Raw genomic sequence first — 144,179 nt, forward strand, 5'->3', positions numbered from 1 at the left:
GGACGCTTGGTTGTTAAGCTATTCACCTTTTTGTGAAGGGCATGAGTTTGCTTCCCTAATTGACATGGCCCACACACATGGTTCACATTCTTACCCATTTTGGGTACTCCTCTCACAATTTCCTAGTTGGCAATCTTAGTTAGGTCTTTGAAATTCATATGACCTAACCTTTGATGCCATAAGTCAAGATTACTTACGATGGCCGAATGGCAAATAAGATCATTTGTGGTAACAATCCCATCATAGTTATCAGATGTGCGAACCCCATGCATGACAGTATTTCCCTTTTTATCCAAAATTTCACATTTATTTTTTGAAAATAATACTTCATGATGAGAATCACACATTTGACTAATGCTCAAAAGATTAGCCTTAAGGCCATCAACAAGTAAGACATTTTCAAGCTTGGGAAGACTAGCCACACTTATAGATCCATTACCAATGACTGTAGAAGTGCCGCCATCTCCAAAGGTAACAATTCCTCCTTCATATGTCTCAAGAGATGTGAAGTAGGATTTGTCACTTGGCATGTGACGAGAGCACCCACTATCAAGATACCACATGTGTGAGTCACGTGCTTTTAGAGCAGTGTGAACAACAAAACAAGTTAGGTCAGTTTTTCTCACCCATAACTTTTTGGTCTTAATAGAAACAGGACTGGTGGTCTTGGTAAAAGTCTTAGCATTATGAACACCAACATGAATCTTGGTATTTTGCCTATTCATGTAAGATCATCTCCTAACCCATGAAGTATTAGAATTTCTTCCTTTTTGAGAAATGTTACCAAACAACTCATAACAATAAGGGCAAATGTGGCCATACCTACTACAATGATGACAAACAAAAACAGTTTTTACCTCCCTTTTGTTGATCTTACCCCCTTTAGGTTGATGGAGAGATTTATCATCATGTTGAACCTTTAACTTTCTCTTTGCTTGAGTCTTGATATCATGTGATGTATAGGCCTTTTTCTTTTGAAGTCTTGCCTTACCATAGCCTATTCCACTTTTGTCACAACTCATTTGTTGAGACCCGATGATGTCTTCCAATGTCTTTGACCCTCTATTCCACATATCAATAGTGGCTATAACATCTTTGAGTTTTTCCTCTTTCTGACCAACTAGCTCTTCCAGTGCAACTTGTGTCATCTCAAGAAATTCATCCTTTCTTCATATGTGGCATAGATTTACAGAAGTTCATTCCTTTTGGTTTCACAAGTCAAGAGCTTTGCACAGAGATCTTGTCTATCACTTGAGATATTGATGACATCTTTCCTTGCTGCTGAATTCTCTTACTTTAGCTTGACATTCTCACTCTCACATGCTTTAAGTTTGATAGTGAGTTTGTCATTCATCTTGGATAGGTTTAAAGATTCACTATATAGCTTTTCATAGGCTTATTGAAGTTCATCACCATTACTCTCATCATTATCTGCCGAGGTTTCATCTTCTTTTTTTTGGTTCCCTTTTTCTTTGAGTGCATCCAACCGAGCAACTAAGGTATGAACATTGCTGGATGGTTGTGAAGATGACTCATCTTTTATGAAATTGCATATGACCATCCCAAGCTTCTTTGGCATTCTTGCAGTGAGCAATCTGTTGTTGCACTTCTTCAGAAATGGCTTCCCAGATGGTGTTTAGAACTCTTTTATTGCTTTCCATGTAATCTCTTTCAACAGCACTCTACTCCTCAGTTGGCTTGTTAACCTTTTGGTTGGTGATAGGATCGATTACAAATGGTGCTTTAACATTCTTCTTAATTGTACGCCAACACTCAAAATCAAAGGCTCTGAGATAGACTCTCATTCTACACTTCCAATACAAGTAATTGCTGCCATCAAAAGCAGGAGCACGATGCACACTAGGCCCATGAGCAAACTCAATTGGCTTTGCAGTTGATTGACTGATGCAAGGGTAGAATGCCATGTAGGTACTATCTCCATCTGCACTGGATTCGATTTCTTTAGCTTCTTGCTTTGACCCACTTTCATCATCCCAATTCATTGTGTAGACTTTCTTTTGGTTCTTTTTTAACGGACATTCAAGTGCGATATGCCCAAACCCTTGGCATTTATAGCACTTGACACCTTGTCCTCGCACATTCTTCTTCTCAGCTATCTAAGCACCTTTTGGTGGAAAAGTTTTGGTTTTTTGATTACTCTTATCTTTTGAACTAGAGTCCTTGAAATTAGGCTTCTTTTTCTTTAATTTCTTTTTGAATTGTTTAGTAAACATAGCCGTCATTTCGAATTCTAGATCAATTTCAACCTCGGGGTTCTTAGTAGTCTCATGAGCACTAGTAAAAGCCACACTATCTTTTTGTTTTTTCTTAGAAATCTGGTAGACTTCATAAGTGTGCATGTTTCCAACCAACTGATCAAGCTTAAGGTTTTCAACATCTTGAGCCTCCTCTATAGTTGTTACTTTTGATTGGAACCTATCGGGTAAGGACCTCAAAATTTTTCCAACAATTTTAGATTCATGAATTTTTTGACCGAGTGTGAAATAGGAAGTCACGATGTCACTAAGTTTGGCATAAAAATCATCAAATATCTCATCATTTCGTATAAAAAGAGTTTCAAAGGAAGAGGTGAGACATTAAGTTTTGATATTTTAACAGCAGTAGTATCCTTGTGAATTGCTTCAAGAATGTCCCAAGCCTCTTTTGCTACTTCACACGTACAAATGCGACGAAACTCTTTGTGTGTGATGGATCAAAAGAGAGAATTGAGTGCTTTATAGTTCTAACTCAAGTTTTGATAATCAAAGGCGTCCCATTTATCAAGTGGTTTAGGGATATCAACACCATCGATGGTAACACTAGGTTCGCTCCACCCATAGATGACACAGTGCCAAACTTTCTCATCAATAGATTTTAAAAATGCTCTCATGCGAGCTTTCCAATAAGAATAGTTTGTCTCGTCAAGTAAAGGAGGTCTATGGGTTGAGTTACCTTCACGAATTGAATCCATGATACGAATCACACAAAATCACACTCTTATAGTTTTATTAAAAACAAAGAGTGACTTACTCTGATACCAATTAAAAAACTACGTGATTCGTGATTTGTAATAGATTTAATTTCAACAATTCCCTAACAACCAAAACTAGCAATCTAAATCATCGAGCTCGTACGAGAGTGATTTAGATTGTTGTTCCATAAATAATAAATCGACACAAACGATTTTTACGTGAAAAGAACCACAGTTGGAGTACTTCTGTAGCTTGCTTTTCGTTCTCGTTTTAGATACGATTAGCCCTATAGTTTGGACTCCCGTAGTTTTGAATCTGATTTCACAAGTGCAATGTGAAAAATAGGTGAAACAAATGAGTCCAAATCCAACAATTTGGAAAATCGAGTTTGAATCAAAAATTGCCAAAAAGTGGACCGCTTTGTCAGATTACAGAGTTGCCACCTAAATATTTCTGAAAAATTTAGAAAACCCGAGACTCGTGCCAAAGGCCACTTATCCGTCATTACCAAAGTGTCTCGGCTCGGGAACTTAGGTATGAGAGGAGAAGGTCATGGATTGAACACACCATTCACCCGATCAAAGATCGGCCTCTACTAATCATGGCGTGATTCTTATTTACATTATATGCTCTTGTTCTAATTATTATGCTATCTTTACTAGGTGATGCAATCAAGTATAGACTAATTCACAAAATTTGGAATGTTTTGATTTCATGTTTATTTTGAAAATTGTTTGAATATGTACTACTTGGAAAAGTGATTTCGTATGTACATTAATCAAAATCATCCAACTTATGTGAATAAGCCTTCATATACAGGCATTCAAGAAATATATCAGTTAATCACTTAGCCTCATGGTATTATGTTTGACATGGAAACAATCACACGTATGCAATATGCTAAGGCGATAAATGCTCACCTAGTACTCCAAGGCAAGCCAAAAGAAATAAAATGGTTAAAAAAATGCATGATCCTAACAATGTAAAATAACTAATGCAACACATACGAAATGCAACTAATAGGCTCTAGTATGACATGTGAATCAATTTGATAGTATGCAATTAGCATGTTTTTGAGTAATAAAGAACCACAAAGTTAGAATGATGTACCGAGCCAAATGCATGCAAAAAATAATATGGTAAGCATGGTAATGATACGAACACTGTAAAATATGATGCTATTATTATAAGCGGATAAATAAAAGGGAGAAAGCAATGAGGGTTGGAAGACATACACAATATTATAACTTGCCCTCACGCAGGAGGGTCCGAATAAACGTCATACCTTAAACTAATTATTACAATACCAAATAAATTAATTAACTAAACTAACTACTTATTACAATTTAAAATTAATCTAAGTAATGAACAAATTATTACAAGCCGTTACAAATTAAGGAATTTAACTAATTAATGAACAATATACTATTAAGCATAATTTAACGGGCTATGCGGAACGAAGAATCGCTCATGCATGAATGCGAATTCCAATCCGAGGATGCCTCTGTTTTGCTGCTAGAACTTTTCTGTTCGCAGTTAGAAAATTACTCTGTTTTCACCCTTAGCCTCTGCTCTGTTCTGCCATAAAAATGGCACTGCTTGGTCAACAAAAGGTGGCCGGCCGGCTAGATAAAGTGGTCAGTCAGATGGTCAGGTGGCTGGCCGGCCACTATTTTGGGGGTCTATCTTGCTGCAGCAGAAAGGAAACAGAGCACAAACAGAGTGTTTCCAGGGGCTGTTTGTCATTTCTGCCTCTCTTTATCATTAAACAGATCAAAGTAAAGGTAGGCTCGATTCGCAAACCACCAATACGCGAACTCGTTGCGTGATTATCTATGAATCGACGGGACAAAAGCTTAATAAATGAAAATAAAAGACCATTAAGAACCTCCTCCCTATCATGGAGTTGCCTCTCTAGGGAGGTGGTAGAGATCACTTCTCGAGTCATTAACATCACTAATGTGTATATAATGACTCGAGACGCGATAGGTTCAATTAACATCCGATTGAACCCAAACCAAATTTTATTACTCTTGCTTCTTTTAGTCCAATTTTATTAGCCTCTTTTAATTACCTTTCCATTCTTTAATAAATTAGTCCAAAAATGAGAGTTAAGTCCACTAAAAGGAGGGAAGTGTCAAACAAGAAGTTGTTTTCGGCATGAAAAAGATGTAATACCTTAGTAATGAACCTCCGAAGAGATTAAACCACTAAGCATAGAATCGTCTCTTTCTCAAGATTAAACAACATTCATTTGAAATGATTCTCAAATAAAGAAAACCAAGAAAGGAGGGAGGGTACAAAAATGATTATGCAAGGGTGAACACATGTATAAAAAAACATGAAAATAAAGGTTATCAATTCAAATAGATTGGTGTCTAAGGCTTAAACCACCAAACCTATGAGGACTACAACACTACAAGCATAAACTAAATAAATACACTAAAACAGTCCTAAAATGAGTAAAAACAGTGTTGAAATTATCATGAAAAAGCTAGAAAAGGTAAGCTAAAATGATAGAGAAATAAAGCTAGTAAGCAAGCCTAAAGAGGGATGGCTACCCCCTCCATTTTTGGGACCTCAAAACCACATTTTTAGCCTTTGAAAAACTCTGAAAAACAGTGGTAAAAATTTGGAAAAAAATTGAGGAAGAGGTGGGAAACATAAGGGCAAAAGCTTGGAGAACAAGGTTCAAAGAAGGGTGGCTAACCCCTCCACCTTAGATAGCTTTAAGCCACAAGTTTCAGCCTATAAAAATAGTGTAAAAACACTTCAAAAACAACAAGAAAATACAGGGGAGAAGTAGTGTAGAGATGCTCAAAATTATACCTCTTGAAGAGAGGTAACTCCTTTGTTGACAAACTAACAAGTTCTCACTCTCAAGGGCTGAGATTTGAGCTCAAGAACCTCAACAAGAAGAGCTAAATTTTTGGTTTAGAGAGTGTAGAGAGAGAGTGTTTAGGTTGCAAGAGAGAGAGAGAGAGAGAGATAGAGAGATAGAGAGAGAGAGAGAGAGAGTTTTACAAGTTTTTGGCCTTTAATAATTTTTCTAACCTTAATTTCAAGAGAGGTGGTCATGTATATATAGAAAACCAGAGCCTCTATCGAACACAGCTATATAGAGACAGCTAGTGTGGTGCATGCACATGGGGAGACAGTTGGCAGCAAAATATCTGTAAGCTGAGCAACCTGGCTGGCCGGCTACCTAGAGGACGACCGACCACTAAATTCTGGCCAGCCAGCCGCCTGTTGGCTTGCTAGTCTCTGGGTGGTCAGGCTTGGAAAAAGTCAATTTTTGGGAATCAAAACAGGTTTGGTACAAAAGGTGGTACAAAATTCTAGGCTCTAGAGTTGGAAAACCAAAGCTCTTTTGCTGAGAAATGTGCACAATTTGTACAACGTAGTACTTCATCATCAAGTGATCAACCTGAGGCGCCTAAGTTTTATGGGTGGTCAAAAATGAAGTGTCTACAGCCTCTAATTGTGATAAAAAAAATCACGGGCGAAAAACCACTAATCAATCCACTATGAAGAAAGAAAGAACACAAATTTACTAAACGATTTACCAAAACTCTGTAAAAATGTCTTCAACAATTCGTGTCTCTTTCGCCAATGCCTTCATCTTGGAATTGATCAGCTTGATGTCAAATCCACAAAATCCATGTCGAATTAACGACCACGAGTAACTTCGAACTTCTTCGAACACTCTACACTTGAATCTCTGGAATCTATCGAAGAAGAATAATCTTGTGTAAAACTAACAAACAATCCTTTGATGTATCCTTATCAAACCATGAGTTAAACTCAAGCAAACATCAAAGAAACTAGTAAAGATGCTCTAGATGAAAACCCTAATTGCCTCAAAGAAGATCTGGAAGCCGTAACTTAAAATCTAATTGAAACTTAGCTTTATAGCAAATAGGGCCGCAAGGGTCACTCGACGTAGGATATTTCGCTTGAGCAATGAGACTGATACACGTGTAATCTTTAAGTGTCTTCGCTCGAGCCACCCAAAGGTTCGTTCGAGCGCACAATAACCCTTTTCAGTATTTTTGCAGATAATGAAAACTACTGGGACCAAAGTTTCTTTGCTCGAGCCAAGCTTCCTTCGCTCAAGTGAGCAAGCCAAATTTCCAGGAACCTTTACAACTCAATATACTATGTTTGTTCATGAAATTGGCAAGACTAAGGGTCCTAACAATCATGGTTACTGACGCGGACCGGCAAGAAAGATAATTTTCGTTATAGAAGTACAAAAGCAATCAAATTTAATTACCAAAAATGGTGGTTGTAGACTCTATCATAATTGGATTTAATAAGCTAGTCCTTGTGATTGAGTCATGAAAAGGTTTGGAAATTCAGCTAACAAGGGAACAAAATGAGCAAAAACAAGAGGCAAGTTGAAAGAAAGGTCAAAGCCATAACCACGAGGACCCACAAGGTAGAGAACTGAAAACAAGGTTGATTTAGATAAACACTTTGAACCTCTCAAATAATCGATTCCTTGGTTGATCCTAAGGAGTGGGATACCAATTACTAACAGGAACTTAGTTGATAGTTAAGACTCAATCTAAGTGTTCTATCTACCCTCCTAACGAACAATATCCATGCTCTATAGGGAGATGTACTTGGCTAAATAACCTCTTTTGTTCCATAGCTCTTGCAGCTTCGTCTTCAATTCTCTAAGTTAGCTGGTGTCATGCAATGTGTTGTCGTAAATATTGGCAAAATTTCGAGTTTCAACTCAAAAGTGGGGTCTAGCTCCCGTTTTGAAGGTAATCTTGGTAGCCAGTGAAAGGAAATGTTGGCATATTTGCACACTACATGAGGAAGTCCTATATCCTTCAACTCTTTTATGCATCAAGGTCATCGATTACTCGGCTAGTTTGTCGTGCCATTGTAACTTTCGATAAGTAGGGGATGGGGACTCGTATTTATCCCTCTTAAATTGAAAATTCATATCAAGTAAACAAAAATCATCACCGACCTACGATAGCAATCTATGGTGGTTAGATTGACCGCCAACCAGTTTATTCATATGTTTACGTTGTGAGTCGAAGACTTTTAAGTAGTAGGACTTACACATGGGATCTACTCGGACCGACTTCCTAAAGATGGTTCTATACTTATGATTAAAATGGTTCTATACTTATGAGTAGTTCTTAATTGTTCTAACAGAAATCTAAAGGTTCACAAAATGGTGGTAGAGTGGAAAGGTTTGAAGTGAATATAGTAGTAGCACAATTTAAGCAAAAAATTTAAATGGAATTTGAATAGATGACATAGTGGAATAGACGACGTGATGATTTTGGACTTTCATGGGGTATAAGTTCTGGAGATAATGGCCAAACTAGATATCTAACCTGAAACTGCGTTGGCCATATGCATTTCAAATTGAATATCCAAGATTCGTCATCGAGAAAAAATGAAATGCAGTTGTCAAGGTAGAACAAAGTAGAACAATCGAGGTTCAAAAGTTGTCAATCGATCATCTTAAGGCAATATATCTCAACGAATTGGAAACGCTCAAGGACGTTAGAAAGGTGATGATGTTTCCTTTGAATAGGTGTCATCAATTCAAGAATTGCAAACAATGGTTAAGTTATAATGATTTCTACGCCTAGATCATTTCTAACCACAAGTCGAAAAACAAGGATAAGGGTTGAACTTAGGCTTTGATACCATGTTGTGATGCCCCAAAATTCGGGACCAGCAAATTATATATTAACAAAAAAATTTACAATTTCATAAAAAAATAAAATTTGCAAAGCAAAATGAAAAAAAACTGACGTCTATCCATGCTTGTCGCTGCGTTTCTAACTTTTCCCCTGCACCTTGCTCATCGGTGATTGTTTTTGAAATGCTGGCATGAAATGCTGGCAAGACAAATAGTCATAAGCAATAACGCTCAGTAAAAACACACCCACCCTAACTTTCTACAACTCCGAATAATAAAGCAACATGACAGTAACAAATAAAGATATACATGATTATAAGGTAGTGCAACAAAACGTACAATAATATGTAGAAGAAACATTAAATACGCAAAGGTAATTAATAATTTTCAATTTTTGTAAGCTAAAACAATTGACGACAATTATGAGTGTTAGCTGACAATCAATTACATAATTCTAGGCAACTCTCCGTAGAGTGTCGTACCTTCTTAACCATAACCACTAAGCAATGGACACAAGCAATTCTAACTCCCCCTTGGTCAAATATTCAAACGTTACCGCAATAACTATCAATGATGCCCATGCACCAGGATTACATACTCGAGTTGTGGCATCATGGTCTACCCTATAGGAATAGTCTATGTTGTGACACCAGCAGCACCAACCTTATATCGCCTATCACTACAACAAATTACACTTTTGGCGACTAAATTTTTAGTCGCCAAAAGTCATTTTTTAGTCGCTGAAGATTTTTGCCGACTAAATTTTTTGGTCGCCAGCTTTGTCGCTAGATGATTGTCGGGAAAGGTATTAGCGACTAAATTTTTTTTAGTTGTCGAAAGTCACCAATTGGCGACTAAAAATTTAGTTGCCCAAAAGAAAATATTTAGTCGCCAAAAAGAAAATATCTTCCATCTTCAGTTTTTTAGCTATCAATTTTTTAGTCACTAAAAACATGACATTCCTTTTTGGCTACCAATTTTTAGTCGCCAATGAGTTCCTTTTTTGTTTTTTTGGCTACTAAATATTTAGTTGCCAAAAGCTCAAGCTCTATTTATTAATTTTTTTAAAATGCACAAATTGAATATTTTTCATTAATTTCTAAATTATATGCATTCATTATCAATGCAACCTGTACCTTGTACATATACAGAATAATACATCTATCAATTATAATCTAAATCCATTATCAATAATACCCATTTCATTATCAACTATTCAAAAACTTTAACTTGTAACATCATATTCCAAATATCATATAAATCCATACAAACCAAGTATAATCCTTCTAAATTAAATATTACATACAAAAACACTGGATTTTCAAAACAGATGATTATTCCAAAATAAATGTCTTCCATATACAGAACAAATGCTCTTCGTACACATCCACAATAGCCCACGCAAAAGCAATCTGTAAAAAAAGAAAAAATAAATAAATTAACCATTAGCACTTATTCAATAAAATTGATGTTTCAAAATATAACAACTATAAAATTAATAATTTAGCTATATTATACTTTGCAAATTATAACAATTCTAAAATTAAAATTAATAATTTAGATATATTATACTCTGTATATAGTCCCATCAAGATCAACAAACTAAGTACCATAACTATTGCAGTAAAAGACAAACCTGCAAATGCACAGAGCTTTCCTCATATCTCCAGATGCAGCTACAACTTTCTGCCATGTTTCAAAAAAATATCAATTTCTTTGCTTATGAGAGAAAATTTCCCATATGGTGTTTGGTGCCACAGTTCCACTGCTGACTTACAATTTATATAAAAGTGATGATGAATCCTTAATGTCAAGAGAACATAATATTTATTTTATTTATCAAGAAAGAAGGTCAAGAGAACATAATTGCTCATACACTAATTATCATTCAAGTAATATTACAAATTTGGATCCACTACCAAATTAATGGCAATGTGTCAAGTAAAGAAAAGTGAGCATGATTTACCAGAGTACAGTAGAAAATAAAGAAGGGTGACGCACTCTGGCACATAGTTCTAAGGCTTGTGGTTGAAAGACTGTGTAAGGAAGTGCCTGTTGGAAGAGAATAGCAATAAGTCTTTAATCAATAACAAATAAATGAGCTACTAAAGATAAATTCTCTTACACATTAAAGATTCCAAAAGAACTACTTTGTTCTTTTTTCAAATTTTTTCTAGGGTTCCTTGAAAATTATGGTATATTAAGCTGTTAAATACTTAGATGTGGTAACATCAAGTGATGAAAAGCCATGATAACAACACTGCATTTCTATAGAAAACACTGAAAACATTGGCCTACAACTTCTTCAATTATCAAATTGTAATTGAATGCCATATGTGTAATTTCTCATATCTTCAAACCTTATATTCTTTTTCTAGGGAGGAAACATGGATTCTTTGGCCAACTTGACTGGAAATGAACAAAACGTGTTAAATCAAAATTGTCAATGCATATATACATTCAAATGTGCAACCATACTGAGAACAGCTACAGCCAAAGTGATTTTCTTTTTCTTAGGGTTTAGCACTTGATCTTTTTAGGATCTAGTTTGAAATAATAAAAAGCTATTTCATGACTAAACAGGACACTTGATAGTTTATAGAAAGAGCACAAAAATTACCTTTAGCTTCTGCTGAAGAATCAAGATGATCTGATCCTTGGAGTAGGCCCGAAAAGTTACTACCATAGGCTTGCCTAGCATAGGAAAGGGGCAGAACCAAATAATTAGTGTTATGACCAACCAACATAGCGGCTAATTCTTTTACATCTTTTTTACATAGGATATTTTGATGGGGGATGGAGAATGGGGTTAATAGACACTTACCAACGGACACTGCACCAAGTAGTGATTAAGAGTTGCCTCTAGCAGTTATAATGGGGGATGAGGCAAAAAGAAATAAGAAAGTGATATATCCTAGCTAAGAGGACAAGTAACTTGTATATTCCCAAATAGGTCTTAAATTGATTCCATATCAAGGAACGGGTTTGAAGTTTGGAATATTCAGAACTTATAAAGCACTATTCATAGCTTCTAAATTACAATCAACAATTCTTCCCTTGCCCCAACTCTGAGAGAGAGAGAGAGAGGTACAACCAAATATTCAACAATTTTCCTTCTTGATGGAAACAAACAAGGTTGTTTGGGAGAGAAATCAAATATATATTGGTTGTACAAAATTATGAAAGAAATTATTCAAAGGATATAAACAATTCTAGGACATGGCCTGACACCATAAAGAGGGTCTTGGAAGAAGAATTTGTTATTAGAACCAACCAAATCAAAATGACAGCAAATAGAGATAATTGACTAAAGCAAGTAATGAACTTACAATTTAATGACTGTAGTCTTGGAAGAAATCTGTTTGCTAGGTCTATAGCATTAGTTATTCCTGTAAAAGCAAAGACATAACAAGAACTCCCTTACAACAGGTAGCTAATAGTTACCAACTCTGAAATCTAAACTACACAGAAAAATCACATAGATACAACAAAAATTTTATACTTACATATTTACAATTATCATATCTATCAATATACATCTAGAGAATGGGAAAGTTGTGAGCATAAAAAGATCATGAAACACAACCCCGGTCTTTAGTTATTAAATAATCCAACTCATCAGCAATAATCAGCCTGGAAATTATGTTAAGTTAAAAGCTCACCCTAATTATTCTATCAGTGAAATTAAGTTAAAAGCTCAAAACCCACATACCTTAAGATTGAATTTGTTCTTTGGTTTCATCTTCTCATTCAACAATCCCTCAACTTCCTCTCTTGTAAACTCAACACTACCACAATCAGAACCAGCATTACTAGCCAGCCCGTTAGCTGGAGCTAGATCTTGATCGCCATTGACAACCGAGAACGCCTGCTAGCTTTTGCTTTCATTCGCCAGCCCTACCATTTTCGAAAACCCAATTTTTCGCCACTTATCTACTGAAACTTTATCAACTAAACATTTACTCTACAACAAATCAACAAAAAAAAATTCAATATACGGCGACCGCAAGGAAGAGCAGCGGAGGCGTGGCTAGTGGAGCAGCAGTGAGAGAGGGAGGGAAGAGGAGCAGTGGAGTAGGAGAGGCAGAGGGGGAGAGAGAGAGAAATGCTGAAGAGAGAGAGACAGAGGCGCTAGTTTGTGGTTTGGAAACCAAATATATATATATATATATATATATAGATTACACCATTAGTGACTAAATATTTTTAGTCGCCAATTAATTTTATAAATCCTTCCAAAATTTGAAATGTCTCCCTTCAAATATTTTAGTGTTTTGGTGACTAAAATATTTTTTTGTTGCTGAAAATATGCTTTTGGCAACCAAGCTTTTGGTTGCCCAAGATAAAAAATAATTTTTATTTTCCATTCGGCGACTAAATGGTTTTAGTAGCCAAAACTCAATATACGACGACTAAAATATTTTTTTGTCGCTAAAAATATGTTTTTGGAGACCAAACTTTTGGTCGCCAAAGATAAAAAATAATTTTTTATTTTACATTCGGCGATTAAATGGTTTTAGTAGTCAAAACTCAATATACAACAACTAAAATAATTTTTTTGTCGCCAATTCTGGTATTTTTAGCGACTAATTTTTTTTTAGTTGCCAATAATCAATATCCCCCGACTAAAAAAAATTAGTAGCTAAATATTGTACTTTTCCCAACTAAAAAAATTTTTGGTCGCCAATTTCATAACTTTTGGTGACTAAATTTTTTTTAGTTGCCAATTTTGGTTGCCAAATGTGCATTTTGTTGTAGTGTATACCGATAAGAGCCAAAATACCTTCCCGTGCCATGTTGGGGTTCGAAACTCACTCGTGCAAGGCTTAACTCAAAGGGAACACACCCCACCATTATTTCAATACCGTAACAACGGTTACATCATCCTTCCATTATCAACCAAGTTTCAATACCGTAACAATGGTTACAACATCCTTCCATTATGTCATAATCTACTCATTTTGATATTCGACATGGAAACTCTAAATTTATTAAATAATAATTTTCTTGATCTCAAGAGAACATGACAACATCATACTTAAAATCATGATATCATGCAAGAATAACATTACTGGAGATTTAAGCGAGTTCCAATTTATTCAATAATGTTTCATAGGATTAATTAAAATGTGGCAACCATATACCCCAAAGTCATGAAACCCATCAACTTAGGACACTTTTCAAGTCTAGAATATGCAAATACAACTTCAACACAAAAAATTAGTTGCAAGTTTCATAAACTAGCATATATCTCATAGATTTAAATAAAATAATTTAAATCATGCTTTTCATACCAATTCAATTAATCATGCCTTTGAACACTTAGGCCACGTTTGTTTGGCGGATTAGGTTGGATGTGATTGTTAGTGAAGAGATTGTTAATGTGGGGATTGTTAGTGAGGGGATTAAGTAAAAATGTGTTTGTTTTGATGATAGTGTGGGAGATGGTCAATGATAGGATTGTTAAATTATTTTTATATAAAATAAATAAATAAATTATTTCTATATTACAAAAAAACTAAAACAAATAGGTGTACTTGGTAAAAAAATTTTTTTTTTTTATAAAATAGATTCAATCCCTTCACTATTTTCCTAATCCTACCAAAAATTCACCCAAACTAATCCCCTTACTGAGGGGGATTAGCAAGCCGGTTGGAGTATGAAGCCGCTCACCCAAACCATCACCAAATGTGTTGCGGGTGGGACCCACAGCGTTGCTAGTCCAATCTAACTTCCTACACCGCGAAACAAACGTGACCTTAAGAACAAATAACACAAAGGTAATAATTTTTAGCTTTTTTCTTCTAGAATAACAGGCCAAAACAATGGATTTGTAAACCATTTAGGATCTCTTTAGGTTTTGAATTTTGAACACAACATAGAACAAGTCCATTTTCATTTCAAATTTTCTTTTATAAGTTGCATAACATAACCAGAGATTTATCTATAGGCCATTTACTATGTTCTATCCATATTCTCAACAGTGAACGGTGCTAAAGAAAAATAAGAGCTCATATCAAATGAAGTCAAATGATCATGATATTTTTACTGGATATATTTCAATAAGTTAGGAAGATATTTCAAGAAGAACTCTAGAGCTAAAAGTCACTTTATGATGGAGGACTCATTTTTGGAAGAAAACTGTTATATTCAAACATCGAGTTCAACAGATTCCAGTAAAAATACAGGTTCAAGCAGTACTGGTCTGTTCCTGTCGCATTTTAGAAAAATGATCATAACTCTTTCAATAATTAATATTTTTTAGTGATTCTTGTGCACATAGAAAGGTATCTCATATATCTAACATTCAACACTGGTTTCACTCCATAAGGAGCTTTTAAGAGAAAATGGCATAGAAACAAAGTGAGGGTTAACTGCTGCTTCCAGAAATCTATAGGATCCAACCGTAAAGACAAGAGGTTTTCGAAACTCAACATACATCCCATGATCTTACAAAAATGCTAGTATACCAATAACTCATTGATAGAGGGTATATCAAAATTTCATAGCAAAATGACTTTTTTTTTGTTGTGAATTTTAGAAAATCAGCAAAGTTAATGCATATGAACAGAATCAGAGCAGACAGGACCTAAAATCATACCAAGTGTTAAGCTCTACTCCTATTCAATCAATTTTCATCATACACATACATGATACAAAATTACACAATCAAAACAACCAAATATCATATATAGGGGAGGAGAAGGCAAGGGTGTTCGGGTGTTCTTACATAACTTGCTAGCTTTCAACTTTTCATTTCTAGCTCTCTTTTCTTTCCTTTCCTCTTCTTTAGCCATGTGTGTGTGTGTGTGTGTGTGTGTGTGTGTGTGTTGAAGGGGCTGAAGGGATTGCTATATAGGAAATAGGGAGGAGATATAAAAGTATATGTGTCTCTTCTAGGGATTTGAATGTGAGACAAAACCTTGCATGCTTGCAAGTCTTCCTTGGGAGTTTGGGATGTAATAGCATGCCTAGACAATTCTTGCTTGGGAAGAGCAAAGGGGAGACACAAGTTTATGGGGGAAAGAAAAGGGGGACAAGTCATAAATATTGATTTGTCCTCCTAAAGATTCTTCAAGACCAAATATAAATACATATATATATATATACACACACACATTAATATACATGGTACTAGAGAATATACAAAATACATATATACTAATACACATAGTATAAGGAATTAATAAATTAAAAAAGAAATATAATATATGTAATCATATTTCTAGGGTTTAATATGCATTAGAACAAAAATTCAGGGCTTAAAGTGGGCTAATCAAAAACTCAGGGTTCAAAGAATAATTATTAGAATTTGAGGCCTCTACAAATGAAATTAAAGAGTTGTAAGACTAAATATGCCAATAGTAGCGAGGGAAATCTATTAAATAAATTCATCATGAAAATTTATTACCAAAATATATTGCAAAAATAGGTAGCTAAAAATAATTTACCATATAAATTAATATATAAAAATTCAGGTTCTCAGAAGGTACATCTAAAAAAGTAAAATAAAAAAAATGCTTAAAATTTAAAAATTATTCACTAAAAACAAAAAAACACGAAAAACAAAAAGTTCAATTTTTAGAAAACTGAATTCAAAAAACTAAAACCAAACACACTGATTTTTTTTTAACCTTCTTTTTATGAGACAATTTGGATGTTAGTTTATGTTTAATCTATTGTATTATTTAAACAGACTCTTTTATCCTTTAATTACACCATTTTTTCTTCTTATTCTTCTTCTTTTTTTTATTATTATCATTTATGACCGTTGTTTTGTTTTTGTATTTTATATTTTGTGTGTCATTTCTCCCTCCTCTCTATCAACCATTATTTATTTTTTGTTTATAACTATTTTTTGTTGGTTAATATTGTTTTACTAGAATTTTATACTAAAATGGTATGATAGAGTCATTTGCATAATAACAAACATGTCACTCCTTATAAAGTGATAGATCAAAATCCAAACAAAATCATTATTAATAAGTTTTTTGTATTGATTTTATGTTTATATATCATTACTTTTTTTAAAAAAAAATTACTTTTAATTTTTTTTTTATATCATAATATGTGTTAATTGATAGTTGATGCAGAGCATTACTTCAATGGCATATAATAGTTTTTCAAAGCTATAAAAAGAAAATATTAATTTTAATCAATTTTTTTAAAACTATTAAAGGTGTTAGTCAATTATTTATCTTTAATATATGCAGCTCATCACTTCCTTTATGGTACTTCTGTCTCTATTTTACTATGAGTTCATATGTTTTTAGGGGAAAAAAATCATATATAATTTAAAATTTTGAATATTTTTATATAGGAAGTTAAAAAATAAATTTTGGGAATCTAAAATTTAGTTATAAAAAACCATATCCTTTTAAATATAGCTATATTTATAAATAATTTAATCTATCTATTACCTTTCCTTATTTATATTATTATATAAATAAAAGTGTTATACGATAATTGAAGTTCAAAATCCTAATCTATTTTTGTTTTCTTCAAAATTTAAAATTGTTAAAATACATATGTTTCAATATCATTAATTTCTTCCTATTATAAATTTTATTTTAAATCTTATAAGATTTGTTCAATGACTAATATTCAATTTTTGTAAAAAAATTCTAATATATTCCTTCCAAAAGTTAATATAGCAAGTCTACAAAATCATATTTTAAAATTCAAAATTATTAATATTTTTATTTATTTTTGTTTTTGTTTTGAATAAGCATGTTAAAGTATAAATAGATATCCAAATAAAATTATACTTATCAAGGGCATTAATTTTAATTGTAATCACATCTTTTTAAAGTTTTTATTCGATTTTTTAAACTTTTTTTGATATTTTAAATTACATGTTATGATGATTCTTTCTTATTTTTTAATTTTTTTTTAATTCTTTCCTTTTGAAAAACCAATATAACAATTTTTTAAAATTCATATATTTTTTATTATAAAATAGTGAAATATTAAAAGTATGTCATTTTTTTTTATAACAAATCATAATTTTAATTGTTAATTGTCAGTACAATAATTTTAATCCATATATACTATGGGGTCATTTGGGAACAAGTTAAAAATAGTCAAAAGTCAACTTTTAACCTATTTTGAATCACATTACCTTTTACACAAGAAAGTCAAAAAATCTAAAAAAAACTTTTTACACAAGAAAGTCAAAAAAGCTAAAAAAATCGAAAAGTCCACTATTAACCAATTTCCCAAATCACCCTATATACTATAGTAAAGGAACATTTGAAACAAAATTTTTATACTTACATATAAAATTTTGTTTACGAAAGACAAAATTCAAAAAATTAAAATAATTATCATATTTTTAGTAAATAATATATTATTTTATTCCGTATATAACACGGATGACATGCTAATACTAATGGTAATGAATCTCCTCTCTCTTTCTCTCTCTATATTTGTCTTTTTATCTTAAAATATTCAAAATTATTGAATTATTAAAAATTCAAAATATAATAATTTTAAAGATACTCAGTTCATAAATTTAAATTTAAATTTTATTTCGCCAAAAATTCAGACACTAAAATACTTTATTCATAAGAATAAGTTTAGCAATGATTGGTAGCTCGAATATGAAGTTGACTTGAATGGCTCGAAATTCACCTTGTCAGTCGTCCGAGTGGACTTCCGGGCAGTCGTTCGTGGAGGAGGTTGACGGCCGCGGTCGACCAAAGTGACAACAGCAATAGGCAATCTTTCACCTGATGTAGACGTCCGGCCAACACCATTCAAGGGGAGCATCTATTTACACACACCAAATACACTCTTTGCACATCCTTCTCACTACACACACCAAAAAAATTAATTCCTAATTAGTTTACTCATTGCACACACGGTTCATTCCACATCTACACACACACACACACACACACCCAACCCCAAACCCAGCTCTCCCAACGGTGCCCATTGAAGCTGAAGCTACATCTTCAATGCTGAAGCTTACCGTGTTGAAGACATTACCCCATAGCTGAAGCTTACCGTGTTGAAGACATTACCCCATAGTAGAAGCTTCACACAACTTTCATCCCCAAAGCTGCATCTATCAAGACATCCCATTGAAGCATTCCAACACATTTTCAATCCTCATTCGTATTTAGGTGAGTTTACTTTTCAATCCTCATTCCTATTTAATTTGCAATGTAGAGTTTTGTTTTTATCATTTTGAAAACGAACGAAAGCCCACGGAGTGTAAACAAATTGTTCGGAGCTGGTTTTCTGAAATTAAGGAATTTGTTCGGAAGTAGGAATCCAAAATTAGTGATTTATTTCAACAGTAGGTTTCCAAATTTTTTTGATTATTTTGGCAGTCAACTTCCGAATATTGTAAATTCGGACAACAATCAACTTCCAAAATTAATTTTTTGTTTCGGTTTTCAACTTCTGACCAGTTTTTTTTTTTCCCTCCCTTCTTTTGTATATTCTTTTTACATTTGTATAGTCATCAAACATATTAATTTTTGCAGATAATATGGATTTTGAATATGAACAACATGTCCCACCTACTGCTTCAAATAAACGACGTCGTGAATTGGATATTGACCATGAACGGGGACGAGGGTGTGGGCGAGGACGAGGTCATGGTTGAGGTCGTGATCTAGTTTTGGTAGAATATGATATCCCCAGTGCCAGTCAAAGTCGAAGCCGAAGCCGAAGCCGAAGCCAAAGACGAGTTCAACGTGAAGATATGCCTGACATTGCTGTGGAGGACGCCTCTTTACCGGATTCTCCTACTGTCCAAGAAGAGTACCTTACTCATGCTTTTCTAGGTGGATCGACTGATCCATCAATACTACGGAGTTTCAATAGTCATGTCGCTGCAGCTATTTGGCATGGGGAGGTAAATATTCCTGAGTAGAAGTGAAATTCATTTGTATATGAGTGTAGACGTCCCCGAACATCCCGGGAGGGAATCCCGTTTTATTCATTGGGGCTCACTACAGCTCAGACTCGATGTCACGGTTCTTAATCTGATCTCGCAAAGTGCAATACGAGATTGATAAATCACTAAAGAGTCCAAATCCGGTAAATCGTTTTGAAAAATTAATTTTTAGAAAGAAGTGTCAAACATGGACTGCTTTGCCAGATACAGAGTCGTCACCTAAATATTTTATTTTGGGGGGAATTTAGGAAACCCTGACTCATGCCTAAGGCCACGTGTCCGTCATCACCAAAGTTGCCTCGGCTCAGGAACTTGGGTACGATTGGGGAAGGTCACTTCGTGAGCACCCCCTCTCGTCCGATCAAAGATCGGCCTCTACTAACCATGATATCGAGTTTTGAAAATATTATGTGCTCTTATTCCGGTTATTAGCCTAGAATTACTATGTGATGCGCACAGCATACAAGCATAGACTGGATTGCCGAAGTTGGAACAAAGCATCACATATCCGATTATTTTGAAAATGGATTGAAGTTTGCTACTCGCAAGTAGGCTAAAACACGGATTTCGACGAATTATTCCAATTCAAGCAACCCAACCTTCACCCACAGGCATTCAGCCAATTATATCACATAAGCAAATAGCCTCATGGTAAGCATGTTATCATGGCAGTCACTCACACGCATGCAACACTACAGGAAAATACACCTTTGGCGACTAAATTTTTAGTCGCCAAAAGTCCCTTTTTAGTCGCCAAATGTCAAATTTCCACTTTCCCCGACAAAATCTTTTAGTCGCCGGGTTTGTCGCAAATAGACGGTCGGCAATACCTTTGGCGACAAAAAAAACTTTTAGTCGGCAATACACAGGTTTTCAGCGACTAAGGTTTTAGTCGCCAATAGTCAATTCCATTTTTGGAAATTATACCTTTGGCGACTAAACTATTAGTCGCTAATAGTGAATTATTATTTTTATTATTTATACATTTGGCGACTATTTTTTTTTTAGTCGCCAAAAGTATTTTTGAAAAAAAAAAAATTTTTCCTTTGTGCCTCAGAGCTCCCACGGTTCGAACCTAGGACCTCCAAGTTCCAAACCTTAACCATACACTCCACCCCACTATGCCACTGAGCCATCTCATGACTATAATTGCAACTTATATTATTTATATATTACTTTCATCAGTATTAATACACAACTATATATATAAATGTAATTATATATATTCAAATATAATTTATGTAAAAAATAAATTATTTATTAAAAAAAATTTAGATCACTTTTGGCGACTAAAAAAATTATTTAGTCGCCAATTGTATTATTTTTGGGCTACTAATTAATTTTCCATCGCTAAAGAAAACCATTCCGCCTAAAAACCTACCCTTTTGGCGACTAAACTTGTTTTTGGTCGCCAAAAACCTCCCCCTTTGGCTACTAAAGTGAATTTTAGTCGCCATAAACCTGTTTTTAGCTACTAATTTTTTTTTAGTAGCCAAAAAGCTTGACCTTCAGCGACGAAACTGTTTTTAGTCGCCAAAACATGTACAATCAGCGACCAAAGTGGTTTTTAGTCGCCAAAACCTTAACGTTTGGCTACCAAATGGTTTTAGTCGCCAAAAACCCTAACCTTTGGCTACTAAAAATATGTTTGTCGCTAAAACCCCTATATTTGGCGACTAAACTGCCTTTTAGTCGCTAAAACCATTACATTCGGCGACTAAAGTCTTTTAGTCGGCAAAAGTGACCAATTTTGGCGACTAATTCCATTTTAGTCGCCAATTCCATGACTTTCAGCGACGAAAATTCCCATTTTAGTCGCCAATAGTGTTTTTTGTTGTAGTGCAAGGATGCTAAAGCATAAACATTTACCAAGTACTCCGAGCCAAAGAAAGAAGCTAATTAGAAATCATGCATGAATCCTGACTATACTAAGAATGCCTAATGCAACACATGCAAAAATGCAACTACGATAGGCTCGGCTATTCTAAGATGGCATATGAGATGCAACAATCGATACATGTATTCAACTTGGAATTGAAATACAATGCAGTTAACATGATGCGCAGAGCCCGGTGCATGCAAAACAGATGAATGGATGCAAACATACGAGCATGAGGATGCTAATTTGAACGTGCCCTAAAACTAACCATCATTAGCTGGTAAATAAAAAGGAGAAAGACGTAGGGTTGGAAGACATACATCACACACACGCACACTTATTACAACATTGCCCTCCTCGGAGGGTCCGAATAAATAATATACAACCGAATGAATAATGAATTACAGTTAATTATTACACAACCCTAATTAATTAACAAATTAACTGAAATAAATAAGCTAGCATGCAAAACATATGAAATGGACTGCCTCAGCTCGGTCTTGAATGACAAGGAATGCATGCATGCTCGAGTCGCCTTGCCGGAAAATCCATCGTGATGCCCCGATTTGCCTCTGTTTGCACCTGGTCCCAGAACACTGTACAAAACTTCCAGAAGGCTGAAACTCCACCATGCTGTAGGGATACTATCGACCAGTTTTTGCTGCTGGTTTCCGGTTTGCTACAACAGAGAGCAAGAAAGGGGCATGGCAAAGTATTTTCAACATATGTGTGCACGACCACTCTCCCCGTCATTGCATAAGCTCTAGGGAGTGTAGTCCTCGATCCTCATGCCACCAATCATGCATCTCGATGCGTGATGGCCGAGGAGTCGAATTGCATGACTCAATATAGAATGGATACACAAATGAACACAATAAGGCCTAAACTCCATCATGGGTAATCAAGAGTGTCGGCAACCGGGAATCAAAGCACGTTTCGTCACTTTGAGTACGAAACGTCTCTCGTTTCCCGTGTTTGGACTAAACCCTACTCCAAACACTATGCAACAACTAGAATGGTATGGCATGCAAACACAATGCAACAACTAGCATGCAATTCTAAACGAAATGCAACTAAGACATGCAAACATGCCAGGAATGACATGCAAAAGTGCAACTAGCATACCCATTGCTATGAACTACGAATGGCATACTCAATGCACATGACGCTATATGGCATACACAACGCACATACGAAGATGGACATACACAAAGGCATAATCAAGGCATACACAATGCGACGATCAAGCATGCGACAACATGGACATGGCATACACAATGCAAGATAGACTTAAACTAAAATGAATGGGCCTCAGCCACACTCAAATTAGTGGCCAACACATGATGAAATTAGGCAACAAAATACATGCAAATATGCACAAATGCAAGGGACCAAACCTAAGGCACCAAATGCAACTCTACCAAAGCATGGCAAGGGATGAAATATGGCATACAATCATACATTTTCCAGCTTTGAAATGACATGCTAAATGGCCCCAAAACATGTAAACACCTCACACAATGCATGCTAGATGGCCCGGATACCGAAACTAGTGAAGTGCATTACACTAAAGGTACACAAAGCAATGCTCAAATGACCCAACCAGTCCCAAACAGTCCTTATGCAGGTCCAAGATAGTGAGAAAATGGTCTAAAATGATGGCTCAAAATGCATAGAAATGAAGCTCATGCAATGGTCCATAAATGAGGTATTTAAGCACGACTCTCAAACACATTTAAAGAGTGAAAAACATGGGAATATGAAAACCTTATATGGACCCGATATGCAAAGCTAGTGAGCTTAATTGAACTATGACCATATACAACAATGCATGCATGACCCAAAACACTTCAAACAGAGCTAAGGCAGCCCAAAATATAAATAAAATTAGTTTGGATGATGGCCAAAATATGCTAGGAAAGGGGGCCAAAACATCATGCAATACAAGCTAGTGAACCATGATTTACACTACAACCATATGAAGCACATGAGAGGCCACCAAACCAGTCAAAAACAGAATCATGGCATGTCAAATGAAGCCCAAAAACCCACTGAAACCTGACCAATACATGCAAGAATGAAGTGCTACTTTGATAGGCCATACAAGGAGTTATTCTATACATGCAAGATGGACACCTAAAATGACAAAATGGGCTCTGGACAAAGCCTATGTAGGTCCTAAAACCCACCAAAAATGACCTGAAATATGGCTTGGAAGCATGCAAATAAGGACTCCTTTGTTAGGCCAAATACGCTAGTAAACAAGACAAGGGGTGAGAGGGTCACCCCTCTCTGATTTTGGTGCTCAAAAGAGCATGCTAGCCATTAAAAATCCACTGGATTTTAGTGGCTAAGAGACCAAACAAAGGTCAATGCAAAGGCCCTAAGGCATGGCTCAAAATAAGATGAAATGAAGCATGGAAAGGGGATAGATGACCCCCAATAGAAAAATGGTCTTAAACAAACATGTTAAGGACCTCAAAATAAGACTTTTTCAGTTTATGAAAAAGCCCAAATATGCTCGAAAATAAGGCTAAGAGATGGATCAAAATAATGCTACAAAGAGGGAAATGGTGTGTTACCCTTGTAGCACAAAAGGACGGCAACTTCTGGACCCAAAAACTAGACCTTTAGCCTCTGAAAATGACCTCCAAAGACCTCAAAGCAATGGTGGAAGTGTATGGCTATGAAGTGTAGTGTAAAAGGGTCAAGAATTATGCACTTTTGGAGCCAAAATGGTGAGATATAGAGAGGGATATATGCTTTGCCTTCAACAAATTTCTGAACCCTCTACAAGGAAGGGGAGGCCTCCCTTTATAGACAAACAAGTCTAAAGCTTCTCAAAGAAGCTTCAAACCAAGGGTAAACATATGGAGGATCCAGTCTATGCCCTCCAGCTGGCACAGCTGGAATCAACTTACAGAGACAAAATTGAGAAAGGCAGGCCGACCAGTTCAGGGGGTCGGCCGACCACTTGCCCTGGTCGGCCGACTAGGTCAAAAAGGTCAAGTGGTCGGCCAGCTACTTTTTGTGGTCGGCCGAAAATAAAGGTGGTTGGGGGGTGGTCTCCAAGGCCAAAAAGTGGTCGGCTAGTGTCCAAAATGAAGCCCCAGAAGTTAGCTTTCCAATGGCACTAACCTTGCATCAAAATTCCAACTGTGCAAAAAGTTATGCATGTTTTGGTGAAGCCGCGCAGATTCGGTCCAACCGGATTGATGCCCTACTTCAACCAACCATATCTCCCCCGTCCGGACTTGGCTTTAGGAGATTCTTGAGTACAAAATAAAGCCCTAGAAGTAAGATTCCAACGGTGGTGGCCTCATAGCTAAAATCCAAGTGTATACACAGACAGACGTGATTTAGCGAGGACCGCTCAGCTCTCTCTCTTAGCGATTCAAACCCACCTTCTTCTTCAACTTGGTTTCTTCCCTCTTCTCCAATTTTCCTCAACTCCAAACCCCTAAACAAGGTGTTTTGAAAGATTTTTCAAAGATTTTAACTCTCTTTCATTCATTTCCACTTCGTCCTTGCTCGGTTTACCGAAAAGCACAACATTTAACGAAATGCGAGCGTCGGAACATTGTAGGAATTTTATTTTCAAAACATTTTGAAAGAGAGGGTTTCAAGGTCTAAAATCTTTCGATCAAGATTGTTTTGGTCCAAAAGGGGCATGAAGTTGAGATTTGACTCTCTCCTTGCCGAAGAAACTGAACCTTTGCCCTGCACACCTTCATCGCCGAATAAACCATCAGTAGCGCCCCAAGTCTTAAGGCGGTTAAAAATGGAGTGTCTACAATGAGTGTTTTTTTTTTTTTTTTTTTTTTTTTTTGCGTGTGTTGTATGGTAGTTTCTAATGAGATATCATTTGTGTTATAGGAACGAGGGCCCCTAAAGTGTCATAATCACTCTTCAAAGATCCTTGCATGGCCATGGTGGTCAGTAGACAACAACACCAAATTCAAAGCTATTATTGAGCAATCTGGGCTGTCACAGTTAGCTCGTTGCACTTATCGGTTCGTCAACAAGCTTCTAATCTCTAGTTTTGTTGAGAGATGGCAACCTGAGACGAACACATTTCACATGACAGTTGGTGAGATGATGTTGACTTTGGATGATGTTGGCAATATTCTTAGCCTTCCCATTGTAGGCAGATCAGTCAGCGTCAGATGTGACGGATCATCATGGAGTTACACTACTAGTTTCTAGCTTGGGGATTACTGAACGTGTAGCACATGAAGAGATTTCTACTGCTGGTAGCAATTCAGTCAGGCTTGAGTGGTTGCGAAGTCAGTTTGCTGGTGTCACAGATTCAAACCCCGAGGAGGCTATACAGTGCGCTGCTAGAGCTTATTTGTTGTTTCTATTGGGATGTACACTCTTCAGTGACAAGAGTGGCGGCAGGGTTCCTGTTGTTTACCTTAGCTTATTAATGGATTTGGGATCCATTCATACTCACGCCCGGGGTGCTGCTGCATTAGCATTTTTATACAGACAGTTGGGGTATGCTAGCTGGTCCGGGGTTAAGCAGATGGGTGGTTATATGACTTTACCAGGCTATCGAGAGTATGACTCATGTCCTTGAAGGTCAACACATTGACGAAGCTGGACCTAGTTATACTGGAGGTCGCTTTTCATCTCTGACATTGACGTATAGTCGTAGGCCTAGGCGTAGGCATACAGCTGATTCGTGACATGTTATTTGCTAGTTGAAGAATTTTTTGTGGTGTTTTTTGTAAGATGATATTGTTGTAATGGTAACAGTGGTTAATATTTTCTTATTATAATGGAATGGCAACAATGGTTGATACCATTGAAAATGACATTTTGTTATTAGAATGGAATGGTAACAATGGTCGTTGATTTTGTAAATGATATTTTCTTATTATAATGGAATGGTAACATCAACATCAACATCAAAAACACATCCATTAATTTCTTCCATAATTCTAACATTGTCAAATGCATACATGTGTCATGCGACATCAACAACATCAAATGTCTCTCGAGTAGCTACATTATTATGAATAATGTTCTTGAAATGTTGAATGCGACGCACATATGCATCATCCCAGTCGACAGCGCAAGGGTGACGATATTTTTGCCAATTAGTGGCTATAGGAGGAACTGGATGGCCTAGCTACAACAAAACCTGCACCAAATATCAATTGAGTTAGTGGTCATACCTCATAACTTCTTGTACATGCACAAATGGATAAGTTTCTGTTATACCTAGGCGAAATGATTTCCGTTGACAAACCCAATGGCAATCTCACGTTTATCAAGTTGAGGTACTAGCACTGTTCTAAGAGGTAAAAATGTGAGACATTGCTGTAATGACAAGTGGTATAACACAAGATTGTAGCACGATGCAACAAGATGTCCCATGTCTGGCATAGTCATGCAATGTGAGTATCCAGGACTGTCTTCAAAGTATGACAATATGCTTGTCAATTCTTTAAACCTTTCGTAGGACCCATAAAGTGTAATGTATTCCTCTTTGTGTGTGTGTAGCTCACCTAACAGATCATGCCTAACCTGAGCCCAATCATCTTCTGTATGACCAATTGAAGCAGCTATAGCCCTGAAACCACAATTCCCATCTGCAGCTACATCCTTGACAAACTTAATGTATGGTTTCAATCCAGAAGGGAAAACATCAACATATGCACCAGGTTTCACTGTTCTAGTAATGTATATCTTCCCTTTCGCATTCACCTTCTCCTTTCCCTTAACAGGTCTCTTCTTCTTGGTTTCCAGAGTAGAAGCTAATGTAGTGATTGTATGGTAGCAAGTGGTATAGGACGATCTTGTCTGATGTAGTCAGCAATCTCATGGGCACAAGGTAAGCCATGAGTGTGGCGAAGGACGCATCCACAAGCTTCAACATCAATACCAATAGAATTGGCTCTCTTACTCTCTACAAGCAAATACTCCAATGCAGAGATAGACATATTACCCCGTAGCTCCCTGAACTGAGAAGGTTTAAATTGATATTGCACAACAGTTAGACTTTTCTCAAATGAAGCCTTGATATCAGTGTGTTGCAACTCAAGCAGACTGTGTATTTTCTCAAATGATGCTTGAAATGAGACTTGACATGAACCCAATTGTCTTTTAAGTTTTGCATGTGCATTCTCAGCCCTGTTCAATTCAACATAAGTCAAATTAAAATCAAGTACATGGCACTTATTAATAACATATTGAACAAAAGTAATCTTACCGGTTTGTTGTAACATTGCCACAATGCATATACGTGTCTGTCCATGCCGCCACAAATTTCTCCTTGTAAGGAACCAACTAAGTATCCATGACGTATTTGACTGCATCAGGATAACTACTGAATTCCTTAAGTAATGACTTAAGATGCTCATCGTATTGAATTTCAGAAGATGAATACAATAAAGAGTTCCACTCATGGTTGAACTTCTCCCATTTCTGCTGTGTCTCAAACATTTTCTTGCATTGGTCAATACATTCTCACTGATATGCCAATGACATAATAAATGTCTGCTACTCGGGAATATCTTCTGTATGGCATTCATCAAGGCTATCTCTCTGTCAGTAACAATAATTGTTGGCACAACAAAACCATCCATGACATCACGCAATGTAGCTAACACCCACGCATAGTTATCGACCCTCTCATATTGCAAGTATGCGAAAGCTACAGAGAAATTCATTTCAGTTGATGTCACTCCCACAATTTCAAGAAGAGGAAGACGATATCTGTTGGTTTTATATGTGCAATCCATAATTAATATACATGGGAAAGATCGAAATAAGTCCAAACTGGTAGGATGTGCCCAAAACAAGTCTGTCACAGTCATCGTGGACTCTTCAGACCGATGGCACTTAATGTAATTATACTTGGCCAATTCACCCAATAAGTGTTGCATCTGTGATCTTCCAGCTCTCTGTACCACCCTGTTTCGATGGCGTACATTGTAAATGGTTTTAAGTGTGCTTACATTGAGGGCATCTCGCTGTTTCAAGGTTACTAGGATTTCTTTTGGCCGAACCATACTCTTTGACATATCCATTAACAATGCTTTCTCATCTTTTGATAGCCTCCCCGCATATGAATGTCCCTCAAGGTGCTCCGCAGGTGGATGGTTATGTAATCCACATACTACGGTCAATGTCCATTCATCACGTGTGGTAAACCTATAAGCCCTTATATCAAAAGGACAACCACACTTTTTCGTACCGGTTATTTTTGATGTATTGTTGCCATCATGTTTTAACTTCTTTGTCGCTCTATATTGGTCACTCCTCTCACAAGCAAGATACATCCTGGGTCTTTTTTTCCCTCCACCATAGTCTGATGTTTTGATTACAATGACCAAACCATTTCTCTTTCCAACTTCACGTACCCAGTTGAGCAATTCATCCTTACTTTTGAATACCTACAAAGTCAAATAAATATTATCAAACATTTACATTTGTTGAGCAATTCGAAACGTAATCATTATAATTTCGTAGAGTGAACCTATTTAGTTGTCAATTGAGCAGTATAATCCAACACAAAATCCGCGCAAACCTGACTTCCTTGAGTTGACACATATTCCTACATATTTTGTATAACATTACAAATTTTTAATGGCATTATAAAGATTAATTTGCAATTCAAAACTGTAAATTTCGTATGCAGTTTGCAAATTTGGAATATAAAATGGGGAAAAAAAAAATTTCTTCATTCGGAAGTAGTTGTCCGAATTCATTTTAAAATTTCGAAAGTTGAATGTTGTAAAAGTTAACTTATTTTGGACAACAACTTCCGAAATTAAATACTTTTTTCGGACAACAACTTCCGAAAATAAATACTTATTTCGGTAGTAGATTTCTGAACAAAATAATATAATTCGACTCTGGTTATCCGAACGACGCTGAAAAAAAAAGAAGGAGAGAAACTCACATTTCCTTCGCTATGTTTCTCATAAACATTTATTTGCTGATTTTCAGGAGACAAATCTCCATAACAATGATAAATGAGGAAGAAGTTACGAATGAGGAAGGCTAATGCTTTCCCTTCTAGCTTAATGTATGATGAATGAGTGCATTGATAAGCTATGAACTTGGAGCTTAATGGAAGAAGCTACGAACTTGGAAGAATATACGAATGAGTGAATCAGTGCTTTCACTTCTAACTCAATGGAAGGAGCTGAACTTGGAACTTCAACGTGAAGTCTAGATGGATGTATGCATTGAGACGTTTTGAATTGGGTAGATGTCTAAAATAGTAATTACACTTAGAAATAAAATTATAATATAAAAAAATATCATTAAATATGTGTATCGAAAGAATTTGGTGCGTGTAGATAGAAGCTCCCATTCGACCCGCCTCCCATTCGAACAGCTACCCTTTTTCCGACAAAATAACAAAACTATCCAGGTATATATGCCTATCCCTTAACACCCCTTTCTCCCTCTAAACCCACGATCACTACGCCTCTGATTTCAGTCTCCACCACGACCACCGCTGTCCACCATAGCCACCGTTCGCTTTTGAGGGTGGAGCACCCATGGCTCCTGACATCTCCGATCATAATGTCTCCCGCGGTGGTGGCTCCGCTTTTTGCCGCCGTGACATCATCTTCGTCGTCAATCCCTGAGGTTTCTTTCTTTCTTTCTCCCTCTCTCTCTCTAAAGTCTTCGTCAAAATCGGCCATATAGGGTTGGACTCTGTCCTGCCCACAGCCCCAACTATTCTCAAATCTCAATCTACTCTTCATTCTCTCTCTCTCTCTCTTGAAGCCATGGTCACAAGCTATTTTCTCTACCAACAGAGGTGAGCTTATTTCCACTTTCCCTTCAATCCAAAAACAACTTTATTCTAGAATCGTTGTTCTCAATTTTTGCTTCATCAATCAACAACAAATTTGCACTTCGATTCAATATCAATACTCTCTCTCTCTCTCTCTCTCTCACACACACACACACACACACACACACACACACACTCACACACATAAATATATATACACACACACTTTTACCTTATTGAAATGACCTCACTGCTCAGAAGAAGAACACAAGCTTTAAAAACCTTCCTCACGAACTCAAAACTCTCTCCAATTAAACCCTCCCAAAACCCTCAACCCCCATTCCCCTGTTTTCCCCAACAATCTGGGGTTTCAAAATGTCAATCTTTTTCAACCCAATACCCCAAATTCCCCGAATACGAAATGCCCTCGGTCACCTGGGGCGTTGTTCAAGGGCGTAAAGAAAAGCTCGTCTCTCGTGTCATAATTTGTGATTACTTGAAAGGTATAGGCATAGTCCCGGATGAATTGGAGGACCTAGAATTGCCCTCCACTGTTGAAGTTATGCGCGAACGCGTTGAGTTTTTGCAGAAAATAGGGTTAACAATTGATGATATCAATGAGTACCCATTGATGCTTGGTTGTAGTGTGCGTAAAAATATCATACCTGTATTGGGTTACTTAGAAAAGATTGGAATTCAAAGGTCAAGGCTTGGTGAGTTTGTTAAGAATTATCCTCAAGTTTTGCACATGAGTGTTGTTGTTGAGCTTGTCCCAGTGGTTAAGTTCCTCCGTGGGCTTGATGTTGAAAAGCATGATATGGGGTATGTGTTGATGAAATATCCGGAGCTATTAGGATTTAAGCTTGAAGGGACAATGAGCACGTCAGTGGCTTATCTAGTTAGTATTGGAGTGAATCCGAGAGATATTGGACCAATGGTCACACAATATCCATATTTTTTGGGAATGAGAGTTGGGACAATGATCAAACCACTTGTTGATTACTTGGTTTTGTTGGGTTTGCCAAAGAAGATCATAGCGAGGATGCTTGAGAAGAGAGCATACATACTTGGTTATGATCTTGAAGAAACTGTTAAGCCGAATGTGGATTGTTTGATAAGTTTTGGGATTCGGAGGGAAGCTCTTGCTTCAATTATTGCACAGTACCCACAAATTATTGGACTTCCTTTGAAAGCTAAATTGTCAACACAACAGTATTTCTTCAATTTGAAGCTCAAGATCGATCCTGATGGGTTTGCTCAAGTCATTGAGCGAATGCCGCAGATAGTTAGCCTTAACCAAAATGTGATCATGAAACCTGTTGAGTTCCTTGTTGGACGGGGCATACCAGTGGAGGATGTTGGAAAGATGGTTGTCAATTGTCCACAGTTAGTTGCTGTGCAAGTTGGGCTTATGAAAAACAGTTATTACTTTTTCAAGAGCGAGATGGGAAGGCCAGTGAATGAGCTCGTGGAGTTTCCAGAGTACTTTACTTACAGCTTGGAATCAAGGATCAAACCCAGGTACCAGAAATTACAAGGCAAAGGAATTAGGTGTTCGTTGGCTTGGTTTTTAAATTGTAGTGACAAGAGATTTGAAGAGAGACTACAAGCTGATTATCTCGAAATTGAGAGTGCAGGTCCATCATTTTGTATGGGTGGGAAACTAGAACTACCAGGGAGTGAGGTTGTTTCAGATGTGGAAGATGAGAGCGATGATGAAAAACTTTACAGATGCACTGTTTCTCTTTAGTTCATTTTTGTGCTGTCACATTAAAGAATTAGTTCTGCTTTTTGAATGTTGATGGCAATCTGTTGTTTATTTTCTGTAGGATTATCAATTGATTCTGAAGATTGCTTAAAATGATGATATAGCTTGTGGGTAATTATTGACTGATTAATTTATTTTTATTTTAAAATTACTGGATGCTTTTCTCTTCATACATAATCTTATTCTATTAGAGGTTATTTCCTTATTTGTGCCTCCAAGGATTCCATTGTAAGCTACCTATTATAAATATAGAAGGGGGTGATTGTCTAATCATTCTCTAAGTTAGTTTTCTCTCAAATAAACAAAACTCACCTCATGAGAGTGCTGTGTCCGGTTTTGTGATTAGTTTCAGTGTTCCTAAACTTTTTTTTTTCCACAATTGAGGGAAGGTTATTTTAGATAGCAATGGATATTATGACATTGAGAAGATTCTTATATTTTGTTTCCTGAATGAGAAGTAAACGTGAATGCTTAAAATGGATTTCTCCCTAAATTTTTAAAATTCTTTTCTTAAGAAAAACAGAGTGGTAAATTTTGTAGAGATGGAGACAGTGGTTTAACTAACTATTTCTCTGAAGGTATCAATAGTTTATTAGAAGTGGGACAATTTGAGTGGTTTGGTTTGGTGGAAATCCCACCTAACAGGGGTACATCTAAATTTAATCTGTCAATACTAGTTCATTCATTTTCTTCAAAAGAATCATAAACATAACACACAAAAAAACAAAAAAAACAATATATGGACTCAGAAGGGAATCCATATGGTTTGCAAACTAATGACAGTATGTCTTGATATTAGCAACCCCTCCCATGAGAGCCTGTCTGTTTTAAAGTAAACTTATCCTTGTACAAGTGTCCTTTTGTGTCAGAACCCATACTATAATATAACCTGTGGAAAGATTAATTAAATTTCAGTAATCTTGACCATCCTCTCTAGCCAAGTGGCATTGCTTGGTGCAATGTCAAAAGCTTGGGCTGCTTATCGTGGGAATGCACGTTTGAGTATGTGAGCAGCCACTTCGTGCATATCAATCATTTCACATGATTAGGTGTGTATCAAGTCTACCCATTTCATCACCTGTCATTAATGGGGGCCCAAACTGGTAATTCCCTTTTTACAATTCTTTCCAGTGATGAGAGTTGGTTATCGTTAATGCTAGGTGGTGCTTAAACAAGTTTTTTTCTTCCTAATCTTTTGTATGTTAAATTTTGAATGTGGAAGGGACATGTAACTAAACTATTGAGTATCTTATGATTAATTTATGTAGACATGCCAGGCAAACGAATTCTTAAATCTGTTGGATAGATGAAGAAGGAAAAGTTCTTGTAGATTCTTGTGCTTTAACTAGAAATATCCACTAGACCAGATTGGTTAGTTTAATAGATCCATTATGATGAGTAAATTATGCTGCTTAACTGACTTATGTCCACTTTTGTTTCTTATAAGAGAATTAAGAATTTACAGGTTTGTTGCTGTCTATTTTGAGTAACAATAAAAGTAATAACCGGAAATAAGCTGTCTAATCTCTTCTTGTGCCTATCAGTACAAAGAATCTCTCACATAGATGATGCCAATTTTATGTGCGCTGCTGAAAATCCATTTAAGAAGCAGAGACCTCCAAGTCGAGAAATGTATGCAAAAACTAAACTATAAAAAAAAAAAAAAAAAAAAAAAATTCCTTCATAGCAAATTGTATTTACAACATTGAGTGTAGTGTTAACCATCTATATATATGCATCATGTTTAACAATCCCTTGTTTGTTCACTGTACAACTTGTTGCTTTTCTAAAACAGGCAGATCATCTTTGCCGACAAACTTTGCAGCAAATGTCTTGCATTTTAACAATTCATCAATCAGCCCAAGGATTGCTTGCCATGGGGGGAATACTTTCAACGACTTCGTGCTCTTAGCTCATTTTGAGCTTCTCATCCTCGCGAACCTGCCTAGTACCTGCCTAGTTTACTATGTTAGGAACCGCAAACATGACATTTTTGTTGTCATCATTGCCAGTATTCATGCCAGACTTGCAGAGTATACATATTTTGATAGCTTTTGTCATGTATTTAGGGCTACAATGTAACCTGTTAATATTTTGTTAAGCAGCTTTTTGAGTTTGTAAATATAAATCATAGAGCTCCTTGTATTAGGAGACTAGATTCAAACCTTGTATGCAAGTTGTATAGTTCAGTTGTTTGCAGGGAACTTTATTTGAAATTCAGGTTTCAGACTTTTAAGTGGATTAATGGTCTTTTTGAGAATCTTATTGGTTGAGATTAGGAAATGTTATGAATTTATTTTTACAAAATATTTTATAGACTTCATGTCCAGATCTTTGATAAAGATCTATTTTTGACCTCTATATGATGAGATGATAGAATTAGATTAGTTTAGACTTTGCTGCAAAGTATATTTCTCTTCCAGCTTGTTGTATTTTTCCACCCTTAATCATTGGCCCCACTTGTGATGGGGTATATGTGATATGATATGTATGTAATTCAAATGAAATTTTAAAAAATAATGTATACTTATGTGTATTGTCACCTGACTCCACGTTATTTATCAAATAAAAAGATGACTGAAAAAGGATAACATTTTTGTTTTATTATCATTATTTTTTAACGCCGATCACTAGATCCTAATGTTGTGTTTGGTTGAGGGATTTGAAAAGGGATTTGGAAAGAGAAATGAAAAAGGCAGGTAAAATGTGAAAAAAACATGCTTACATTTCACATAGTTTCAAACACTTTTTTTTCTTTTCCTTTCCAAATCTCTCTTCATATACCCCCAACCAAACACAGCGTAAATCTTTCGCAGGAGATGCTTTCTATGGCATAAGTTAGAACTGGTTACGCGAGGAATGATGAGGCCATAGCTAGGTGAAATAAACTGATCAAAAACATAGTCCGTACTAGAAGGTTAAAATAAAATATCAAAATAGAATAACATTTGTAATAATTATAATGTTTTTATTATGATCATTATTTTTATTATTATATTGTAGCTGGTTTTGTCCACTCTTATTTTTATGGGCAAATTACACTAACAGTCCCTATAGTTTGGGGTTTGTGTCACTTTAGTCCATGACTTTTCAATTGTGACATATTTGATCCTGAATTTTGAATCTTGTTCCAAATGAGGACAATTGAAAATACCATTGCTTAATTTCAAGGGCAAAATTGTCAATTTGATAAAATATAAACTAATTTGACAAAAATAAATATCAAAAAAATATTTTAAAATTTTTAAAAATTATTTCTACCCACCAAAAATAAAATTATGTAAAATTGATAAAAATTAATAAAAATTACATGACTAATTTTTAAAAATTAATTTTACATGATCATCATCCAAATACATAATAAAAATTAATTTGGTAAAAAAATAAATAAATATCTAAAAGATTTATCAATTTTATATAATTTTATCTTTAGTACGTAGAAATAATTTTTAAAAATTCAAAAATAATTTTTTGACATTTATTTTTGTCAAATTAATTTATATTTTATCAAATTGACGATTTTGCCCTTAAAAAATCTAATAGTATCTTCAATTGTTCTTATTTGAAACAAAATTCAAAATTGAGGGTCAAATGTACCACAATTAAAAAATCAGGATTCAAAATGATACAAGTTCCAAACTATAAGGACTGTTAGTGTAATTCACCATATTTTTATTATTATTGCATGCTCATTTCATATTTGACACCTAGCATATCTGGCCCATATCTCGTACTCAAGCCCATACTATGTTGTGCCTCACATAAGTTCTTTTCACAGTTTGAATCCATGTAATTTTACTGACTCTTGTGCTGATTATTATTTTTTCTTTCTTTCTGATATATAATCCTGTATAAACATAATCGTGACTTTTCAGTTTCTTATCCCATTGTATAAATTATTTGAATACGTGCATATTGTTATTACTTATGTAATGATGGCTAAGTGTTACTGTCTTGTACTTTATGACTGATATACATGGATATAGATACCCTTTCCTGAAGCCCTGAATAAATTGAAAAGATACGATCTTAATATAAATAAGTTTGGGCCCTCTGCTTGCACAACTACTAGCGGTGGTTGGGGTTGAGCAGTTGAACTTCGCTATGGATATTGCTCAATCCATTGGGATGGGAATTTAGATTTTGCCACCTGAGCTATGAATCTAGATCACATTGGCCATCCAAATATACCTTCATAACTCCAAATTCAATTCATCAAAAACTGTCCACGGTTTTGCTTTCATCACTTGTCCGTATAAAACACCTTGTATGTTGTATTTCTGGTTCGTAGGACAGTGACAAAGCCACAGTAGTTAATATGTACCATATAAGAATAGAAGAGAACGGTTTTGGGACATGGACACTAGCTCAACGCAGTATTGGATACTGTTGTAACTTTGAACCATGAGTTAGTTGCATCTAGTTTTTCTGGAAATCTTATTTTGTATAATCTGACACTATAATTTATTTAACCTAACACTTTGGGACTTTCATCCTTTTATGAAAGTAACAATCAATTTCTGTTATATATCCATGTTGAAAAGTTAGCATCTGGTCACAGACCTGAAACTAATCCTTTCTTCTGTCCTAAGTATATGATGGGAAGGGAACCCTTGAGGAAGGGGAAACAGCTGAAGCTCAATTCATCAAGATTCAAGCAGCTTATGAACTGCTCATGGATGTGGAGAAGCGAAGGCAATATGATATTGATAATCGAGTCAACCCCATGAAGGTGAAATTTTGATTATTTCAACAGTTAATATCATATTTTATTATGAGTTGCAAAATTTCCATTTTGAATTTTGTTGGGGAAAATGTAGGACTTTTTGACACTAACCGTTTGTGTCTATTTGTGAAAATTGTATCCCAAAATAAAAAATGAAATAAAACAAAATGAAGCATGACACAAAGGGTGCTGCAAAATCAATTCTCACTTTGAAAATCTTTATAGACCATCCATACTATGATAATCTTTTTTTTTTGGTACAAAAGGATATCAACTACCTCTATATTAACATGGACAAAAAAATAAACAAATAAACAAAAACAACACAAACAAAGAATGACCAACATATAAATGGAACAACAAGAAATACCAATGATTTTCTCGAATAGATTTATCATCTTTAGACAGTACATTATGATGCGACATATTAGATTTTCTCTGGCAACTCATACTAATTCAAAATGTGTATATAGATAGGTATCATGAAAAACCTTTCATGAAAATAATCATGAAAGCTTTGTGACCCTTGAATTACAGTTAGAATAAAGCACCACACACTAATCAAGGTAATCCAAGGATCATAATTCTTTCAAGATCATTTTCATGAAAAAAATTTCATGATCCCTAACTTTTCTCATCAACTTTATACCAAAACCTAGATTACTCAAAGACAAAGTCCACATGTGCCTATAAAATTCCTAATTTGTTCCTTTTGTGTTGGACAGATTTCCATAAATAGGTGTTTTTGCTTTGATATAATTAAATGCAAGATGCAGCATCTTCCATTTGGTGTCATCTGTACAAATTCATTCTTCATGTTCTTTTTAATTTCAAGTTCTTCATGGTTGTGTTCTCTGAATATTATGGTGGCATGTTTTCAATTGAAACAGTTACTGCTTTCAATATTTTGTTTGATTCACTTTAAGCTGTGAGATTATTATGGAGCTGGGAGTTGTGATGCAAGGCCCTGTGACAGTTTGTTAGCTTATTTCTTTCTCCTCTGGGCACCTCACTTCACATAGATCTGGTACTGCTTGAAGGTCATGGGAATTGATAAGTTAAGATCTTGACTGAAGTGATTTGAGTTATTTATTTTTACACTTGATCCTGTATATTGAGTTTTTCTTTGTTAGCTCTCTTTGGTCAAAAGTTGGTCGATTTTGGATCATAATTTTAAGTTCAACAAAACACATACGTTTGACTCCCACGCATTTGAAGTGTGGGTTCTTTGGAGGGATGAATTTCTTTTTGTAGAAAACCTTCTTAAATTAAATGTTTTCCTTCATCTCTTAATAGTTTCTCGTTTTGTTGTGTTTATGGTTATGTTTGTCAAGCATCTCAAGCATGGATGGAGTGGCTTATGAAAAAGCAAAAAGCTTTTGACCAGCGGGGTGATATGGCTATTGCAGCTTGGGCTGAGCAGAGCAGCGTGAAATGAATCTCCGTGTGCACCGTCTTTCTCGTTCAAAGGTATTGAATTAATTTCCATATTTCTACAATGATTCATATAGTGCTCTTCAACTCCATAATGATCAATAGAAAGTCCATTACCTAATATAAGTCAACTCATTGTACATTATTATTTTCCAGAATTTGTATTTACTGAAATTATGACATATTACATTGGGAAGCATTACATTTGGATATGTAGACTGGGTTAATCTCACACACATATATATATATATAGTGATAGTAATCACTCTGTTTGATTATGTGTTTGTTTTTTGTTTTTGTTTTTGTTTTCATTTTTGTGTTTTCGGAAAACAAAGGTGGATTGTTTTCAGAAAATTTTCTTGAAAACAATTTTCGGTAACAATTTTCAAATGTTTTTTTTTTTAAGTTAACAAACAAAAAATAAATACACAGCCAAACAGAGCAAATGCTGTCTAAATGCTTTAATCAAACTCTCCTTTGGGCTGTTTTCCACAAAATAATTGGATTTGATTCTTGGGACATGTTTCGTAGATGTTTATGTTCTGGGATGGAATTTCAGATTGATCCCGAAGAAGAAAGGAAGATTCTGGTGAAAGAAAAGAAAGCATCGTTGGAGAATTTCAACAGCACCCTTAAGCGGCATACACTTGTCCTACGAAAGAAGGATTTAATGAGAAAGAAAGCAGAAGAAAAAAAGAAAAAGGTTATCGGCCAGCTTCTTGCACATAGGCATGCAATTAAAACAGATGATGATGATGAGGCTGTATAGGCAATTAATTGATCATGCACATATTTGGTCTCTCTGTCTCTATTTGTGTTTCTCTTATACAAATACTTTCTTTTATTTAATTGGGTATTAGAAAAAAGAAGTTGTACATAATATTGTTCACAGATTCAATAGAAAGGAATAAAAGTCACCCTTCACACATGGAAGTCCAAATTCTTAAATATAAAATGAAGAAATTAACAGTATTTCTTTCCAATCTCTTCAAAATATTTCTGTCAAGACAACATCAAAAATCTGCCTCAATGTCACAAGATTACATTGTAACAGAAGACTTCGCTTGTAGTTATGACAAAAATGAAGTCAGACAACACAACTCTTATTACTAAGACCTTTAAAAATTTTGTTGTCAGAGAGCATTATTTGAACGCTTTTGATCTATTTATCACATATCTGGTGTAGTAAGCATTAGGAATCAAGAATCTGAATCTTCAATGCAAGATGAATGTTTCTCCACAAGGAGTTTGATCAATGGGCTTGGGGTTTCTATGTCAAATCAGCTTCAGTGGAGTCTCGAAGAACTGAAATCTTTCCACTGCTCGTGACAACTACAACCTTCTCTTTACGTGTCGTCGAAAGCTAGTTTGCCACTACCACATGCATCTTGTGCTTTTTAAGGGCCATGTCAGCCTTCTGTAGAAGAATATTGGAATCTGTCTCTAGCTGTTAAGAGAGAGAGAGAGAGAGAGGTGAATGTATCCCACAGTCAGACTAGCAAAAGTGGATATTTACACCTAGAGTGCATCTATGCATAAACAAGTGCTAGCAAATTTTAATGTTTTCATAAATACATTGTATATATATGTTAACAGTGCAGGTAAATCATGTAGCAATTTTCATCTAAACAATTAGGACAAAATATCTAACCTTGAATGATATGAAGAACGCCATGGGAGCCCAATCATTTCTCAACACGGAAAACGTCTTTGGGGCTTGAACAAGTTGCATATCCAAAGGACCGGATCCAGACTGAAGTTTATGTTCCACCTGTTCGACATTTAGAAAAGCACCAGCTGGAATGACACCACGATTAACTCAAATAACTAAACTATATTTTCCAGTTTCATGACGAACAAGGTTGGATGTCTCTCTGTATCATGAGTGATCTTCACATATGGTTACCAATTTTAAGTAGAGATCATATATGACAGCAAATGACAAAGGTCCAACAAACAAGTATGAAATCATTATCAATTTTTTTTTGCTTAGGCTTGCTAGTGGGTGAAGTTTGAAATACTGGATCTACTTCCTATTGCCTCTGAAAGCAGCCTCAGATTCCATTTACATGAGCTACGGAAAAATCAAGGAAAAGGATAAAGCTATTAGATGAGGTGTGTATCATCATATAGTGCATGAGTGTGAATGAGATAATACATAATAGGAGATGAATACATGTGCAAAACCTAAATTATTCTCCTAAAAGGAACACAACACATAGTGATGATCCCAATTACCACGACAAGAGTTATCAACTTCCTTGCGCTCCAAACACGAGTAGCAAGTTTTCATAAACTGCCACCAAAATATATCAAGTACCAAATTCTGAACAATAAAAGGAAAAATCACAACATTTCAAGAAAATTAAATGTTACCATACTATTCCATGGAACATAGAAGTTAGATGCAGCAGCTGCAAGGCAAAACATTGTGTGTGTCTCAAGATTCCTCATTGACATTGCGATCAGCTGTAAAATCTGCTCATGATGCAGAGATGAAACATTGAAATAATTGTTTCATGGAATTGAGTAAAGCAGCAATAAGTTTGGAGAGTCAGGGTCTAGGCTGCAATAAGCATACAATAACTCAAGCTATCCATAAAAAACAAATGTCAAGTTGAAACTGCATGCATGAGACCAGACTATTATATTTGCATAACGGTTCATACATGGAAACAAAAATCAAAGGAAAACTTTGTGAAAGATATAATACAATAACGATGCTCCCCATTCAAACACTACTTATTTGACCAAGAGAACAAAAGGCAATTGTGGCTTTTTGGAATGCTGAGGAAAAAGGAAGTCCTAAAATCCCTGAAGCTAATGGTGATGGGTAGTTCATCTGAATTGATCCTCCAAGATAATTCATCTTTTAGTAGTTCCTAAACTGAATATGAAATTTCTACACTGCCAATCAGTGCATTAGTCAAGATTTTCGAAAAAACAAGCAAAATGATCAAGCAAAATGATCAAATGAAGCTTACCTGAAGATAATCAAATATGGAAGTGAAGGGAAGTTTCAACAAGAGGCCTCCCTCTACTGCCTGCAATAAAATGAAATCTCCAAATGGTTCACTGTTTACCAAGCTAACCTTATACCAATGCACTGGAAACATTAAAAGTAACTAAGCATTGAGATTGTCCATACACCACAATGTTCGCTGATGGCTCTCTTCACTGCTTCAGAATGTGACTAGTGCACTGAAATATGAAACAAAGTCGAATCATTTCACTCAGAACCATTAGTGGCGAATTTATTACACTAAAATCATTAAATTAGTCATGAGAAAGTCAACAAAATGCTTCTATAATGAAGCTACCAGTAAACAAGATCAGAAACATTGACCGCCTTCCCCCACCATCTGCTAGTGGGGAAAGAAAAGAAAAAAAAAATATCCATCTCTACAATAAAATACCCGAGTAATGCACAATTAAAATCTTGAGATTGTTAACCATCCATGAAAGATATTGTGGATTTGTTTTTTTCTTTCATTGTTGATCAGAAAAAGGACATCAAGCATTGGAGTTATGTTATATGTAATAGGACGGGCCTGCATGATAAGTTATATTGCTCGTGTCATGATGTTGCATGTTTGGTGTTTTTTTTTGTAAAATAAATTGATGTATTATTGATTGATGTATTGATATATTACAATGATTCCTATATATAGAAGAGAGGATGTGGGAAGAGAATAGGTGAGTGTGTAGTAGGTATGGAGTAGGTAAAGTGGAGGTGGTAGGTGGAGTAGGTGAAGTGGAGGTGGTAGTGGTGTAGTGGGTTTAGTGGAGTAGGTGAGGTGGTAGTGGTGTAGTGGGTTAGGTTTAGTGGGTGAAGTAGGTGATAGGTTTTAACAGCCCCCCGCAAACTCAAGGGGGATAGGAACTAACCAACTTGAGTTTGGAGAGAGTAACAAAACAAGAAAATACATAAAAATAAAAGAGGATAGGAGACACTGTATGGTCGTGTCAGACCATTGGTGAAGATACTGGATGGTGGTGTCATAACGTTGTAGAGGACACTGTATGGGGGTGTCATAACGTTGTAGAGGACACTGTATGGTGGTGTCATAACGGTGTAGAAGACACTGGATGGCGGTGTCAGACCGATGTAGAAGACAGTTTATGGGGTCATGTCGGACCGTTGTAGCAGACAATGTTGTGACAGTTGTTGTGACAGTTTACGGAGTCTTGCTGGACCCTTGTAGAAACTAACCGGAATCAATGTCGGGACAGTTTACAGAGTCTTGTCGGACCCATAAACGAGCTAACCGGAATCAATGTCGGGACAGTTTACAGAGTCTTGTCGGACCCATGAAGGAGCTAACCGGAATTAATGTCGGGACAGTTTACAGAGTCTTGTCGGACCCATAAAGGAGCTAACCGGAATCAATGTCGGGACAGTTGTATGTGGTCATGCCGGACCGTTGTAGAATACACTGTATGAAGGTGTATAAAGGCTGCCCAAATATATATACATGGATATATAGATCGAGCCCTCAAAAGTCGCGCCCACTTTATCAAAAGATGTGCCCGACAGAAATCATCGAGCGGCGAGCCATCAAAAGGCGCGCCAGACACGCGGCGATGCACGTGACCGACAGAACGCGTGTCGGCCTCTTCGTCAGGGTCTTTATAAACCGAAGCGGAGGCTGAGGCTTGGAAGCATAACAAACCAGTTGAAACCTCCGCATTCTCGGAGAGCTTGTCTCGAAGAGCTGCAAATCTTGAAACACTCTGTAACCAACCCTGTCTGACAGTACCAATCGGTAATCGCTGCTGCTCTGAAACACTTAGCAACCCAAAAACATGGCCTCTTCTTCCCGTGGGCTGCTCACTCTCTTTCCAGACCTCAACGAGTCAACAAGAGAGACAACTGGTGTGGTGGCACTGGAACCTCAACCAAGCGCCCCTAGTTTTGCTCCGTTGAACTTTCCGATGCGGTCGGTGGAGCAAAAAATGGCAGTGCAAACGGATATTGAAACCAATCAGTATACATTCAAGTCATGTGTGGAAACCATGACTGCGGTCACAAACTTGTCGCACCGGCTGCAGAGTAGGACAAATGAGGTGCAACAGTTAAACGCCCAACTGGCTCTGCTCCAGCGCATGTATAAGGATGCGCGAGCAGAGATAAGTGTGCTAAAGGCGGAAAACAAGGAGCTGAAGCGGAAGGCCACCGTGATGTTCCGATTTGGAGGTCCGCCATATGCTGCAGTGGAGGAGTATGGGGGAGTGAACGTGCTCGGCGGCGTGGAAAACACGGAGGCAGCACCGTCAAGGGCCGCACAGGACGGAGGCAAGAAGAAGAGGCCGGCGGCAGAGTAGAAAAGAAAAATGCCACTGTTCCGATTTGTGTTAGTTTTGTTTTGTTTTGTGTTTTGTGTTTTTTTTTTTTTTTTTTTGTTGTGGTGTAAAATGGTGATCGGGCTTGATCCCGATATGAAAAAATGACAAGTTTGTGGAATGAAAACCGAGTTGGTTGGGAATGGATTTTTTTTTTTTTTATTACGAAAAAAAAGGAAGATAAAATAAAATAAATAAAAGGAAAGTGGGGGTAATGTGAATCAGTAAGATTTGTTTTTTTTTTTTTTTTTGTGAAAAATGAAACATAAGAAAGATAAGATAAATAAATAAAGGTATTCCTTTTGGTGGTGAGGGAGTCGGTGAGTGGGGTGCAAAAGGTGAAAGAAGATAGGTTAGAAAGTTGACAAAATGGTGGGTGTCCTTGTGTGGAGAGAGAGAGAGTGTGAAAAGTATGTTTTCAAACTGCCAAAAAAGAGGAGAGAAAATAATAATAATAATTATTATTATTATAAAATAAGTAAAAAGTTGCTAGAGATATGGTGAGGCTCTCATGCTCTCTAATAATATCCAAGTTGAATAGCCGAAGGCCCAGTCGCCGACGAAGTTCCCTGGCAAGTCTCTCAAGCAAAGGTCGTGGAGGAAGCTCAGCAACCATGGGGTCCAGATCTGCATCATCAGCAGATGCTGCAGCACAAGAAACCCTTGGAAAGCGGAATACCCCAGTATTTGTTGATAGCTCACGTTTACTAACATCAGGTAAAGAGAAGCGCCTGACAACCTTAATAGCTTCCCCAACGATGTAAACCTTGAAGAGAACACCTCCATGGTTAACAAACTCCTGTAGAACAAGTGGAGGTTCAAGTATCTGGAGGGAGTATTGATCATATGCTAGTGACAATTCATGTGACTTTGCACTTCCATCGACAACCAAAGGCTTTGCAACAAGAGGTAGCATCAATCCAGCTCTGTTAACTGCATCGGGGATAGATGATGGGTCTTTTTTTTGATAACTAATTGCCTCGGAACAACCCAAGAATGCATTTTTGGTAACAGAGATATTGAAGGCTGGTTTGGTTGCTAAGCAATGGGTGGCAAACCAGAAGGAGGAAGTGGCTTCATCAGCCATTGAATAGAGTGAACGACTTGCACGGCTTCGAAAATGCGAGATTCCGACGGGTCGGCCCTTTTTGCAGAAAAGACAGAGAGAGAGGCCTTGGTCTTAGCTCATGTGTGTTGGTGGAGGTGACCAAGATGGATGATGGTGATGATGCTCTGATCTTGAAGGTGAATGTTGAATTGGATTTAGTGGCAGCCGAGTCAAGGTATGTGTAGAGGTCCGGCGGGCGGCCAAGGCGAGGCTGCCGCCCGCAGGTGAAGCAAAATTACTAGCTTCTTAACCTTGCTCTGATACCATGTAAAATAAATTGATGTATTATTGATTGATGTATTGATATATTACAATGATTCCTATATATAGAAGAGAGGATGTGGGAAGAGAATAGGTGAGTGTGTAGTAGGTATGGAGTAGGTAAAGTGGAGGTGGTAGGTGGAGTAGGTGAAGTGGAGGTGGTAATGGTGTAGTGGGTTTAGTGGAGTAGGTGAGGTGGTAGTGGTGTAGTGGGTTAGGTTTAGTGGGTGAAGTAGGTGATAGGTTTTAACATTTTTTGTGAACATGTCATACTTGCCAAACGGAAAACTACATACGAATTATTGTAGCCAAGAGATTCAGAAACAACAGACCTTGAATATTAAGCTCCTCGCTGATCTCAAAACATTCAAGCAATGGATCTTCCGAAAGAGATCTACAAAAAGGCTGGCAGGAACCCCTTCATAACTAGCCCTACATTCTCGACTACTCTAGCAGAAATGTATAGAAGACATTCTCGGGGACCAAAAAAAAAAAAGGTGAAAAAGATAACGAAAAGATAACGGAATATCCAGCCTTCATCTAGTCATAACAAGACTAAAACTTAGAATGTCAGATAATAGATTGTAATAATAAGATAGTGTGGTTACTCTGTGGATGCTGCTCCTCTATGACCTGAGCTAAAATTATCAATATAGCGTACACATCTTTTCTCCAAAGGAACTGTTGTACCACCAGATGCCACACACACTACCCTGCCAGTTCCTTCGCCTCCTGAAAATACATTTCGAACATTGAACAAACCAAATAATACAGACAGGGAACAAAGCAATAATAGCTAAATAGAAATAATAAACTTGTCTGTTGACTGAGAATTCCTCTCGATAAATTCATTTAATTTCTTACTTATACGAGGACCATCTTTTAGAGGAGGTGTCGAGTCAAAGAAGGATTTAATTTCTTCACATAGAGTGTCTTGTGGAGTTTCTGAGTTGGTTGTTGCATCCATGAGATTGCCTGCAGTTGTGTTCTGGTCAAAAATATTATTGCTGTGTTTGGTTGGGGGATTTGGGTAGGGATTTGGAAAAAGAAATGGAAAAGGTAGGTGAAATGTGAATAAATCATGCCCATATTTCACATAGTTTCACACACATTTTCCCTTTTCTTTTTCAAATCTCTCCCCAAATCCCCCTAACTAAACACATCATATATGTTCTGAGAATGCAAGTAGATTGCATATTCGGTACTCTAGAATTAAACCTGACCATCCATAGGACCATAGCTAAGGTGGGGTTTGAAAATTGCTTTTTTACATTTTCTTAAGCTTATTTTTTACTCTGAGGCCTCTTTTATTGTCTAGATTAGATATATGGGGTTAGAGATAGGGATGGCAACTTGATTCCGATCCGACGGGGACTCCCGATTCCGATTAGAACGGTTTTTTCTCGAAAAATACCGACGGGCCGAGATGGTATTCAAAAATGAAATCCCGTCAATTTCAAGCCCCTTTTCCCGTTTCCGCCCCAAATTGAAATTACCATTATACTCTTATATATAAATGTGTGTGTGTGTGTGTGTTTTTGACTCATTGTAGGGTTTTGACTCGTTAGAAGTTAACTCAGTTAATAATGTTGGTTGTGCATGCTACTCTGCAAAATCACAAGTGGTGGTTTTTTTTCTTTGTTTTTTTGTTTTTTGTTTTTTTTTGTTTTTTTTGTTTTTTTGTGTGTGTGTGGGGTGTGGGTGTTGTTTTGTATTTTGTTTGTCATGTTGTTGTTGTTTGAATGTTTGTATTTAGACATTACTGGATTATGCTTTTAAATATATTATTTTTATTTCCCTAAAAAAAAAAGAAATAAAATGGTATATGCATGCAAAATTCCACAAAAAAAAAAGTCAGGAATTTTTTGGGGTCAGGGAAACCCAATCCCCATTAGGGGTGAGGGTGGGGGGGTGATGGGTTTCTCACCAGGGATTGCGAGCAGGAATAGGAAATTTTATATCTTCGGGGATCGGGAACGGGGAGTGTAATCCCCGGCCCGTTGCCATTCCTAATTAGAGATTGAAGAGGATGTAAAGATAAGTGAAATGTGAATAAAATATGCCTACATTTCACACACCTTTTCCATTTCATTTTCTAAATCCTTTCTCAAAGCCTCCAACCAAACACAACATTAGGGATATAAGATGGGAAATAATTTAAGATATGAGATGAATTATATATATTGCATAATCACTTATACTATGTTTGGTTAGAGTAAGATATAACATGTGATAAGAAGAAGGTGATTATTTTTTTACCATTAGATGAATGATACCTCTTGTGGTGGGGAATATGCAATACGCAATACCATGAGGGTATGATATTGCATATCCTGTATTTTGAGGGATATAATATATCACTAGATTTCATATCTAGCAACCAAATTAAGAGTATAAAAAAAAGGTGAAACTCATGTTTTTCTTTGCCCCCTATACCCGGTCAAAAGGGTATATCCCCCATTATATACCCCAATCAAGCAAGGCCTATGGGAAAGACTATGGTAAAAACAAAATGAACAACTCTATATTTTTTAAGTTATAATTTTAAAAAAAAAAAAAAAATTTCTAACCAAACACCACATAAGATACAACCAAATGCTTCATAAAGCATAACCAAAAATCTTAAAAGTAATAAGTAAAATATTGTCATAACTAAAGAATAAAATTAGTTATAACTAAAAAAAGAAAATAACATAACTATGAGTGTATATGGTACATCCCGTTTAAGGAGAATGTATAATAGAATTTCCCATAATTTAATGTACTTCCTCCTAATGAGTAAATTATACTTTTTACTGTTGTAGACTGTACTATTTGAGCTTGTGAATCTCATCATGTGTCTGTTTCAATGATCCAAATCGCTTATTTTTTAGACCACAACATATAGATTATCCATAAAAAAAAAAAAAAAAAAAATCAGGTCGATCTGATAATCGTAGTCACATGAATTTACTATATTTATCTTCCAAAAAATAAATGATTTAATTTTTAAATAATATTTGTCGTTATTTTTTTTGCAAATAAATATGATAAACTAACATAATTCTGGTTATAAAGGGGCCACTTGAGAATAAGTTAAAACTCAGCTTTTAACCTATTTTGAGTCACATCACCTTTCACATAAAAAAAGACAAAAAAATTAAAAAAAAGACAAAAATTAACTTTTAACTAACTTTCAAATCACCTTTAAATTTACTTGATTTTTTTTTATGAATAATTTATACATTATAATTTAAAAAATAAATAATTCAAATTACAAGTACCAAACCCGTAATAAACGTACTGGCTGAACAACCTGCTACCTCTATAATTTAGTGTTTGTTTGGCATGTGCTAAAATAACACATGTTATTTTAACACATTATCTTATTTGGGTCACATCATCTCTCTATCATATCACTTTCAGTCCAACTCATATTTTATATTTTTTTATAAAAAATTAAAAAATATATTAATTTAACACTTCTCAAATTACCTTACTCATTAGGAAGAAGTTCATATGTAGTACGTCCCTTGGAACTCATTAAACTAGTATGGGTTGTTTTAGAAAGTTGGTAAAAAGTTAGGTGCCGTTTGGTAACACTTACGTTTTCAGTTTTCTGTTTATATTTACAAAAATTTAAAAAACTCAAATAAAAACTTGTTTGGTAAATTTTTTGATTTATAAATCACTGGTCTCAATTTATAAATTTAGCCAAAAAATGAAAACACAAAAAATGTGTTTCCATTTTGAGTTTTCAGTTTTTTTTTTTTTACCACCCAACACTGACCACCACCCGCCACCATTTTCTACCACTGTCTTCCGCTACTACCACCCACCACCCACCACCTAACTCCCACCACCACCACCACCACCACCACCTGCCACCACCACTCACCACCCACCTGCCACCCACTCGCTACCACCACCCATCCCTCGCCACCACCGCCGCCACCACCACCACCACCCACCACCCACCTGCCCTCCACCTGCCACCACCTACCATCCGCCACTACCATCCACCGCCCGCTACCACCACCCGCCACCTACTTGCCACCACCACTCACCACCCACCTGCCACCACCAACCACCCGCCACCACCACCCACCTGCCACCCACCCGCCACCACCACCCATCACCCGCCACCCACCCACTCGCTACCACGTACCACCCACAACCGTCACCCACCTACCCACTCACCACCACCACCACCACCCACTCGCTACTACCTACCACCCGCCACCGTCACCCACCCACCCACCACCACCACCCGCCATCCGCCACCCACCTACCACCACCAACCACCACCCACCACCTGCCGCCGTCGCCACCACCACCACCCACTCGCTACCACCCACCACCCGTCATTGTCATCCATCCACCCATCATCACCACCCACCATCCATCCGCCACCACCAAGCACCACCTGCCATCTGCCACCCACCTACCCGCCAGCACCCGTCATCCGCCACCCACCCGTCACCACCACCCACCACCCGCCACCACTTTCCACTACCGTCTTCTGCCGCCACTTGCCACCTCTTGTCATTTCTCACTCTTTTTAAAAATTTTTTAAACATTTTTTCAGTTACCAAACGCGTTTGTAGTTTATGTTTTTCAAAAAATAAACAAAAACCAGTTTATAAAATTTTGTAAATATAAACTGAAAACGTAAACGTTACCAAACACACCCTTAGTTTTTGGTTTTTTACCAAGCTTTTTGCCTTTTTTGAAAGTGATTTGAAAAGTTGATAAAAAGCTGACTTTTTGCTTTTTAGTTTAATATTTATTTATGGTGTCAAATCAAATTAAAATGACCAAAATACGCTTACCCAACATAAAAAATTTATTTTTTTATTTTTTTTTCATAGGCTCTAATTTGTAATTTTATAGCTGCATTTTTAGCACTTACTAAATTACTTTTCTGACTTTTTGGCAGTCACATTTTTAGATATTTTATCTAAAAACGTGACTTTTAACCATATTCCTAAAATGACACTATGTAGTACATCCCTTGAAATTCGCTCACTCATTGTGTTAGGTAGTACACCAGCTTGATACTTACTCTTTTGTACTTTGTACTACCAAAAATAGGCAATCTTCCATTGAAACCTCGTGACTGCCACATTCTCTTCAAGTGCCCCCATTCCTTATTGTGAAATTCTTCTCAAGTATCAAACCCCTAATTTCTTCATCTTCTAGTTGAAAACAATCAACACTTTTTTTGAACAATCATTTGATTACTGTTAAGGATTAAGCTTCGCAGGTAAGACTCTCATACTGTGAAAGTTCCTTATTTGGTGAAATATAGTAAAGATTTCTTGGTTGCTTTACTCCTTGTCTATTATAATATAATATATTGTGATAAGCATGGAGTAAATCAACCAAGAAATTCTACTCATACTCATGTTGATTCAACGATATTTGGTTAATAATAAGAAATAATTATACTGATTGTCTGAGATATATGTGGGTTATTTGGCATAAAAATTCCGCTCATATTCATTTGATTCAACAATATTTGTTTAACAATAAAAAAATAATTGTATTGATCGTCTGTAATATATGTGGGTTATTTGATATTTTGGTGTTCATGCTTCGATTGTGTTATTAAATAGTAAGAGTTGTAAAAGAGATTATGGCCTGGTTTAGGAACATGCTATTTTAGTGATTTTTAATTTTTTGGTTAAAATATGAGGTAAAAACAATTTGTATATTTGGAATAATTTTTTGATTTTTTAAATAAAGATGTGCAAAAGTAGAGAGAAAAAAAAATCTTTGATTTTTTTTTTTATTATAGATTATAGGCTTTTTATTTTTTTAATAATTTTTTGACTTCTAAGTTAAAATTACCACTTCCCAAATGAGGCACACATATATATATATATATATATATATATATTTTGTTATTCATGTCATTTGAACTTTAACAACATGCTAATCCTAATCCCCAAATATATTGTCGAGAATGTTTTTTTTTTTTTCCGATGGTGTTAACAGGCTGGATACTAGACTTTCCAAATTCCTTGAATTCACGGAAGGCCCAAGTCTTAACTAATGGGCTTTAGCCATGTGAAGGCCCATCAAACCTTTCAAGACGCATCAATATCCAAAGAAGAAATATGTCACCACTACGTATATAGATGATGTTTCAATCAAAAATGTTGTTATTTATTATTATTATTATTTAAGAATCAATAAAATCAATTTACTCCCGGCTAATAATATATAGTTTCAAGAATTTTTTGGCTCCACGATTTCCCTGTTTGATGCATGATTATTCTGATTTGGCAACTACATATTTGGGAAGTTAGTTTTCCTTTTTTTTCTTTTTTTTTTTTTTTCTAAAAAAAGGGTCAAAAGATGGTCCCTCGTGTTTGGAGTGGATTGCCAAAGGCTATCACGTATCAGTGTAAAAAGATTAGAAAAATAATTGAGGACTCCAGAAAAAAAACTCTAAGAGCATCTCCAATAGTGTTTGGTAAAATAGTATTGCTATTATTATAATTTGACAATGAATAGTATTATTTTGACAAATTATAGCAATAGTACTCCAATGGTCACTTACTATTTTAGCAAATCTCAACCAATTTTTCCTCCAAGTTTGTAGGTATTGTTTGGATATAAATTTTTAGTGATTTTTTTAGTTTATTTTTTGTCTTATTATTCCCGACTAGATAATTATTAAAAAAAATAAAAAATTGAAAAAAAAATTAAATATAATTCACTCAACTAAAAAATATATCACTTAAAAAAAAATTTATCAGAAGACAGGGAACAAATTTAAATATAATCCCACTATATTACAATAGGCTTAATCTTTTCTTTTAAGGCACACAGAGCCCAACAGCTCTTTTTATTTCCAAGACAAAATCATCATCGTCCATGTACCCCAAACTAATGGTTGAGATTAATTATCTAGAATCATCATTCCAAGACAACACACCGTTGTCTCTTTCTCATCTTCATTTTCATCAGAGTAGGCTGAGCATCTTTCTCTCTCTCTCTCTCTGAGGACAACACGTTTATATCTCTTTATCTTTGCTGGAATCGTCTTCTTCTTTTTGATCAAGCTGTTTGTTGATTTTGAAATATCCATATCTCCATCTTTCTATTTCTTCCTGGAATCATCCTTCCAAGACACATTTATGTCTCTCTCTCTTTCTCTGAAGACAACACATTTACACCATTTTTCCTTCTTTTTTCCTTGGATTGGAAATATCCATATCCCCATTTTTATCAAACCCATTCACCCTCTTTCTCTTTCTTTAGATCTCACCTCACCATCATCAAACCCATTTCTCTATTACCATTTTCTTGGAGACCCACCAATCTCATTTCCCCTATCTCTAATATGTGTCTGTTTCAGACCAAATTAGGTGAAAAAAATACAACAGACCCACAGATCTTTTATGAGATTTTCAAATATTGAAACTCAGTGCAAAACCCAGGAATTGGTTGAGATGAAGAACAAGTTTGCCGAAATCATCCTAGAATCCAAGTATTTATTTTATAAATTCAAACTAGATTGCTTCAGAAATTTATATAAATTTGTGAAATTTGTGTTGACTGATAATTTTGAAATTTGTTATTGACTAATTGTTCCAAATATTTGTGAAATTTGTGAAACAAATTCTTGACTAATCATTCTGAAATTTGTGTTTGGGAAATGCAGAAATTGGTGAAATTTATTATGAGAAAAAAATTTGAAGGAACAGATGCTATATAGTATATAAATGAATTATGTTTGACAAAAAAAAAAAATTTTAGTGAATTTCGTTTAAAAAAATACCATCAAACATTTTGGGATTTTTTCTGGGAGAGGATGAACTAAGCTTTGGAGCAAAAATCAATTATTTTTGATGATGTGGTATTTGTGGCAAATGTCATTTCTGTTGTCAAATTTGACAACAGAAATGGCATATGCTATATTTAGTAAGAGAAATAGCAGGCCATTGGAGACCCTTTTTTTTCACTCTTACCAAATTATAGTTTTGGCAACTCCTTTGGCAGTACTATTGGAGATGGTTTAAGGAGCTTTAAATGAGTGAGTCTCACATGTGATGTGATGTGTGCTATTTTTTTTTTTTTTTGCCACATGTGTAGAGCTTTCTTTAAAGTTCCAATATTAAAACTCTCTATCATTGTTGAAAAGATTAACATAACCCTCAATTTTGTACCAAAGACAAAATGGCTTGATTCTCTACCAAGGATAAAATGGGGCATTTAAGACAAAAGGCTAAATATTGCTAAAAGAAAAGGGTAATTTTACTTGCACCACAAAACTAGTTCCTTTCACTTTTAAAATTTTATTTTTTATTTTTATTTTTTTATAATTTTTACAATACCATCAATATGTTTGGTTTTAATTTTTTGGATTCAATTTTCTAAAAATTATGTTTTTTATTTTTCGTATTTTTTTTATTTTTAGTGAATATTTTTAAAATTTTAAGTAATTTTTTAAAACTTTTTTAGATGCATTTTATTTAGATATATCTAAAAATTAAAATATTTATAAAAAATTAATAAATACACAAGAACACGAAAAATATACTGAATTCTTATATATTTTTTAAAAATATTTTTGGTATTTAGTGAATTTTTTGAAAAATAATTTCATAAATATTATACTTTTTAAATATATTTATATTAGGTGTATTAAAAAATTAAAAAAATTATTTTAAAAAATTAAAAAATTTCAATTTTTTAAAAAGTAAATTCTAAAAATCCAAACCAAATCCCTATTATTCACTCTTCTCTTTACACCCAAACCTTTTAAGTCTTTGTTTGGAATGTGTATTTGGCCTTTTTTTTTTTTTTTTTTTTGTGCGAGAGAAAAAATAAAATAATTATAATTTAAATGTAATATTTTGTCTTATTAAATTAAAAAATTTATTTAATTTTTTTAAAAATTAAAATAGTCCCAACCCAACCAAAACCTTCATGCTAAACGAAGCCTAAAGCCTAATTTCTTCACCTCCAACAGTAATTCTCGAAATTGAAGTTACGAGGTATTGATTTTTTGACCTCCACTAATTTTTAAAAACTCGGAAAATCATGGGGGGAAAAAATAAAGGTTCTGTTTGGTAGGATTTTGTAAATATGATTTGAGAGTATGAGTTGTATTTTGAGTTTGTGAGTTGTAAAATTATGATTTGAGTGTAGAAAATTTGTTTGGTTATGATTTTTGAATAGAGTGTTGAATTGAGTTTTGAAAGTTTGATTTGACATGTGAAGTAAGAAAATTTGTTTAGTTATGAGTTTTGCAAAGAGTTTTCAAAACTTAATTCAAATTATTATAACTCATAACAAAACACATTACTTTCACACTATTGAAAATTCTGATCAAAACTTATAACCAAACTCTTTTTAAAATTCAATTAAAAAAATTATTATTAACAGAAAATAACATTAATCAATTTTTTAATTGAAAAAACTACAAAAGAAATAATTTTTTTTTCAAAATAAATATTCAAAAAACTTAAACCATAAATATTTAAATAATCTAAAAAATTTAATAAGTAAAAATTAAAATAAATATTCAAAAAATTTAAATCGTAAAAATTTAAATATTCAAAAATTTTAAATAATTTAAAATGTTAATATTTTAAATTTAAAAAAAAAACTCTACACTCAAATCGTAACCAAATACATAACAAAAAAAATTAAAATATTTAAAAATATTTTTATAAAATAGAGTTTGAATTTATTTTTATAAAATATTTTAAAATTTTAAAGATTAAAATCCTAATATTTTGAAATTAAAATATTTAAAAATATTAAAAATATTAAAAAAATTAAAAAATCGTAATATATTTAAATATTAAAATATTTAAAATCTTAACCAAATTAAAATATTTTTAAAATATTTAAATATTGAAAATATTAAAAAATTAAAATATTAATTTAAATTGAGTTTTGAAAAGAATTTTAAATTATGTGTTTGATTATGAGTTTTGAAAAATAATAATATGTTTTGAATTGAGTTTTGAAAAATAAATATAAAATTATGATTTAAAAGTTTCAAATAAATAACACATTTAAATCAATAGATAAAATTATATTTTGAGAGGCTCACCAAACCGGAGCCAAAGATTCACACGCTCATTTTCTTCTTCCTTCTGTAGTTTTTCTCAGCAACGAAACAACACCCCAAAAAAAAGTTTTAAAAAAAATCAGAGACAATCAAGAAACTTGGGAACACACTCGACATCCGTCGAATGAATGAATTAAAGATACGAATGCGATGAAGATGGATCCAAAGCAAATCGAAGAGTGTTTTTCCTTGGTCAAGGTCATTACGTCTATGTTTTTTTACTTTCTCACTCTAAAAAATCAGATTTTCAGAGTTTGAGGGCACACCCAGCAACTTTTTCTCCGATCTTCCTCCGACGTCAACTTTCCGACAGTGTTGGTGAGTTTCGCCGGCAGTGGTTCGTCGCCGGTTTCTTTTCCCTGATGGTTTCAGTCCGTCATTGGCTTCTTTTCATCAAGTTCAGTCCGTCGTTGTTGCCATAATGGACTTGTTTTCGCCAGCGTTGACTCATGTGTGTATGTGTTATTATGTAGGAACCAGCATCAATTTTCGATTTGGCTGTTAGAGGGAAGAGAATAGATTGATTTTATTGAGGGAGTCGCGTAGAGGGCTATTGCACACGAGGCTCACACCTGGTCTGGTCTGTGAGTTGGAATTGGAGGTGAATGAAACTAAGGTTCGAAAGGTTTGGGTATAAAGAGAAATTGACTGGTAAGGATGAGGATAAGACATATTATAAAAAATTATAAAAAAATAAAATGAAAAATTAATTTTTGGTTTGTGTTTGTGTTTGTTTGGTTTGTGTTTTCCAAAAATTTTTGGGAAAAATTCTCTACAAATAAGTTTTCAAAAATAATCAAACCAAACAAATTTTCTCAAAATTTTTTTCCAAAACTTGTTTGGTTTACAAGTTTTCCAAACAAATCTCTCTCTCATACACATCAAATCAATCACTTTTTCCAAAACTTTCTCTCAAAATTTTTTTCCAAAACATCTTTTGAAAAAAACAAAACCAAACAACTTTTCGTACTTTTTATCTCTAAAACTTATCTCCCAAACTCAAACCAAATATACTGTAAAATTTTAAGGGTGTAAGGGCATTCACAATGGGATGGCTAAAAAAGTATATTGAGATGTGTGCTATATGATAAAAAGTAATAGAAGTGGGGCTCAAAAATGTTTGTTAAGATGTGTTAAGAGTTTGTTAATTTTAGAGAGTGAGTGGTGGTGCAATGGATGTGTTAAGGGGTGCGTTAAGATGTGCCTTAAATATATATATATATATATATGTGTGTGTGTATAATAAATATAATAAATAAAATAAATAAATAATTTAGTTTAATCAAAAATTTCAAGCCTAAAATTAAATTTTAAGTCCAAAAAAAATCCCAACAAGTATAAAAAAAATAAAAAAATAAAAAAAATTGCCGTTGACCGGTCAACCGCCGGATGTCTGGCCGGTCAACCTGTAAGACCAAAAACACGCCTCCTTCGCTAGCTAAAACCATCGCTGCAGATAACAAACAAGTTAACACACACCACTAACACATACGTTAATCCATCCACTGCAGCACCAAACAATACCCTCAGCTAGCCAAAAGCTGGCACCTGACGCTAACACACAACTTAATGGATGTGTTAGTGGGTGTGCTAGTGTTAGTGGCCAAAATTTAGAGGAGATAGAGTAACTTTTGTCTTTACAATAGAAGTGTTAAGGAGTGTGTTAGTAGGTTGTGTTAGTGTCACTTGTTACCTTCTTTATTAATTGTGGTTAGCATTTTAGCTAGTAAGAGAGAGGGGGAGGGGGGGACATGAGAAGTGTTGTGGGTCGTTTGGCTGATAGTTACCCCGAACGTTCAGACCTTCAAGTAAAAAAAAAAAAATGCAGAGTTTTTTTGGCTAATTGACTTTTTTTTTTTTTTGGCTGACCGACTTTGTTTTTAGTGTCAGATGCTAAGTGAAGAAGCAAATGAGAGAGGGAGAGAGAGAGAGAGAAAAAAAGAAGAGAAAAAGAGAGAGGGGCTGATTAGGGATGAGCAGCGAATATATCGATCTGTCTAAACCGATCGAACCGAACGGATGCGTGATGACGAATGGACAGTTGCGGATTGATTTTTTCCAATCCGCCTAGTTTTGGACGGATGACATATTTGAGGTTTCTTTGGCCGTAACCGAACCACCAAACTGCAAGCACCCTTAATACTTTGTAAGACTTTGTATATTCAATTTGTTTAGATATCCTGTTTGTGTTTTCAATTGAAAAGGAGTTTAAATACTCTGTTGAATATATTTTGTTGAAAAAGAGTTTTCAACTTGAATATATTTTTTAAATTGAAAAAAATAAATGTATTATTTATCTATATTTTTTAGTTTTTAAATTAACTCTAAAAATAATAAGTAAAAAAGATGATATATGCTGGTTGGTTTTTGTTTTGAAAAATATATATAAATGTAACAATACAAAGGCATACAATTTCTACTACTGCTCTGTTCATAATTTTGGTGGTTTGAATTATTTTTATATTTTAAGAATCACAGATGATAATACTTTATATAATACTTTACGTGGATGGGGCATGCTGTGGTTGTAATATGTAAATGACGCATGCAGTGATTGTAATATTCTAAAATTTTAAACTTTCTTTATTTAGATGAGACATGTAGTGATTTTAATTAATATATATATATATATATTGAGGAAGTGCACAAGGTGAATTATGTTGAAAATTTATAAAATTTTAACCGCCAAATCGATTCACATCCACCCGCCAATTCGCTCAATCCACATCTGCTAGATTGGCGGACAGATGCAGATTAATTTTCTCCAATCCGCCAACCTGGTGGACGGATGGCGGATTGGAGGTTCCATGGCCACAATCAACCCACGCCCACCCTTAGCATTGATAGTGTAGTGGGGTGGGGCCCACTGCATTTTTCAATTATTATATATTCTTTTTAGGGATTTTTATTGATAAGTCCAATTTAGAAGTGTTTTAACCCAAGAAGTCCATGAAGGAATTTTTTAACCCATTTAGTCCCATATATGTATAGTTTTATTCCATAAAGTCCATTTTCTTGATTTACACTATTTTCTTGGACACTTATGCCCTTATATTTAATTTTGATACCCTTATAAAATTTTTTTGAACGATTAGCAATTTAATGATGTGAACATTCATATTTTAAAATTCACATTAGTAGGAATATAAAATTGGCCCGTGGGCGGCCTGAAACCCGCCCAGGAGCCGAGGCGGGTCCGACCCGTTGACAATGTGAATATTCACATTGACATGTTAACATTCACATTAATAGGAGTGTAAAATTGGCCCGCGTCCCATGGCGGCGCGAAACCCGCTTGCGGCCCACGGGCGGCCCGGGACGAGCCCGGTCCGGCCCATTGACAATGTGAATATTCACATTGACATGTTAACTTTCACATTGATAAGAGTATAAAATTGGCCCGCGGCCCATGGGCGGCCAAAAGCCCGCCCGCGGCACGGGGAGGGCCCGGCCCGGTCCGTTGGCAATATGAATATTCACATTGACATGTTAACATTCACATTGATAGGAGTGTAAAATTAGCCCGTGCCTCGTGACTGCCCGAAACCCGCCCACGGCCCGTGGGCGGCCCGGGGCAGACTCGGCCCGGCCGGTTGACAATGTGAATATTCACATTGATATGTTAACATTCACATTGATAAGAGTATAAAATTGGTCTGCAGCCCAGGGCGGGCCCGACCCGTTGACAATGTGAATATTTACATTAACATGTTAACATTCACATTAATAGGAGTGTAAAATTGGTCCCCGTCCCATGGCGGCGCGAAACCCGCCCGCGGCCCATAGACGACCTGGGGCGGGCCCGGTCCGGCCCGTTGACAATGTGAATATTCACATTCACATTGATAAGAGTATAAAATTGGCCTGCGGCCCATGGGCGGCCAAAAGCCCGACCCGGCCCGTTAACAATGTGAATATTCACATTGACATGTTAACATTCACATTGATAAGAGTGTAAAATTGGCCTGCAGCCCGTGGGCGGCCCGAAGCCCGACCGAAGCACGAGGCGGGCTTGGCCTGACCCGTGACAATGTGAATATTCACATTGACATGTTAACATTCACATTGATAGGAGTGTAAAATTAGCCCGCACCCCGTGGCTACCTGAAACCCGCCCACGGCCCGTGGGCGGCCCGGCCCAACCTGTTGACAATGTGAATATTCACATTGACATGTTAACATTCACATTGATAAGAGTGTAAAATTGGCCCGTGACCCGTGGGCAGCCCAAAGCCCGACCTCGGGCGGGGGCGGGCCCGGCCCGTTGGCAATGTGAATATTCACATTGACATGTTAACATTCACATTGATAGGAGTGTAAAATTGGCCAGCAGCCCGTGGGCGGCCTGAAGCCAGACCGCAGCCCGAGGCGGGCTTGGCCCGACCCGTGACAATGTGAATATTCACATTGACATGTTAACATTAACATTGATAGGAGTGTAAAATTTGTCTGCTGCCCGAAGCAAGCTCGCTCGCGGCCCGCGGTAGGCCCGGACCCAAACCCGGGCCACCCCGGGCCGCCCATGGGACGCGAGTCAATTTTACACTCTTATCAATGTGAATGTTAACATGTCAATGTGAATATTCACATTGTCAACAAGCCAAGCCGGGCCGGGCCCACCTCGGGCCGTCCACGGGCCGTGGGCAGGTTTCGGGCAGCCACGGGACACGGGTTAATGTTACACTCTTATTAATGTGAATGTTAACATGTCAATGTGAATTTTCACATTGTTAACGGGCCGGGCCCGCCCCGGCCCGGGGCCGGGCTTCGGGCTGCCCATGGGTCACGGGCCAATTTTACACTGTTATCAATGTTAATGTTAATATTCACATTGTCAACGGGCCGGGCCGGGACCGCCCTGGGCAGCGGGCGGGCTTCGGGCCGCCCACGGGCCACGGGCCAATTTTACACTCCTATCAATGTGAATGTTAATATGTCAATGTGAATATTCACATTGTCAACGGGCCGGGCTGGGCTCGCCCCGGGCCGCCCACGGGCTTCGGGCCACCCATGGAGCGCGAGTCAATTTTACACTCTTATCAATGTGAATGTTAACATATCAATGTGAATATTCACATTGTCAACAGGCCGAGCCGGGCCCGCTCCGAGCCGTGGGCTGGTTTCGGACAGCCACGGGGCGTAGGTTAATTTTATATTCTTATCAATGTGAATATTAACATGTCAATGTGAATATTCACATTATCAACGGGTCGGGCCGGGCCGGCCCGAGGCAGCCCACGAGCTGCGGGCGGGTTTCGGGCCGGCCACAGGCTGCGGGCTAATTTTACATTCCTATTAATGTGAATGTTAACATGTCAATGTGAATATTCACATTGTCAACGGGCGGGCCCGGCCCGGCCCGGTCTTAGGGCTGCCCACGTGTCACAGGCTAATTTTACACTCTTATCAATGTTAATGTTAATATGTCAATGTGAATATTCACATTATGAACGGGCCGGCCCGGGCCCGCCCCGGGCCGCGGGCTGGCTTCGGGCCACGGGCCAATTTTAGACTCCTATCAATGTGAATGTTAACTTGTCAATGTGAATATTCACATTATCAACGAGCCGGGTCGGACCTATTTTTTTGGCCTGTGGGCCGGCCCGGCCCGACTCGAATTTTTCTGGGCACCCACGAGGATCGACATGGGCCGGGCCCCTACACATTGACGATATGAACATTCACATTAACGGTGTGAACATTCACATTAGGGGTATTTTCGTAATTATGTCACCCATAGGACTTATTGAAATATAAGAAAATATTGTGAACTAAATTGAACATAAGTAGATGAAAAGGGTATTTGGGTCTTCTTATCTCAAATTGGACCTAATGGAATAGTAAAAAAGAATATGGGTTTGATGGAATAAAGCTTTTAGAAAATGAATTTATCAAAAAAGCTCTCATTTTTTTTATTGTTTATATATATATATATATATATTCTTAACACACTTCTTAACATACACTTTAACACATTCATTATACCACCATCCATTCTCTAAAATTAACAAACTCTTAACACACATTTTTTAGACACACTTTTATCACTTTTTGTCATATAAGACACTTTAACACACTTTTTTAGCTATCCCATTGTGGATGCTCAAATGCCTAGTATAACTCTCCGTAGAGAATTTCTAACTCACTAGGCATATTATGTTTGTTAGTCAAAATGTCTAGTATAATTTATTTTTTTTGAACTTCAATGCACTAGGCATATGATTAGGCATTTTAGGTCAATTTACATTCACTAACTACATGTAGCTAGCCTTTAAAGGTTAGGCAAAATGTATTTAATTATTGTTATCATTTTCCTGCATCTTTATTGTTGATATAGCATTCTATAAAGTTAATAATATTTAAATGAATAGCTAAAATAAAAAGTATGGTTGAAATAGAAACATGAAATAGTTTATAGACAAAATAAAATGTATATTTTGTAGTAATGTATAGATAGGTAAAATGTATACTTGCGTTTTTGGAAATGCTCTAAGGAGATACTTTTGTAGTGTAAGTAGCCAAAAGAAAAATGCTATATGATATTTAGATACCTCTAATATTACCCTTTGCTAAATCATGTGTCATGTATTTGAAATATTTATTTTGGCAATAATTTATAAATTGATTTATTTTTAATTTTAATGTACATTTTTCAACTTTAATTCAAAAAAAAATATTTTTTAAATTTATTTAGACTAGAAGGTGGTATTGAATTAAAAAAAATAGAAAACATTTGAATTTTTTTATAAATTACTAGCCTAAATTTAACTTTCACTCAATAATCCAAATTTAAATCCCACCAAAGTCTGACCTATTATTGGATAGATTAATGAATTTTTCCAGCAAATGAATAAATTTAGAGCTTTAAAATTTTTTCAAGAATACAAATATAACATTATCTAATGCTTAAAATTGAACCTTTCAAATTCAGAGGAAAAAAGCCATTCTTTTTAAAATAATGGGCACATTTAATGAGCAGGGCAATGGGCCAGCTTGGCCCAACCTAAGAATGGCGGACAGCCATTAGGTTCAAGACGACTAGCGGCTTTTGTTTTGTGAGATTGAGGCATATGATTATACTATGATTTTTTTTTTAAAAAATATTTTATTTACACATTATCAATCTTTTTAATACATACCATTACTTAGTTTACACCAATAATATTTTAAACTTTTGATTTTTCACTCAACGCATATCATAATATTACTCTTTTAGTCTAACTCACACAACGTAATATACACTCTAACACAATATGATGTATACACCATCAAAGTTAAAAATAAAATAAGGTCTAAAACACAATTCATGGTAATTTTATTTTCATGTGTCTCTTTCTCTTTCTTGTGTTGAATTTGTGGAAGCAATGTGAGAGTAAACGACTAGAACCAAGCAGCGGGTTGAAATTTTATGGCGACAAAGCAATCAGTGTGATATTCTACAAAAATTTAAACAAAAAAAATATTTTTTTATTATTTGTAAATACATTGTTGAAAAAATTTAATATGTTCACAGACTTATATTCGAATAAAACCAAAATGTTCATTTTTTTTTTATTATTATGTATGAACGTTTAATACTTGTTCAGCTTTAATAATATGAACAAAATGATTCTGTTAAAATATAAATAATTAAACATTTTGTAAATGTTTAATTCTGCCTGCTTACAGAATGAACAAACCATTGTTGTAAAGATGAACATCGATTTTTTTGTTCCAAATCAATACGAAGACATTTGCATTACTGTTTTGTTTCCAAATTAATGTCATTCATAGTATGTAAATCTTTAAAATCAACTAATTTCAATGTTTTAAAACTGTAAATCTTCCAAAACAATAATATTTTGAGTTCGAAAAATAATAGAAAATAGATTTGTTCTAGATAATGGCGTGTATAGAGAAATTTGTGTTTTCATATGTGAATTGTTAAAATGAATATATACACGACCATATTGTCTTTAATAGGCATTTTACTTGAGGATATTATTGTCATATAAATTTAATGGTTAAATGGTATATATGTACTGAGAGGATTGATGATATGTAAATAAAATTACCTTTTTTTTTTCTTTTTTTTTTTTTTGAATAAAAGACAATTTTAGTCCTTAAAGTATGCACTTTTTGTCATTTTAGTCCCTTAAGTTTTAAATTTTGTCATTTTTGGTCTTCAAAGTTGTCAATTTGAGTCAATTTGGTCCTAGGTTTAACATCTATTAACAGAGATATAACTAAAAGACAGTTTTGGTTCATAAAGTATGCATTTCTTGTCATTTTAGTACTCAAGTTTTAAATTTTGTCATTTTAGTCTTAAAAGTTGTCAATTTGAGTCAAATTAGTCCTAGCTCAAATCGACAACTTTGAGGACCAAAATGACAAAATTTAAAACTTGAGAGACTAAATGACAATAAATGTATATTTTAGGGACCAAAGCTATCTTTTATTCATATTTATGTTAATAGACGTTAAACCTAGGACCAAATTGACTCAAATTGACACATTTGAGATCAAAATGACAAAATTAAAACTTAAGGGACTAAAATGACAGACTGCATACTTTAGGAACTAAAACTGCTTTTTATCCCCCCTTCTCTCTCTCTCTTGTTGCCAAAGGTAGATTTCATTGAAAGACAAAAATACATGTATCAAGGGTGATTATCCTCATCTCTAAAAGGAATTACAGCCAACATTCCGTTTTCCAAACACAAGCACTCGACATTTAATAACCATAACCCGTAACATTCTGTGACCACCGACCAACAAGCATAATCACAACATACTGCGGCCACCAACCTATAACCATATCTATAACATAATGCAGCTGACAATAACAGAGACAAACCCAAATCTCCATGGATGAGAAAGAAAAGCCACCACAAAAGAAGGAAAAAAAAATAAGAAAACAAAATACAAAAAACATACAAAAAATCATTAGAAAACCAGATTCGCATGATCCGTAGCGTAGGACAAGCAAGCAACTCAGGAGTCAGCCTTAGATCTGTAGCCCATAGACGCGATAGAAGCCTGAATGGTAGAAAGCCTTAGATCGGAGGGTAAAAGACCAAACTTAATGTAAATATGTCAAACTTGTGAGATTTACTATATTTTCTTCAAATTTCAAATGAGGTTAGTGTAATTTACCATATTTAATATATATTTTATATGAAATATTAATGTTGACATTTTTTCAAATAAAAGGTGGGATTTTGGTCATGGGTCAAGTTTGGGGTGGGTTTATAGTAATTCGCCCCCCCTCCGGCTCCGTATCATATCAGGGGAAGGGCAAATCGAGGGGATGGCGGATGCAGTGCGGGAAACGAGTTAATTTTGTAAATTGAAGAATAATAATATTAATGAAAATTATAGATAATATAATATATTAAGGATAATAATTTATATTTAATGAGAATTATAAAATATAAGATAGAAAATAAATGAGTAAAAATTAATATTAAGTACAATATTTTAATATTTTAATTTTATTATAATGAAAAGAAATCAAATTATATATTACATACATATAAATATATTTAATAAATATAATTGGGGCGGGGTTCATGTGGACTGGGGCGGGAGAAGCAAAATCCATCCCCACCTCACTTTTTAATCGAGGATGGAAAAATCCGTGCAGGGCGAGACGGTGATGCAAGTAGAGTAGGGTGAGAGAAAATGACCATCCATAAATGAGAATATAAGATGTTATATTTAATGCTCATCATTGGTTGTAGAAAATAGATTTAAAAAATAGAATTATATATCATTTTCTTATTAAATATGTAGGTAAACACAATACCTAAATATAATCAATCTAGCATTACTTGAGAGAATCAATGGCAGGATTGATCTAAGGGGTTTAAATACTAGAGAGACTCTACAAATCATCAAAACATTTCAAAAACTCTTCACCTATAATGAAATTTTTAATGCCGCATGATAAATCTGACCATGTTCTAAATCTGGTGCATCGTACATATGAATACATATAAAAAATGAATTAAAAAAATAACATAAATTTAATAATAAATAACACTTCTCATCAGCATAATCATTAATATCATTAGGCAGAGAAGTGATAATAACTCATAATCTAATGTCAAAGGCATGTGGAAGACACATAATAATGATGGGATTGCAGCATATAAGGTCAAAGGATAGCCATGTGAGGTTGCAAGTCATATGATTTTAGTTTAAGCAAAATATTCCATCAAGTAGATCATTCAATATGTTGTATTTTTTTCTCCATATAGCAACAACCAGTACCATCCACATTATTAAAAAAATGTGAAAAAAAAAATTAAACAATTTGGTTAGTGGTTTTTGATATATTCACGGCTCTTCTGTTGGGAAAACCATGTGAGCGTTGGAAGGAAGAGAACATGGGAATAATGGAATGAGGTTCACAATTTCTTCTAACTTGCACAGATAAATTCAATTTTAAAAAAGAAAAGAAAAGTAAATTATATCATTGGTGTTTCAATTTGAGTGAAATTTTATTTTGGTCCATATAACTTATATTTTATCAATTTAAACTTCACACTTCTCATTTTATTTTTCAATGTGGTCCTTTCTCCTATTAGTAGCTTTTAACATTTTGGACGAAAAAAAAATAGCATGCACAAAAGTTGAGGTACAAAAGTGGAATTTCAAAGACCAAGGTTGTAGCCCAAGTGATCATGAGATGTCACTTTGGCGATAGCAGGTGAAATATGAAGTTCAAGTCAATGGAGTGGTGCCAGTTTATTATGGTGATTTAACTCTTAAAAAAAAAGTAAAAATAAAAAAAAAAGTGAAATTTGAAAGAAATTACAAAGATCACTAGTATAATTTATTCAATTTTCTTTTTGTGTTGCAATTGCTAAAGCTTTCAGGTGAGTTGCACATGGTTTTTTTTTTTTTTTTTTTTTTTTAACTCCAAAATGCTACCGGCAAACAAAAGAGGGACGTTATTGAAGTGCAAATAGAAGTGTTAGTTTTAAATTAATAAAATTGAAACTGTGGGGATTAAAATAAAATTTCACTCAAACTAAAGGGACCAACGGTGCAATTTAGCATAAAGAAAATCTAGAGTTCTCTCTATTTGCAGAGATCACATGTTAGTGTTTTTTCATTATACAGTTCTGGTTTCTATTTAAGAAGGTCTTCTTGTGTTTGGAGAAGCATTGGATCAAAACACATTCCCTTTTCCTCACCCCTCTCCCTCATCTTCTTTGTCATTTATCTTCTGTCATTGGCCTAGAAACTCAAAATGGCAAACAATGGCATTCTTGCAATGGTGATCTTAGTTGGTATTTGTAATATTTTCATCAATGTCAATGCATTTGTGGCTTCTGATTGGACAAAAGCTCATGCTACTTTCTATGGAGGCAGTGATGCCTCTGGAACAATGGGTATGTAATGTATGACCCTTTCTGATTTCTACGTTGGTGTTTTTGGTTTTCCTAAGAAGAATAGTAATATAAAAATGTCATATATTCAGAAAAAAATATTTTAACCAGTGTTCAAAATGGGTTCTTTTTTTATTTATATATATATATATATATATATTTTTATTATGGTTTTCTACAATTATCTTGATGTGCTTTTATCATAGTAAGACATGCTAACAAAATATATAATCTAACGGTTTAAGTTAAAATTGAAGTAAAATGAAATTAAAACCACAAATTCTAAAACAAAGAACTTTACTTCAACTTTAAACATCTGCCGTTGGATTATTACAATAAAACCATTGTAAAGAGAATATCCATTATAGAGAATCCAGATCTGAATCGTTTAAATGTATGGTGTATATTTCAACTTAGTGACATGTGGATTACACCCGTGATAAATCTAATCCATCTTTCGAAATTCTGCATATTTTTTTCTTGATACACAATATTACTATGAAAAAAAGTTACATAACTTTTAGACCAAAATGATGAAGCACTGTGATTGTCACATTTTTAAAAATATAAGTCATCTTCATATGTCTTTTAAGTTTAGAAAACGATTAAAAAATATTTATTTATTTATTCAATTATGAGTTTTATTAGTGAGTGTTTTGACTTGATTGGATACAGGAGGTGCATGTGGGTATGGAAACTTGTACTCAACTGGGTATGGGACAAGGACAGCAGCATTAAGCACAGCATTGTTCAATAATGGAGCTGCATGTGGGCAGTGCTACAAGATCATGTGTGACTATCAATCTGACCCACAATGGTGCAAGAAAGGAACATCTGTGACTGTTACTGCAACAAACTTTTGCCCACCAAACTTTGACCAACCAAGCAATGCTGGAGGCTGGTGCAACCCTCCCCTTCAGCATTTTGATATGGCTCAGCCTGCTTGGGAAAAGATTGGCATTTTCAAAGGAGGAATTGTCCCTGTCATGTTCAAAAGGTATTAATTTTCTCCATTATTCTCTTCTCTCATTTTTTTACAATGGATATTTTTTTAAGTGGATGAGAGAAGCACTGGTCGGATCAGTCGGACTATGGGGCTGCCATAGCTTCCGATTCAGTGATCTGACTTGTTTGTTTCGTAGTTATGTGTGTAGATCATCTATGAAAATAAATCTAGTCACATAATTTTACCAAGTTTATTTAAAAAATATGAACAGTTGTCGTCTAATTTTTTTAAAATAAAATTTGATAAAATTATGTGAGTACGATTATTGAATAATGAATTTGATTTTTTTTTCTTAGATGATCTATATACATAGGGCTACACAATGATTTGCTTAAATCATCAAAATAGAACCTGTAATCGACCCGATAGGCTTAACTTTGAAAGAAGCCAGTCCATTTTCTAAGGAATAAAATTACCAACTAGACCATATTGTTAAGCTCCAGTGGGCCCATTATGGAATCCACCTCGATGATCCAAACCGTTCATTTTGTAGAGTCTTTTGCATAGATTATTCTTGTAAAAATTTTAATTGATTAGGGATATATAAGATTGTTCAATCAATATGAATTTTTTTTTTTAAATATATATATATATATAGGCAATCTACTTAGAGGGTCTTCCAAAATTAATAGTTTTAGATCATTGAATTGGGATATGTGATGAGCCTATTGAAGCCTAATAATACACCAAGTGGAGAGATGCTCACTTTGTTTTTAAAGAAAAATGCTTTGAACCCCCACTGGGGGTCGACCCCCAGTGAGGTAGCGCGCCGTGATTGGACAAAAAAAAAACTGTTTTAATTTTTTTTATTTTTTTTTGAGTTTCAGCAAGTGGGGGCTCGCCACCTCACTGGGGGTGCGACCCCCACTGGGGGTCTGCAGAATAGTTGGTTTTTAAAATATTTTTCCAGATAGATAACATTCTTGATAAATTAGTGGCTTATAATTTTGTAATTTTTACGTGGGTGTAGGGTTCCTTGCAAGAAACATGGTGGAGTTAGATTCATGATCAATGGAAGGGACTACTTTGAGCTGGTCATGATAAGCAATGTGGGAGGGGCTGGATCTATTCAATCTGTGTCTATCAAAGGTTCAAGGACTGATTGGATGCCAATGTCAATGAACTGGGGAGCTAACTGGCAATCCAATGCCTATCTCAATGGCCAGTCTCTCTCCTTTAGGGTCACAACCACTGATGGAGAGACAAGAATTTTTCAAGATATTGCCCCTTCAAATTGGGCCTTTGGCCAAACATTCTCAAGCTCGGTTCAGTTTTAGGGTTCAGGATTTGGGTTTCAGTGGCAGCGGCGTGCTTATTATTTTACTAAAAGCAGCCCGCCAAATTTTGAATTTTACACTATATGTGGTGGTTATGAGGAAGAGGAACAAGCTATAGTGATGATGGGTTGAACCTATATGAATGAAATCAAGGCTAAAAATTCATTTTTTTTGAGTTTTTTGCACTTGAGAGGTCACAGAGCTTGTGGATGTCGAGATTATTTCAATACTATATTGAAAAATTGTTATACATACTAATAAGAAGCTAGCGCGGTTGCATCGCAGCTTCATGACATTATTATTGTTATTATTTTACTTCAAATTGTATGCTTGCAATGTATTATATGAATGTTGTCATGATATTTTTTTCATCATTCTGTGAGAATAAAACAGTCTTTCTTTCTGCTTGATTGATATGGAGATCATTGACTTGTACATTTGACTAGCTTGTTCCCATTTTGAGGGTTTACTTTTCAACTTGCTTTTGTTTTATGCTTTCTTCAACTGCAATTTATAGGATACAAATCAACCCAAAATAACAATAATATAGGGAAAAAAAAAATTGTATGGTCCACATTTTTTAGCATTTAGAAAAACAAAAATTTAACAAAAAATATTTTTTTCATAGTCAACTGAAAATGAGTTGTCTCTGGTAAAAGCTATTTTATACTTTTTAAAGGAGGAATAATGTTATCAATACTACCACAATCACCGCTCCCACGCCCTATCACCACCACCAACCTACCACCATTGCCGTAGTCACTCTACAACCATCACTTCCACTGCCAAGGCCGATCCTAATCCTTTTGGGGCCCTAAACAAGCTCCCAAGTTGGGCCCTTATATGTATTCACTGCCAAGAAAAAAATAAAATAAAATAATTGTTGAACAAATAGTAAGGGTGTGTTTAGTAACGTTTAACTTTTCAATTTATATTTATAAAAATTTTATAAACTGATTTTTGTTTATTTTTTATTTATTTTTAGAAAAACATAAACTACAAACGCGTTTGGTAATTGACAAAATGTTTAAAAAAATTTAAAAATATAAAAAAGAGTGAGAAATGACAAATGGTGGCAAGTGGCGGCGTAAGACGGTGGTGGAAAGTGGTGACGGTGAGTGGTGGGTAGCTGGTGGTGGTGGTGGTGGGTGGATGGGTGATGGTGGCGGGTGGTGGATGGTAGCGAGTGGGTGGTGGTGGCGGCGGCGGCTAGGGGTGAGCATGGTCCGGATTGGACTGGATTGGGATAAAACCAGGACCAATCCGTTTTCTACGGTTCCTAAAATATTGGAACCAATCCAATCCGTTTAAATCATGGAACCAATCCGAACCAATCCATTTAAATACGGATTGGATCGGTTTAGGACCACGGATTCACATAATTAAATAACCAAAATATATTTATAACACTTTAATTTTATAAAAATATAAACAGCGCTATATTAGTTCCACAATATCAACATATTTTTCTATAATAGCGACATACTGTTCTAAAATTTAAACAACCATAAGAAAATTGGTTTCACTATAAGTATTTAAACCATTACAAATTAAAACTAAAAACCAACAAACAAGAGTAATAAAAGAAGATATTATATGGTTTTAGGTTTGAGTTTAGATTTTATATAGAATTAAGAGAAGATACTATGGGGGAGGATGTATAATAAAAATATAGACTATTTGTATACGGTTCGGATCGGTTCCAATCCGGAATCGTAGGGTTCAATCCGGAACCAATCCGTATACTACGGATTTTTAATTCTTCAATCCGGAACCGAAGCGCGGATTCAAAAAACCAATCCAAACCTATCGGATTGGACTGGACTGGATCGGATTACGGATTTCACGGATCGCTTGCTCAGCCCTAGTGGCGGCGGCGGCGGCGGCGGGTGGTGGGTGGTGGTGGCTGGTAGGTGGGGTGGTGGTGGCAGGTGGGTGGCAGATGGCGGGTGGGTGGTGGTGGCGGGTAGGTGGCAGGTGATTGTGGTGGGTGGGTGGGTGACGGTGGCGGGTGGTGGTGGCAGGTGGGTGGCGGATGGAGGGTGGTGGTAGGTGGGTAGTGAGTGGTGGATGGTGATGGTGGGTGGGTAGGTGACGGTGGCGGGTGGCAGTTGGTGGGTGGTGGTGGCAGGTGGGTGGCAGATGGCGGGTGGCGGGTGAGTGGGTGGGTGACGGTGGCAGGTGGGTGGGTGGGTGGTGGTGGCAGGTGGGTGGTGGTGGTGGCAGGTGGGTTGTGAGTGGTGGTGGCAAGTAGGTGGCGGGTGGTGGCGGCGGGCGGTGGATGGTAGTGGCGGGTGGCGAGTGGATAGCAAGTGGGTGGTGGTGGTGGTGGCGAAGGGTCGGTGGTGGTGGCGAGTGGGTGGTGGTTGGTGGGTAGTGGTGGCAAGTGGGTGGTGAGTGGTGGTGGCAGGTGGTGGTGGCAAGTAGGTGGTGGTGGCAGAAGACGGTGGTGGAAAATAGTGGCGGGTGGTGGCTCTTGTTGGGTGGTAAAAAAAAAAAAAAACAGAAAACTCAAAACGGAAACATATTTTTTGTGTTTTTATTTTTTAGCCAAATTTATAAACTGAGACTACTGATTTATAAATAAAAAATTTTACCAAACAATTTTTTATTTGAATTTTTAAAATTTTTATAAATATAAACAGAAAATAAAAAACGTAAGTATTACCAAATGACACCTAAGTACTTACAGTTTCCCCCCTAGTGTCCACGCAAAGTTTGCTAAATATTATTACTATAATTTAGTTACATAGATTAAAATCCTAAGAAATCATTACAAAACACTTAAAAAGATATAGGGAGATGCTAGAGAGCTCTAAATCTAGAGCTCTAATTTGAGCTCTAGTGATGTGTCCAAGCAATAAAAAAACAAAAAAAAAACAAGGCAAGACACAAATATCACATCAGTGTGGGTCCTACATTCCCATTAGAGTTATTAGAGCTCCTATATTAGAGTTCTAAAACATTTTTGAAAGATAAAATATGATTTTGTTGCTTCGAATTTAGCAAAATTCAATTTACAAAGAAGGGGAAAAAAAATATAATTTGAACCGACTTTTACAAGTAGAAAATCACACTCGGATCAGTTAAAATCCTTGATTGCAAGTAGTTGTCAGAAAATCACAAGATGAAATTTGAAATTGAAAAGAAAATCGAATGGGTAAATATTAAATCAGAAAATAAATCTAAAAATCACAAATCACAAATCACAAATCTCAAAAGAAAAATACTAATCTAAGGACAATTTATTTATTTACCATAAATGAAAATACTTGAAAAGACCCAAGTTTACTATTCATTTCCAGCTTTTTGCCGGGATATATTTGGATCAGTGACAAAAATTAGAAAATTTTAGTTACAGAAAAATTAGGACACGAATGGGATTTCTCTCTATTGTTTGGGGGCAAAGCATAAATTGACAAATAAGATTCTTCATTCTTATATTCTGAGGTTTGCATTGTGCCCTCATTTCTTTCTTTGGTTGCAAATAAATTTTTTTTTTGGGGCCCTTTTGTTGGGATCTGGGATCCCGCCCAAGACCTTATAGAAATCATTGCAAGCAGAAAAACACACCCACACACAAGGAGACACAATATTTTACGTGGTTCGGCCCAATGCCTACGTCCACGGGAGAGTAACCGGTTATCACTATACCAATGAGGAGATTACAGAAAGATTACAATAGAGGAGGAGCTCACACTCTCCTCACTCAGCCACTCACCCGTCTCCCTCGCTCACACCGAGAGAGACGGTCTCTCCGCCTCACATCTCTCACTCTCTTTGTTGTCTCACGGTTTGCTCACACTTTGCTCTCTCCTCTCAACCTCCATTTATAGGTGAGGGAGTAGGTGGGAGAGCCTTTGGGCAGCCTCCATTCTTGACTCTTCAAGATGGTTGGTGGCCGCCAAGGTGGACTTTGGTTGGTTGCCTTCCCATTGTTGCCAACCAAACTTGACTTGGATGATCACCACACATGGGTGAATTCAACAAATCACCCCCTCAACCCATGTGAGGTGATCCACTGCACACACTGCTGCTAATCTTGTCACGCCCAAATTCAACATAGTCTGCATCTCTTCACTGAGACGCTGCATCCCCTGAAGCTAGAGATAAAACACCAGAGATACAAGAGGAGGAGGGAATCCGACATCCTCAACTCAACTCACACCACTCTCTGATTTGGAGAGAGCCACTGCTCCTATCTCCCACAGATCTCTTCCATGCTTCCTGTCTCGGATGTCTATACCTGCTATCCTTGAACTTGCGCAACCAAAATATCCGACACCCCTTGATTGGATGTCCTGCACCCCCTGCTTGGATGCCCTTGACTATCATGCAACTCCTTGCATGATGAACACTGGAGCAACTAGAAAACTTCAGAGTTTGACACATCAACATCCTCAAGTTTCCTTGCTCGGAGCTTATTTCTGAACAACCAGCCTTTGCCCTTCTGCACTTCTGAACAACCTCCTGGCGTTTCCACATACGCTTGTTGTCTGTGCTGCAATCCCTGATGTTCGGTTCTGTCTCACTTGTCCGTACTGATGTTTGACAGTTAGCCCTTCTGTCAAGACAACTTCCACCGGTCTGTACAAGTTACCACTATGCAACTCCGTGCATAGTGCTCGCACCCATGGCTTCTGGTCTCCCTGCGTCAAGCTTGCTTGAGAGATCTGCATCAACTCTATCATCTGCTGCCATGGAACTAAAGAAACCACCATAGAGAAATAAGACTTGCCACTCCTTGGCACGCACTCTTGCGTTTTACCTGTCTCAATTTCTCTGTCTGGAAATTCCTGTGAACTGTCAACAACCCGCTGCTGCACACTCTTCTCGCGCCTCTGTACGACACTCTAGCGTACCCTTGCACTGTTGCACGTCTGCAATTGTACTTCTGCGCTTAGTATGCTCCTCTGCAACTATTGTTCTACATGTCCACATACCATTAGTACCTTCTCGTATACAGTAGCTCCAACAGCCACAGTATTTCCCTGAGCCTGTACTGGTTGCCAAATCATCTATCCGTCGATGAATGGTCTTCTCTTTTGATTGAACCAGATCCTCCGATCACCTCAACAACCAGGAAAGTTCCCAGGAAAGACTGGTGGGGTCACAACCGGTCCCACTTAAGAACCAGTCTCCTTAGACAGTGTCTTTTTGACAGAACTTTCCTAGACCTTTGATCTTGAGATAATCATGTCTGCAATCCTCTGATCGCCCCTGACCAATCCTGATCTCCCTCAATCTGCCATTTGATCAAGCCTGATCTCCTCTGGTCTTCAATGATCTATCTCAATCTGTATCTGGTTGTCCAATCGGGTCAGAATCTGCCCATTCTAACCTCTTCAGTGAATCCGCAGCGTTCCACAATATCCGGCAACCTTCCTTCGAGTATTGAAGATGGCAAACACCCATGTTTTGACAATCTTTCCAAACCGTTCAGAATTTCACTATTCTGACCTCGCGGTTGCGTCCGGAGCGGTCCGTTTAGCTAGAACCAACCTTCGCTGCACTTCCAGGGACCTCACTGAAAACTTTCCCCGAAAACTGGGCCACACCACAATTTTCTGAAAATTCTGGGCCAAATTGTAATTTTCAGAAGTTCAGGGAATATTCCGTGTACCAACAGAATATTCCGTCCACTGTCTCTAACGCCGACTGCCACTCTAATCTGCCTTCTTTTTACAGAAACTCCGTCTCCAAAATCTGACCGTACGGATGTGTCCGGAATACTCCAAATAGTCGGAAACCACTATTGGATCACCAAAAACGGACTCCAAATGGCTTCGATCTAGCCAAAACATTTTGTACGCCTCAGATCTGCGGCTGCACCGTAGCCGCGAAACACAGGATTCCTCCTCCTGCGGATGACGTGGCAGATGACGTGGCTGCTGACGTGGCACGCGCGTGCCATACACGCGCCTCCCCCACTCGTCTTCTTCCTTCATCAGCGCGTGGGGCGCGTGCCTGCGACTGGGCCGACGCGCCGGCTGCCTTCACGGCGCGTGGCGGCGCGTGCCGAGACTGGGCCTCACGCGCCTTCTTCAGGCGGCGCGTGAGGGCGCGTGGAAGCTCCTATGGATGTCTGCTTTATATGGTTGGACTCCTCTTCTCGAGCCCTTACTCCTGGTATGCTCAAAATCGGATTTCGAGCAACTTGATTTCTGGGCAGTTTCGGACAACACGCTGTTTTTGTTCCGAAACGCCACCGACGAGGCTCTGATACCACTTGTTGGGATCTGGGATCCCGCCCAAGACCTTATAGAAATCATTGCAAGCAGAAAAACACACCCACACACAAGGAGACACAATATTTTACGTGGTTCGGCCCAATGCCTACGTCCACGGGAGAGTAACCGGTTATCACTATACCAATGAGGAGATTACAGAAAGATTACAATAGAGGAGGAGCTCACACTCTCCTCACTCAGCCACTCACCCGTCTCCCTCGCTCACACCGAGAGAGACGGTCTCTCCGCCTCACATCTCTCACTCTCTTTGTTGTCTCACGGTTTGCTCACACTTTGCTCTCTCCTCTCAACCTCCATTTATAGGTGAGGGAGTAGGTGGGAGAGCCTTTGGGCAGCCTCCATTCTTGACTCTTCAAGATGGTTGGTGGCCGCCAAGGTGGACTTTGGTTGGTTGCCTTCCCATTGTTGCCAACCAAACTTGACTTGGATGATCACCACACATGGGTGAATTCAACACCTTTGCCTTCGGCTTGGGCCTTTGAGTCATCCGATGAATACTTTAATTTCGAGCCATGTATAAAAGGGTTGGAAATATTTTGGGCTCTAATTTTGGACTAATTTTTGAGGACGACCACCACCTCAACAACACCACCATTAACAGATCATTTTCATGGTTGGAATCAAATCAGAAAAACATTATTCAGTATTTTTTTTTTTTTTTCTGTCAAAAATATTTTTTTACCAAAAATAAACAGAGTGGCCATAGACAAGGATTTCTATTGTGACAATCTCGATAGGAGTGAGCATGGTCTGGATTGGGATATAATCAGGACAAATCTGTTATCTACAGTTCTTGAAAAATTGGAACCAATTCAATCCCTTTAAATTCTGGTACCAATCCGTTCAAACACGGATTGGATCAGTTTAAGACTACGAATTCACATAATTAAATAACAAAAAATATATAGAACATTTTAATTTCATAAAAATATAAGCATAGCATCAAACAAAAGCAACAAACAAAAGCAATAAAATTGGATACACATTACCGGATTTGGATAGGATTGGATTACGGATTATACGGATTTCTTATTTAGCCCTAAGTCTCGATATGACTGATGGCAAATTTGGATCAGAAAGTGGGTTAATTTTGTAGATAAGGATTTCTATTGCATTTATGTACGGTTGGTTTGGGTGCTATTTTTGGATCATTTTGATCTCACATTCTAGTTTAATGGAATCTTTATTTGTTGATAAATAATAATAATAAAAAGTTACAAATTTTATTATTTATCCCCTGTCAGTCAAAATTTCAGGGCAATAAAATTTTAAAACTAAAAGAATAAACATGATCCATGCAATCCAAAACAAACCTTGCTTTCATGGTTTGGAGGTTTCTGTATTATAATTGACACTTCCCTTAATTGTTGCATAATATGCCTTCTGTACAAGTTGTTACCACACAAAGCTACAGTGCATGGGGACATGGTTGTTGGCTAGATCTTGGATTAATGTACCAAAATTAATCAAATTCTATGTTTAAAACCTTAAAAAACTCAAGAGGATTAACAAGATTTTGATCATGAATAGTTGGATGAAGATTTTCGAATTGTCTATTTCTTAGACCGGTCGAATTGTCTATTTCTTAGACCGGTCCTCCTTGATTACATGAATTTGGAAATTAAGATTAGATCATATGGTTTAATTAAATGGGATAATAAATTTAATTGTTCAACCTTATCTACCTAATATGTTCTCCATCTTCTTTCAAGTTGGTAATTAAGGCCTTAAAATAGTTTAAGTTATGACTTACAAGTCAATCCTAAATTAAGGAAGAAAAGTGGGTGCATGTAAATTCTCTTCTGGTTGATGATGTAGGGGTGATTGACAACAAATTTATAGAGCCGTTTAACTATTTTATGAAAAAATGGTAATGTTGCTTGGTCATTGGATTAAACTCAAAACACACCTATATTCGATTGGTACAACTAGTTCAAATCACAACCATACAGTAACATGTGCTGAATTAGACATCCATATTAGAAAATTTGCTATAATTGGAAATACTTTGAATACTTAATTTTGTGGTGTAAATAAATTTGTTTTGAGCCACATTTTCTCTAGAAAGATTCTTTATATTCTAGATCCTAGATTTTAACCTAACTCAAATCTCCAAAATTATGCAATTTTGGTTCAATTTGGGACATGAATTGTGTCTTACTCGATCACCAAACATTATTTGTTATAAATTGAGTTGTAAGAATAAGAGCCCCGATACATTAGAGGGAAAGCTTGCCAGCTAGGTTGAGGGTTCTATGTTGGTGCATAGTTGGGCAACAATGTGTTATGTTACAGACAACATTGACATGGGACACCTTGACTGACATGGAACTTCAATTGGGCGAGCGCTTTACTCAAAGACGAGTTTGGTGTCATAAGGGATGCACTTGCGGACGTTTAGTCTACTTGTGGCATGAAAGTTGAAGCTTCTTTGTGAGAGCTGTTCTTGTTAGACATAACATTGGACTTATATTTGACAACATTTGATGATCAAGGAGAGATTAGATGGATTTGAGCTTGATGGAATTTAAGCGCCTCATGAACAAAAATAAATTTCACTGCATACTTGAAAGAGTCAACCTCTGACACTACGTAGTTGTTTTGAGTAGTAAAATTGAAAAAAAAAAAGTTTTGTTTTTGTTTTATTGTTATATTTTTCCTTTCTATTTTTTAGTTCATTCCATATGCTTTCCGGAATCAACTGATCACTTGAAATTGTTGGATTTTGTATTATCCATGGGATTATTATTGCAGTTGCCTAGATATTGGATTAATGTACCAAAACTAATCTTGGATTATTAGAGGTGGTTGTTGTATTGCTGATGCTTCTATTTTCTTGTTTTGCTGTTGGTTTCTCACCAACTCTTGGTGATTGTGCTAGTATATGATTAAGTGATTTTCGTGGTGCCAACCTAATTGGAATTGCATTGTATTGCTTTAATACTTTTTGTACTCCCCTTTCCTCTATTGATGTAATCTCATATCCTTTTTTGCTAATAAAAAAAAAAAAATGTACCAATACTAATCAGATCCTACGTGAAGAGGATAAACAAACTCATGTCATAACAACTTTATTGTTCAACCTTATCTACCTAATATATTCTCCATATTCTTTCAAGTTGGCAATTAAAGTAAGGTTTAGATAGTTTAGTTACAACAATTCTGCAAAAGAAGTGAATAAAGGTAAATTCTGTTATGACCGATGGGTAGATTCGGGTCTCCCCCCCCCCCCCCAAACCAAAAATAATAATAATAATAATAAAAATAAAATGAAATAAAAAATTTAAAATATCAGTAATTTATGATTTTCGATTTGATTCAATTAAAAAAAGTCATTCCCAAATACAATAATCTTTTTTTATCTCAAAAAAAAAAAAAAAAAAAAAAGCCATTCCCAAACAAAGGCCCCAAATTTTGAAAATTAAATGCTTATTTATATGCAAGAGGATTCCTTTAATTTGCCCCCTCATAAAAATTTATTTATGCTTATTTGGGGTGTCCTAAATAAGTGCACTTTTTGTCTTTTTAGACTAAAAAATTGAGAGAAAAAGGATAGTTGTTTGGGATAAATTTTTGACTTTTTATGAAAAGGTGTGTAATATAATATTAGTACACATGGTAAAATGACTGTTTTACCCATCCTAACTGACACACCAGCTGAGGCATACGTGCACCGTTGTTGGGAAGCGTGACTGTAGATCTGTGGTGACAATTCAGTCACTGTGCAACGCAAACATAATTTTAATTTTTTTTTTTCATTTTCTTAGCAAATTCTAATTTTTATGAAGAAATAGTGAAAATGGCTTAAAAGGCTTTGGATCTTTTCAACGATGAACTCAAAAAAACTATGAACTGCTAATGGAATAAAAACAACATCTTAATTGGAGCGTTGCTTATTAAAATGAATAACAGAAGAGAGAAAAAAAAGAAATACACAAACATAGAATTAAAAAATGCACAAAAAAAAAAAAAGACAGCAACAAGCATATACTACAACATCAACATCATCATACAAATATTATATCAACTGATAATGTCCAAAAAATTCCACCAACAATGCCATAGTTTTTGGGAAGGAAGGATATTTGGCCAACTGTTTGTTCAAAAAAAAAAAAGAAAAAACAAAAGGGAACACACAAACATTACTAAAGAAACATTACATCAATATTCATAACCTGCCACCACCCAAACAGTAATAAAGAAGCAACACACAAACAATAATAAAGGAACACAAATTATTTGCTGGGCGGTCTCAGAACCAGCCACCACCCATTCCGGGGTTTGGTGCTGATGGGCCACCGATGCATTGCTCACGGGACTTCTTTGTTCGTAACCAAGCAATGACAGCTGCGTCTGTCGGAATCGACATCATTATGGCTTGATTTGCCGGGTTGTCATGTATCGATTGAGCAAAAGGAACTAGCGGGTCTTGCGGATCCAGCCCTTCCAGCGAATACAACCGTGTCATACACTTCTCAATGAGTTGCTGTGCCGAATCTGCGTAATCATGTGAGACGCAGATTTGTCGTTGTTGTAATTTCACGGAGGATGCAAGGTTTTCCATACTACTCGCCAATAGAGAAGCTCCCTCACTCAACCCTTTTTTCCGCTGTGGGTGTGTTGGGCCTGGCGATTTGCGTTTGTTCATGCCACTAGTTGGTGTGTCGTCAACGTTAATTTCGGACGATGCAGCGTGCACGGTTGTCAGCGTGCTATCCTCTTGCGCAACAGTGTCATGCATAGTGTGTTCATGCTGCGCGGCAGGCTGGAAAGGGGGCAGCCCGCTGCTGTCCTCGCAGTCTTCTTCAGGCGCCGGCGAAGTACCGTCATCGGGTGCCACAGGTTCGAACGCTGCACCTGGTGTCCATGCATATTTTCTGGTTGCTGTAGCGCCTTCGTACACCCTTCGCATGAGGTCCATGTGCTCCAACGTTTTTTTTTTTGAACTTGATTGCATTCTTGTCAACCTGGGGAAAACAAAAAAAAACTACAGGAAGAACTTCCAGAGCATATAGTGAAACAGAGAAAAATGGGGAGCAAACACAGGCAGCAGATTGACAATGGATACAAATTGGGGTTCAAATGGGGAGCAAACACAGGCAAGCAGAATCCCACAAATACTGTTAACCAGCCTATAAATAACTGATTAAAAAACCACAGGAAGAACTTCCAGAGCAGATCGTAAAATATATATGTATATATATTTCATTCTTCTACCATTTGACATTATCTTTACATTTTTCTAGTTAACAGTATTTGTGCTTTGTTAACAGTATTGCAATACAGACAGCAAATTATGGGATTCTATAAAAGTAATAGTACGAATGGTATGAAATTTGTTTATATAAAATAATTTTTTTAAAAATAAATAAATATTGTGTATATTCAGGAATAGAATTAGGAGAAAATTATGGGGTGTCATGGTCCCTACTTTCTCTGAAAAATTATGTTTACTATAACACTTTGACAATATATATTTTATTGTATAAATAAAATATATTCTCAGTATAAAATATATATGTATATATATTTCATTCTTCTACCATCTTACATTATCTTTATATTTTGTACTATTTAAGGGGTTCAAATGGGGAGCAAACATAGGCAGCAGAAATATAAGATGGAGCACAAATACTGTTAACTCCATCATAGGTAGCAAATTATGGGATGCAAATTGGGGTTCAAACGGGGAGCAAACACAAGCAGCAGAATCCCACAAATACTGTTAACTAGCCTATAAATAACTGATTAAAAAACCACAGGAAGAACTTCCAGAGCAGATAGTAAAATATATATGTATATATATTTCATTCTTCTACCATCTTACATTATCTTTATATTTTGTACTATTTAAAGCAGGATGTGGATTTTTTTAGAAAAAAGAAGAGCACAAATACTGTTAACTAGCCTATGATGGACTTCCAGAGCAGATTGGAAACCTACTGTTTCAGTGCAATAAACAGTACGTTGCCCAAAAAATTAAGCATTGAAAATAAGCTTAAGCATTGAAAATAGGAAACCTACTGTTCTGTTACTGTAAATTGGCAAAAAAAATTGAGCACCTAGTGAGATACAACAAACTAAAGTTCGTAAGGGCAACTCATAAAACAGTAAAAATAGAAGCAGACATATATATACATCCACACATAACAATAGAAATACACCCCACCAGGTCATTAAAGTTGTAATAATAACGGTTTAAGTATCCATGTAAATGACGTAAGTAAAACTCAATGGAAATGTTACCTTTTCGTAATACGCCCACCAGTCGTCAGATGCTTGTATCAAACCTGTGGCTTCATTGTAACTGATGCCGGTTGGCCCATGCCTGCTGTCCATCAGTTTCGACCACGATTGCCAATCCTTTTTCAGCAACGCGTACTTGTTCTGCAGTTGCTTGACATCATGCACCTTATTTGTACGGTCCAGAAAGCCCTTGTTTATAGCTCGATATCCATGCATTGTCATTGTATGGAAGCTCCCCTTGAAACCAACGTCCAACTCTTTGATAACAAGTTCTAAAAAAATCCGCACCATGTCAGAGTTCCAAGATGCTTTATGCACGTTTGCGGACTGCTGCTACATCTGTTTACTACCGCGTTTGCGCAAAGATTTGGAAGGCATCAACTGCGTTTGGGATTGCTCCATTTGCGCACTACAATGCAACAACAATTATGGTATACGTGGAAAAATTGGAAACATTGAAACTCATACTGCGAATAAAATAAAAAACATATAAACAACTGTGAAACAGAGTTGAATTAGGCAAAAGAGCAAAAGGTTATAGTGTAATAGTTTAAACTACTATTAATTTGAGTTTTATAGTTCAAACATCTATTTTTGTATATCCTACATTCAGTTTCATAGTTCAAACATCAATTTTTATTAATCTAATTTTGTTAATGAAAATGAACTAATACTTTAAATTAAAAACAAATCAACAAAAACAAAAAAATATTTTGGTTTAGAAGCTATATATATATTTCTTTTTTTTTTCGTGTGTAATTTCTACTTTTGTGTCTCTTACTTAGCTAAGATAGGGTAATAAATTGTTGGCCATTTACTAAAAAATCCTATATGTATGACTTGTAGTCACATAAATACTGTTGCGATCTTATAAATTGTATTCCACATTCCAAAATTTCAAATACAATATACTTACATTTCAAAACGCAATAAGATAAATAGTTGAAGCAAAACAAAATTTACCTTATTGTCATTTTCTAATAATAACATATTTAACAAAAACTAAATAAGACAATACCATGAAGCTAGCACATGTATTCATTTAAAAAATAATACATTTGATAAAAATTTCATATGTAATGAACAAATGAATCATCTCCGCAGTTGGAATTTCTATAAATTGTTAAAGTAACAAACGGTGTACTTTTCCAAATGTAATGACACTATAAATGTCTATTGGAAACGAACAATTCATTGGTATTGATAAGGCAAAGTTGGATTGGTCTGATTATGAAATTAACAAATTTGTGATGAAAAAAAAGTTGAACATTCATATATGTATGCTTCATAATCGAGTAAATCATACAGGTAGGGATAACAATGATGATTATGGCAAACACACTGTTATTGAAAGACATACACACTAGCAATGTTAGAGCATTGCCAATGATTTGCAAAAACAACTACGAAACCCATAATATGACAGTTTGGGCCAAAAAAAGTAATCCAGTTGCATGCTATAATGCCAAAAGTTCCAGATCAGTATCCCAGTGGTTTTCTTTCATCCATTTCTCCCACCTGCATCCTTTCCAGCAAAACTCTATGAAATAGAAAAAAAAAATTTCATAACAAAATTAAAAAATTACAACAACAATCTGTAGACACACAACAATCACAACAACAACGACAATTAAGAATTTATTGCAACTTCAGATAAATTTCAAGTAATTTCTCCAAAAATGCAGAAATATAATTGCAGAAAAAGAAATACTTGGAAAGGTTTTCAAGGTCCGTCATCTTCTTCCCTGAAGTTGGTCATGTTCATCTTCAGAGAGAGAGGGTTCAACTGATTGTGAACTTCGAACCGAAATCGTGAGAGATGCTTAGATCGTGAAACAGATCGCCGAACCCAAATGAACATCTTACAACCAGATCTATAGATCTGGTTTGGGTTTCGGATTCATAGAGGGTTTCGGTAGAGAGAAGAGAGGGTTTCGGTGTTACAGATAAGAGGAGAGAGGTAGAAAAGAGGAAAAGTTTTGGAACAGAATCAGAGAAAGGAGAGCGAGAGTGAGAAAATTAATTTGTGTAGAAGAGATGTTACCTTGTAGTTAGGGAGAAACGGGCCGGCGTGGTGTAGATCTGGTCGGAAGTGGTGCAGATCTGGGCGACGGATTGTCTGACAGTCGTCGGTTACTGTTAATTTGCGATCGAGTCGAGGTCGGACTTCCCCATGGCTATTGCAGTGCTGCACGGTGAAGGCTGCGACGGATCTTTGGCGGTCGCTAGTGTGGATAACTCCGCAGACGGATTGTCCCATTTCGTGGCTATCTCGGCAGAACTCGACTGATACAGACAGAGAGAGAGAGAGAGAGGGGGAAGGGGATCTTTGGGTGAGAGGATAATATTGTGTTGAGGAAGAAATAAAAAAATAGGGGCAAAATAGTATTTTTACCCTCTCTAGGTTAGACACAATTTTGGCCACCCAAAACATGAAAATAGGATGACTTTTTGGCTTTTTTGATAACTTTTTGACTTTTTGACCTTTTCGGAGCATCCCAAACTTGGCCTTAATCTTTTATAGACCTCTTCTATTTATTTATTTATTTTCAACTAAACCCCTGCCATAAATTTCATAATGGTTTATTTTACTTTTAACCTCTAAACTATTGTCAAATTATTTATTTAGTCTCTAAGCTATCCATTAAATCTAGTAATAAGTTCCTAAAGTTTACTTAGTCCTTAAACTATCAATTGAATATATTAACCCAAAGTATTTAATTCAAACATATTTAGGCTTGGTTTGAGGTGTTTAAAAAAATCTAAAAAGTCAAAAAGGTATAAAAAAAAGTAAAAAAGTTATCACTATTCACAAAATAAAAATATAAAAAATTAATATACATAATATTTTAATACAAACCAACTTTACACCACTCTAGGTACTGATGTGAAAGGAACAAAAAAAAAATTACATATATATATATTCACTAAGTTGGATAATAATGTTAGGCCCGTGGGGGCCCACCACGGGTCCCTTTTTGATAATTCGAACCGTTCAATATGTAGAAATTGTCCAGTACTATATGTTTGTAAAAAATCACGTTGATCAGATATCGCTAACTATATGATCAAATCAGTTTTGTATAAAAAATGGATGGTGTTATAGTTAATAGTTGACCAAAAAAAACTATCACGATTAGATAGCTATCGATATCCAATCAACGTGATTTTACAAACATATAGTACTCGATGAGTTCTACACATTATCAGTTTCGATTAGCAAAACGGAACTCGTGGTGGGCCCCACGGGCAGAACAACACGGTTCAATTCAAACCCAAAAAGGAGGCATTCATTTCCCATCTCCTAACCAGTCCACTACATTGTCCAAATTGTACGGGCTACTTCACTAACTTCTCATATACACTTATTTATACAATTTTTTAATACACATTTTTTTCGTGAAAAGTCAAAAAGTTAACTCAAACATTCATATTTTTTTCTTCAACTTTTTAGTCCAAAAAGACAAAAAGTGCACTTATTTAAGATACCCCAAACAACCCCTTGTTTGGGAACTTGACTATTAGTGACTTTTTAACTTTTTGGCTATTTCATGAGATGAAAAAAGTTGTGTGTTTGGGATGATTTGTGATGTTTTTTTTGTAATTGAAAATATAATTGTGAGAGAAAAAGTGATTGATTCATGTGTAGACTTGACATTTTGTCTTATTGACTATTTTAACCAAAACCAAACATCCCCAAAAAAGCCTAAGTTCCTGAAATGATTACAAAAATAAAATATAAGTCTATATATGTTGTAAATTAGCTAAAGAACTTACCTAATTAAGATTTTATTATAGAAAACGCTTAAATTTGTATTGTGTCTTTAAAAAGTGAGCGTTAGTTTTTCTGGTAAATTTTCCTCATGAGATAAGGGTAATTATTTAAACTATTTTCTTACTTATTTTTTACAATAGCTAGTTGTTTGCATTTATCTATTATTATATGCAAAATTTCGTTTATAATTTTTAATTAATTGTCTTGAAGTTTTTTGTTAAGTTCTATTAATAACTTAATTAATGTATTATTTTATTCTATTGTTATTTGTAACAAAATGCTATTATTTAATTTATTTGATTCTATTTTTTCAGTATATCTAATACTTATATAATTGTATTGACAAAGTTCAGAGACCAAACTGTGATACCAATTTAAATATACATCGAAACAAAACATTTTTTACATACAAAATAGAAATTGAAGATTTTTCTGTAATAAATATTAACTAGATAGAGTGTTTAACTAATTTATAATATAATACTTTCGGACCTATATTTTATTTTTGTAATCTTTTCAGGGATTATTTTAATTGGCTTTTTGATTTTAGGGGTTTAATTGACTCAATTGATAGTTTAGATACTAAATAGATAATTTGACAATAGTTCAAGGTATAAAGTAAAATTAGCCCATCTCACAAAATGATTTATCTAATTATTGAATTTGTGATTCGGGGTTGTGTGATTATGTGAACCCAAAAAATCAACTTATTGGTTTATTAACTTATTTGAGTTATATCACATTTTTATTTTTTTGCACATCTTTTCATAATAACTACAAAATTTAACTTAAAAGTCATATCCAAAACAAGCCTTTATATTATTCAATAGTTCGGGAGTACGGCCACGTGGTGCTCCATGATAGTATGATTGGTTGTGTTGGTGATTGAGGAACATAAGGGAACATAATGAATGGTGATTGGTGAGGGAGTACGTGGTACTTTGACACTATTGTATAATTTTTCTATTGGGATGAATTGATTTTTTGACTTTTGATGAAATGATGTGTACAAAAATAAAAAGAGTGATGTGACAACTTGTAATGACTTTTTAATTTTTTGGCGATTTTAACCTATTGACAAACGAAACTTGATATTATATATCATACAAAGCTTTCAAAAGATAAAAATTTGTTGGGATCAATCTTAAAAATATATATTAGAAAACTTGTTAATGAATATTTTATGTTTTTATGTTTATTGATAGCTTAAATGATTGATATTAGTTTATTATTATTGAATTACAAATTTTGTCTCCAATGTATGCTTAAGAGACAAGCTTTCCTCCGGTTCATGTTTTGGATGGGAGGGTCAAGTTCACACTATTATGGGCCTATCAGGGCCCTTCTCAGTGATCCAAATTGTTTAAATAGTAGAATCTATCAAAAAGATCATTTATGAAAAAATTGAAATTGATCCGATTTCACTAGTCATATAGTCAATTTATATTTGTATAATAGAAAGTATATTTTTAAAATTATACTTGTCATTCATATATATATATATATTTTATAAAACATGTGATCTTATTGGGTACTTGTTGAAGTCTAATCAGTAATTGTATGAATAATGTACTTGACGGATTTTACAATTTAAACAATTGAATTATCGAGACAAATAATTGTCCCCCTTTTTTCAAGCTGTGGTAGTTAAATACGTTTCAAATTTCATGATTGTTTAATCAAATTTGATTTGTAATAACACATCTTTTAAATTCATTTAGTTTTTTTTTTTTTTAAAAACAAATGGTCCTAGTGCATGATGATGACTACACACTTAAATAATTGAATACTATTCTTGCCATAAAATGTTATGTGGAAGCAACAAAAACTGAATTGGTGATTACATTCTTCTTCGAAACATCCCAAGTATATAAAACAAATTGAAATGACTCAATTCTTCTTGAAAAAGTATAGAAAAATAGAACATGGAAGGTCTTGTGATGGGAATGTTTTAACAACTGTTAGCACACTATATATAATGGTTCCAGCTCACCAAATTGACTAGCAACTAAACCTATATCAATAACAACTCTCTTTTTACCTCTACAAATACCACTCTCTCTGTGGATTGCATAGTTTAGTGCATACAATGGCAAAAAGAATTTTTGCTTTGGCTTTATCACTTTTTTTGCTTTCATTTTCCACACTTGCGAATGCACTTAGCCTAAACTATTATGACAAAACATGTCCGATGGTAGAGACAACCATTACGAGTGTGGTGAAGAAAGCGATGATGAACGATCAAACAGTTCCGGCAGCCTTACTTCGCATGTTCTTCCACGATTGCTTTATTAGAGTAATAATCATTCATTAGCCTTATTGTCTTCCTCTTCCACACATTCACCTCCGTTTTGTTTTTGTTTTGTGTTTTTTTTTTTAAACAAAAAACATTTTGTCAATAGATTTTTTTGTATTTTCTAGTGTTTATTGAAAAGCAACTTATTTGGGTGAAAAATATTTTCCACTTTTAAAATGTACAAAATATTTTTTGATTTGCTAACTTACTAATGCTAACACATTATTACCGCCACTACCCCCGTCCCACTACTACTACTACTACTACTATTTCCCTACCTCCACCATTGTTGGTGCTGTTGCCACCACTACCCTTCAACCACTTCTAGTACCACTACGTCCTACATCCACCTCCATTGCTACCGTCTCTGTTGCCGCCGCCACCATGACCTCTACCTCCACCGTTGGCGTTGTTACCACAACAAACACTTCCACTAGTGTCATTATCGCCACCCCGGCATTGCCACCTCTTACCCCACCACTACTAATACAACTATTAGTATATTAATTTAAAAACCAAACATAAAAAAAGTGTTCTTCAAAAAAAAATTTTTGAAGAAGTTTTCCGTAGATGTTTTTAATTTGAAAATGTATTCCGCCAAAACAAATCGAAATAAAGCACTCAAATTTTAATATTAGATTAAATATAAGAAAAAGTCATTTAAAGAAGATATTTTTGGAACTTTTATTGTAAAAAAATGTTTTTTTTTTTCTTGGTTTTAAAATGTTTTTTGGCCAAACAAACGGAGCGCCAAAATCTGAAGAGTACAAGGGACTACTTTTATCATTTATGTTTTGTTTGTGTCACATATTTCATTTATCTTTGTCTTGAAGGGTTGTGATGGTTCTGTGCTACTGAATTCAACTAGCAACAATCAAGCTGAAAAGGATGGACCTGCCAATATTTCCTTGCATGCATTTTACGTGATTGACAATGCAAAGAAAGAAGTTGAAGCTAAGTGTCCCGGCGTTGTTTCTTGTGCTGATATATTAGCTCTGGCTGCGAGGGATGCAGTTGCTTTGGTTAGTCAATAATGTTTTTTTAATACTTATTCTAAATTGAAATATGATGTCATCTACAACTTTCAGGGATTATTTGTTGCATCCAAAATTTTGCACCGTGTTTGATACAACTTTTGGTAAAATAACTCAAGATTAATTCTGCTTATTTGAGGTGAAATAAGTTAATTTTAAAAAGTTGGTGAAAGGATACTATTTTTTTGCGAGTGATTCTACTTTCACCACCAAATAAACTCCTTACACCCATTTTCCTTTTACACCACCCCCAAAATTCCTCACTCTCTTTACACTTCTCATAATGCCAAACTTACCCTCATCTCTTTCATCCCAACATTCCAAACACTAAGTCTTCCAACCGTCACTTCTAGTAGCTATTCCATCTCCGCCAGCCACTGTCACCACCTTCACAGCCTTTCAACCACTGCGATCACCACTGTCTCAACCACCATCTTCGCAACCCTCATCGTTGTAGCCACCACTTCCTCCGTTGCTCCTCTGTCGTGACCATTACCACCGCCTCAACCACCTGATTCTGCAACACTTTCAGATCTGCTTCTCCGCCATCGTGATCCACTGCCAGAGCGAGAGAGACAGAGAGAGATGAAATCTAGGATTAGGTTTTCAGATGAGAAAATAAGAGAGAGAATGAAGAGCATGGCAGTGATGGGAGGAGATGGAGGAAACGGAGAACCGCCGCAACCACCCGCTCCTGCAACACTTTTATATCTGCGTCCCCACTACAACAATCCACCACCATCGCGATTGCCCCATTTCTGCGAGAGAGAGAGAGAGAGAGAGAGAGAGAGAGGAAAACCTAGGGTTGGGTTTTCAAATTTAAAAAAAGAAGAAAAAGAAGAAAAAGGAGAAAGAGGATGACGACGGCGGGGTGAGGCAGTGAAGAACTGACCGGCGGTGAAGGGGCGGTGACAGTGAAGGGCTGATAGAAGTGGTGGTGATGGGGTGTAATGAAAATTAGGGTTTTCAAAGTTTAAGGTGAAAGGATATTTTAGTAATTTTATACAAGGATTGAAATGTAATATAAAAAAAAATTAAAATTGAAGGTGTAAGGAGTTTATTTGGTGGTATAAGTAGAATTACTCATTTTTTTGCTTATGCAAGAAACCTTTTAATTATAAGTTTACTGAAATATCCCTCTGCTCATTAAATATTACTATCACACCCTTACATAAATAGTTGTTTATGCTTGGGGCATGCTCAATGATGGTCCCACTCACAGTTCAGTTGATCTTATCTGGAATAATTTCTCCCCACCGAAGGCAAAATTTTTTTCTTGGCTAGCTTGGAGAGGAAGGCTGAAGACTAAAGATTTGCTTCATAGGTTTGGAATTTTAGAGGGGGAAGATGTCCTCAATTGTATATTCTGTCGTGAGGTTAGAGAATCTATTGACCATGTTATGCTTCATTGTTCTTTTACTTGGAAAATTTGGTCTGATATTATTGATTGGTGGGGTATTCAGTGGGTCATTCCCAGATCCATAGATGGCCTTTTACTCTGGTGGATGGGTTGGAAGTTTAGGAAGAAAGTTAATCTGGTATGGAAGGCTCTTCCAGCAGCAGTGTTGTGGTCTGTGTGGAGTTATAGAAATGAGTGTGTGTTTAAGGCAGTCCAGCCCAATTATCAGGTTCTGTGTGAATGTATCAAGGTGAGGTTAGCAATTTGGATGAGAGCCCAGTTCAGGGATGCTTCATTCTCAGTCAACGATATAGTGTTTAATTTTTCACAAGTCAGGTGCTGTCTAGGATCTCAGTGGTGAATTCTGCTCTGTTACAGGGGTTATCTACTAGTTAGGCTGCTGTTATGGTGTTATATTGGTCTGGTGGTGGATATATAGGTAGCTGCGGGTCAAGTTCTGCTGGTTGCAAGTGTTGCTATTTGAAGGGGGTGCCCTGTTGTCTGCTCTGGTGTTGAGCCTGCTGGAGATTTTTTACTACTGCTGTGCTGTTGAGCTTGCTGGGTTGGGTATGCACCAAGATGGTGGTTGTTGCTACTTCTACAGCTTGGGAGCAGCATGGATGGACTGCATATTGGTGCAACATAGCAGTCTGGCTGTGTATTTTGATCTGTTATGCTTGTTGGTACAGCATAGCAGCTTTGCTTTTTAGTCTGATCTGCCACCATGGGTGGACTGCTGGCTAAAACAGACTTTGATCTGTTTGGGTGGTGTTTTTTTTGTTCTGTTTACTCTGCTGGTTTGTGAGGTCCGGGTTGTGTGGTTTGGTTTGGTTTGTGGTCTGTCTCTTTCGTTGGTTCCTCACCAACCTTGGGGTGCTAGCAAATGATAGGATGGGCTCTTTGGTGTCAACCTAGTTGGGATCATTTACCTCATTGTGATGCTCCTGCACTCCTCTTTTCTTTATTGGTGTAATTTCTTTCGTACCTTGTACTAGCTTTTACATCAATGAAGTTTTTTTTGCTGATCAAAAAAAAAAAAAAAACTAAAAAGGGTAAAAAAGACAACAATTTTTTGCTACTTTTCAACTTGTTTAAGAAAACACTATTTTGCTACTTAAATTTATAATATGTGAAGTTACATATTGTGTAGTATGTTTTAACAGTTGTACCAAGTGGGCTGTTACAAAATTTCAAAATAAAAGAGCTAATATATTGATTTTACATACTTGTATATTGATTAATTTAGTTCAACATATAAGGGTTTTAGGTATTAAATTTTTTTCTCCAAAAGAAAAAAATTTTGTTGCGAAAAATATTAGGGAACCAATTCTTGCTATCACAAGAATCATCGTTAAAAAGTTAACATGAAAAGTACAAAAAATTAACATGAAAAGTACAAAAAAGAAAAAGAAAAAAAAAGCACCTGTAGACAAAATTGTGAGAACGTCGCTAATTAATGTTATTTTAGAAACAAATAATTTGGTGTAAAAAAAAAATAGGCTCTGTTTGTTTGTGCTCTGAAAATAATTTTCAACACTTGAGTTTGAGCATGATGTTCGGTAAGAGTTTTGGAATTAATTTTCCAAAACTCTGTCGGAAGCTCTGTCTATATGTCAAAGCATTCTGTTTGTTGCAGAGGGGGCGTTTGAGGGAACGGGACGTCCGGCCGGTTGACCGGCTGGCTGTCCGAAACAGTGAATTTATTTTATTTTTTTTGCAATTGATTTATATAATCGGGAAAAATATTTTCTGAAAATTTTTAAATTTTTTATATGCTTTAAAATAATTTTGAGTTGTATGTTTAGTTATGAGTTGTAAATTTTTGTATCACATGTCAAATGTCACATCAATAATTTCCTACTCAAATCAAACCTCTTTTCCAAAACTATTTTCAAAACTCTTTACTAAACAAATTTTCTACACTCAAATCATAATTCTACAACACACAAACTCAAAATATAACTCATACTCTCAAATCACATTTACAAAATACAACCAAACGCAGGCATAGTTTTTTAGATGAAAATTTTAGTCCCAAAATGATAATAATTCATTACTAAATATCTAATTTCATCATTAAAATATAATAATGATAGTTTTTGACAACTAAAACATTTCATTCCTAAAAAGTGATTTTATCCTTAAATTTTTATTTTTAAAATCTTAATTTGTTGTTGGCCTAGTGGTCAAAGCCTAAGGCCTTAGAGTGTACTCTATTTATAATCTTAGGTTTGAAATCTCTTAAGTATAAGCAATTTCTCGGAGTTAGTCCATACGGGGACTTTGTCTTGACTTTAATTGGACTTCTACTAGTAGATGGTGGAATTGGTCCCCTCAAATAATCGACCCTTTGAGTATAAAAATAAAATAAAAAAAGGTTTGATTTTGGTGATCTTAGTGAAGTGTGGTTGTAATGGTTCCATTCCACTTATATTATAATTTGTAAGTGAAGTAGTTATATTATGTATTCATAATCTAATAACAATTATATATGTATATATGTTAGTCTGGAGGTCCAACTTGGAATGTGCAAAAGGGAAGAAAAGATGGAAGAATTTCAAAGGCAATTGATACCAGATTACTTCCAGCTCCAACCTTCAACATCTCACAACTACAGCAAAGCTTTGCCCAGAGAGGACTTTCCATTGCTGATTTAGTGGCACTCTCAGGTTGATTCAACTTTTAAATCCAATTGTACTCTATGTTTATTTTAACAGAAAATATTTTTAGCATTTTTTAAGATTTGGTAGAACAAATAATAATATTTTTTTGTTGTCAATGGAAAAAATATATATTATTTGAATGAAAAATATCTATAGTTTTTGAAAAGTGAAAAATATTTTTTAAAGAAAAATGCTTGGGAGCACTAATTAGTGCTCCCACTAATTAGGTGGCAGTGGGTCCCGCCATGAATGATGTGATGTTTTGGTTTTGGAGTTGTAATTTTTTTTTATTTTTTTTATTTTTTTAATACATTAGTGCTATTAGTGGTGATGTTTTTAGTGGGATGAATCATTGTTGTTTTTTAAATTCAAATTTTAGTAGCAACACTACAATAATGCAATCATCACAAATCACTAGACCATCATCACTGCCACTGTCACCACTACTATTATCACCACCAACACTCTATCATCACCACCTCCCTTCCACTTCCCTATCACCACCACCCCAAAACCACTGGTGCTATAATGCCACCACCATGACACTATTACCGTCGCCTGCACTACTAGCACCACCATTCCACCTCCACCATCTGCTACCATGACTACCCCCCCCCCCCCCACTATTAGTGTTATAACTACTACCACATTATTTTTAAACTCATAACAAAAAGACAAAAAAAAACATTATCCAACTTTTTTTTGTAAAAAATAAAATAATATTCTCTATCAAAACGAGCTTAAATTCCGTACTATTTTAGTGTTGCGAATTATCCTATCAACTACTTAAAATTTGTATTCCTTTGACGTATATGCAGGAGGCCACACTCTTGGATTCAGCCACTGCTCATCATTCCAAAACAGAATCCACAACTTTGACACCAAAAACGACGTTGACCCATCGCTACAGCCCTCCTTTGCAGCCAACCTGAGGAGTGTTTGTCCCCTTCACAACACGAGGAAGAACGCCGGTGCCACCATGGACACAACTTCAACTATATTTGACAACGTCTACTTCAAGTTGCTTCTCCAGGGGAAGAGTCTCTTCACTTCAGACGAAGCTTTGCTCTCAGCTCACGAGACTAAAACTTTGGTTTCAAAGTTTGCTAATTCCCAAGAAGATTTTAATAGGGCTTTTGTCAATTCCATGCTCAAGATGGGTAGTCTCAATGGTGGCCAAGAGGTTAGGCTCAACTGTAGAGCGGTTAATTAGGTACTACTACTATTAGTCTATGTGCACAGAAATATGCACCAAATGTGTGTTGTCTAGCCAAATGTGTGTTGTCTAGATCTATTTCAGATTGGATAAGTTTAAGAATATAAAAATCAGATTTAAAATGGATAAGATTTTTTAAAAGTCATTTCCACTAAAAAAAATTATATAAAATCTTATCTATTAATAGATACTTTATGTTTTTGTTTGTATTTACGTCACACATAAAAAGAATGTGGGCTACATATTAATTTTTGTTTGCACATTTATGTGCAGGTAGCATTATTGTTAGCCAACTTGGTGGTGCCATGTGACCACCAAGTCCTTGCCCTCAATGGGCTATTTGTGTATCTTTTCAAGTCCATTTTTTTATTTATTTTGATGATAAGAGTGAGAATTGTGTTTGTTTGGATGCGCACTTGTGTAGGTACCTTGTCTTAACATGTGTGCTTTTATCACTAACAATACTAGTAACCTATATTATCTTATTTTTTTGAAGGGTAAGCTGACTAATTTGATCTCTCTTATTTATTCATGTTTGGAGAAATTATAAAAAAAAAAATTCAAAATTTGACATTTGTAACAAAATAAATCTTGAGTTTTTAATTAGGTAAATTACTAATACACCTTCTGATGTTTGATTAAAATATAAATTGCCTATTGTGATTTTGAAAATTACATCATGTCCCTTCAAGTTTCTATTCGCATAACAATTGACCACTTTAATTAATAACAGTTTTTAATGATATCGGAAACATATTTTAATTAAAAAATCATATAATTTTATTATTGTATAGAAAAATAGTTAGGAATTTCATTTTTTCTGTTAATTCTGCTAAATAAAAATTCTAATAAGGTATATTTGTAATTTCTAGAACCATAAGAAGTAATCTGTGTTTTAAGTAAACCTCAAAGTATTTATAATTTAACTTTTTTAATTTTATCAATTTAAATTATAATATTTTAATTTATTTTTAATTTAAACTATTCACTTTTTTTCATTTAAGTAAAACTGACAGAAAAAAAAAAAATTCTAGTCATTAAACTAGACACAGTCCCATCTTAGATTTAGATCCCTTTATTGGGAGTAAATATTAAATATAATGAAATGTAGGTAAAAGTGTGACATCACTTGTAATAAATGGACAGGATGAGCCATTTTAAAAATATGTTATACATCGTCATGTTATAATAACTATCTAAATGGACAAGATGAGCCATTTTGAAAACCTTTGTTTTTTTTTGTTTTTTAAAACAATCTTATATGACGTTTAGGATTCCATCAAAATTAGGGTTTAATTGGTTTGTGGATAATTGGAGAAGATATTTTGCTAGTTTGACAAGCATAAGACAAAATAAACAATTTTACTATATATATATATATATATATTTTTTTTTTGATAACTCAGATATCCCTAACTCTCTGATTTTAAAGGAAGCCAAGACTAATCCTAAGGGGTATGTAGCCGGTGGGAAGCCGGACACCCTTTTGCAAACTGCTGCAGGCACTCACCTAGTGTGGGGAATCGAACCTGGGCTGTGCGCCTTACCCACACAACCCAAGCAACGCCCTAACCACTGGGGCAACCTGCCCCACCAACAATTTTAATATATACTCTTCCTAAATTAGTAATTCAAGAAGCATCTCCATCTTTCTTCTGGGAAATAATGAATTGATACGTGAAGTGATTTTTGTGTTGGTTTCTTTTTTTACATCTAATCTCTTGTGCTATTTATTTGTTGTAAAATGATGTAGAGTATTAGTTGTTTTTAAAAATCTTCATGCATGTGCCATTATCGAATCATTTGAGGAGAACTTATTCTTAAAAATTGATTTGTAAGATGTGGATGCCTAGGAAGTTGATATGTATGTAGTCAATGTCTTTGTTATAATTGACGTGAGATTGTGATATACCACCATGCTCCACAGCCAATGTCCCCGACCACCCCACTCTATCAACATTGACCTAACGGTAGCACTTTTCTTTTTAATGACTCTCATTGATGTTTCAATCCAGTTTGTAGGTTATCCCTTTTGTGGCTCGAATCGCAAAGCCGCATTCATATGATCTCATATTTATATAAGTGTGTCCAATCTCATACTTGATGGGGTGCTTTTTGTTTATAAATGATGCGTTAGTTTTATATGAATGGAAATGGATTTCTACATTCCATTCTTGTAATAGAGAGGATGTGGACGATTTTTTTTTTAAAATTTTTCTTAAAACCCTTCACACACACACACACACACACACACACACACACACACACACACACACACACACACACACACACACACACACAAACTCTAACTTTGTTAGGTAAAATTTCCTTTATATGTATTTGGAAAATAAAAATATGTAAAAATATAATTTATATAAAATTTATTAAAAATATTAAATATGAATATGTTGTAGTTGGATTATCATATAAGGATTTTATATGATATATATATATATATATATTAAATTATAAGATTGTAAATTAAACACTCTTAATTATATGAAAATATCAACTATATAAAAGAAATTTAACAACGACTAATTAAGAAAGAATCACATAACAATATCTAAATCCAAAAAGAAAAAATAATGAAAACATTTAAACGATAGGCACATCTCAATGTGTGAAATAATTAATCATATATAATATGATGTGAAAATATAAAAGAATTTACTATTCAACAATTAAAAAAGTAATTTAAGTAGTAAATCTAAAATTTAGAGGTTCCTCGAGAGTATCACTGCTGTGCAGACTTTTCTTCCTGTGAGTTGTAATTATATAAAATAATACAGAAAATGAAGTATAATTTCACATATAGAATTGCAATAAAATTGAAACGATAAATCCATAATATAGAATAATATAAAATTGATATTGGGTATAGAATAATGCATGAAAAAATAAGAGAAAAAAAAGGCAATTTAGCATTAAAAAAAAATCGTAATACCCTTGAAAGAATTAAGCAGACAAATGTGGTATTAGGTTTGTGGATTATCTCAATTTGCCATGAAAAATATATTAAAAATAAATATTTGTCAAATAGATTCCATATAAAATAAATAAACTTAGTATAATTTAAAATAGATTTGGATTTGTATAGAACTCTGTATGGAATTAAGAAAATACATGTAGACGTGACTCTCTTAGAAAAAGTAAGCTCTTATAATATGTCACCTAAGCATGAAAAAAAAATATTACTTTTAATAATATGTATAATGATGCCATAAAAAGAACATTTTTAGGGAAAGATATTGTTCAATATTGAACCTAGTCGGCCATAAGCAATAGGACACTAGATTTTGTTCAATTTGGATTTAAGTTTGGTTTGAGTTTAGGTTTGGGTTTCGAAGCCTTTTTAAGGCCCAGTCCAATATGAGAAACTTGCATCGTTGGACCGAGCAACCTACAAGGCCCCAATGGAGAGACCAACCACTGTTTTTTTATGAAGACTCTAATGTACTTTGTTTGAAAGTAGGGGTGGCCATGGCCAGATAGTCCGCCTAGCCTGTTCAATTGAACTTGATATTTTTAGAGGTTGAAAAAAAAAAAAAAAAATTAACTCATAGGATCAGATTAGGATGAGATTTTGAGTTTATTTAATATTTGGACTGAGTTTGAAATAAAGAGTTTTAGCCCAATCCATTCTAGCCTGTCTATTTATTAAATTTTAATTTTAAATATACATTATTTAATTACAAAATAAACTAAAAAAATAACAAAATACAAGAAAAATATACAATACTTCTCTCTAGGATTTAAATTAAAATATTTATTACAAAGTCATATTTATTTTACAATTGAATTTTGTTAATGTATCAAATTTAAATAATTATTAAAATGGTCTAATTAATTTAATAGTTCTTCAAGATAAAATAATAATTATATATAATAGCACATAACTATTTGGTCAAGTTCAACGACTAGGGATGCAGAAGTTCTTTTAGGGTTGGAATTGGGATGGTTAGACTTAGCTTGATGCTAGGCATGGTCGGACTTGGGATGACACATGTTTTTACTCTATGGTGCAAGTTTGTTTAATATGAATTGCCCTTTATAATTTTAAAAATTATATCTCGTTTTTTTAAATTTTTAATTACATAATAAATTATTTAATTTATTAATAAATTATTAAGTCAATTAATAATTTTTTTTATAATTTTAAAAATATATTTTAATTACTAATATAGATAATTTTGTTGTTGTAAAGGATAGGAGTTAACAATTTATTTTTTGTATCATTTTATTAAATAAAAAATTCAGACAATAAAATATTTATAATTTTTAAAATTATAAAAAATAATTCATATTTTAAAAAATCTTAATGATATATTTATAATTTATCCGAAATTATTGAAGAAAAAATCAACACGAGAGATAGCAAGGGAGAGAGGGAGACAAAAGTCGAGTCCGGATCCTTGGTCGCCCTTATCTGCAACCTTTCCTTGTAGCATCCCAAAACGATGTCGTTTTGGGATAACTTTTCAAGAAAAAAAAAAAAAAACAGAACAAAACTCAGAAAGGGGGAAGAAGAAAGAAAGCAGCGGTGGGTAACCCACACCACCGTGAAACCATAAACACAGAATCAAGAGGAAACAGAGAGATGAAGACCAGAAAAAAAAAGAAAAAAACGAAGGAGAGGGAGAGAAAGAAAGCTAAGAATAGAGTTAATTTGTCAAAGCATCAAACATCTTGATGAAATTGATCAAATTTCAAACCCACCCAAAAATTCATCATGTGTTCTCTTTTTGCTTCAAACATCCTGTGTTCATCCTATGTTCTTGGGTTTTTTTTTTTTTTTTTGCTTCATCTTTTTTTTTACCCACCCAAAATTTCAAACCCAAGAACTAAAATCAAACCCAAGAACACAGAATAATTTCATCATCATCATCATCAACAACAATAACTAAAAAAAAAAGAAAAAGAAGAAGAGCAGAGAAAGAGAGAGAGAGACGATCAAACAAATCATCAAACAAACTCAACAAATCATCAAACACCTTCAGTCGCTGAAGATTCTTGATTCCAATGGGAAACCCATCTGTAAAACTAAAGTAGTCATCGAACCCATTGAAGGAACGAACTCGTTGATATCGAACCCGTTGCTTTAAAATTGAGATTTGTGAACGATTGGTTTCATGAATTGAAAACCTTCCCTAGTGGATCATTGAGAATCCCTTTTTTGAACTCGAGAAGTGATTGGACTTTGTCGGAGGAAGAAGAAGAAACAAGAATGGGAGAACAGGAATGGAAGGTGGGTAGAGGTGGCGATGGCAAAGAGGAAGGGAATGTGGGTAGCTGCGGCGATTGCGGGGAGGTGGTGGTGCCATCTCAAACCCACCCCACCTCCTTTCTGAGTTCTGTTCTATTCTTCCCCTTTCTGAGTTCTGTTATGTTGTTGTTGTTGTTGTTTTTTTTTTTTTAATCTTAAAAGTTGCCTCAAAACGACGTCGTTTTGGGGCGCTACAGGGAAGGGCTGTAAACAAGGGCGACCGAGGATCCGGACTCAACATAAGTCACCCCAAGTCTATTACCTATCTCTCCTCTTACCCATGTCATTACCCACTCTTTTTCCCAGAAAAAATTGCTCCTATAATCACTATCACATCAGCACCTCCTTCGCCCACTTTTCCTTCAACGTGATCCTAGCGCCCTCTAAGAGTATGCACACCAGCTTCTTTGAAATTTTAATCAAATTATAACTAAAAAAAATTATTTTATTATTTCAAATAGTCATTGTAGACATTTTATTTTCACCGGCCCTAAGACTTGGATTTTTTTTTATTACTTGATAATGAAAAATAAGAATGTATTATCTCACAAAATTCTCAATGGAAATATAGAATGTAAATTTTAATTTTAACCTCACACCCCCTTTTTGACAAATTATTTTAGATCAATTCTCTATTTTCTTTTACTTTTTTTTTATATGTAATATTATATATATAGTATGTTATTTTATTATATATAATATTTTATTTATTCGGTGCCGTGGTTTCACCCACGCACCATACTTTTGTGTATATAGATATATTATATATTAAATATTTTATATATTATATACTATTTCTCCTTTGAAACTCTCCAGCCTCTCACCCTTTTTTTTTTTTATTTTCTTTTTACTTTAGACCCGCTTTGGTCAAATTATATTACATATTTGGCCTGCTAAAACATATTTTATTAGTCCATGTATTTTGTTATTTTATAGTTTTATATATTTGTGCATTTTTATATATATTTTTGGATATTTATACATATATTTATGTTAATAATACTTTTTATATATTATTATATTGTAAAGTGTATAGTAATTTTACTGTGCAGTGCACAGTAAAATCACTATGCACCTTTTGAAAGCAACTTCTTCCACCGTTTGTTCTTTTGTCATTTTCTTAATTTTATTTTCTATAAAAGAGATATCAGAGAATTGAGAGGAAGAGAGATCAGAGAATAGAGAGGAAAAAGAACCAGAAAGAAAAGAAAAAAAGGAAAATTAATTTTTGAGAGAGAGAGAAAATAAGATATTTTCTTAGACATTTTATTTTTCTAAACCAAACTTTTATTTCCATATACCATTCAAAAACCAACCACTAAAGCTATAATTTCAAATTTTGGACTAAGAATTGAGAACACATTCCACAACTTGAGGGCAATCAAAAGAAAGTTTGTGAATTAGAAAATTCATCATTTCTCCGAAAGGTGAATTTTCACAGACTTTTATTTAATTTAAAATATGATATAACTTGTTTAAATATTTCCTTTATATCTTTTTATAACTGTTTTATTACTTTAACGGGAAGGCTGTACCACCCACATATCTGTTGTAATTTACTATTTTGTTTATATAATTATTTTATTGCTTTAACGAGAAGGCTGCACCACCCACATATCTGTTTATTTTGTTTATAGTTATTTTATTGCTTTAATGAGAAGGCTGCACCACCCACATATCTGTCTATTTTGTTTATATAATTATTTTATTGCTTTAATGGGAAGGCTGCACCACCCACATATCTGTCTATTTTGTTTATATAATTATTTTCTTGCTTTAATGGGAAGGCTGCACCACCCATATATCTGCTATAATTTATTGTTGTATATAAACTGTTTGTAATTTATTGCTCTAAATAAAATTTTGTAGTTTACTACTTATAAATTGTTATAATTTTACCACTTTAAATGGTTGGTCGAACCACCTAATTTGTTAAAGATGTGACCCCATCAGATGAATAGTGATCGACGGTGAATAGTAACCTCCAGAGGTGAATAGTAACCCTGACGATAAATAGTTTTTCCGGTGATGAATAGCAACCGCGGACGAAAAATGCCCAGTAAGATAAATAACGACCGCGAAGGATGAATAGTAATTGTCGTAGTGAATAGTACTGTTGGTGGTAAATAGTGCCCCAGGATGAATAGTGCTCCCGCAAAATAAGTTTCCCCAGACAGAACAGAGCAGTCTTTCTGCTTCAAGCGAAACAGTTTTCGGTGGTTTTCAAGACATATGAAGATTTTTATTTTTTATTTTTATTTTATTTTGAGTGTTTTGTGAGGCTTTTATTTTGTTGCAATATTCTTCCCATCTCTCTCTAATTTGGTTTGTAATTACTCTTTCAAATGTTATAATAATTCCTTGCCCTGCTTCTTTCTATCCCATGCTTTTACTTGCTTTCTTTATTTGTGAATATGCATCATATTTTGTTTTTCGTTTTATCCATGCTTTGCATCCATGTTTCATGTATCTTGATTCGGCTAAGTTTGCATTTGAGAATTTAATAAATTCCTATCTGATTATGTGAGCTACCTTATGTTCTTGAGATGATTCACACGTCACATCTTAGAAGCCGAATCTTTAGTTGCATCTCATGAGTGAATTGCATTAGGATTTTGTATATAAAATCATACATGATTTACTAACTTTGTTTTGTAGCTTGTTTGAGGGACGAAAAACATGTAAGTTTTTATGCTTTAGCATCCTGTTTGTGTGTGTTTTTCTTATTATGTTTAAGCATCCTAGCATGTGGCTACTTACTTACTTGATATAACTGTATGAATGTCAGTGGATGGAGGTTGTGTCGCTTAATTTGGAATAATGTTGATTTTTTATGTTTGTAAACTCAATTTATTTGGGTTGTACATCTTTAAAACTCTTTCAAAATTACATGAAATCAAGTTCTTCCAAAGTGGGTGACATAGTCTATACTTGCATGCTTCATATAGTAATTTTTATTTTTTAGGATTTATTAAATAATCGGAATATGAACATATAAAGTAAATAAAATTCATATTATGGTTTAGTAAAGGCTGATCTTTTGATTGGGTGAGCGGGGGTGCCTTCCCCTCTCATACCTAAGGTTTCAAACCAAGACAACTTTGGTTATGACGAATAGTGGCCTTGGCATGAGTCACGGGTTTCCTAATTTCCCAAAATATTACGTGGTGACTCTGAGATCTGATGACACAGTCCATTTTTGGCAAAATAATTTTATAATAAAATGGATTTTCTATAAAATTGCTAAATCTAAACTCTCATCTATGTTTCACATTGCACTCGTGAGACTAGACTAAAGAGATCGAGGGTTCGAACTGTTTAACATGCACGGGTATCCTCCCGGGTAACTGTAACATACCTGGGGGGATACCCGCACGCGTTAAACAGTTTGGATCCTCGATTTCTTTGATCTAGTCTCACGAGTGCAATGTGAAACATAGACGACAGTCCAGATTTGACAACTTTGTAGAAAATCCATTTTATTATAAAATTATTTGCCAGAAATGGACTGCGTCATCAAATCTCAGTGTTGCCACCTAATATTTTGGAAAATTAGGAAACCCATGACTCGTGCCAAGGTTATTGCTCGTCATAACCAAAGTTACCTCGGTTTGGAACCTTAGATATGAGAGGGGAAGGTTATTAATTGAGCACCCCCGCTCACCCGATCAAAAGATCGATCTTTACTAAATCATGATATGAATTTTATTTACTTTATATGTTCATATTTCAATTATTTCAATTATTTAATCAATCCTAAAAATTACTTTGTGAAGCTTACAAGTATAGATGATGTCATTTATTTTGGAATAATTTGATTTCATATATTTTGAAAGAGTTTTAAAGATGTACAACCCAAATAAATTGAGTTTACAAACATGAAAAATTGATATTATTCCAAATTAAGCAACACAACCTCCATCCACTGGCATTTATATAGTTGTATCAAGTAAGCAAGTAGCCACATGGTAGGATGCTTAAACATAATAAGAAAAATACACACAAACGGGATGCTAAAGCATAAAAACTTACATGTTTGTCATCCCGCGAACAAGTTACAAAACAAATTTAGTAAATCATGCATGACCTTATATACAAAATTCTAAAACAATTCACTCATGAGATGCAACTAAAGATTCGGCTTTTAAGATATGACACGTGAATCATCTCAAGAATATGAGGTAGCGCACATAATCACATAGGAATTTATTAAATTCACAAATGCAAACTTAGCCGAATCAAGATGCATGAAACATAGATGCAAAGCATGGATATAACGAAAAACAAAATATGATGCACATTCACAAATAAAGAAAGCAAGTAAAAGAAGGGGATAGAAAGAAGCGAGGCAGGAAATTATTACAATATTTGAAAGAATAATTACAAACTAAATTAGAGAGGGATGGGAAGAATATTATAACAAAATAAGAGCCTCACAAAACACTCAAAATAAAATAAACAAAATAAAAATCTTCTTATGCCTTGAAAACCACCGGAAACTGTTCCGCTTGAAGTAGGAAGACTGCTCTGTTCTGTTTGGGGAAACTTATTTCGCTGGAGCACTATTTATTCTGGGGCACTATTTACCGCCAACAGTACTATTTACCACGATAATTACTATTCACCCTTCTTGGTTGTTATTCATCTTACTGGGCATTTTTCGTCTGCTGTTACTATTAATTGCCGGAGGTACTATTCATCATCGGGGTTACTACTCATCACTGGATGTACTATTCATCGTCGAGGGCTACTATTCACCTCTGGAGGTTACTATTCACCGCCGGAGGTTACTATTCACCGTCAATCATTATTGATCCGATGGGGTCACATCTTTAACAAATTAGTTGGTTCGACTGACCATTTAAAGTGGTAAAATTATAACAATTTATAAGTAGTAAACTACAACATTTTATTTAATGCAATAAATTACAAACAATTAATATACAACAGTAAATTATAGCAGATATGTAGGTGGTGCAACCTTTCCATTAAAGCAATAAAATAATTATATAAACAAAATAGTAAATTGTAACAGATATGTGGATGGCATAACCTTCTTATTAAAGCAATAAAACAATTATAAAAAGATATAAAAGAAGTATTTAAACAAGTTATGTCATATTTTAAATTAAATAAAAGTCTACAAAGATTCACCTTTTGGGGAAATGATGAATTTTCTGATTTACAAACTTTCTTTTGATTGCCCTCAAGGTTGTGGAATGTGTTCTCAATTCTCAGTCCAAAATTTGGAATTATAGCTTTGTGGTTGGTTTTTGAATGGTGTATGGAGATAAAAGTTTGGTTCAGAAAAATAAAATACTAAAAAAATATTTTATTTTCTCTTTTTCAAAAACTAATTTTTCTTCTTTTCTTTTCTTTCTGATTCTTTTTCCTCTCAATCTTCTAATCTTTTTTCCTCTTAATTCTTTGATCTCTTTTCCTCTCAATTCTCTTATCTCTCTTCCTCTCAATTCTCTGATCTCTCCTTCTCAATTCTCTAATCTCTCCTTCTCAATTCTCTAATCTCCCTCTTCTTTCAATTCTTTGATCCCCCTTTTATAGAAAATAAAATTAAGAAAATGACAAAAGAACAAACGGTGGAAGGAGCTGATTTCAAAAGGTGCATAGTGTAAGAAGGAAAAGAGATTAGAGAATTGAGAGGAAAAAGAATCAGAAAGAAAAGAAAAGAAGGAAAATTAGTTTTTGAGAGAGAGAGAAAATAAAATATTTTCTTAGATATTTTATTTTTTTGAACCAAACTTTTATTTCTATACACCATTCAAAAACCAACCACAAAGCTATAATTCCAAATTTTGGGCAGAGAATTGAGAACACATTTCACAACCTTGAGGGCAATCAAAAGAAAGTTTGTGAATTAAAAAATTTATCATTCCCCCGAAACGTGAATTTTTGCAGACTTTTATTTAATTTAAAATACGACATAACTTGTTTAAATACTTCCTTTATATCTTTTTATAGCTATTTTACTGTTTTAACGGGAAGACTGTACCCCCACATATCTGTTGTAATTTACTATTTTGTTTATATAATTATTTTATTGCTTTAATGGGAACGATACACTACCCACATATCTACTATAATTTACTGTTGTATATAAACTGTTTGTAATTTATTGCTTTAAATAAAATGTTGTAGTTTACTACTTATAAATTGTTATAATATTACCACTTTAAATGGTCGGTCGAACCACTTAATTTGTTAAAGATGTGACCCCACTGGATGAATAGTGATCGGCGGTGAATAGTAACCTCCGGAGGTGAATAGTAACCCCGACGATGAATAGTAACCCCAATGATGAATAGTACCTTCGGCGATAAATAGTAACCACCAACCAAAAATGCCTAATAAGATGAATAACGACCAAGAAGGGTGAATGGTAATTGTCGTGGTGAATAGTACTGTTGGCGATAAATAGTGCCCCGGGATGAATAGTGCTCCCGAAAAATAAGTTTCCCCAGACAGAATAGAGCAGTCTTCTTGCTTCAAGCGGAACAGTTTCCGATGGTTTTCAAGGCATAAGAAGATTTTTCTTTTGTTTATTTTATTTTGAGTGTTTTGTGAGGCTCTTATTTTGTTCTAATATTCTCTCCATCCCTCTCTAATTTGGTTTGTAATTATTCTTTCATATGTTGTAATAATTTCCCACCCCGCTTCTTTCTATCCCCTTCTTTTATTTGCTTTCTTTATTTGTGAATATGCATCACATTTTGTTTTTCGTTATATCCATGCTTTGCATTCATGTTTCATGCATCTTGATTTGGCTAAGTTTGTATTTGTGAATTTAATAAATTCCTATGTGATTATGTGCGCTACCTCATGTTCTTCAGATGATTCACATGTCATATTTTAGAAGCCGAATCTTTAGTTGCATCTCATGAGTGAATTGCATTAGGATTTTGTATATAAACTCATGTATGATTTACTAACTTTGTTTTGTAGCTTATTCGCGGGACGACAAACATGTAAGTTTTTATGCTTTAGCATCCCGTTTGGGTGTGTTTTTCTTATTATGTTTAAGCATCCTAACATGTGGCTACTTGCTTACTTGATACAACTGTATGAATGCCAGTGGATAGAGGTTGTGTCGCTTAATTTGGAATAATGTCGATTTTTCATGTTTGTAAACTCAATTTATTTGGGTTGTACATCTTCAAAACTCTTTCAAAATACACGAAATCAAATTATTCCAAAATAAATGACATAATCTATACTTGTATGCTTCACATAGTAATTTTTAGGATTTATTAAATAATCAGAATATGAACATATAAAGTAAATAAAATTCATATCATGGTTTAGTAAAGACCGATCTTTTGATCAGGTAGGCAGGGGTGCTCAATTAATGACCTTCCCCTCTCATACTTAAGATTCCGAACTGAGACAACTTTGGTTATGACGAACAGTGGCCTTGGTAAGAGTAATGGGTTTCCTAATTTCCTAAATTATTAGGTGGCGACTCTGAAATCTGTTGACGCTGTCCATTTTTGGCAAATAATTTTGTAATAAAATGGATTTTCTATAAAGTTGTCAAATCTGGACTCTCGTCTATGTTTCACATTGCACTCGTAAGACTAGATCAAAGAAATTGAGGGTCCGAACTGTTTAATGCGCTCGAGTATCTCCCTGGGCATGTTACAGTTTCTGGCAACTCCACTGGGGATTTTATGAAACCTTTACCCAAAGTCCATGATATGGCTTTTATTTTGAACTATATGTTTATTGCATTGCATGCATTGGTGTACTTAAAGTCCCTGTGGTGCCTAAATACTGGTGGGACCACAGGCATACTTTTTGTGACACTACACCTATCTTTACGATACTTTAGAGGCCTTGTATTGTAACCTTTTGAGATCTCTAAGGTTCTCAGATTTCGAAGAGAGGCTATATTAACTCTTTTAATTTCCTGAAATGTTTATTGGTTATGAACCAAAGGACTCTTTGGTAACGTCACCTTGACTTCAACCCCTAGAGTAGAGCCAACCTTGTGCATATAGTGAGCTATAGTACCTTTCAAAATTAGGACATGATGCTCTCCCATTTCTAGGATGTATGATGCCGCTTGTTGAATAGTGAACCCTAGATCATTTCAAAAGCTAGGACAGGGTATCCCTACCCCCCATAGGGGTGTTTGTTCTCTTTCTTGTTATGTGTTATGTGCAATGTATTAGATCTATACAAGGGTTCTCAAATTTGAAAGGGTGGTTCAAGCATTTCAGTTTCTGAAGTTGAGTTCAGTTTTTCGGTGACGTATACAGTGGTCAGTTGTATGAATTAGACCGCAATGGTGCCAGAATTCTGATTGGAGGTCCTATTTTTATTTTTGCAAGGTGGTTGTAGCATTATAGCTTCAGAGTAGTCTATTATCCCCCAAGTTCTGTAAGACTCGCACCGGTAGACTGTTCAAAGTACCCTTCCTTCGCCAACTGCATCATCCCAAATCACCTCCCTAGAATCAGTGATGGCTCAAATTCCAGAGAATATAGCAAACATGTTTTTATCCCTCCAAAGAAGCATAGATGCTATCGCCAATATGGTTGCCACTCACAGTGATGCTCTCGCTAAATTGCAACACCAATCTAGGATGTCCACTGTCCAACCACCTCTGGTGACTCATCTCGATCCACCTCTACTTGCTAATGCCAACTTTTCAAAAATCAACACAGTCATTGCCACCACTACCACCATTGCTGTCACGACCCGAACCCGCCCCTATGGGTTTAGGCCATAACCGACCAGTAATCACGAGATTACCTATGGCCTCAAATCAAAACAAACATAACTCATCAGCGTAAAGGGGCCAAACGGAAGCAAAATTTAAAACTTTGTCCATAGAGCTGTGCTTATATGGCACGTCATAACAAACCATATACATACATATTAATAACTCACAACAGAAAGTATAGCAACATAAGGTTCTGCACAGATAGGATCATTTAAGTCTAAGTCAACCCATAAAAACTATATCCAACAGATTCAAAGTCTTCGCCAACATGACAAAATATAAATACATAACAAAAGGGAGAAGACAAGTCTCGTGTGTGAAACGCAAGGGCTGACTCTCCAAAACCTTGGTTGTTCCACACAGACTTCACTGAGGCTGGGTCTGGACCTCTTTTGGCTCACCTACAAACACATGACTGAGCGTGAGCGAAAGCCCAGTGAATAATATCAATTGAAGAAAATGCATTGGAACAATATACATCGGACGGCCTTAGGCCCAATTCATGTTTCTATCTAGCATATAAATAGCTATAGATCAAGTGACTTCGGTTCCAAACACTTCGGATGACCTCGGGCCCAATCCATTCATATCAAACTGGCCTTCGGCCCATTTGTCTTTCATTCATGTCAGACTGGCCTCTGGCCCATTCATTCTTTCATTCAGATCATACTGGCCTTTGGCCCATTCATTCATTCGTTCAAATCACACTGGCCTCTGGCCCATTCCTTCATTTATGTCAGACTGGCCTTCGGTCCATTCATTCATTCACTCATGTCAAACTGGCCTTTGGCCCATTCATACTTTCATGTCAAACTGGCCTTCGGCCCATTCATACTTTCATGTTAAACTGGCCTTCGGCCCATTCATACTTTCATGTCAAACTGGCCTTCGGCCCATTCATTTGGCATAGCAAACATTGTCCACCAATCAAATTAACAAACTTATAAACTTACATAGAAGTAAGCAATTGGACAACAACATATTTCAGATATCTTTGTCAAGATATTACTCACAGTGATCGGTTGGTTGGTTTGCCCTGGAGCTTGACCCTACACATCACATAACACATACGGGTCACAAATGATTCAATCCGTTCTTTAATTCACATATTCCTCCTTAGGCTTTATTCTTATCCCTTTAATTCATTTACAATGCTTAATGCATGCCTAAGAGTACTTAGAAGTGAAAGAGAACGGAAAACGAAACACAGAATGTACCTTTCAAAATTTTCAGAAACAGGGTCCCCGCTCGAGCGGACCCATGAGGTCTGCAAAAGTACTGGATGCATCAAATTTACGCTCGAGCGCGCACTCGGATGCTCGAGCGCGCACTCGGATGCTCGAGCGCGCACTCGGTCTACATAGCTCCCCGCTCGAGCGTGAACTTCCCCGCTCAAGCGGACATCAAGTCTACAGAAAATACTGGGAGCTCGTATTTCCTGCTCGAGCGGCAGTTCCGCCGCTCGAGCGGACATAAAAAAATTATGGGTTTTCCAGAACATGTTCTTGAGCTTCAACTTGATATTCAAAGGCTCTAAATGCATGATTTCAGCTCAAACTCCATATATACATGTACTAACATGGTACAAACACTAAATTACAACATTATGAAGATCAATTCCATGAATCAAACACATGCATGGCTCAAATTGACCCAAACTCATCACCAACACATTAAATTCAAACATTCAAGACCAACACCTCCATGGTTTGTACTTGCATGTGGGAGATACTCATTATTCTCAACTTAATTGGTGAAAAGATAATCAAATACATGGACCTCAATCAAAAATCAACATGGATTACATACTCTATGCCCAAACATGGAAATTCACAGCAATTTCCTACATGCATGCATACATTGACCTTCAATTCAACATGACCAACTCAATTTCATTTCAATTCTCACTCTTGATTACCCAACTAGCTTGAATACACAATTTACAAACTAAAATCCATGAGTCAATGGTTGATTACTCACCTAGGAGCCTTAATCCTCACAATTTATGGTAAATTCTTGAGTGTGCCTTCAAGATCACCAAGCTTCTTGAGCAAAATTGCACAATTCTCCCATCTCTCTCTCTATAGTCGGCCTTCTCACCCTCACAAATGTATAACTCAGATTTTGAGCTCAAAGAAACAAATGAGAGTGTATATGCCCCTTTAAATAAAAGCCCACTAATCAAAATTATAACATTTAAATAATTGGGCACTATATCCTTAATTTAATCTAATTAATTTGATCCGAATAAATTTCCAATTAAATTTCACCGTAGGCTCTAAAAATTACGCCAATCATAATGGCGCAGTCAATTTCAGTTTTTGTGGACGATAAGGCCTTCAATTTAAATTCCAAAGCAAATAATCAAATAGATATTCCTACGGTGAACAGATAGAAATTCAAAACCACATATTTTCACATAATGGCACACAAAATCATATCAAACACATGATCACATTTATAATAAGGACCAATTAGCATAATACAAAACAGGGTTATCACAATTGCCAATCCCTTTGGCAATACTGGTCCACAAACAGTTGAGTCAACCCGACCCCCAAATAAACTCTTTCATCCACTCCACATGTCCCTAACTCGTGCCATGGAAATCCTCGTAGACAAGGGGCACCTCATGCTCCTTGATCGCAGACCTCTCCCTGATATTCTACCAGCCAGACATGACCCCAATAAATACTGCGCCTTTCACCAACAACATGGTCATGAAACTGATTGTTGTTTTCGCTTATGCCATGAGATTCAAGATCTCATCAATAGTAAAGCCACAGCTGAGCCTCAACCCCAAAAACCCAAGGTCATCACCCCACCAAAAAAAATCCACAAAATCTACTGATGATGGGTTAATAAACTTGGGGGATAATATGCCTAGCTCTGTGATCGGGGGATGAACCACCTGCTGATTGCACACATTTTGTTCCAGATATAGTGGATGACACGCACTGCTTTAGCAATTTGAGAATGATTTCATTTTACTTTCTGAATTGAGTGTTAAGTTTGAGTTTGATTCCACCCAGTCTGTAGATTTGGGATTTCGAGTCATTTTAGCAAGTCTAAATCTGTTGATTTCGGAAATGCTAACCTAGACATTTCTAGGTTTTCTTTGTCATTTTCTTTTGAGTCTGTTGTCATTGCTGAGTCATAGTTTCTTTTCAATAAAAGTGCCATAGATTCTGCCTACTTCTCTGTGCCTTTTAATTCATTCCATTGACCAAAAATTACAAAACTTTTTTCAAAACTTTAATAAAAATAAAGAGGATGAAATTCCTCGGAATTTGCAAATTTGATCAATTGAGAGGAAGAGAGGTATGTTAAGCCCTTGATGAATGAGATCATTTCTGTTAATATGGGTACTGAGAAAGATCCTGGCTTGGTCTAGATTGGTTCTATATTGTCTTTGTAAGAGCACGAGCGATTAGTCACTTTGTGAAAAAATTTCCAAAAATGTTTTTGCGTGGTCCTATGAAGACATGCTTGGAATTGATCTTGAGATTGTATAGCATATGATCTCTTTCAACTTGAGGTCTGACCTCCTTAGCGTTCAAACCTTGATTCAAAATGTTCAGTAATCAACCAAAGTATAAGGCTTGTATAGCCAGAATGAAGGTAGCCCTTGAACTAAGGGCAATAAGGTCGGATGTGATTCAGATTGGAAGCTGCCCTTGAATTAGGGGCAATAAGGTCAAATGTGACAAAGATTGAAACTGGATCATTTCTCAAGCTAATGAAGATCGGAAAACAAATCCAATCCCGGAATATGAGAGAATGAGTTTTATTACTGAAGGACAATCAAATTCCTATTCACTACACTAGGGGCAAATTCAGACCCAATTAGTCTAGTCCCTACATCATCGTGTCTATTTGGTCAAGTGTAGTAGTCATTTTCATAGATTTAGATGGCCTAGAGATCTCACAACCAATCAACATGGACAAGCTAAAACGAAAGTATCACCCTTAGGAGGCTTGCTGGGCTGAAAACCTGGAAGGGCGACCCAGGCAAAAGTTAGAGCAGAAAAAAAAATGAAAGAAAAAGATAGAGAATAAAAAAAAATGACAAAAAGATGTAAAAATAAATAAATAAATAAATGAAAAAGCTCGCAAGGTTGAAAACCCAAAAGAGTGGCTTTGGCAAAAGTTATAGCACAAAAGGAAAGTGTTAATACCCGAATGAACCTTAGCCAGGACTATGTAAGGTCTGATTCCTATCTTTGGGATACATAGGCAGCTTCATCCTGAAGTTCAACCCTAGCGATTTTCAACTCACTTATCCCGTCCATATTATCTGATGTATCTTTAGTTGACTTAGTTGCCTTATCCGTGTTTGCATGGCTCATTGTAGACGTCCCCGAACGCCCCGGGAGGATGAGTCCCGTTCTGTTCATTTGGGGTTACTACAGTTCGGACTCGACTTGTGTCACGGTTCTTAATCTGAACCAAAGAGTCCAAATCTGGCAAATCGTTTTGAGAAACAGATTTTTGAAAAAGTAGTGCCAAACATGGACTGCTTTGCCAGATACAGAGTCGCCACCTAAATATTTTTAAAATGGGAAAATTTAGGAAACCCTGACTCGGTGCCGAAGGCCACATGTCCGTCATCACCGGAGTTGTCTCGGCTCGGGAGCTTGGGTACGATCGGGGAAGGTCAGCTATGAGCACCCCCTTTCGCCCGGTCCGAAGACCGGCCTCTACTAACCGTGATATCCGTTTTTGAAAACTTTACGTGTTCTAAAACCAATTATTAACCTAGAATTACTATGTTATGCGCGCAGCAAACAAGTATAGACTAGATTTCCTAATTTGGAAATAAACATTGCATATCCGTTCGGTTTGAAAATGCTTTGGAATTTGCTACTCGCAAGTAGGCTAAAAAACACGGATTTCAATGAGTTCTTCCAACTCAAACAATCCAACCTTCACCCACAGGCATTCAAAACAGTTTAACACATAAGCATTTAGCCACATGTTAAGCATGCTGTCATGGCAATATTCACACTCATGTGATATGCTAAAGCGGAAATACTTACATAGTACTCCGTGCCAAAACAAAGAACTTGTTAGCAAACATGCATGATCCAAGTCCATGTTAAGTGCCTAATGCGTCGCATACAAAATGTCGCTAAGATAGGCTCTGCTAATCCTAGACATGTCATGTGAAAATGCACAATTATCACATATTCAGTTTGGAATTGAAGCATTGATGCAATTAGCATGATGTACCGAGCCTAATGCATGCAATACAAATGCATGGATGCACACATGCATAGCATAAGGTATGCTAAATTAAACGTGCCCTAATACTAACCATTAAAGCGGGTAAGTAAAAGGGAAGAAAGAAGTGGGGTTGGAAGACATACACACCACCCACACACACTTATTACAGATTTACCCTCGCTTGGAGGGACCGAATAAATATTACAAATTAATTAACTACACCAGCTAATTAATATTACAAATTAACTAATTTAATTAACAAATTGAATAAATTAAATAAAGCGGGAAAACGTCTCGGGAAGCGCGCCACCATGCGCAAGCTGCCTCTGTTTTCCTTCCTTTCCTCCTCTGGAGGCTGTCAAAGCCTCGGGACTGCATCCTTGGACAGAGGGGATCACCACCGGCTGAATGAAACTTCCACCGGCAGTGTAGTATGTCCATCAGCACAAAATAGGGTCTGTCGGCAGAGAAAATGGTGCCGGTCGGCACATTACACTACCGGTCAGCAGAGTATTCCTGCAGAACCTGCAACTCACAGCAACAGAGGGCAAAACAAGGCATGGCAGCATAATTCAAGGCATGTATGCACCAACCATGTCTCTTATCATTGTGATGACTCAAAGGGACATGTGCCTCGGTTCTCGGACCACCAATCACGCATTTCCATGCATGATGGCCCAAAGAACCAAGTATGCAACTTTGATTTCAAATGCATGCAAACCAATCAAACAAATTAGGCCCTATTCCTATCACCAATTCAAGGGACAAGGCATGCATGCAAGATGCAATGCAACCTAGGCATACAAGCTAAGGATGCAACATGGCATGGCGAAGCACTTATGCAAGCATACAAGCATACATATGGCAATGCAAATAAATGGAAAGATGGACTTATACATGAATTAGGCAACTCTAAGCAAGGCCTAAAACAGTGGCCATAATGACCAAAACAAGAAGCCAAAACACATGTACACATACACATGATGGAAGGCCTACACTTGGGCACAAATCAAGCAACATTCAAGCACACTTGAAAGGGATAAACAAGAGCAATTAGCATGCATTATAAGCTCTAAAATCATGCTAATACATGGTGCCAAACCAAGCAACAAATCAAGCCAAGCATGCACCAAATGGCCTAAGTGTTCAAAGCAAATCAATGAGGCATTGGACTACACTTAACAAGACCAAACAAGGCATGCAAAGAGGGACCAAAATCAGAGGTTTAGCATGTTAAAACAAGGCTAAAGGACTCTTTAGATGGCATCTAAATGGCCCAAATACAAAGGCATGCACCATGGCCAAAACATGGAGCATTGCAACACATGCTTCCAAGGCATTAAAGAGGCATGCAAGGCAATCAAACAAGCATGGAAATGGGACTGAAATGGCATGTAGAATGATCCCAAATCACCAAAACAATGCGAAGATGGCATGCTACACATGCACATACTCAAGGCCAACAAGCCCAAATACAAAGGAGCTATATAATGCATGCAAAGATCAACCCAAACGACTATGGACAGAGCTAAAACATGACAAAATAAGCACATAAACTTCACAAATGCAAGCCTAAAACATGCTCCAACAAAGGCTAACAACCTAGAACATGTTAAGGCACAAATAAGGCATTACATGGCAACTATGCTAAACATGCATGGAGTTCCAAAACCAACTTTAAATCATGTTATATCATGGATATATAAGCATGAAAAACAAACCAAACATGCTCAACACACACTCAAGCATAGGCTTCCTTAAGAGGCCAAAATATGCCCTTTTCAAGGACAACAAGGAGAGGGGGCCCTCTCCTTCTTGGGACTTCAAAGCATCATCTTCACCACTGAAATCCCTCAAGATTTCAGTGGTGAAGAGACCTCAACACCAAAATCCCGGAGCTAGCACAAAATGGCTCAAAATGAGGCCTTTTGAGGCCTAAGGGTGGTCAACAACCCTCAAACAACAAAACACTCTTAATAAAAAACAAAGAGGGCTTAAAAACAGAACTTTTTTATGTTATACAATAATCACAAAAACAGCTCTAAGACTAGTAGAAAATCAATGCAAAAAAGGGGGAAAAAGGGACTAGTTTCTCACCCTTGTAGTCCTCTTCAACAATGGTGCTCCAATGGCCTCCTTGAGCTTGAATCCAACACCAAAGCTTCAAAACACACTCTTTAGAACCTCAGCTCCAAGAGGAAGGTGAAACACTAGGTGTTTGTGTGCAATAATGAGACACAAAACACCTAGTGTACAAAATGAGAGGGAAAGAGAGATAGGTTATGTATATCTAACCCTAACCCTAGAAAAACCAGAGCTCTCTCTGTATTTTCTCCTCAAAAAATGTCTAAGAGCTCCTGCCTTTGCCTTAGAGAGAGCCTCCCTCTATATCCCTCTTGTAAAGCTTACAAGACAAGCCTTGCAAGAGGGAGATCCCTCCATACACGTGTATGGAGGGGAGCAAAAGCAATACAGCTGTCTAAAAAATATCTGCAAAAGCAGATGAACAGCAATCGGCCGGCAAAAAATGCCATCTTGGCCAAAAAGAGTGCCGGTCGGCAACAAAAAGTGCCGACCGGCAACAAAGAGTGCCGGCCGGCAAACTATATTGCCGGTGGCAGCAAAAACCAGCCGGTGGCATCTAGCCACTGCCGGTGATGGGTGGGGATGGTCTACAAGCCCCACCTTGCCCTTCCAAGGCAAGATGCAAGTGTTTGGTGCAAAACCAGACACTAAACGGTCAAGTTCGGAGATCCTGAGGCAAGGCGCGCGAGCCGAGACCTCCGGGAACTCCAAACGAACACAAACATGGATAATCACCGAGTGTTCAAACGGTGACGTCCAAGTCTTGAGGACGGTCAAAAATGGGGTGTCTACACTCATCTCTGTTCCGCTTGGTTTAGTTCAGTTTGATTCAACTTGGCTTCGTTCGGTTCGGTTCAGTTTAGTTCGGTTCGACCCAGTTCTGCTCGGCTTCATTTGGTTTGGATCGGTTCGGTTCGGTTCGGTTATCACCATTGCTACAACAGAACCGATTCAGGATTTTCTGGCATGGGATTATGCACTCCAATGGTAGATTTCATGTTGGTCGGGTAGTGGCCATTTGCGAAAGTAGGTTTTGATTATTTTGAATGAAGCTGACTAATTTTTCCCGAAAATTATTCCATTTTTGCAAAACCAGACCACTTTTTGGACTTAAAAAAAGAGAAAAATTTTCAATGCACATAGCTTGACTTACATGATTTCAAAATATAAAATGGAATAAGTATGCTAATCTAACTCTCATGTTGATCAAAACATTTTTACAAAACATCAAAAGAAAAAGTCAAGACAATGAACTAGGGGCATAGTCTAGTCAAAGTTTCTGTCTTCTCCCCACTCGAGTCAACTATTCACCATTGAAAGTTACTATTCATCCAGCGGGGTTCGATTCCAGGCATGTTGCTTCATCTTTCAGCTGGCACGATAACTTTTTGGCCAGTTCATCAATTTGTCAGCCAACTTTTTGGTCAGCCCACCAATTTCGATTTCAACCCATAATGACAAACTGTAGAATCGCGTAGGCTCAATGGTTGTGTTTCAGAGTCACGTGTTTTTAGTTCCTTTTATATCAGTTAATGTATATAAGTGTGTTTGGATCATTTTGCTTCATTTTTCTTTCGTTAAGTCATTTTTTTATTCTGGTCAGTATGGAATCAATGTCTAATTCAGAGTTCAAAATTCAGTCATTCTCAAATTCAATCAAACAAATTGTTTTCAAGTTTAAAGTGGTGTGCTAGTCACGCCATTGATGTGGAAAAACAAAACTCATTTTATTGAAGTCAGGTGATGAAATCCTCGATTACAGAGATAAAAAAAAAACAAAAACAAAGGGACATGCTTTCAGATTTTAGCAGTAGTCCGACTGTAAGATATATGCCAACCTCCTTGCTGACAGCTTGAACACTTGACTCTCCTACCGATCACTGTCTTTTGACTTCATTGTGGGAAGTCTTTGAAGACCCCGCCTTTGTGTCTACAAAATCGCCGAAAGAGATGGTCCCTCACTGGCCATCAAAGGTAGTCCCATAACGAGTTGGAATGATCACTTGTCGTTTCAGTTCCTTGATTTGTTTATTTAATTCGCTAACTTCCCCTTGAGAATCTTTGTACATACATTGAAGTAAAGAAAATTGTGCATTCAATCAATGCACCTCATTTGTCCTGCGCTTCAGACGACAGGACAGATTAAAGACCGCAGTCATGGTCTCCACGCATGCTTACAACGTGAAAGAATTGGCCTCAAAGTCAGACTGAGCAGCCATCAGCTGCTCGACCGGCATTGTAGGGAAGTTGAAAACAGGGGAAAGAGGAGGAGCACGTGGTTGAGGTTCATGGGAGTCGGAATCGGTCATCTCTATCGTGGACTCGTTGAGGTCTGGAAAAAGAGTGAGAGAACCACAGGAAAAGGCCATGTCAGAAGAGAGTGATGCAAAAGAAATGGGTTGTAGAGTGGTGGCAGAGAATGTTTGTACCCTTTTGCTTTGCCTTTCTCACATGCCTCGATTTAAGAAGAGAACGAGGAAGGAGAAGAAGACAAGGCGGTGAAGTGTCGAGGCAATCGTTAAAAAAACTAGTGAGGGTCTAGCTCTGTCGGTCAGGCATCGTGTTTGTTGAAATCGTGTTCTTGACATGACGCTCGAAGTAGAGGAAGAGGGATATGTACTCTGTCTATATGCATATATCTTTTATATATATTTTGTCAAAAGAATTGGTTTGGTTTAGCGGTTAGGGATTGGTCGAATGAGCCTGAGGTTAGGGGTTCAAACCCTCATACCAACAGAGTTGTATTTTTGTGTGGTGACACTAGCGTGACGCACCGCTAACGTCAGAAAATGGAATATCCTCGATAGTGACGAATATTCCTTGAATATGTATATTGTCTATATGTATGTGTGTGTTTCCGTATATGTATATAGTTTGCTTGTGTATGCTTGCGTACATATTTGTATTATATATATGGTATGTATACGTATATGGTACTTGGTATTTATACGAAAAAAAGGAATTTAAAAAGAAAAAAAAATCATTCTACTATACCTTCTTCCACTCATGTGAGACGCGTTTGGACTTCGAATTTACCTTTTCTCTTTCCGCGTGAAACGCGTTAGGATTTCAAGTTTATTCGGTTAAAACCTTTTCCCTCTCCGTATGAAATACAGTTAGGTACGCTTGTTGGTTATACCACCTTTGCTCCTTTCACCGAAAACGTGTTAGGATTTAATGTTTACCAGGTCAAAATCTCCCCCTCTCTGTATGAGATAGTTTAGGAACGTCTGTTGGTTATACCACATTTTCTCCTCTCGAGTGAGATGTGTTTGGATTTGTTCACTATTTCTCCTCTCGCATGAGACGTGTTTGGATTCATTCACTATTTCTCCTCTCGTGTGAGATGTGTTTGGATTTGTTCACCATTTCCTCATTTTGTGTGAGATGCGTTGGGTTGTTGATTCACTAGGTTAAAAACATTAGGTGCGCCTGGTGTTCACGCCACCTTTACTCCTTTCGTGTGAGACGCGTTAGGTTGTTGATTTACTCAGTTAAAAACATTATGTGCGCTTGATGCTCATATCATCTTTCCTCCTTTCGTGTGAGATGCATTAGGTTGTTGATTTACTCGGTTAAAAACATCAGGTGCGCCTGGTGTTTACACCATCTTTCCTCAATTCGCATGAGACGTGTTAGGTTGTTGATTTACTCAGTTAAAAACATCAGGTGCGCCTGGTGTTCACATCATTTTTCCTCCTCTCGCGTGAGATGTGTTTGGATTTCAAGTGCATCATTTGTGTTATTGCACATTTGTATGCGATGCACCCATTTCTTTCATTTGTGCGGTATGCACATTTGTATGCGATGTACCCTCTTCTTTCATTTGTGCGGTATGCACATTTGTATGCGATGCACCCCATTCTTTCATTTGTGCAGAATGCACATTTGTATGCGATGCACCCTTTTTATTTCGTATCATTTGCATGAGGCTTGCCTCACTATACATTACAGCTTGGATTGTAGACATCATGCGTTTCCAAAATAAAAGAAGAAAAAGAAAAAATTGACTTTCACTTGCATTAGCATATCATTTGCATAGTTATATGCTGCATCACTTGGCTACAATCTATTCACATCACCATCTGACACAATTTATGCTGGCTCCCACTTTTTGGGTTGTAAAGAAACACTCGTTTGTACTGGCTTTTTTTTGGGATAACGAAACTATCCCTTTCTCGGGTTGGCAGTCCAAACCATTATTGGTTAATACCTTCCTTTTCTTGGGTTATTGGTTAAGACTAGTTTTTGGTTAATACCTTCCTCGCTTTGGGACCATCGGTTACATTTCATTCTCTTACATAGGTGTATTCGGTTTGTATCCCTTGTTATGCTTTATATTACTTATTGTATTGCATTAGTCATGCATTTTTTCAAAAAAGACAAAAAAAAAGAAAAAAAGAAAAAAAAGAAGAGAGTTCAATTTCCAATTGCATATCATTTGTATTCTGCCCCTGAACTACGATGGTTAGATTCCTTGCAAAAGGATACGTAGGCAACCTTCAAGTTCAACCAATTGCATCTGCATCATGTTTGTTTGCCCAAGTCTTACGGCCTTGTCAAAAGGGTCGTCTTCAGGCTTTGACATTCACTCACGTCATGAAATGACTTTGAGCTCGGTCAAAGAGGGGCAATTATAGACACCCCATTTTGACCGCCCTAAGACTTGGGCATTCTTTTTTTTATTACCCGATGATGAAAATAAGAATATGCTATCTCACAAAATTCTCAATGAAAAGATAGAATGTAAACTTTAATCTCAACCTCATATCCCTTTTTGCCAAATTATTTTAGATCCATTCTCTATTTTCTTTTACTTTTTTTTATACATAATATTATATATTATATTATATATATAGTATGTTATAATATTATATATAATATTTTATTTATTCGGTGCCGTGGTTTCACCCACGCACCATACTTTTGTATATATATATATTAAATATTAAATATTTTATATATTATATACTATTTCTCATTTGAAACCCAGCCTCCCATTGTTTGTTTTTTATTTTTATTTTCTTTTACTTCAGACCTGCTTTGGTCAAATTATATTACATATTTGGCCTGTTAAAATATATTTTATTAGGCCATATATTTTGTTATTTTATAATTTGATATATTTGTGTGTTTTTATATATATTTTTGGGTATTTGTACATATATTTATGCTAGTAATACCTTTTATATATTATTATATTGTAAAGTGCATAGTAATTTTATTGTGCAGTGCACAGTAATTTTATTGTGCAGCGCACAGTAAAATCACTATGCACCTTTTGAAATCAGCTCCTTCCACCATTTGTTCTTTTGTCATTTTCTTAATTTTATTTTCTATAAAAGAGAGATAGAGAATTGAGAGGGGAGAGATCAGAGGATTGAGAGGAAAAGAGATCAGAGAATTGACAGGAAAAAGAATCAGAAAGAAAAGAAAAGAAGGAAAATTAGTTTTTGAGAGAGAGAAAATAAAATATTTTTTTAGATATTTTATTTTTCTGAACCAAACTTTTATTTCCATACACCATTCAAAAATCAACTACTAAAGCTATAATTCCAAATTTTGGACTGAGAATTGAGAACACATTCCACAACCTTGAGGGCAATCAAAAGAAAGTTTGTGAATTAGCAAATTCATCATTTCTTCGAAAGGTGAATTTTCGCAGACTTTTATTTAATTTAAAATATGATATAACTTGTTTAAATACTTCATTTACGTCTTTTTATAACTGTTTTATTGCTTTAACGGGAAAGTTGCACCACTCACATATCTGTTGTAATTTACTATTTTGTTTATATAATTATTTTATTGCTTTAACGGGAAGGCTGCACCACCCGCATATCTACTATAATTTATTGTTGTATATAAACTATTTGTAATTTATTGCTTTAAATAAAATGTTGTAGTTTACTACTTATAAATTATTATAATTTTACCACTTTAAATGGTCGGTCGAACCACCTAATTTGTTAAAGATGTGACCCCACCAGATGAATAGTGATCGGCGGTGAATAGTAACCTCCGGAGATGAATAGTAACCCTGACGATGAATAGTACCTTTGACGATAAATAATAACCGCGGACGAAAAATGCCCAGTAAGATGAATAACGACCAAGAAGGGTGAATAGTAATTGTCATGGTAAATAGTACTGTCGGCAGTAAATAGTGCCCCGGGATGAATAGTGCTCCCGAAAAATAAGTTTTCCCAGACAGAACAAAGCAGTCTTCTTGCTTCGAGCGGAACAGTTTCCGGTGGTTTTCAAGGCATACGAAGATTTTTCTTTTTATTTTATTTTGAGTGCTTTGTGAGGCTTTTATTTTGTTGTAATATTCTCCCCATCCCTTTCTAATTTGGTTTGTAATTATTCTTTTAAATGTTGTAATAATTCCCCACATCGCTTCTTTCTATTCCCTTATTTTACTTGCTTTCTTTATTTGTGAATATGCATCATATTTTATTTTTCATTTTATCCATGCTTTGCATCCATGTTTTATGCATCTTGATTCGATTTAGTTTGCATTTGTGAATTTAATAAATTCTTATGTGATTATGTGCGCTACCTCATGTTCTTGAGATGATTCACACGTCACATCTTAGAAGCCAAATCTTTAGTTGCATCTCATGAGTGAATTGCATTAGGATTTTGTATATAAGATCATGCATGATTTACTAACTTTGTTTTGTAGCTTATTCACGGGACGACAAACATGTAAGGTTTTATGTTTTAGCATCTCGTTTGTGTGCGTTTTTCTTATTATGTTTAAGCATCCTACCATGTGGCTACTTGCTTACTTGATATAACTGTATGAATGCCAGTGGATGGAGGTCGTGTCGCTTAATTTGGAATAATGTTGATTTTTCATGTTTGTAAATTCAATTAATTTGGGTTGTACATCTTCAAAAGTCTTTCTAAATTACATGAAATTAAGTTGTTCCAAAGTGGGTGACATAGTCTATACTTGTATGCTTCACATAGTAATTTTTTTTTTTAGGATTTATTAAATAATCAAAATATGAACATATAAGGTAAATAAAATTCATACCATGATTTAGTAAAGGCCGATCTTTTGATTGAGTGAGCGGGGGTGCTCAATTAATGACTTTTCCATCTCATACCTATGGTTCCGAACCGAGACAACTTTGGTTATGACGAATAGTGGCCTTGGCACGAGTCATAGGTTTCCTAATTTCCCAAAATATTAGGTGGCAACTCTTAGATCTGATGACGCAGTCCATTTCTGGCAAAATAATTTTGTAATAAAATGGATTTTCTATAAAGTTGCCAAATCTGGACTCTTATCTATGTTTCACATTGCACTCATGAGACTAGATCAAACAGACCGAGGGTCGGAACTGTTTAACGCGCACGGATATCCCTCCCAGGCATGTTACAGTCACCTCTTTAGTACTTACTACATCAATTTCTCTATTCTAACTTAATCTTATTAAAATATTATTTTCTTATTGTGTTTGTTATTCTTTTTTTTTATTATTATTAAATTGATGAGTTACCAGCCAAACAAATCTTAAAAATACAAAAAAATAAAAATAAAAATAAAAATAAAAAAAATTTGGCTGTTTGCCTACCGGACTTCCGGCAGACATCCGGTAACACTAATCTCCATGTTGTAGCGATGAACAGTACCTCGCTTGTTCTAGCGAGATACTGTAACACTCGTAAATTAATGACATAGTGTAGCGAGACTGATGAAGGTCCATTTTTGATGAACAATATTACTAATTTAGTTAAAAAATGATTTTGGCTAGTTTGATATAGATGCTCTAATGTTAGGGTTATTTTTAAAGTCGGTTAAAAGTTACTTTCTATTTTTTAACCCATTTCGTAGATGTTTGGCATTTCTTAAAAAAGTAAAAAAGTTACTGAAAAAGTAAAAAAGTTAATACTATTCACATGGTTGGGCGGAAAAAAAATGCTGAGTGTATAGAGGGAAAATTATGAATTTGCCCTTTTGAATTCAACAGCCAAAAGTGCATGTCAGTGCTATTCTGTGTACCTTTTATCTACATTTTACCAAATGCACTGGCATGGCCAGATGTAAGCCGCGAATTCCCAAAGTCAAATTTTTTTTGAAATGCACTGAATGCACACAATGTGTGTCAGGAAGGGTAAAAGAATAATTTTGATATTTGATACAATATTTTATTACATATTTTTTGTGAAAAGTCAAAACGTTATCCAAAACATACATATTTTTTCTCTTTACTTTTTCAAAAAGTCAAAAAGTGCACTTATATAAATCATTCCAAACAACCCCTTTATCTCTCATAAAAAAAAAAAAGAAGTTAAAGAGTTAAAAAAATTAAAAAGTCAATTTTTAACAATCTTTCCAAAACATGTCATAATCCCTTAAAGCCATGTTTGTTTAGCAAGGTAAGGGCTAGATTGAATTGGTATAGGTGTGGGTTTCACCTACACCTTGTTTGGTGATAATTTGGGAGAAGGGATTACCTATGTAAGGGGCTTAGTAATCCCCCTCAGGAGGAGGATTAGCTTGGCTGAATTTTAGGTAGGATTAAAAAAATAACAAGTGGATTGAGTCTATTTTATAGAAAGAAATTATTTTTTTTATTTTTATTTTTTTTTATCAAATGCCCTTGTTTATTTTAATATTTGTTTTAGTTTTTTTAATATAGAAATGATTTTATTTATTTATTTTATATAAAAATAATTTAACAATCTCATTACTAACCATCTCTCACACTATCATCAAAACAAACATATTTTTACTTAATCACTTCACTAACAATCCCCACATTAACAATCTCTTCACTAATTATTTTGTCACTAACAATCCTATCCAACTTAATTCGCCAAACAAATGTGGCCTTAGTGCATCTTCACAATGCCGTCATTGCCTCCTTCAGTTATGATTCCTCTAACCGTGACCCCCTAACTACCACCTCCACTATCATCCCCCTTTTCTATCTTTTTTCGAAACAGCATTGCTCTACCCAACAACTACACTAGGACTCTACCCTCTAAAACCAACACCTCCTATACTACCCCCAAGATCTACTCACAAAACTAACATCCTCCCCTTTGGTTTTTCCTCTATTTTCTCTCTTCTCTCTCATCTTATTCTTTTCTCTCCTTCCTTCCCCTCTCTAGTTTTCCCTCTCACTTTTCTCCCATATTTGTTTTTCTTGTCTCTTTTTCTTTTTTTTCTTCCTTATGTTCTCCAATCTTATTGTTAGTGATAGAGGTTGGCTCACGAGAGTGGTGGTTTATTCATAAAAGATTTTCCCAACAAATCATTTTCAAAATTAAGCATTGGAGAATCAAGTAATAATTCTGATCAAGAATCTATTACTCACGAGGAAATGGAAAATGCAGTGGCTATAATGAGCCTAGAAGAAGCAGTGGCTAAGGGTTAGGGTTAGGGTTAGGCTTGGGGTTTCATTTTTTGATTTTTTTTTCTTTGATATTGTGGTGGTGATGAGTGATTGGGTAAAAGGGTGGAAGTGAAGTGTGGCAGACGGACTGACAATAGTTGTTATGGATAGAAGGGGAATGATGGCTAGTGGAATGACAATTGGGGGTAAGAATAGATTATGGTTGTGGCATTTTGGATGGGAGGGAATGAGGCAATGGTTAGAGGCAAAAGGTGGGTCATGTGATAACAGAAGAAGAAAAGGGGTAATGGAGGACCCTCACCACTCTCTCGCAAATTATGTTTAATTTTCATTTTTTTTTTGGCTTCACTACTAGAAAATTGACTTTTTGCGTCTATCTTTTTTTGCAATTGACTGTTTAGCTGTGGCAAAAAAAAAAAAAAATGCGACAGTGGAAACTGAAACACAAGAGGTCCCTGTTTTCTTTTATTTATTTGCTCTATTTCCTTATTTTGCCCTAGCAGGCTTACTCAAACTCTCTATGCGGGTGTTTGGGAAGTTATTATTTTAGTAGGCTATTTCAGTTTTTGACTATTTTAGTAGACTAAAATTTTTGTGTTTGGGAAGATGATTGGATTTTTTTTTGTAGTTGGATGTGATGTTTGTGAGAGAAAAAGTAAAATGATTATGAGTTTGATGTGACATTTTGTCTTATTGGCTATTTTAGTCTATTTTGTCTTTTAGTGCTATTTTAGCCAAAAAAGCTAAAAAAACTTCTTCCCAAACATCCCTATATGTCTCACTCTCTGTCTCATTATCACTCTCGCTCGCCGACCCATATTCGTTTGAAGAAATCCATATCTCAAAATTCACTTACTTGCACATGTGCGCGTGCGCGTGCATTCGCACACACACACACACACACAAACTATCTTTAAGCTTCATTGTATACAAATCAAGTACCACCTCTCTTCAAATTTCCTCTGATTTTCTATTCAGTTTGTTTTGATTTGTTTTCATATCTGTACTTGATTTGTTTTTATATTTGAGAATTCCTTGGTTTTTATTTTTTTCACTATAATAATACAGTTTTTGTTGATTTGTTTGCTCTCATTTGAGTTTGAAATTACATTTGATCTGGTTTTATAGATCAGAGTTCTTTGGTTTATTGTGATTAATTTAGTTATCTTTAGATGCAATATTTGCTAGTGAAATTGATATAGATCACAATCTTACGATTGCAATTCTTTGTAATTGTATCTAGTGTTAGTCAAATGAAGTTTGAATGATATGTACTCTTTGAACTACTTTGAATTGATAAAATTACATTGAGAGCTTATGATTAAACGTCTCTCTCATTATGCTGCTTGTTGTCTTCACATTTAGATTCTAACTTTGTTAAAAGTTCCTTTGTTTTTCTATTCGGTTTGTTTTGATTTGTTCTCATTCTTTATTGAGTTCATATATGTACTTGATCTAGTTTTGTAGCTCATAATTCATTGTTTTTCTTTTTCTTTTTTCTTTTTTTGTTATAGTATGATCATACATTTTTTTATTCAATTCCAATGTTTTGCTGCTAAATTTTTGTTGATTTGTTTGTTCACAATTGTGTTTGATCTGGTTTTGTGGATCATAATTCTTTGGTTTTGGCTTATTATAATTAAATTATTTTCTTTGGATTCAATATTTTGCTACTCAAAAGTGTTTTGGATCATAATCTTATGATTGCAATTATTTGTAATTGTATTTCCAAGTTTTACTAAAGTCGTGTTTCATGGTAAAGTTAACTTTGTCCATATATCATATCTCCTTCAATCTACGAAATGTAGAACTTAAAACATGTTAAATATAGTATATATTCTTTGTATATTTGCATACCTTATCTGTGTATTACTATAGTTAGTTTATCATCTTCTATATAAAGAAGTTTGTACCTATTCATTAATCATTTAATTCAACACAAGAGTTTCTCTTTTCTCTTCTCTTTCTACTCTCATAACATGGTATCAGAGCTTAGGGTTTCCTCCTAGCCTTGTCTTCTTCTTTATCACATTTTTTTTCTTTCTTTTTTTTTTTTTGTCTGGCAGACTGATTCATTCTCACGTTGGTTTATACTTATCTAGTCATTTCTTGTTTTAATGACTGGACTATACTAGACTCTTCGTCTCATCAAGACAAATCCAACGCCCCTAGAATCATCTTCATCAAACATCACACGAGCCCCCACTCGCCGCCCAAAGATAGGCCATGCACTGTGCCGCTTCCAAATGCGCCCTACGCGCCTCTTGCTCCAGCTTACGTTAGCGGTTGACGCAAGCCCTCCCCCGCCTCGTGCTATCTTGCACTGTGACCTCCTCTATTATCGTGAGTTGCGTGTTTCTAACGTCATCTCTGACTTCAACCTTGGTCTTCAATGTGCTGCACTTCTTCTTGTTATCTTGCGCCATGCGCACCTCATCTAACGTGTGTCGCGTGTGTTTCTAATGTCATCTCCTCTTCCTTTGACATCAGCCATAGTCCCTGGTTAACCAATTCAGTTCAACAACTTTGACCAATCGATTCACTACTTTTTTGGTCATTTTTTTGCCCGTTCAGAACATATTTTGACTGTTTTCGGCCTCCTAAATCTGCTGGTGTGTTCTGTTTTGGAAAAATCAGCCTCTACAAAGCATATTCTTCTTTTTGTTTCCTTCTTTGAGCATCATGGATCATTCTGACAACATCCATTCAGTCTCCATTACACTTGATGGGTCTGACTATGTTCTTTGGGCCCAAGCTCGCTCTGGATTCATCAAAGGGAAGCGACTTTGGTGAATATCATGGATGATGTCGGCTGTCTGATCGGTAGATGTAACAAAGATAAGGCGAATAGTGCCACTAGTAACATGTTTCCGAATAAAGTGACAATCAATCTCAATATGCTTGGTGCGATTATGGAAGACATCATTATGTGCAATCTGAATAGCACTCTGATTGTCACAATAGAGGTTAGTGGTAGCAGGATAAAGAACTGCAATATCAGAAAGAAGACAATGAAGCCACACAAGCTCTTGAGTAGTGTCAGCAAGAGCACGATACTCAACCTCAGTACTAGAACGAGCAATAAAAGTTTGCTTCTTGTTATGCCATCATCACAGGGTTCTTCATCTTCACAACCTCCTAGCTCATGCATTTATTGTCGCAACCGTGGCCTACCTGTCAATCATTCTTTAGTTTAGTGCCAAGTTTGTGAATCCTTGCCTTGCCACAAGACTGCTCTTGGTCATATCCAAAGTAATTGTCCTCAAGCTACCCCTGCTCTTTCATGCAAGAAAGGGTCTTCACATTCCAGGTATCAGTCCAAATCTACTTATGGTTCTCGTTCCGTTGCTATTGCATCACAGCGTTCCTGTACTCACCACTCTACTAATTGTATTGCTCATCATTAACTACGGATGATGTTAAGTCCATTATCCAACAAGTGCTTGCCAAATTCGGTTCTTTCTCCTGCTCTTTCAGTAACCTCAGGTAATTCTTCATGGTATTTTGATTCCGCCTGTTGTAATTATATGACCTCTGATTATACTATATTTTCTTTTATATCATCATCATTTTTTGTTCCCACTCTACATACTACTGATGGTTCTCATATGTTCGTTAGTCACATTGGTTAAATTTCTACTTCAACTGTGTCTATTTCTAATGTTTATCACATTCCTGCTCTTAAGTTAAACCTTATCTCTATTAGTCAATTGTGTGAACTTGGTCTTACCTTTACCTTTTCTACTAATGGTTGTTTGGTGCAGGACCCTCAAATGAAATAGATACTAGGGATAGGCTGTAGGCAAGGACGTTTGTTCGAGCTTCTTCATCTTTACATTCCACCTACATCATCCATTATTACTTATGTTGCCTCTTACGCTGCCTCTACTTCTACTATGTCTTCTTTTCACCTTTGGCATTGTCGTTTAGGACATGCCTCTTTTAGTTGTTTAAAAACTTTGGTTCTAGTGGTCAGTTAGGTCATGTTAGTCCTGAAGATGTCGATTGTTTGCCTTGCCAAATTATTAAACAGCTTGCATTATCTTTTAATAAAAGTAATTGTATTTCTATTGCCTCATTTGATCTTGTACATTCAGATATTTGGAGACCCTTCCCTACACCAACTAGGGAGGGGGGTTCTAGATACTTTGTGATTTTTGTTAATGATTTTTCTCATTATGCTTGGATATTTCTTCTTAAAAATCGGTCTGAACTTAAACTGATTTATTATGATTTCCCTGTCATGATCCACACTCAGTTTTCTCGTATTATTAAACTCTTTCATTCTGATAATGCTATGGAATACTTGGTGTGTGTGTTGTTTTCTGACCACACTGCCAAACAGGTACTCAGCTGGAGAACACCGGCATAATAGACTGCGCCCGATCGACTTGTCATAGAAAAATAAGACTCCGGTGGTGGTTCGTCCACCCGGGGGCACTCCGACGATCAAGTCAGTGCTCAATTATCTCTCAAAGATAGCAAAAAGTGCTTAACTCACTTAGCTAGAATACCAAAAATGTACCTTAGACCCACGAGGGTGTCTTACTTTTATAGCCAGCACTAACCTGATCCTCGTGGAAGCCTAACTTCTCTTGGACTCTGGCCCAATGCTCATCCCGGACTCTTTAACAGATAAAGATAAACTCCGTAAGAGCTTTATCCTTATCCAAGCTGAGGTCCTCCCTCATTCTAGGACTCTTGACCCTTATCCGTTCATCTTGGATTCTGGTATCTCCGTAGATAACCTTGGCCTAGCCGAGATCACCTCCGCGTCATGACCAGGACACGTGGCACCTCGGCTGGCACTTCGGTGCTACCTTGGCCACGTGTTGTCATTCCCAAAAAATATACCCCCACAATTGCCCCTAGGTTCTATTACCTCGGCATACGGAGGTGATGGAACCTATGTCATTTGACCACATAGAACGTCGGCTAAATTGGCTCTATCCTTTATTACCTAGGTTATCATTCACCGGCTCCATAAGACTATAATGTGTTTTCTCAATACCTTTAGAACCAAGAACCAAGTTTTTCAAGTTCTTTAACCGAGATCATTCCCCAAGCCGAGGTCTTTAATTCATTAAATCAAGAACTCCAAGAGTTCCATATGCGCATGAGCTGTCACGCATGGTAACTCAACCGTTTTTCGCCACGCGTCCTTTCTTTATTGATTTGTACTTGACACGCGTCGCCTCTGCATGCGCCGTCTGATAAACATGTCGTCCTAGGCACACTAATTGTGATTTTGCCGCCTTTTCGTGTTTTAATCAAAAACACGTCTCTCTCTCTCTCTCTCTCTCTCTCTCTCTCTCTCCGTTTTTTCACCTTTGCATCTTCGTTTTCTCTAAGCTTTCAAGTTTCTCTCTCTCTAAAAATCCCTTACTAAATTATTGTCTTCTTCGAGCTTCTTGCAACCACTCTGTTCACCTCCTCCGGTGAAGCATTCACCGCTCCATTCACCGTCGTCGTTTGACTTTAGTGAGCCTCACACCGGTGCCATTTTCCTTGGTAAGCCACTGTTTTTCCCCCTTTTCAGTTTTTGGCTTACTTCGAATTTTGTTACATTTGTACACTGCTTTTGTGAATGCATTCAGTCTTTGCCTATGTTTTTAAACTTTATCATTTGTATGTTTGGGTATGTTCTGTTTTGCAATCTCGTGTTTGCCCACTTTGTTTCTGGGTCTACACATGCACACACATACTGTTCATACACTTGATGTTCTTGTAGATTGCTATTGTCTTCGACTTGTGCACATTTACATTTTATTCAATGTTCTTGAATCCCTTCTTATTTTCTTGAGTTTGAATTATTATTCTTCTTTGTTTTCTGTGTCTTTTTTCCAGATTCTTACCTTCAATTCTTGTTTCCATAGTCTTAGGCTTGGGATTCGTTCTAGAAACTTGATCTTTAGGAAAACCAAACCAAAAAAAAACCCTTCGGAAAAATTCAACTTAGTGCTCTCTAGGGTTTTAGCCGAGGTCCCTGAAACCCATAAAAAAACCACTCTCTTCTGAACTCTCTTACCTTGCCCCTCTTAGCCGATATCATGGGCATCTTTAGGTAGAGGGTAGACACCCCAGAGAAGCCTGAATACTTTAGGCAAGAGTTCTCCATCCATGCTGACATTCATCTTAGGCTAGCTGGGGAGGAGGACTCCATCATGCCCAAAGACAATTCCATGCCCTTCCTAGTAGTAGCTTTCATTGAGTGCGGACTTAGGTTCCCTCTTGATATCCTCTTCCGCCAAGTCCTTTACTACTATAAGCTTAACCCGATGTAATTAGCCATTAACTCTTATCGAGTCATAAACGGTATAATTGCCTTGGCTAGCAAAGATAATGCTAGGATTACTCTAGCCGACATCCAATACTGTTACACCATGTGTAGCCTGAAGTCAAAAAAGGGCTACATCTATTACCTTAAGTCGAGATCCACAGATTACAAACTCATCGCCGACCTCTTAGACTTCAACAAGGGTGCTGGAGACGATTATTTCATCGTCTCGGGCAACTGAGAGTTCCCACCAGATGACGACCTTCACTTTTACCCCTTAAGCTGAACAGTGTTCAAAAAGGGAAATGGTAAGAGCCAAGTGTCACTTTACTTGCTTTCCAGTCTTTATTATTTTGATACTTTTGTATGTTCTAATGTCCGTTTTTTACTTGCAGTCCTTCCTCAGCCACCCAAAGACTTTCTCAAGATATTCTTTCCCAGCAAAGACTTCACGAGGCTGCTGGACTTGCCTGTTAATCAGCGCAAGGCTCCTCTACTGTTGAACTACATCCCGACTTACAAATCCATCCTTCCCGATGTCCCTAAGAAGAGCAAGTCTCCACCTTCTACGACAACTCCCCCAATTACTTCATCGCCAAGGCCTGATCAGGCCTCAACATCTGATCCAACAGAGCAACCATCGACATCTGCTCCGCAACTAATTCCTCTAGCCTAGCTTCAACACCGATGTCGAGCTCCACTACGCCCCTCCGCAGGTAGAACTCATAGGCAAAAATGCCGAAGTACCGAGGCGTCGGTGTAGACACCCCATTTTTGACCGTCCTCAAGACTTGGACATCACCATTGGAACACTTGGTGATTACCCTTGTTTGTGTTCGTTTGGAGTTCCCGGAGGTCTCGGCTCGCGCGCCTTGCCTCAGGATCTCCGAACTCGACTGTTTAGTGTCTGGTTTTGCACCAAACACTTGTGTTTTGCCTTGGAGGGGCAGGGAATGCCTTGTGAGGCATCCCCACACACCACCGGCCATGGCCAGAGGCCACCGGCTGTTTTTTGTTTCCATCGGCAATCTATTTTGCCGGTCGGCACCTTTTGTTGCCGGTCGGCACTCCTTTTTGCCAAAATGGCATCTTTGGCCGGCCGACTACTGTGCATCTGCTTTTGCAGATATTTTATCACAACTGTCTTGCATTTGGCTCCCCTCCATACACGTGTATGGAGGGATCTCTCTCTTTAGAAGCTTGTCTTGTAAGCTTTACAAGAAAAAAGGCTCTATAAGAGAGAGTCTTCTCTCTTGGCCTTAGGGGTTAGTGACTTTAGACATTTTAGAGAGTTTAGACAGCCATTTTAGGGTTTTGAGTTCTAGGGTTAGGATCCATACATATCCTATCTCTATATCTCTCTCTTGTGGGTGTCTAGGTGCATTTGTGTCTTACTATTGCACACAAACACATAGTCTTTCACCTTCTCTTAGCTACTGAGGTTCTAAGAGGCTGGTTTTGGTGTTTTGGAGCCGGATTCAAGCCAAAGAGGGCTGTTGGAGCATCATTTGTGAAGGTGGTCTACAAGGGTGAGAAACTTCCCTTTTATTCCCCATTTTTGCATTGCTTTTCTACCTATCTTAGAGCTATTTTTGTGCTTAGTGTATAACATAAAAAAGTTCTATTTTTTTTATCCCTTTTGATTGTTTATTAAGCGTGTTTTGTGGTTTGGGTTTGTTTGCCCCCTCCTAAGCCTTGTAAGGCTCCTTTTTGTGCTATTTTGTGCAAGTTTCGAGACTTTGGTGTTTGGGCCTCTTCACCACTGAAATCTTGAGGGATTTCAGTGGCGGAGATGGTGCCTTGAAGTCTCCAAAAGGGGAGGGCCACCCCCTCTCCTTATTGTCCTTGAAAGGGACCCTTTTTGGCCTCTTGAGGGAGCATCATGTTAGAGTGTGTATTGATCATGTCTTGGCTGTTTTCCATGTTTATTATGCCATGATATAACCTTGTTGTGTGTTGGTTTTGGTACACCATGCATACTTAGCATACCTACCATGTAATGCCTTGTTATTGCCTTAATATGCTTTAGGTTGTTAGCCCTTGTTCTAGCATGTTTTAGGCTTAGCTTTGTGAAGCTTTTGTGCATATTTTGCCATGTTTAAGGTCTGTCCTAGGTTGTTTGGGTCGGATTTGGCATGCTTAGTATAGCCCCTTTGCATTCCGGCTTGTTGGCCTTAAGTGTATAAATGTATAGCGTGACATTCTTGCATTGATTTAGTGGTTTGGAACTATCCACCATGTCATTTCAGTCCCCTTTGCATGCCTATATGTTTGCCTTGGATGTCTCCTTGATGCTTTGAAAGCTTGTGTAGCATGTTCCATGTTTTGGCCATTGTACATGCCTTTGAATTTGAGCCACTTAGATGCCATCTAAGAGTCCCCTTTGCATGGTCTAGGTCTGCCTTGAACCTATTTTAAGTCCTCTTAGCCTTGTGAGGCTTGGTTGACTTGGTCATGGTTCAAGCCCCTTTGACTTGCTTCAAGTACTTGGACCATTTATGGCATGCTTAGTCTATTTTGTTTTCTTGGTTTGGCACCATCCTTACGTGATTTTCAATGCTTACCTTGCATGCCATATATCCATGATTACCCTCTTTCAAATGTGTTTGAGAGTTGCCCCATTTGTGCCTAAGTGTTGGCCCCTTTAACATGTGCATGTGTGCATGTGTTTAGTCCTTTATTTTGGTCATCTTGGCCACTGTTTTAGGCCTATTTAGAGTTGCCTAAATCATGTCTAAGTCCACCTTTTCATCGGTTTGCATTGCCTCATGTTTGCTTGTATGCTTGTATAAGTGTCTTGCCATGCCATGTTGCATCCTTAGCTTGCATGCCTAGGTTGCATGGCATCTTGCATGCATGCCTTGTTCCTTGACTTGGTGATAGGAATTGGACCTTGGTTCGTTTGTTTGGTTTGCATTTCATTTGACATGAAAGTTGCACACTTGATTCTTTGGGCCGTCATGCATGGAAATGCGTGATTGGCGGTTTGAGAATCGAGACACATGCCCTTTTGAGTCACAAACATGATAGGGGACATGATTGGTGCATATATTGCTTGAATTGTATTGCCATGCAAGTTCTGTCCTCTGCTGCTGTGAGTTGCAGGTTCTGCAGGCATTCTTTGCCGACCGGCAGTATACATTGCCGACCGGTAGTAAATCACCAGCCGATGGATTCATTTTGTGCCGGTGACCACAATTCACTGCCGGTGGTAATTCTACTCAGCCGGTGGTGATTCCCAGTATCCAGAGAAGCATACTTGAGACTTTGGCAGTCTTCAGAGAGGCAGAGCAGGGAAAACAGAGGCAGACTATGCATGACCGTGCACTTCCGAGCAGGACCCGAGCACGCGCTGCATCTGGCTCTCCTCCCGAGGCGGTTTACTGCTTTTCCTAGCTTAGTTAGTTTGTTAGCTAATCAGGTAATTTGTAATATTTAATTAGCTTGCGTAGTTAATCAATTTGTATTATTTATTTGGTCCCTCCGGGCAAGGGCAAATCTGTAATAAGTGTGTGTGAGTGGTGTGTATGTCTTCCAATCCCCACTTCTTTCTTCCCTTTTATTTACCTGTTGTGATGGTAGACTAGGGCATATTTAATTTAGCATACCTTATGCAATGCATGCGTGCATTCATACATTTGTCTTGCATGCACCGGGCTCGGTACATCACGCTAACTGCATTTGTATTTCAATTCCAAATTGAATACGTGCATCAATTGGTTGCATTTCACATGCCATGTTTAGGTTAGCCGAGCCTATCTAATTGCATCCTGTATGTGCTGCATTAGTCAATTCAACATGAACTAGGACACGCATGTTTGCTAACTAGTTTATTGTTTTGGCACGGAATACGATGTAAGTATTTTCGCTTTTGCACATTGCATGCGTGTGAATGTGGCCATGATAGTATGCTTACCATGTGGCTAAATGCTTATATGAGATAAATTGTTTGAATGCCTGTGGGTGAAGGTTGGATTGTTTGAGTTGGAAAAACTCGTTGAAATCCGTATTTTAGCCTACTTTCGAGTAGCAAATTCCAAAGCATTTTTTCAAAACAAACGGATATGCAATGCTTGTTTCCAAATTAGGCAATCTAGTCTATACTTGTTTGCTGTGCGCATAACATAGTAATTCTAGGCTAATAACCGGAATAAGAACACATAACGTTTTCAAAATCGGATATCATGGTTAGAGAGGCCGATCTTCGGATCGGGCGAGAGGGGGTGCTCATAGCTGACCTTCCCCAATCGTACCCTAGCTCCCGAGCCGAGATAACTCCGGTGATGACGGACATGTGGCCTTCGGCACCGAGTCAGGGTTTCCTAAATTCCCTCATAAAAAATATTTAGGTGGCGACTCTATATCTGGAAAAGCAGTCCATGTTTGGCACTTCTTTTCAAAATCTGTTTCTCAAAACGATTTGCCAGATTTGGACTCTTTGGTTCAGATTAAGAACCGTGACACAAATCGAGTCCGAACTGTAGTGACCCCAAAATGAACAGAATGGGAGCTCACCCTCCCGGGGCGTTCGGGGACGTCTACAGTTTCTGGCGACTCCGCTGAGGATTTAGAGAGCTTAACTCGAACTCGTGATATCCTGTTTTGATCTCATTTATGTGTCTCTTTGCATTGCATGTACATTGGTGCGCCTAGGAACACAGTGTTTGCCATCTGTCATTCCTGAACGGTTTGCCGGAGGCTTGTCTTGTCAAGGCATGGCCATAAGGCTGACCGTTTATGGGCTCTGACAGTATGGGAACACAAACCCCGGTTTTACCGGGGCACCCTTTTCGACCATTCGACCTAGTGTATATTCGGAATCCATAGTGACCATTCCAAGTTAGGACAGGTTGCTTACCCGATTATAGGTTGTTTGAAACTGCTGCGTGCATAGTGGAACCCTAGCTCCTGACAAAATAGGACAGGGAAACCCTACCCCAACATAGGGGTGCTTTGGCTCTCTTTACTTGCTATGTGCTTTTAGAATGTATCTCTACAGGAACGTACATATCAGTTTGCAAGTTTGAATATCGGGCCCGAGGGCACCAGTATCAGTGTTGTTGAGAAACCAGTTATCTGCGGCATCAGGTTCAGTTTTTGGGGACAGTGATTTCTGGGGAACAGTGATCAGTAGTAGAGTGCAATTGTTCGGCTACACCCGTGTTTGATCTGTTTGGGTTGAAATGCTGTTTGTTGTCTCTTTCAGTACGGACAGCTAGTACAGAATAGCTAGTGCTCCCCCTTGCTGAGGCAGGACTTATGATGACGCAAAATTCAGAAGAGATCGTGGTTATGACAGCTGCATTAGATCAAGGGATCACTCTGCAAAGTGAGGCCAACATTGATGTGTCACATCCACCCAGGTTGCCTGTTGCGCACCCGGTTTGGGCCCCCCAACTATACCAGGCTCGCGAGCCTACTACATTTGAACTAATGGGGATGATAGGTGATCTCCAGAGGTCTGTGGCGGATCTCGCCTACGGAATGTCAGCTTCACCTCCAGCCGCACCATATGCCGGGAGTTTTGTACCCCAGGAGCCCCCGCTGTTGGGGCGAATTGTGATTGAACTTAGCCAACCGGAGATGGCCTCCAGCTACGGCAATGGCATATCGACATTAACTCAAACCCTCGATCAGGCTGAGGCCAGAGGAAAAGACAAAGTGAAGGCAGATGCCGATCCTAGTGAACAACTGTTGTGGGCAGTCGAGGCTTTGAAAGCCGGGGGGATGAACAAGCAACAGATATCCGCAGTTGTGGCAAAAACTGTGGAGGATGCTTTCCCCACTCCACCTGAGGGTAGTTCAAGCCAGTCAGAAAATCGGGATAGGCCCCGTCATGCCAGAACCGTTCCTCCTATTGCCGCCCCTGCACCCGGGAAAGATCATAAAGCTAAGGTGGCGCCTGCCGACCCTTTCGCTTGTGCGGCTAGTAAGAGCGCTCAGACTCCGAAGTACCTGCCCCGGGGGCGCAGGACCTTTCATGCTCTCTACATGCCTCTGTCCAAGGCACTTCAGATCCTTGCCGAGAGGGGACACCTTAAACCCTTGGAGCCTCAGCCTCTCCCGAAGAACCTCCCTGCCACGCATGATGCTGCTCAGTATTGCGCGTACCACCAGCAGACAGGCCATGCCACCGACAATTGCTTCTGCCTCCGTCATGAGGTGCAAGATTTGATTGACAACGAGGTTATCCTCCCGCCTACCTCAGCTAAGTCCGTTACCACCCAGCTATTGGATTTTGAGGACACAGATACTGCAAGTACATAATCAGAAAGTGAACCACCTACGGGCGGCATCTGGATATATTTTGAATGTGGCGTCTGGCATGCATTTTTGAGCATCTGTGAATGCTAACTTTGTAAGTTCTGGCTTGGGTATCGAGTCTGTCTCTTTGTCTTGAGTCAGTCTTTTTGCTTAAAGGTTTATCTTGTTGTGGCGAGTCAGTCCCCTTTGTATAGAATACCAGGTGATTCTGGGGTTGTTGTCCCGAACACCGTTTTGTCTTGTAATTACCCGTTTTTGTTTTTAAGTCTGTTTTTGCCGAGGGGCCAGTTATACCAACAAATCTGAATGAAACAGCTGTGGTTATCTCATTTCCATGCTTGCTTTCAGTGTAAGCTAGTTGTGCCAGAGAATTCGACTGGGCTGACAGTACATCTCGCCTGTTCTCCTACGTGCCAAACTCATTGCATTAACCTAAGTTTTTCAAAAAACCTTTTTTGAACACTGCGGTGATAAAAACGAAGGGGAAGGAATTCCTCGGGTTTTGTAAAATTTTGATCATTTTGAGAGAAAGAGAGGCATCCTAAGCCTTTTAATGAATGAAATCATGCTTGTCGGCGTGAGTACTGAGAAGGATCCTGGCTTGATCCAGATTGGTTCCACACTATCTTCGGCGCGAGCGATTTGTCGCTTTCTTAAAAAATTTTCAAAAACAAATGTTTTACACGGCCCTGTGAAGACCTGTGTGGAACCGCTCTTGAGATTGTGCAGCCTAGGATCGCTCTCAGCCTCAAGATTCTACCCCTCACTTTCAAACCTCGAACCCGTTCAGAAAGCTCAACGGTCAAACGTCATGCAAGGTCTGTATGGCTAGATCAGAAACAGCCCTCGAACAAGAGGCAACAAAGCCGAATCAAAAGAGTAGATCTCACCTGAAAGAGCTCGTGGAGCAGCCATGACGGAGTCTCCTACAAATCATTGCAACAGCCATTCTCCTAGACACAGAAAGGCTTCAACTTCAAAAACCATTTGGCATGGACTTGTTACACTTTTACCCTTTGAGAGGCTCGCTGGGCCGAAAACCCGGAAGGGCGACCCAGGCAAAAGTTAGAGCAAGAGAAAAAATACAAAAAAGAAAAAGAAAAAGAAAAGAACAGAAAAAATGTGAAAAAGAAAAGAAAAAGAAATAAACAAAAGAAAATGAATAAACAGAAGCTCGCAAGGTCAAAAACCCGCATTGGGCGCCTTGGCAAAAGTTAGAGCCTGAAAAGTGAAGGTTAAAATACCCGAGTGTACCTTAACCGGAACTACGTAAGGCTTGATTCCCATGTTTGGGATACGTAGGCAACTTCATCATGAAGTCCAGCCCCCAACGCTTTCATAGCGTCTCAGTCCATGCAACGGTTTCAATTTCATCCCAAAGTCCAGTCGCCAACGCCTCCAAGGTGACTGTGTCCATATATTTGTTGTGACCGTCTTCGTTATCTCTGTGTCCAAGAGCTCGACCACCGCCAATGAAGACTGTTTGCGGACTGCTGCGGCACCATCCAAACAAGGGGCAACTTTCCGTTGCCAAGAGTCGCCGTGAGCCGCCTTTCAAACCAGGGGCAACTTTCCGTTGCCATCCACCCCCTTTAAGCCAGGGGCAATTTTCCATTGCCTCCGATCCGAGGTTGCACATCTCAAAGAGTAAGTTCCATGCTCGTTGAGCGTTGACTGTTTGCAAAATAGTTTTTGAACATTTTTACTGAGGTTGACTATTTTCTCGAAAAACTATTCCATTTTCCAAAACTGGACCATTTTCTTGGACCCAAAAGGGAAAATTTGCAGTGCTTACAGCCTGACTTGCATGGCTTTCAAATCAAAAATTGAACAAGTACGTTAATCCGACTCTCATTTTGATCAAAACTGTTTTAGTAGAAAGTAAGAACAAAGAATGGTTAAAATGATGAACTAGGGGCACAGTTGAGCCAGGCGTTCTGTCTCCCCCCCCGTCGTCAACATACTCGCCGGAAGAGCACTCTACCCACCAGAAGAAATAGCTGTGGGCTAACGGCATTGGGCATGAACCCGCAACTTCCTATTCATTCATTAATCACCCTGGGGAGGGACGAAAAATGAGAGAATGAAGAATAGAGAGGTGTGAGTTGAGAGAAAAGTGAGAAAAAGGGTTTTGAGAGAAAAACTGAGCTTGAGTGCCAGAGCGATGTGAGAATCACAAATGAGAAGGGGGTGGGAAACAATACCCAGATTGAACTGGCTCCTCGTGATCTGAGGTCCCCCGCCTTCGTTAACGCGTCTGTATGTCGTATCTTTTGTTTTGTTTACCTCAACCTTTGCTTTAGGTTTCTTCCGAGCGTGTCTCGTTGTGTTTAGGTCATGTACCCCTTTGTTGAGTCCTCCCCGCTGTGTCCGGTTGTAGGCTCGATACCCCGGTTGAAAACCCTTATTTAAGTTCAAAAATTGTTTATGCTCAGAATGCTATGCCATTCTCTACATTTGGGCGAACCAAAAGAAGGAAGGGAAAATTTGGAGCATCTGAGCATGTTTCAACCCTAGCCGGTTTCACCTTTGAAGGCCGTCTTGTCAGATTGGACCGTTCACTCAGGATTTGCTGTGTGCGGAATGAACCGAATGCGGTGTTATGGGCTGCATGCGGATTAATCCCCAGTAGAGTAAGGGCTGTGTGTCCAGAATCAAGCAGTGGTTTGTGTGGGTTGCTTTGTTGTTACTTGGCTGTTTGGTTATCTGATTATTACCATGCAAGTGTTCAACATTCAGACCACAAATAAATTCCATTTACATTGAGGTGTAACATGGTGCGATGCAGTACATAAGATATGTAAATGTAACACTTTTTAAGCAAAAAAGTTTGTTCATTTCATAATCTTTTTTTTTTTAAGTACAAAGTTTTGAGGAAAACAAAAATCTGCCTGCGGCAGTACAAGGTAATCTAACTACCAACAAAAAGGAAAAGTACAAGAAAGAGAGGAAAAAAACAACAAAAATCTATGTCAAGCGACTCCGAGGGCTATCAGTCTGTCCTAGTCCTCTTCCTGGACGAAGGTCCAGGAGCATCATCAGCATCGTCATCAGAGCCCGAGCTAGTGCCGCCTCCGGTCTCCTCCTCCGATGACTCTGCCTCCGCCTCCAACTCGTCATCATCATCATCGTCATCATAAGGGACGGGAGCCCGCGAACTACTCCCAGCATGAGTGCGCCCCGCCTTGGAGCGGGGGAATACTCTGCCCTCCTCATCTCTCCCTCGGGCGGGGACGGAAGGTCCAGCTGGAGCACCTCCTACCACGGGAATCTGGAAGGGAGGCTGAAAAATCACAAAGGGTAAATACATCAGAATAATGTGAGCAGTGTATCAATGCAGTATACAGTATGAGAATGCCGAAGGCAGTATATCAGTGCAGAATGCAGTGTATGGGTACAGTGTGAGAATGCCGAAGGCAGTGTATCAGTACAGAAGGCAGTGTATGGGTACAGTGTGAGAATGCCGAAGGCAGTTTATCAGTGCAGAATGCGGTGTATGAGTACAATGTATGAATGCCGTGAGCAATTTATCAGTGCAGAGTACAGTGCAGAATGCAGTATATGCAGTATATCAGACGTTGTGAGATCAGTATATCAGGTGTTGTGCTGTGCATCAGATTACGTAAATCAGCTTGTGAGTGATTTAAGGCCGTGATCAGAAGAACATACCGGAATGCTATAGAGGGCCAAGAGATCAAAGGTCCGCTGTAGCATCCCTATCATGGAGGCATTCATCTCCAATGACTGCCGGGTGTACTCAGAAGAAGCCTGCAAAAGTATCAGATGCATCAATATTCTGTGGAATATCAAATAAACTGAAATGAAATGACTGTACAAAAATGCAGTAATACATACCGGAGGCAAGTCGGGGACACCGACAAACTCGTGATCAGCCGGCGGAGGGGCGAAGGGGATCTGATAGGTCGCCCCACCCTGCCCTTGGAAATTCAATGAAGTGGGCAGAACAGGCCAACCGGTCCCCCGTCCCCCCTGAACTCCGCCCCTGCCACGGACTCGGGCCCTCCTCGAAGCTCCTGCTCCAGCTCCTGCTCCTGTCCTAGCCGCTGGCGCCCCGGGCCTGGCTCCCTCAGCTCGATGGACGCCGCTCAAAGACCGCATAATGTACGTCTGCACGTACTCTCGGTAGTCGCCGATGCCTCTAAAGCGGGTCGCCTCCCAGCCAATGGTATAATTGGCCATCTGCTCGGTGGTGAGCCTCTCGGTCTCCCTCATGTCCTCAGGAGGGTGAACCGGGACTATCTACTCCGGTAACCCTAGGGTCTGGCGTAGGAAACGCTCACCCAGGTACCAAGCCCGACAGACCGGGCCCTCTAGTAAGATCCGGAAACGCGAGGTCTCATCGGCACCGGCAAACCGATCCCGCGTCATGGTTGGCAAAGGAGCCCAAGGCTGCCAAGTGATCTAAAAATGCAATACAGTTTGTTATCTACTGTTATTGAAATATGCAGTGGAAAGGCGAAGCTTAAATGAACTGCAAGTAAAACATACCTCTGCGGGGGTGATGGTGTCGAAGAAGCGGCGGAAGAAGCTAAAAGTCTCTCGCGGCCTCCGGGTGCATCTCCCGTCAAAGCGACGCGAAAAAGGGACGACCAGAGGGGTCTCTGTGACTGGCACGGGTGCAAGCCTGGGAAAGTAGGCGTAAACCCACAATTGCAGAGAAAACATCAATATGATTATCAGATAAAGCAGAATATAGAGTAAAAGCAGAAATAGCAGAGCCATGTGTTGCGCAGTATATTTTGCAGAGTGTGCCATGTGTACAGTATACAGCAAGTATAAAGCAGACTACAGTGTGTGCAGTGTACAGAGTACAGAAAATATAGGACAGAAATGAAAGGCAGAAAAAGAAATGTACCTCCCAAGCACGCCAGTAGCCTCCGAGCAACTGTCCGCTGTCGCGGGAAGCTGAGCTCATATATCCGTAGAGAGTGGCCAGAGTGGCGCCACCCCAGTCGTAATGCAAGTTCCGCCTGACGTCCACCAGTGCGCTGAGCAGGTAGAGAGGCACGGTGTGCGCCCGGTCGACGAAAATGGTCGTCCCAAACAAGAACATGAGGAAGCCGCGTGCGTATCTCTCCACGGCCTCCGGAGTCATCGGGGCTGCATCAACAAGGGTGGGCTGGACCCTAAACTGCACCTCGAACCAGGAATATCGGACGTAGCCTGGACGAGCGAGAGGGGGCACCTCACCGAGCAAGTAAATCTGAGCGGCAGTCCACTCGTCCATGTCAGTATCAAAGGGGATCGGATCACCCCCTACCCCGATGCCTGTGAGCATCGAGAAATCGTAAGGGGTCATCGTCATGTCCCCTGCCGCGGAGAAATGGAATGAATCGGTGGTGTCCCACCACCTCTCCACCAGAGCGGCGAGGAGAGGTCTGCATGTAGTGAGCCTGGAGAGTCCTCTGCAGAATGCGCCGAAGCCCGCCTGGTCCACTATGCGACGGACCGCATCGGGAAGCTCAGCATACCAGTCCCGAGCGTCGGTGTTCCCATACCCACGGATGGTACGGGAATCCCCCTGTAAACAGAAAACAACAATTGCGAGGCAACATTCAAAATGCAGTTCTAAGAAGTATGTAGATGTAGCACGCGTGCAAGTTTAACAGATTTAAACAAATACCGGGTGCCGGTGTGCTTACAGTGAACTACAACGTGTGATGCGTCAGCGTGTTCGGGTGGTTCAATACAGTATAGCATGTGTGCATATTTTCAGACTCAAGCAAATACCGGGTGCCGGTGTGCTTACAGTGAACTACAACGTGTGATGCGTCAGCATGTTCTGGTGGTTCAATACAGTATAGCATGTGTGCATATTTTCAGACTCAAGCAAATACCGGGTGCCAGTGTGCTTACAATGAACTGCAACGTGTGATGCGTCAGCATGTTTGGGTGGTTCAGAGCAGATGTAACATGCGTGCAAGTTTAATAGATTTAAACAAATACCGGGTGCCGGTGTGCTTACAGTGAACTATAACGTGTGATGTGTCAGCGTGTTCGGGTGGTTCAGTACAGTATAGCATGTGTGCGTGTTTCCAGACTCAAGCAAATACTGGGTACCAGTGCATATGCAGTGAAATACAGTGTGCGCCGTGTGTTTGGGTGATTCAGGGCTAGTGCAGTGTGTGTGCATGTGTCAGTCTCAAGCAGATATCAATTGCACGTATGTTTACAATCAACTACAGGGTATCTGAGCTAAAGCAGTTAAAGAGCATAACTAGTTACGACAGTTTTGTATCCTACATTGCAGAAAGTAAAGTAGAGAAAAGAGAGTTACCTTGGAAGCGTCGAAGGACAGGTGGGAGGTAGGCTCGTGCAGTAATAGCTCGGGTGGCATGTGCCTGTCGAAACTCCTGAACTGCGCAGTCCGTCAGGGGACAGAACATGAATCGCCGGCCGGTAGGTCGCCGGGTCGAACGGGCGCTCGCTCAAAGGTAGGAGCTCGACCCCAGGATCCATCTCGTGATCCGGGGGAGTCCCACCGCGTGGAATGTCGTCCGCCATGCCAAGAATGATGAGAAAATAGCCGGAGGGAGGAAAACCGGGCTAGAATATGAAAAGTCAACCGAAAAGTCAACTCCCGAGAAGGTCGAAAATGGCCGAAAAGGCCGGGATATGAAAAGGGTACGGAAATCAAGAGGAAAGCGAGGGGAACAAACCCCAAAAAGGTGGGTACGGCAAAAGAGGCACCGAAACAAAGATTTGTTCGGTTGAAAATGTCCGAAACGCGAAGAAAATCGCGAATCTGATGACGAAACGAGCGTAGAACGTGAAGAAACGGAGAAAAGAGGAGAGGAAAACACTCTAGAGAGAGAGGGTGTGGAATTTCAGCGAAGGAGGAAGTGAGAAATAGGGTTTAGAAACCCTATTTTAAAACACCCATGGTGAAATGTCGAATCTGCCCCGACTCAGGAACCTTTTGCCAGTCGGCAACATTTTGTGCTGACCGGCAGAATATTGTGCCGATGAAATTATTTTGCAGCCGGTGGACAGCCGGTGGCTTCCCCTCCCGGCCGGTGGTGTTCCCACAACCTTGTCTAGGCCATATGAGTAGTTTTTGGTCTTCATAGCTCAAGAAAGTGCAAGAAAGTGTATCTCCGACGCTCAACCGGCCTCCATTTTGACCTCGGACCGCGTCTTCTGTGCGTAGCACTCCAACTCATACAATGTTGTATCCTTTGGTATCCTTTTTGCCTTTTACAAGATCCAAAAGTTGCCTCGTGTGCGTTGCACGGGTTCATCGCACTATTTTGGTGCATTACATCGCGCTATCATGCGCCTCACAGTTGCATTGTTATGCACATACTACATGCGTTGTAACACGCACCCCTTGCATTGTCATGCACATCTCTCATGCATTGTCATTGCATTTTTATTACAAGCATAGTCATGTATTTCAATACATACGTCGCCTCGCGCATCGTTCGCGTTGCCGTGCATTCCCTTACCATGCATTGTCATGC

The 144,179-nt window shown here is 36.8% G+C and overlaps 5 protein-coding genes, 4 long non-coding RNA genes and 2 pseudogenes across 11 annotated transcripts; 7 read left to right on the top strand and 4 right to left on the bottom strand.

The window, feature by feature from the left end:
* Window positions 1-9,833: 9,833 nt before the first annotated feature.
* LOC114279901 (cell division control protein 6 homolog B-like) lies at window positions 9,834-18,753 on the bottom strand (annotated as a pseudogene). Its single transcript, XR_014333840.1, has 7 exons — window positions 18,623-18,753; window positions 12,177-12,282; window positions 11,979-12,040; window positions 11,270-11,343; window positions 10,651-10,701; window positions 10,286-10,335; window positions 9,834-10,061 (listed from the first exon to the last, which is right to left on the bottom strand). The product of XR_014333840.1 is annotated as a cell division control protein 6 homolog B-like (transcript).
* A 7,913-nt stretch (window positions 18,754-26,666) lies between these two features.
* Window positions 26,667-28,729, bottom strand: LOC145793214 (uncharacterized). Its single transcript, XM_082875971.1, has 4 exons — window positions 27,911-28,729; window positions 27,658-27,734; window positions 27,305-27,578; window positions 26,667-27,248 (listed from the first exon to the last, which is right to left on the bottom strand). The coding sequence occupies exons 1-4, from the start codon at window positions 28,727-28,729 to the stop codon at window positions 26,667-26,669; spliced, it is 1,752 nt and encodes a 583-aa protein (XP_082732097.1).
* A 1,040-nt stretch (window positions 28,730-29,769) lies between these two features.
* LOC114279911 (uncharacterized) lies at window positions 29,770-34,210 on the top strand. 2 transcript variants are annotated; one of them, XR_014332014.1, is made up of 3 exons: window positions 29,770-30,225; window positions 33,514-33,601; window positions 33,765-34,210. It is a non-coding gene; the product is annotated as an uncharacterized LOC114279911 (long non-coding RNA). The 2 variants fall into 2 exon arrangements; XR_014332013.1 differs by lacking the exon at window positions 33,514-33,601.
* LOC114279910 (transcription termination factor MTERF4, chloroplastic) lies at window positions 30,225-32,139 on the top strand. Its single transcript, XM_028222200.2, has one exon. The coding sequence runs from the start codon at window positions 30,443-30,445 to the stop codon at window positions 31,949-31,951; it is 1,509 nt and encodes a 502-aa protein (XP_028078001.2). The 5' UTR covers window positions 30,225-30,442; the 3' UTR covers window positions 31,952-32,139.
* A 2,077-nt stretch (window positions 34,211-36,287) lies between the features above and the next one.
* LOC114279902 (uncharacterized) lies at window positions 36,288-38,898 on the top strand. Its single transcript, XM_082875972.1, has 3 exons — window positions 36,288-36,360; window positions 36,562-36,701; window positions 38,689-38,898. The coding sequence occupies exons 1-3, from the start codon at window positions 36,288-36,290 to the stop codon at window positions 38,896-38,898; spliced, it is 423 nt and encodes a 140-aa protein (XP_082732098.1).
* A 279-nt stretch (window positions 38,899-39,177) lies between these two features.
* Window positions 39,178-40,357, bottom strand: LOC145792581 (uncharacterized). Its single transcript, XR_014332015.1, has 2 exons — window positions 39,781-40,357; window positions 39,178-39,576 (listed from the first exon to the last, which is right to left on the bottom strand). It is a non-coding gene; the product is annotated as an uncharacterized LOC145792581 (long non-coding RNA).
* A 1,418-nt stretch (window positions 40,358-41,775) lies between these two features.
* LOC145792582 (uncharacterized) lies at window positions 41,776-41,984 on the top strand. Its single transcript, XR_014332016.1, has 2 exons — window positions 41,776-41,889; window positions 41,927-41,984. It is a non-coding gene; the product is annotated as an uncharacterized LOC145792582 (long non-coding RNA).
* Window positions 41,985-43,702: 1,718 nt separating this feature from the next.
* Window positions 43,703-44,706, bottom strand: LOC114313576 (inositol-tetrakisphosphate 1-kinase 3 pseudogene; annotated as a pseudogene).
* Window positions 44,707-49,965: 5,259 nt separating this feature from the next.
* LOC114279443 (uncharacterized) lies at window positions 49,966-51,071 on the top strand. The gene is made up of 2 exons (XR_003635281.2): window positions 49,966-50,086; window positions 50,821-51,071. It is a non-coding gene; the product is annotated as an uncharacterized LOC114279443 (long non-coding RNA).
* Window positions 51,072-66,033: 14,962 nt separating this feature from the next.
* LOC114279518 (expansin-A11) lies at window positions 66,034-68,991 on the top strand. The gene is made up of 3 exons (XM_028221777.2): window positions 66,034-66,297; window positions 66,970-67,291; window positions 68,271-68,991. Exons 1-3 carry the CDS (start codon window positions 66,156-66,158, stop codon window positions 68,575-68,577), a joined length of 771 nt encoding a protein of 256 aa, XP_028077578.1. The 5' UTR covers window positions 66,034-66,155; the 3' UTR covers window positions 68,578-68,991.
* A 17,857-nt stretch (window positions 68,992-86,848) lies between these two features.
* Window positions 86,849-93,866, top strand: LOC114322843 (peroxidase 64). The gene is made up of 4 exons (XM_028270267.2): window positions 86,849-87,145; window positions 87,979-88,167; window positions 92,085-92,247; window positions 93,060-93,866. The coding sequence occupies exons 1-4, from the start codon at window positions 86,939-86,941 to the stop codon at window positions 93,452-93,454; spliced, it is 954 nt and encodes a 317-aa protein (XP_028126068.2). The 5' UTR covers window positions 86,849-86,938; the 3' UTR covers window positions 93,455-93,866.
* Window positions 93,867-144,179: the final 50,313 nt, after the last annotated feature.

Source organism: Camellia sinensis, chromosome 6, assembly GCF_055761805.1.
Source record: "Camellia sinensis isolate YWXY chromosome 6, ASM5576180v1, whole genome shotgun sequence".
NCBI lineage: Eukaryota > Viridiplantae > Streptophyta > Magnoliopsida > Ericales > Theaceae > Camellia > Camellia sinensis.

What these genes read in the sequence shown, in the direction of transcription:
- LOC114322843 (XM_028270267.2), top strand. Translation starts at nt 86,939, where the DNA reads ATGGCAAAAAGAATTTTTGCTTTGGCTTTATCACTTTTTTTGCTTTCA. An exon ending in TCCACGATTGCTTTATTAGA is followed by an intron (nt 87,146 to 87,978) that starts GTAATAATCATT and finishes TTTGTCTTGAAG; the next exon opens with GGTTGTGATGGTTCTGTGCT. An exon ending in CGAGGGATGCAGTTGCTTTG is followed by an intron (nt 88,168 to 92,084) that starts GTTAGTCAATAA and finishes TATATATGTTAG; the next exon opens with TCTGGAGGTCCAACTTGGAA.
- LOC114279910 (XM_028222200.2), top strand. Translation starts at nt 30,443, where the DNA reads ATGACCTCACTGCTCAGAAGAAGAACACAAGCTTTAAAAACCTTCCTC.
- LOC114279518 (XM_028221777.2), top strand. Translation starts at nt 66,156, where the DNA reads ATGGCAAACAATGGCATTCTTGCAATGGTGATCTTAGTTGGTATTTGT. An exon ending in TGATGCCTCTGGAACAATGG is followed by an intron (nt 66,298 to 66,969) that starts GTATGTAATGTA and finishes GATTGGATACAG; the next exon opens with GAGGTGCATGTGGGTATGGA. An exon ending in GTCCCTGTCATGTTCAAAAG is followed by an intron (nt 67,292 to 68,270) that starts GTATTAATTTTC and finishes ACGTGGGTGTAG; the next exon opens with GGTTCCTTGCAAGAAACATG.
- LOC114279902 (XM_082875972.1), top strand. Translation starts at nt 36,288, where the DNA reads ATGTACCATATAAGAATAGAAGAGAACGGTTTTGGGACATGGACACTA. An exon ending in ACGCAGTATTGGATACTGTT is followed by an intron (nt 36,361 to 36,561) that starts GTAACTTTGAAC and finishes TTCTGTCCTAAG; the next exon opens with TATATGATGGGAAGGGAACC. An exon ending in ATCGAGTCAACCCCATGAAG is followed by an intron (nt 36,702 to 38,688) that starts GTGAAATTTTGA and finishes ATGGAATTTCAG; the next exon opens with ATTGATCCCGAAGAAGAAAG.
- LOC145793214 (XM_082875971.1), bottom strand. Translation starts at nt 28,729, where the DNA reads ATGTATCTTGCTTGTGAGAGGAGTGACCAATATAGAGCGACAAAGAAG. An exon ending in ATTGGCATATCAGTGAGAAT is followed by an intron (nt 27,735 to 27,910) that starts GTATTGACCAAT and finishes ATGGATACTTAG; the next exon opens with TTGGTTCCTTACAAGGAGAA. An exon ending in GGCAATGTTACAACAAACCG is followed by an intron (nt 27,579 to 27,657) that starts GTAAGATTACTT and finishes TGAATTGAACAG; the next exon opens with GGCTGAGAATGCACATGCAA.